A 121,896-nucleotide genomic window follows, 5' to 3' on the forward strand; every position below is an offset into this window, starting at 1 on the left:
CATAATGAAAATAAGGAATTCCTAAATGACATATTTTTAAATATATAAATGAATTATTTTACAGAGCATTTTATAAATATGTTATTCAAAACAAGACTGGCATCGGTAATACTTTAAAAACTCCTTAAAAGGGACATTAAAAGCTAAGTGCTAAATTACAAGTGGATATCGCTTTCAACAAATATTTGTGCGCCACTATGTAATACCAGCACACGCTAATATGCGTTGGTATTATAAGTTAACAGCAATACGAACGCAAGCTCATGTTTGCATTGCTGGAAAGCATTGCACTCATGAGAGCGTGCTTCCAAAGGACTCAATGGGAGCCTCGTTCTGATGCCATCAGAGACGGCATCAGAACTTTGCGCAGCGCAGCAATGACAGCATATTTTCAAATATATATATGTGTATTTTACTATACACATATATGTTTATGTGTTAATATATGTATATACACATATTAACACATACATATATATGTATATAGTAATATACATATATTTCAGTGCCGTTGTTTTTCTAGCACCCCACTATAAACTAAACTATAATGCCCTCTATTTTAAAGGCATTTGGGGAACTTTTAGAAAATTAATCAAAGATCGGATCTCTGGTTAATTTTCTGAGTGCTAATTGCTACCACGAGCTTGTGGTAGCAATAACCAGCCACTTGTAATGGCTGGTTAATTATTGAACACCTGCAAACGGGCAAATTTGCCTATTGGCCGGTGCACAATAATTTAGTGCTCCACTTGTTATGTGGCCCTAAATAAATGCTAAACAGAATGATGCATTCAAAGAAAAAGATTAGTCAGAGAATAACATGTAGATGTATTTTTTAAAGTTTCATTAGTTGTCTAAATATTGACAAAATAAGTGTAAGGTTTTAGTGTCTATAAAACAATGGGAGCTGCCATATTGTAACTTAGGTTACCTTCTCTGCTGTGGCCAATTAGAGACAGTTATAAATAGGTTACTAGAGTGTGCAGCCAATGGCTGTGCGTAATATAACAGTGTTCTGCACTTCCATTTCCAACAGGAAATGAAAAGTTCACAATTTCAGAATGGAATAACAGGAAAAGAGGACAAAATAAATAATGAAAGTATATTGTAGAGTTTTATATATTATATATATATATATATATATATATATATATATATATATATATATATATAATTTTATATTTCCATCTCAAGTGTTTAATGTCCCTTTAACTGCTCTTTTCTTTCCAAATTGTGCACACACACACATCATATTAAATAAACCTGATTACTCGCCATGAGTTTCATATACTAAAACTGTTAATGCAGTCCAGAGACCGTGGATCTCTAGAGGCTGCATCCACTGATGGATAACAGTCAACAGAACCTTCTGAGGATTATCCAAAGTCACTCACCCACTTTATACCTGTTAACACCATAATGTATATTTTACTATTTACTGCCATAGACATCTTCCTTACTTGTTCACTGTACTGCTTAAATGAACAATGTCCCACAAAGAGAAGCTTTTGCCTTATAGCAAAACTCCTACCATAAAAGTTTGTATTATTTTTTTAGCACTTGGCTCTTTCATTAGTAACCTAATGGCTTATACTGCTACTATGCTAACTGTGACTTCTCCCATATTGCAATACTCTTAATGGACCACAACAAAATCTGATCACTGCACAATAACATTTGGAATACACCAAAATGTGTAAACTCTTTTTATACTATAAATGGATAGAAAATTGCTACCTGTATTATAAAAAGGAATTAAATATACTGTTCTGGCTATAAACTTGATGACTAATTATGCAACAAAGTATCTTATTTCAGCTTATCCAAAATAAATTACACCATGTACCTATGTGGACAAAGACCGATCCCCAGAGATGATATTTATACCCTATTGCCACACATTATAATACTTTTTATTTGACATGGGCTATTTATCCTAAGTGTGAGTCCTTTTGCTTTAAAAGTCCCTATAGCCCTTTGTTATTAGTGTACTTTCTCTATACAGGACACTGTGTTATCAGAAGTTAAATAACACCTAGGATTCAGATGTGAAGGAATGTCTTGTAAAATGTCTATATGCTGCCCCCTTTGATACATTTAAAAGACCATTAAATAAAGTAGTATTGTTGTATTAAATGGAGAATGCAATATCCCTTACTCTGAATTTAAAATTATCATTAGTTTTTTTTCTGAGAAATTTCAAAATGTATTTCAATTTGCCAGCCCCCTGTATCATGTGACAGCCATCAGCCAATTACAGACTCATATGTATACAGCGTTAATTCTTGCACATGCTCAGTAGTTGCTGGAATATCAGAAAGTGACCATATAAAAAGATTAAGAAAAAAATAGATAATGGAAGTGAATTGGAAAGTTGTTTAAAACGGCATGCTCTAGCTGAATCATTAAAGTTTAATTCTGATGTTCAACAAAAGTACAATAATCACTTGGTGAATAAATATGTGAAAATAAAAAGTGATAAACTAAATAATACACAAATATAAAAGTAACAATGATATATAGGGTGTAAGGATATGGGTGATCTGTGGGAGTCCTCCTCAATTCCAGTGATTGAAGTGATTCAAAAGTTGAATTTTAAGGTTAATGTGCCTTTAATTTGTCTGTCAATAACAAGGCATATTGAGGGGAACGATTGACTAAAGGTTCTACATAAAAGTGCAAAAAGAAAATGCTCTAATATGTAAGAGAATATAATTATTGCACTTTCATTTGCATATAACTATGTATTTAACCCCTTAGCAGCAATACACTAAGGAGCTGACACCTGGTGACCTAAGGACAAGGGACATCTGTGCATAGTTTCTACTGAGTATATCTACATAAGCTTATCAACAAAGGATACTAAGAGTACAAAACAATTGATGTGAATTTAAAAGATGTCAATTTAAAAGGGTCTAGAACTGCATGCTCCATCTGAATCATGAAACTTTAATTTTAACTTTCACATCCCTTTTATTATCGGTTATTTGTAGAGCGCCAACAGATTCCGCAGCGCTAAATAAAAGGGAAGCACAATTGAGATTTAATTGTTTTTTTTTTCTTGAGTATTTTACAGCTTTTCCAGTAACAATGAACCTGTGAATATTCTGCATTTTGTTTTCCCCAGGAAAAAATCTTTATCATGATCACAGAAAGTTATAGTATAATTATATGCAGTGTTATTAGTACTTAAAAAAGTTGTCTTTTGGTCTTACATTTTTTTGTTTTTCTAATAAAAGTCAAATTCAAATAGAGCATGCAAGTTTAAGACACTTACATTCACTTCTATTTTCAAATGTGCTTTGTTCTCTTGGTATCCCTTGTTGAAAAAGAATATGCACATATCCTACACTAGTCAGAGCTAGCTGCTGATTGGTGCCTGCACACATTTGTCCCTTGTGATTTGCTAACTAAGAGATAGATTACAAGTGGAGCGCTAATTTATCATGCACAATAAATAACCAGCCATTACGAGTGGCTGGTTATTGCTACCGCAAGCTCGTGGTAGCAATTAGCGCTCAAAAGATTAACTAGAGGTCAGGCCTCTGGTTCATTTTTTTAAAATTTGCCCCAATTGCCCTTAAAATACAGTGTGTAGTGCTTTTTATAAAAAGCAAAAAATATTAGCATTTTTTATTTTACAAAAAAGTAAATGCACTAGGCAGTTTTTGGGGGCTAAAGTTGGCGTCTGTGGGGTGTTTGAAAAAAATGGCACTTAAAAGTGCCTTTACATTGTGATCTAGGGGAACTTTGTGTTCCCAGTAAATATATGTATATGACTATATACATATACATTTATGTGGTAATATGTGTATATAAATATATATGTATATAAGGCTATACATATATAGTTACACTTTTCCTGTCCATCGCTGTGTGACTTACCCACTTCTGACGACATGAGAACAAGGCTCCCATTGGAGCCCATGGAAGCACTCTCGTGAGCAAAATGCTTCCGTGCAATGCAAGCACGACATCCTGTCCGCATTGCACCTAACTCGTAATACCAGCACACATTTGTGTGCATTTTTATTACAAAGTGGAGCGCAAATATCGCTTTAGCAAAAGGGATATTTTGCTCTCCACTTGTAACCTGGCCCTAGATGTGTTCATCTAGCTTCCAGTAGCACAATGCTGTTCCTTCAGCAAAGAACAACAAGAGAATTAAGCACATTTGTTAAAAGAATTAAATTGGAAAATTGTATGTTCTATCCAAACCATGAAAGAAAATGTTGCAGTTTTCTGTCCCTTTAATCTACACTCTGAAAAGGGATAGTAAGCACCTTGAGATTTTTATATAAAATAATTTAGTTATGTTTAATGAAAAACTTTGTAATATATGTTCATTGTTTATTTTGCCCCTTTTTATGTAATTTAGCTCTGATGATTGAGCAATTTCTTTTGTGTTCGAACTTGAAATGCATCTCAAGGCTAAATCTGCTTTATATATATATATTTATATTTGATACTAACATTATGACCTTGTTTAGCCTTGCTGTCCGCAGACTAAAGCCCAGAAGGTCTCCTCCAAATAAAACAAATAGTCGGTGGAGTTTGGCTATGGAAAAATAATTGCAGTAAAATGATGTTCATTTCTTTAGTTTTGGCTGATATGTTATTCTATAGCAACAAAATAAAAGTAGTGTCATTATAAAGTGTTTACTGTACCTTTAAAGTGTATAGTTACAATTAGATTTTATATTTTCCTCTTTTGCAAAAATATTACACTTCTTTCCATTATCCATTGTTGGGATATGATATTTTCTTTTATGATTCAGACAGAGCATACATTTTTTAAAAAAAAACTTTCTAATTTACTTTTATTATAAAAATTTGCTTTGTTCCTATGGTGTTCTTTGTTGAAGAGGGAGGTGTCTGGAGCGCTTACACAGGAGGAACTAGTGCTTCAGCATTCTTGAAAAACTGCTGCCATATTGTGCTTCAGACATGTTCACACTCCCGAGCTTATGCCCCTGCTTTACAACAAAATATACTGTGATAAAGAAGAAAATTAGATAATAGAAGTAAATTAGAAAGTTGTTAAAAATTGTTTGCTCTATCTGAATGATGAGGAAAAAAATGTTAGGTTTCATATCCCTTTAAACCTTGCAACAGGATTATTTTTATTAGATTTGGGACATTACTTTTCTAATTTGATTTTGTTTCCCGATTGGGTAGAAATGTACACCTAAGACTTTAAATGAGTGTAATATTTTCATATTAGTTAGTTAAACATTTAGATCATTTTCTTAAAATTAGTTTGCCATGGAAAATTAATATTGAAAGTAACATGGAAATCCTATTGCAATAGACATTTTTTTCTTTCATGATTCGGATAGAGCATGCAAATTTAAACAACTTTCTAATTTACTTCTATTATAATCTTTTTATTTATTCTCTTGATATCTTTTGTTGAAAAGCAGGGATGTGCCTAGGAGCCTTCCTATTTCTGGAGCACTATATGGCAGCAGTATTGCAAGAATGTTATCCATTTGCAAGCGCACTAGATGGCAGCACTATTTCCTGCCATGTAGTACTTCAGATGCCTACCTAGGTGTCTCTTCAACACAGAATAACATGGGAATGAAGCAAATTTAATAATAATAAAAAAAAAGTAAATTGAAGACTTTGTAAAAATGGTATGTTCTGTTTTGGATATTATATCCCTTTAATTTACTTTATATACACCACAAAACCACTAATCCCTGAGAGGGCTGTCAATTTAATCTCCACATGGTGTCCGATTACAGTTCTAGGGGGAGCAATCTTCTATTTTGCACCACCATTGGGCTGAGGAAGAGGGTAAAAGGTAAAGAATTACTACTCCCTGCCCCTGTCCTTTTAGGAAGTGTATATCCCACAAATGCATAACCACACCCCTGGTTCACCTGGTCCCGCCCTCAATACACCTGCCCCTGCCCTGACCCTGCCATGGAACACCTGCAACTATAGCTCCACCCACCCTGATCCTACTCGTGGAAAAATCCATGGGTGTTTGCCCCCCCCCCCCCATAATAAGGTTTCTGGAACCCCACTGCAGCATGGTGCACAATTTATTATTAGTGGCTGTTGTTTCAAATACAGACCACTAGATGCCATGTCACCATTATATTATTTATAATTTTTCTAGAGTATGCAAGTAACAGCATAGCATGACACTCAGGACAAACACAGGCACTACCATTTGGTGCAAGATAAAAACTTCAAAAGACAGACAGACTGTCTTTTGTCCCATGTCTGTGCTCCATATCTATGGTCTTATTTTTTGTGCAATAAACTTTGAAGTTTTTATCTTGCACCAAATGGTAGTGCCTGCGTTTTCCCTTTGCATTGATTACTTGCAGCTTGGTTCCACCGCTGCTATGGCACTCCGTGGGAGTTTGGAGGACTGTGGGTGACCTTACTGACAGCGGGTTCACTTCCGCTTTTGGTTCATGCCTTGACCGTCGTCAGACTTGGTTCACACTCTCCTACATGACACTCAGGACTTTGTTTCTACTGGGTTTCCATGACAACTGGTAGTCGGGGTCCAGCAGTTCCAGTTTTTCTATTTAAGTATGTGTTACACTGAAGGCAATCACATGTGAGGTGTGTTACTATTTTTAGTTTGTAATTTTTGTAGCTAATATGATCCATATTGATCTAAAATAGCCCACTTAAGAGGAGGGAGGAAGACCGGCATCCTTATGGGCTTAGACAAAAAAAAATTAATTTAACATGTATCTTACAGTTACAGTGTGTTCACATAATTATAAAAATGAGAACTTATAATATTGCGACTACACTGTAACAGTGACGTGCAGTGAGGTCAGAGGTTGGTGAGGCACTAGATATGATACATCGGAGAAACACATATACCGCGGCCGCAAGTACACCCCCAACAGGGCAGGTTTGAATTATAGCTGAACCAGTGCAGAGATGAAATTATCAGCTGATGGGTGAGAGCATGTTAGTATGTTGTTACTGATCAGCTAATTATTTCACCTGTGCACTGGTTCCGCTATAATGAAAACCTTGCCTGTTGGGGGTACTTGAGGATTTTGTGTTTTACAAATACACACATAAATAAAAACCACTAAAATACCAACTGAAAAACCATCCTTTAAAGAATAATGATTGATCTATTAACTCATAAGGAACTTTGTCATTCTGCCCACTGCCTAGAGACAGTGTTCACTCCACAAAACAAATAAAATGTTTAAAAAGATTTTTACCTCAAGTAAAAAACAGGCATCAAAAAGAACATCATCTACTACACCAATTCTCCAAAATGACAGCAGCAGCCAAGATAAAGGAAAAAAAAATTGTACACACACACTATAATAATTATATGAAGAAAATACATTACTCATATACACATACAGTACATATATAAATCAATAAAGGGTCACTCAGTTGTATTTCTTAAAATTTTCTCTGCCTTATTAAAGCCACTAAAACAGTTTCAACCTGTTATAAAATTGTATGATTATATATATTGAGCTGTCTGAAAATCACAACCATAAAAAACTGTAATCTGTCATATCAGAAAAAAATAGAGAAGGTATCAGATCAAGTAATAGACTGTTACTTGATCTAATACCTTCTATATTTTTTTCTTATCTGAAAGATTCCATTTTTTTATGGTAGTGATTTTCAGATGACTCAATAGATCAGAAATGGACGGCCAAATGGTGTGTACATTACATTACAATATAGAATTAGATAGCAGTAGCTGCATAGTACTCCCCCCCCCCCCCCCCAGGCTTGCCCCCCTGCATATTATAATCATATCGGAAACCAATTAGTTCAGTCCAGCACACAGGTCATTGTAAGCCACTCCAGGAGTACAACCCGTAAATCTCCTCAAACTCAGAAAACAATATCAGAGGAGAGTGGGCAGCAGTATAATGTTTATTCAAAACATAGCTGCCATTCTTGTCTGATATTATATAATAATATTCCACCAATTCACTGTAGTGGCAGTTAAATTATTTTAAAACTTACACTGACCTTTAAAAAAGGCAAGTAGGCAACTAAATATTACACAATGAAAAGCCAATCTTATATGGAATGTCCTTTTGTGAATGAAAGTTATTTTACTTTCTACTTTTACATCAAAAACTGTAATATATATTTACATGTAGAATAACATAAAGCCAGTTTGTTACCTTTTAAACAATGGTGCTTAAATCTTCTTTAGTGGTGGGAGATTGGAAAGATTAGGGAAGACATATGAATTTCAAGATTAGTAATACTTAATGTAATTTGTGTGTGAAAACAAGAGTGACAGTTTTCATGGAGGATACACATTCCTCCCTAGTACAGAGAATAAAAATAATAAAATGGCTGCCACAGGTCAAGTGTCTGAACACTGCAATACTGCATAATTTGGAAAAGTAATATCTTAAAAAAGCTATATTTAAGTGCTTGTGTTTGTAATATATATATATATATATATATATATATATATATATATATATATACTTTAATGTGTGCACAGTGAATGTAAAGCATATCTGTGCCCAGTAATCCTAACTGATCTGAATATTTCAGGGTTTTATTTTTTAAAAGGTGGGAATATATCCCAAGACAGACTTCAAACCTTCTATTCCTCTCTCCATTGGCTTGTAAAATAAAGTAATAAAATATACAAAAAGATCACATTCCCCCTTGACAAAAAAATTCTTATAATAATGCATTGTAGATCAGATGATGCAGTTGCAGTAAGTTTCAGGTGTGTTTAAGAAGAATAAGTATATACACATTGTGTATATTCTACTTCTTCTCAAACACACCTGAAACAACAACATACTGCTGTATTACTGCATCATCTGATCTGCAATGCATTATTATAAGCATTTTATCAGGCACTAAGCCGTGTTGTGTGCACTGTGTACAATATACATTTAAATAGACAGAGTCCAGGAGTGCATGTGTTCTGCAATATACATTTTAATAAAAAGAGTCCTCAGTCCAGGAGTGCATGTGTTCTGCAATATACATTTTAATAAACAGAGTCCAGGAGTGCATGTGTTCTGCAATATACATTTTAATAAACAGAGTCCAGGAGTGCATGTGTTCTGCAATATACATTTAGATAAAGAGAGTCCAGGAGTGCATGTGTTCTGCAATATACATTTAGATAAAGAGAGATCAGGAGTGTATGTGTCACTCCTCATCTCTCTTTATCTAAAAATGTATATTGCAGAAAAGAACACATGCACTCCTGGACTCTGTTTATTAAAATGTATATTGCAGAACACATGCACTCCTGGACTCTGTTTATTAAAATGTATATTGCAGAACAGTAAACACATGCACTCCTGATCTCTATTTAAATGTGTATATTGCAGAGCACATGCCATGTGCTGTGCAATATACATTTAAAGGGATCAGGAGTGCATTGTTTTCGGCAATATAGTATTTATTACAATACAGATTCAATCAATCACCTACCTAACCAACTCTAGTAGTATCAGTGACTGACTGTAGTCAGCTACTCACTCTGCAGCTAAGCTTCAAGCCAGCCTTCAACACACAGAACACACGACGACAAGTCCAACACACTGTTGCTGTGTAACTTATTTGACTTGGCTAACGGCTGGCCTGGCTGGCTGATTCAACTGAGACACAGAGAACTTCTTCTAGTAGTTAACTCACTCACTTGAGTGTCTACGTTTTTAAATTTTCTAGACGGACACTAACTGCATCAGTACAGAAGTGAAGGAGTTAACAGAAATATGTACGTTTCTGTGATACCTGTGCTGTGGACCATAATCTCTATGGTAGATAGGCATTCCGGAAGGGAAGTGTACTTTAGTACGTGTCATGTCTATAAGTCTACTCAGAAAACATGCTGCATTAGTGAGCTCTGATACATAGAACTTCACTGTTCACTCCACTCCATCCTCTTCCGCAGAGCTCGCAGACTGCTTATGTGACACTGACTGTAGTGTGTGTCCGACTCCTCCCCTCCGCCTCACCCACATGTGACACGGCTCACTGGTGCGTCTCACTGCGCGCCTCTCTGTACTATGTCGGCTCTTTCCCGCACTATGGATAGCGGGCGCTGATTGGCTGGGCTGCTCCTGGAGAGGCTGTTTACAGACATAGCCTCTAGCATTGAGCATATGGGCCGCGCACACTAAATGAGACTCTGCCTTAAGCAGTAAGCACCACTGGGTGGCAGTCTCTCTAGCGGCTCAGTTGCTCAATGTTCACACATATCCATATTACGCAAAGGAGGGGCAGCTGAACGGATCACAGCCTCTCCTTTGCACAATATGGATATATGTATGTACTGGTATGGGAATTGAATCGGTCCTCATCAAAATAGTTTTGCCTTGGTGGCGGGGGGGGGGGGGTGGGGAGGTAGGGGGGGTACCTTAAGATACACACAAAAAAAAAATAATAAAAAATTTATTTATTTTTTAAATATTGTTAAAAAACTTAAAAACTGTAATTGCACTCATAGGACAGGGGAGGCGCTGCCTCCCCTGCCTCCTATGACTGCACGTCACTGCACTGTAACAAACACATTCTTTATTAATAACACGTGAAATGTGTAATGTGTTAATAAATGGGAATTTAACATGTATGTTACAGTGCTTTCACATAATTCTAACAGTGAGAACTTATAATAGCGTGACTTCACTTAACAAACACGTTCTATATTAATAACAAATATGTTACAGTGCGTTTACATAATTATAACAGTGAGAACTTATAATATTGCGACTGTACTGTAGCAAACAACACATTCTATATTAATAAGCTTATACCATTGGAAAGGTTAGGCGATTACCTTTCCAACGGTGGGTCTTGGGGGTCTGTAGCTGCTTAGATGCCTGAGATACAGGCTTCTAAGCAGCATGCCCCCTTTCCCTATACTTGTCATTGTGATTTTTAAATAAAGTTGTGCGGTGATGTCATCACTTCATTGCGCGTGACGTCACTGCACAAAACGTAAAGCCCCAGTGATGCCTGTCACTATACAGGCCCAATCGCCTGGGTAGGAGCCTCCAGATCTCCCTCAAGGTGGGAGAGTGCTAGTGACGGCTCTGACCCATCGTTAGCATAGCACCTGACTGAGACAATTTGCGATAGCTCAGAGCCGTCGTTAGCACTCAAGGGGTTAATAACACGTATGTTACAGAGCGTTCACAATGACAGTGAGAACTTATAATATTGTGACTGTACTGTAACAAACACGTTCTATATTACTAACAATAAATAAAAAATATTATAAGATATATATAGAAACATACTGTATATACAATATATGTATATATATATATATATATATATATATATATATATATATATATATATATATATATACTGTATATATTAACTTTTTTTTATTGAGGTTCATTTTGAGACATACATTATAAAAATAAGTTGCAGAGCACTTGAGGTAATGTCAAGTATACAATGAATATAAACAACCAAATGAGGCACTGAAAAATACACATAAGATAATACAATTATCTGGTGGATAATATAACAAGAGTATGCAGTCTATCAACCTCGCAAATGACACTCATGGACCTCAAAGAATAAGGCATTGTAAAGCTACGGAAGGTTATTTGAAACTAAGGAGATCACTCTTGGGCCTCTAATAACAAACCTATGTTTTTTATTTTTTAACTATAGTGAGAACATTAAATATAAAATATATATCTCAAAATCTTGAAACATAAACCTCCTTAAAAATACAAAGTCCCTTTTGGACTTCAAAGTGCAGTGCCAAATAAAACAGTGTGAGGAGGACTGTAGTATAGGGCCACTTTTGGACCCTTGCTCAAAATATTTAGTGGGATAGGAGGAAGAAATATAAGGTACTGTGTCACAGTAATAAAAATAGGGACTACCAATCAGTACAATTAGCTTCTGTTATAATGAAATGTAAGGCTTTGAGCAATTCTACACCGCTTAGCCAGGGAGTTTAAGTCAAAGCACTAAATATTGTGATGTGTCGATAAGCATAGTATAGAGCAAATAAAAAAACTTTCCACTAGAGATAATAAAATAGTAATCAAAATTGCAATCTAAAATAGGGTCCATGTGTCTGTAAAGCAATGAGGGGTACCAGTGTATTAGGGGTATTGTTGTTAATATTCTACTAACTAAAGCCTGAGATTAGGGGGGCATAAACTAGTACTTGTTACCCTCCCTTTGTTTACTACATAGCTTTGAACCATCTATTTATTGGAGAACAACTAGTCTATATAAATGTCTGAGGTTCTAGTAATATCATTTCTAAGGTCTAATCAATAGTTTACTAGCATGGTTCCCAGTCTTAGGCAATCCATGACTCAACCCACCTCACCATCTCGGCCGCTGACAATGAGGCTGTCGGGGAACAGGACCTTGGGGATGTAGCTAGGGATGAGAATATATATTAGACCAGGATAGATGTTTGTAGTATGAAATATGGACAAAAAAAACAAATAAAAAAATAAATCTCCCCAAATTTCCGGTATTGCAAGATTGCTATGAAAAAAGAAAAAAACTATTAGGCTAGAGTGGCAGAACATTATGTGAGTTAGTTATGAAATGTACTCTACTTATATAGTACTCTATGAATGATCGATGACCATTATGTCACTCTTTATTTTACAGGAGATACCCTAACTGCTGTGTGAACATTAGACAAACTGAAACTAAAATTGGGTCAATGAAATCTAACTTAGCTTAACAGAAAGAGTGACAAGATACACTTATTCACCAGTGGAAACAAGGAATAAAGGGTGCAATATAACAGCTAGATTATGAGTTTTGAGTGCTATAGGGTTTTTTAACGACTGCCACAAAAGCGACGTTATTTCAATCCCCTATATCGCTGGTATTAGGAGTTTAAAAAAAGCAGACTTGTGCGGTGATATGGTGGCATTGAGCTCCATACCGCACCGAAAACAAGCGCTGCTGTTACGTGCTCGTGCACTATTTCCCCATAGACATCAATGGGGAGAGCCGGCCAAAAAAAGTCTAACGCCTGTGATCGCGGAATGAAAAGCTCCGTAACGCAGCGCCATTGATGTCTATGGGGAAAATACATTTAATGTAAAAACCTAACACCCTAACATAAACCCCATGTCTAAACACCCCTAATCTGCTGCCCCTAACATCGCCGCCACCTACATATAGTTATTAACCCCTAATCTGCTGCCCCTAACATCGCCGCCACCTACATACAGTTATTAACCTCTAATCTGCTGTCCCTAACATCGCTGCCACCTACATATAGTTATTAACACCTAATCTGCTGCCGCTAACATCGCCACCACCTACATACAGTAATTAACCCCTAATCTGCTGCCCCTAATATCGCCGCCCCTACATAATACAATTAAACTCTAATCTGCTGCCCCTAACATCGCCGGCCCCTACATAATACTATTAACCCCTAATCTGCTGCCCCTAACATCGCCGCCTCTACATAATACTATTAACCTCTAAACCTCTGGCCTCCCACAGCACTTCCACTAATTATAAAAACCCCTAAACCTAACCATAATGTAACCCTAAGCCTAACACCCCCTAACTTTAACATCATTTAAATACAACTAAATTAAAGTTACAATAATTAACTAAATAATAACTATTTTAAACTAAATACTAACTTACCTGTAAAATAAAACCTAAGCTAGCTACAATATAACTAATAGTTATATTGTAGCTATCTTAGGTTTTATTTTTATTTCACAGGTAAGTTATTTATTTTAACTATGTAGACTAGTTAGTAAATAGTTATAAACTAACTAGTTAAAATAAATACAAACTTACCTGTGAAATAAAACCTAACCTGCCTTACACAAAAACCTAACATTAAAAAAACAAAAAAACACTAAAATTACTAAAATTAAAATGACTAAATTGCAAAAAATAAAAAAATTACAAAAAATAAACGAAATTATCAAAAATAAAAACGAATTACACCTAATCTAATAGCCCTATCAAAATAAAAAAGCCCCCCCAAAATAAAAAAAAAAACCCTAGCCTATAATAAACTACCAATAGCCCTTAAAGGGGCCTTTTGTGGGGCATTGCCCCAAAAATATCAGCTCTTTTACCTGTAAAAAAAATACAAACACCCGCCAACAGTAAACCCCACCACCCACCCAACCAACCCCGCCCCCAAATAAAATAACTATCTAAAATAACCTAAGCTAATCATTGCCCTGAAAAGGGCATTGCGCTTAAAAGGGCATTTAGCTCTTTTTGCCATGCCCTGAAAAGGTCAATCAGCTCTTTTTATGAAAAGCCCAAACCCTAAGCTAAAATAAAAGCCCACCCAAAAAACCCTTAAAAAAAAAAACTAACACTAACCCCGACGATCCACTTACAGTTATTGAAGGATCTATCCAGCCGGCGAAGTCCTCATACAGGCGGCAAGAAATCTTCATCCAGACGGCATCTTCTATCTTCATCCATCCAGCGTGGAGCGGGTCATCCTGAAGACATCCGGTGTGGAGCATCCTCTTCATACAGTCGCCGCCGTACACTGGAACTTCAATGCAAGTGACGCCATCAAGGATGGTGTCCCTTGCATTCCTGTTGGCTGAACGATTTCTATCAGCCAATAGGAATTAAAGCTGCTAAAATCCCATCAGCCAATAGGATTGAACTCTCATTCTATTTTCGTAATTTTATTTTTTTGTAATTTAGCTATATATTTTTTTGTAATTAATACTTTGTAATTTTTAGAGTAGTGTTAGGATTTTTTTAATGTGTAGTTTATGTTTTTTTAATTGGTAGTTAGTTTAATTGTAGTTTCATAATTATATTACTTTAATTGTTAGTTTAAATAATTTTTTGTAATTTGACAGGTAAGTTTTAATTTAATTTAAGATAGGGAATTTGTAATTTTAATATAAAGTTAGGGGGTCATTAGGTTTAGTGGTTAATAGTTTATTTAAGTATATTTCGTTGTGGGGGCTTTCGGTTTAGGGGTTAGTTTATTATAGTATATTTCGTTGTGGGGGGCTTGCGGTTTAGGGGTTAATAGGTTTATTATAGAGGCGATGTGGTTGGAAGGCAGATTAGGGGTTAATAATATTTAAATAGTGTTTGTGATGCAGGAGGGCGGCGGTTTAGGGATTAATAGGTTTATTACAGTGGCGAGGATGTTGGGGAGTGGAGGAATAGGGATTAATACATTTTAATAGTGGCAGCGATTTCCGGAGCGGCAGATTAGGGGTTAATAAGTATATTATAGTATTTGCGATGCGGGAGGGCCTCGGTTTAGGGGTTAATAGATAGGTTATGGGTGTTAGTGTACTTTGTAACACCTTTAGTTATGAGTTTTATGTTACAGCTTTGTAACGTAAAACTCATAACTACTGACTTTCAGATGGCAGTAGGAATCTTGTCGGTATAGGGTGTACCACTCACTTTTTAGCCTCCCAGGCAAACTCGTAATTCCGGCGCTATGGGAGTCCCATTACAAAAGGACATTTTTAAAAGTGCGTTACTGACGTTACGTGACTGGCTAAAAGGTGTGCCCTATACCCACAAGACTTGTAATAGCAGCGTTAGGGAAAATGAAGCGTTATGGGCTATAACGCTGCTTTTACACTCATAACGCCAAACTCATAATCTAGGTGTGTTAGGTGATAAACCACTATGCTGCATGAGTTCTAGCCGATTCCAGAACGAATAGGATGCATGATATCCCGGGTAGTCAAAATGGTTCCTGGGTGCCTGGAAATTAAAAAAGCACATAAAAACTGCTACATATAAGAACAACTTTTTAGAATTAGTATCCTCATAATGTCCAGGTCCATCTGATGTATGTGGGGGTTCATTTTACTTTTAGCAAGCTTCTTCCATGTAATGTGCGGCTAACTCGTCTCCAGGGAAGACTAATCCAGCCTCCGCAATGTTTATGCCGGATCGATAACTGTGGTTTAGATGCTGCCAGCTTGTCTTCATGTTTACTCCGAACTTTTCATTTGGGTGATTTCCTCCAATCAGATTTCATGCTGAAGGTTCCTTTAGCGGCTAGCTTATGTCGTCGTTCACCTCGTGTGAACAGATAATGCACTCTATTTCTGGCTGTCAGGGGTTGATTTGCCTGAGGTGGTGGTGCGGTGTCATCTTGTACAGATACAACATCCACGTGTGTAGTCTTCTTCTCTGCATGCGCCCCACTGTAGGGTCTAGGTCTGCTGGTTGTCCGTTGAACCTGGGTAATCAATGCATTCAGTTGTCTTTCAAGGCACCAGAAGTGCGCATTAGCGACTGAATATTAGCCTCCCAGGCCTCCACAGACTCCGCAATGGAAGGGCTAGCTCCATCAATCGATCAGACAGTCATTGCCGAAGGTGAGCGTAGTTGTAGTATAATAGGGCGGCACAGTATAAGCAGTGTATTTTGAACTGCTCTACCCGGATGACCGGGGGGGGGATGTTAGAAGGCCGCCACTTCGACGTCTAACAATAAAAAGAACATTATCATTTAAAGTATTCAAAATTACCTTCCGCTTTAGCGCATTGTAGGTCTAACGTGGTGTTGGGTTAGCATGTAAGCAATGAGTGTAAGGTTTGTTGTTCTTTTTTAAAAAGGACAGTCTACTCCAAAAATTTTATTGTTTAAAAAGATAGCTAGTTTGAAAATAATCTACTTTCAACTTGCATTACCTGCGCTAACCCGCCCGTGTTAAAAGTTTACTTTCAGCAGTGTTTGCATCTGAGCGAAAGCGCTAAATAGTGCTCCAATTATAATCTACCCCTTTATGGGGAATTTGTTTTGTTAGAAGGTTTCCCCCTCCATGGTGCCAAGGGACAAATCTTATTCACCTAGATTACGAGTTTTGCGCTAAACAGGGTGCGAAAATAACGCCATAAAATTTGCGCTATTGCACTCTCCATAGCGCTGCAATTACGAGTTACTGAAAAACCTCCTTGTGCTGTGCAGTAGAGTGTGTTAAGCTCCATACTGCACAAAAGCCAAGGGCTGAGTTCCCCCATAGACATCAATGGGCAAAGATTGTTAGAAAACAAACTAACACCTGCAATCACAGAATGGAGATTGCCGTAACGCAACCCCATTGATGTCTATGGGAAAAACAAAATTACGTTTAAACCTAACATAAACCCCTAGTCTAAACACCCCTAATCCGCCACTCCCGACATTGCGTCACTAATAAAAGTTATTAACCCCTAATCTGCCACTTCCCATCACTAAATACAATTATTAACCCTTAATCCCCCACAACATTGTCAACACTGATAAAAATTATTAACCCCTTATCCGCCGCTCCACGACATTGCCAACACTAAATAAACCTATTAACCCCTAAACCATCAGCACCCACATCGTAGCTACTAAACCTATTAACCCCTAATCCGCCGCTCCCCGACACTAAATAAACCTATTAACCCCTAAACCGCCAGCCCCCCCACATCGTAACTACTAAACCTATTACCCCTAATCCGCCGGCCCCCACATTGCAAAACACTAAATTAAACTATTAACCTCTAAACCTAAAACCCCCTTAACTTTAAATTAAAAAGTTACAATATAACTATCTTAAAATAAATCAAAAAAACTTACCTTTGAAATATAAAAAAAATAAGTTTAAACTATAAATTAACCTAACATTACTATTCTAATAAAATTAAAAAAACAACCAATAAAAAAAACTAAATTACAAATTTAAAAAAAACTAATACTATGGAAAAAAAATTAAAATCTAAAACAACGTCCATTCCGCACTAAAAAAAATGACTTTCGAGTGCAGGATTTTCCATAGTGCCATATTACAGGTTGTGCGTTCCGGCTAAAATGCTTGCGTTACAGCCTTTACCTACACGATCCATTCCGCTATCTGAGACCCGTAGGTATGGATTTTGCAAAACAAAAATGTGTAAGAAAACTCATAACTAAAATGTTAAAAAGTACACTAACACAATAAACTACCTATAAACCCCTAAATCGCCACCCTCCCGCATTGCAAATACTATATTAAACTTATTAACCCCTAATTGGCCGCCCACCCACATCGCAACTATTAAATAAACCTATTAACACCTAATCCGCCACCCTCCCGCATCGCAAATACTATAATAAACCTATTAACCCCTAAACCACTGGCCCCCCCACATCACCAACACTGCATAAACCTATTAACCCCTAATCCGCCATTCCCCGACATCGCCGACACTAAATAAAGCTATTAACCACTAAAGCGCCGTCCCCCACATCACAACTAATAAATAAAACCTATTAACCCCTAAACCGCCAGCCCCCCACATCATAACTAATAAACTAAACCTATTAACCCCTAAACCGCCGGACCCCCACATCGCAAAGCACTAAATTAAACTATTAACCCCTAAACCTAACACTCCCTAATTTTAAATTAAAAGTTACAATAACTTTCTTAAAATAAATAAAAACTTACCTGTGAAATAAAAAAAACTAACATTAAACTATAAATTTACCTAATATTACTATTCTAATAAAATAAAAAAAAAATAGCAATTAAAAACCTAAATTGAAAAAACCTAATACTAATAAAAAAATAAAAAAAAAAACTCTATGATTACAAAAAATAAACAAAATAATTAAAAATCTAATAGCCCTATAAAAATAAAAAAGTCCCCAAAATAAAAACACCCCCTAACTTACAAAAAACAACCAATAGCCCTTAAAAGGGCCTTTTGTAGGGCATTGCCCTAAGTTAAACAGCTCTTTTACCTGGAAAAAAAATCCAAAGTCCACCCAACAGTAAAACCCCCCACCCAATCAACTACACAAAATAAAAAACCTAAGTCTAAAAAAATCTTAGCTACCCATTATGCCCATAAAACCCTAATCTAAAAAAAAAAAAAAAAAAAAAATACTTCCCCCCCCCAAAAAAACTAACACTAACCCCATAAAATCTACTCATGGTTCCTGAAGTCCGGTCATACATCCTCATCCAGGTGGCGAGAAGTCTTCAACCAGTCGGCAACACCTTCCTCCATCTTGGGGACATCTTCTATCTTCATCCCGGCGGGGCGGAGAAGAGCTATCCTGGACGGTGATGACATCCTGCACGGATCACCATCGTACATTGAAGTTGACTGCAAGGTACCTGTTGCAAAATGGCATACCTTGCATTCCTGATGAGAGCTTCAGAAATTCTATTGGCTGTTCAAAACAGCCAATAGGATGAGAGTTACTGAAATCCTATTGGCTGATTTGAACAGCCAATAGGATTTCAGGAGCTCTCATCCTATTGGCTGATTTGAATTTGAAAACTCAAATCAGCCAATAGGAATGCTAGGTACACCATTTTGAAATGGGTACCTTGCATTCAACTTCAAGTGTACAGCCGTGATCGTATGAAGAGGACACTCCACACAGGATGTGATCGCCGTCCAGGATTGCTCTGCACCGCGCCGCCGGGATGAAGATAGAAGACATCCCCGAGATGGATGAAAGTGTTGCCGCCTGGATGAAGACTTTTTGCCGCCTGGATGGAGATGAATGCCCATACAAATGACCCTTTAGGGGCAATGGGTAGCTTAGGTTTTTTTTAGACTTAGGTTTTTTATTTTGGGGGGGTTGGTTGGGTGAGGGGGTTTACTGTTGGGGGGACTTTGTATTTTTTTTTCAGGTAAAAGAGCTGTTTAATTTAGGGCAATGCCCTACAAAAGGCCCTTTTAAGGGCTATTGGTAGTTTATTGTAGATTAGGTGGTGTTTTTATTTTGGGGGGCTTTTCTATTTTTATAGGGCTACTAAATTAGGTGTAATTGTTTTTATTTTTGATAATTTCGTTTTTTATTTTTTGTAATTAAGTGTTTATTATTTTTTGTAATGTTAGATTTTTTAATTTTTTTTCGTAGTATTAGGTTTTTTTTAAATTTGTAATTTAGTTTTTTTAATTGGTAGTTTTTTTATTTTATTTTATTTATTTTATTAGTAATGTTAGGTTAATTTATAGTTTAATGTAATTTTTTTTTATTTCCCAGGCAAGTTTTTATTTATTTTAAGATAGTTATATTGTAACTTTTAATTTAAAGTTAGGAGGGCGTTAGGTTTAGAGGTTAATAGTTTAATTTAGTGTTTTGCAATGTAGGGGTCCAGCAGTTTAGGGGTTAATAGGTTTAGTTTATTAGTTACAATGTGCGGGCTGGCGGTTTAGGGGTTAATAGGTTTTATTTATAAGTTGCGATGTGAAGGGCCGGCGGTTTAGGGGTTAATAGCTTTATTTAGTGTTGGCGATGTCGGGGAGCGGCAGATTAGGGGTTAATTGGTTTATATAGTGTTGGAGATGTGGGGGGACGACGGTTTAGGGGTTAATAGGTTTATTTTAGTGTCAGCGATGTGGGCGTCAGATTAGGGGTTAATAAATGTATTATAGTATTTGCAATGCTGGAGGGCAGCGGTTTAGGGGTTAATAGGTTAATTTAGTGTCGGTGATGTTGGGGGTGGCGGATTAGGTGTTAGGTTTATTTAATAGTCGCAATGTGGGTGGGCAGTAGATTATGGGTTAATAGGTTTAATATAGTATTTGTGATGCGGGAGGTGGCAGTTTATGGGTTAATAGGTAGTTTATGGGTGTTAGTGTACTTTGTAACATTTTAGTTATGTTTTGTGAAACATTTTTGTTTTGCAGAATCCATAACTACTGGTCTCAGATAGCGCAATGGATCGCGGTGGTATAGGCTGAAACACAAGCATTTTATCCAGACCGCACAACCTGTAATACTGCGCTATGGAAAATCCTGCATTTTATTGAGTGCAGAATGGACGTTGCGTTACAGGCTAAAATGCTTGCGGTATAGCTATAAAGCCGCGACTCGTAATATATGCGTTCCCGGCCATTCCACGCGCAAAGTCCAATTTTTCAGCGCTATAGCCTCGTAATCTAGCCGAATCTGATTTATTAGGCTATTTGTATTCTTGTAGCTAAAACAGGGCAGAAATCACATTTTAAAAAATATATGTAAGATGGCTTTCTTTGTAAACAAATTTAAAGGGACACTAAACCCAATTTTTTTCTTTCATGATTCAGATAGAGCATGAAATGTTAAGTAACTTTCTAATTTACTCCTATTATCAATTCTTCTTCGCTCACTTGCTATCTTTATTTGAAAAAGATGGCATCTAGCTTCTTTTTTAGTTCAGATCTGGACAGCACTTTTTTATTGGTGGATAAATGTATCCACCAATCAGCAAGAATAACCCAGGTTATTCACCAAAAATGGGCCGGCATCTAAACTTACATTCTTGCATTTCAAATAAAGATACCAAGAGAATGAAGAAAATTTGATAATAGGAGTAAATTAGAAAGTTGCTTAAAATTGCATGCTCTGTCTGAATCACGAAAGAAAACATTTGGGTTTAGTGTCCCTTTAATACATGATGTAATTCTCCATCCAAGTGAATTAGAGCAAAATATTTAAACAAATAAAAAAAATTATTAAGATATAAAACAAAACTGAGGTTAAACTGACATTTGCAATTAAATGCAAATTATTACAAATTTGGCTACCAAGCAAGAGGAAACCAGAGCAAACGGAAAACAAGTATAAGATGAACTACTGTGATTTTATTATAATGAAAAATAAATATATAAGACATGACTAAGGACCCACTTCCAAGAAATGTTTTTTTCTCTATTGAATATTGTATCTTAATGACAGCAATGTTCTTTTTAAAATTATACTGTAATATTTAATCCAGACACAGGCTGAAAGCTCTGAATCGCAATGACTGAAATAATACTGCCACCAACAGGCACACCTCCTAATTACATGCTATCAGATATATTTATCTTACAATTTAAGAATATATATATATATATATATATATATATATATATATAAAATTATTTTTTATTGACAGTTTTTAAAAGGTCATAGCAATCAAAACTGAAAACATAATTACACAGAGCACATCAGGTAATAATTCTAATAAATAGACAATTAATCTACTACATGCCTGGGTCAACAGAGTCCATGTATCTTTGTAAAATGTGCCTATAAAGAATGATAGGATGCAGCAGTATCTATGACACTAAGGACAAGATTACAAGTGGAGCAGTATTTAGAGCTAATGCTTGAGCGTTAATACTGCTGGAAGGAAAATTGTTACGTGTGTAGGATAGCGAGCTTATTACCAGTTAAAAGTAAAAAATTAGCATGTGACCAGAACCCTGCGCACGCTAACTATAGGGCATAAGATATCATGACCTATATCATCTCCCCATAATTTGATACTGTGTTCAACCTAAAGCACTAACCCAAAGAACCTAATGTTTTTCACAAAGAACACGTTCTTTTTATTTAAAAATATTTATTTTATTATATATATATATATATATAATTTTTTTTATAAAATATATAACTATACCTATATATATATATATATATATATATACATAAAAAATATGTATATATCTATATCTATCTATCTATCTATCTATATATATATATATATATATATATATATACACACTGTAAGAGAACATTTTCTTCTAAGTAAAGAACATTCAAATGTAAAATATTTACAACACAGTAAAAACCAAAATTCATATTAATATAAAAAAAATAGTTTTCCTTGTTTTCAGGTTTTTGAGTGGAAAGGGCTCATATGTGTATGCGTATACATGTGTATATATGTGTTTATATGTATATATCTGTATGTATATACATATATACGCATATAAACACATGTATACATATTTATAAATACACACATACACATCTTTAGACGTGTGTATATATATATATATATATATACATTTTATAGCCCTTTCCATTCAAACACCTTTCATATACCATATACCTTTGATTCCTTGTAACCTTTTTATAAATATTTTTATGAATATTTTTTATTAGATATATTTTGATGTATTTTTTTTTATGTTTAGTGCAACTTTAATTTTAGCCCTAACTCTTTACTCACTTTATTCACTTTAAGCCTTTATTCATACCAACCCGACAAGCTCAACGTTAGGTTGAGCTTGGCGGTGCTCGTTTACTTTCAACTTGTAATATGCGTGCAAGTTAGGGTGGGAGCAAGATATTTTAATATTGCCCATGCGCTGTTTGTTTGCGCCACTTTTATTCTAGCCCTAAATATCTAATATAACAAATTTCGGGATAGGGGTTAATACTTTTATTTAGGTTGCGGCGATGTCGGAGGAAATAGATTAGGGGTGTTTAGACTCAGGGCTTATGTTAGGGTCTTAGGTGTAAACGTAACTGGTTTTCTACCATAAAAATCAAAGGGATATCTGGCAGCATCAAACATAAGCTTTTAGTGCTTTCAGACTCCCATTGATTCCTAAGGAATCCGCGGCCTCCAGGGTGGTGGATTGAAAACCAGGTACGCTGGGCCAGAATAGCCGCGAGCGTACCCGTTAACCATTTGATAACTTTTAAATAGTGTCAAATAGTGCCGAATGTGTATTTGGAACATCTGTAATGACGTAAGCATCGATCTGTGTCGGATTGAGACTGGCGGATCGTATGTTACGTCACAGATTTCAACTTTTGCCGGTCTGTAGGCTTTGATAACTAGCTTGCCACAATTACGCTGCAGAATTCCAGCGTATTTGACAGCTTGATAAATATCTCCCTAAAGGTAAAGATGAATTTTGTGAATACTTGGGGATCAGTAGTTTTGCACAGTTGTTTATGACAGTCAGCAACGTGAATTTCAATAACCACTTTATTTTAGGAAATGTACAAAAAAAATAAACAATACTTGGTCTAAAGGTAGTGTGGTTGATAAGATCCTTTCCATTTCAGCCCTAACTGTGGACCAATAACCGTTAGCTACAGGACATTGCCATCATATGTGTATGTATGTACCACTGTCAGTGTATATAGCAAAGAAAGTATTTTCCACGATATATTCTAAATATATTCCACGATATATTCTAAAAATGACTACATAGCTGTGCAGAATTTCTCTGTGTTTAGGGTATTTGGAAAAACAGTATGCATTGGTGGTACTTGAACAGTTAATCTTAAGTTAGTGGGTGTTGTTCAATAATGTATGTGGGTTTTAATTATCCAATAAGAACGTTTTTATTAGTATTTGTATGGGTGTGACACTAGACACTGCAGGCTATGACTACGGTGCATTGCCGAAACGCGTAAGCCATCAGTGCCACACCGCTACAGTGTGTATCTGTTGTTGCCATCTCTCTTGATTTTAACCATGAAAGAATAAAGCTTGGATTTTAGAAGATATTGTGGAAAATACTTTCTTTGCTATATACATTGCTTTACCAGCATTTCCATGGACTTCGGCTGTGGGGAGGTGTGATCCAGTATCAGGACTACCATTGGAGGACAATCATTGATGACGAGAGAAGGGGGAGTACCCCGGTGACGGCAGGTGCCTGTGGATGTTCCACGAGGATGCTGAGCCACGCCGGTGAAGAGAGGAGGGCACTTTGAGAGGTAATCTGGTATACCCGTGCACCGCTACCTCATAGAAGTCCGGTAAGAGTGGCCTCTAAGCCAGTAGGTGACTATAACATTGCAGCAGCTCTCAACTTGAAATTGAATATATTGAGTGACGATCATCTTGTTTTAACTGATGTGACATTCTATAGATACCTTGTCCTGCTTACTTGACGAACATTGCTAATAAGATATTGCTAACATGTTATGTTTGTAAGATATGCATACAGAGTTAGGATCCAGAGTTTTGTGTGAAAATGTACCACTGTCAGTACATCCTCTCCAGCAATGCAATGGGGCACTTGGTATTATTGTACCTACCCTGGCTGCTGTTGTAAGGTATCACTATTTGCTTACATTACCGATACTGAGGAGGAGGCTTTACTCGCTTGTATAAAAATAGAGAGCCAGTCTTTTCTGGCAATAGCGTGCTGTATTTTTAGCTCACATTTTTTGCTATACAAGGGTATGGTGCTCGAATTAGCATTTTGTAAGAGCGGGAGAGTATGCCCTTAAAGGGACAGTATACACCAATTTTCCTTTAACTGCATGTATTACACACTACGGAATAATATGAACATATACTGATCTAAAAATCCAGTATAAAACCATTTAAAAACTTACTTAGAAGCTCCCAGTTTAGCACTGTTGAAAAGGTTAGCTGGAACACCCACTGCAAGTGGTTATATAGCAACAAAACCTCCCCCTTCCTTTGCATATGAAAATACTCTTTACACAAACAGGAGCAAGCTGGAGTAGGTATACATCAGTATTCTCCTAAACTTTGGGGCTTGGTTAGGAGTCTGAAAATCAGTGCAATGTTATTTAAAAATAAGCAAAACTAGACATTTAAAAAATCTGTATAGGCTATATAAATAGATCATCTACAAAACATCTATGCAAAGAAAAATCTAGTCTATAATGTCCCTTTAAGGGGCTGATGATTACAACAGATAGTTTAAAATGTCATTAGAGAATGTGAGCTCCTTACTCCGCCGCCACCTACATTACCTACCCTCTAATGTGAGCCCCTACACTGCCGCCATCTACATTACCTACCCCCTAATGTGAGCCCCTACACCGCCGCCATCTACATTACCTAAACCCTAATGTGAGCTCCTACCTCGCCGCCAGCTATATTAAAATTATTAACCCCTAATCTAATCCCACTATACCGCCGCCACCTATATTAAAATTATTAACCCCTAATCTAATCCCCCTACCCCGCCGCCAGCTATATTAAATACACTAACCCCTAATCTAATCCCCCTACCCCACCGCCAGCTATATTAAAATTATTAACCCCTAATTTAATCCCCCTACACCGCTGCCAGCTATATTAAATTAATTAACCCCTAAAATACTAAACTATCCCTACCACTAAACCTAAGTCTAACCCTACAAATAGCCCTGAAAAGGGCATTTTGCGTGGCATTGCCACAAATTAAACAGCTCTATTGCCAGCCCTTAAAAGGGCATTTTGCGGACCATTTCCCTAAAGTAACCAGCTCTTTTACCAGCCCTTAAAAGGGCATTTTGCAGGGCGTCACAAAGTAAACTGCTCTTTTGCCTCTAATCTAAATCCCCCTACACCGCCACCACCTATAACAAATGTATTAACCCCTAATCTAATCCCCCTACACCGCCGCCACCTATATTAAATACATTAACCCCTAATCTAATCCCCCTACACCGCCGCCACCTATATTAACCCTAATTATATTAGGGTTAATATAGTTAATATAGTTATTATATTATATATTTTAACTATATTAACCCTAATTATATTAGGGTTAATATAGTTAATATAGTTATTATATTTTATATATATATATATATATATATATATATTAACCCTATCTAACTCTAGCACCCCTAACTAAATTCTTATTAAAATAAATCTAATTAATATTAATATTATTAATTAAAATATTCCTATTTAAATCTAAATACTTACCTATAAAATAAACCCTAAGATAGCTACAATATAATTAATAATTACATTGTAGCTATTTTAGGGTTTATATTTATTTTACAGGTAACTTGGTATTTATTTTAACTAGGTACAATAGCTATTAAATAGTTAATAACTATTTAATAGATACCTTGTTAAAAGAATTACCAATTTACCTGTAAAATAAATCCTAACCTAAGTTACAAATACACCTACACTATCAATAAATTAAATAAACTACAAATATCTAAACTAAAATACAATAAAATACACTAAACTAAATTACAAAAAATAAAAAAAAGATTACAAGAATTTTAAGCTAATTACACCTATTCTAAGCCCCCTAATAAAATAATAAAGCCCCCCAAAATAAAAAAATGCCCTACCCTATTCTAAATTAAAAATTAACCAGCTCTTTTACCAGCCAATAAAATGAGAGCTCAATCTGATTGGCTGATTGAATCAGCCAATCAGATTTTCTTACCTTAATTCCGATTGGCTGATAGAATCCTATGAGCCAATCGGAATTCGAGGGACGCCATCTTGGATGACGTCATTTAAAGGATAATTCATTCATCGCTCAGTCGTCGGGCCAGCTGGATGTTCCGCGTAGGAGGTCGGAAGAAAGAAGATTGAAAATGCCGCTTGGAGGAAAACTTCGCCCCGATGGAGGACCTCTTCTTTGCAGCTTGGATGAAGACATCGCCGGGATGGAAGACTTCTTCTTTGCCGCTTGGATGAAGACATCACCGGGATGGAAGACTTCTTCTTTGCCGCTTGGATGAAGACATCGCCGGATGGAAGACTTCTTCTTTGCGCTTGGATGAAGACATCGCCCGGATTGGATTAAGAGTTCGGCCCGGCTGGGTGAAGACGACTCAAGGTAGGGAGATCTTCTGGGGCTTAGTGTTAGGTTTTTTAAGGGGGTTTTGGGTGGGTTTAGAGTAGGGGTATGTGGGTGGTGGGTTTTAATGTTGGGGGGTGGTATCGTGTTTTTTTTACAGGCAAAAGAGCTGATTACTTTGGGGCATGCCCCGCAAAAAGCCCTTTTAAGGGCTGGTAAAAGAGCTGGTTAATTTTTAATTTAGAATAGGGTAGGGCATTTTTTTTATTTTGGGAGGCTTTATTATTTTATTAGGGGGTTTAGAATAGGTGTAATTAGCTTAAAATTATTTTTCTATTTTTTTTTCTTTTTTTCTTTTTTGTAATTTAATGTTTGTTTTTTTTGTAATTTAGTTTAGTGTATTTAATTGTATTTTAGTTTAGATATTTGTAGTTTATTTAATTTATTGATAGTGTATGTGTATTTGTAACTTAGGATAGGATTTATTTTACAGGTAAATTGGTAATTCTTTTAACAAGGTAGCTATTAAATAGTTATTAACTATTTAATAGCTATTGTACCTAGTTAAAATAAATACCAAGTTACCTGTAAAATAAATATAAACCCTAAAATAGCTACAATGTAATTATTAATTATATTGTTGCTATCTTAGGGTTTATTTTATAGGTAAGTATTTAGATATAAATAGGAATATTTTAATTAATAATATTAATATTAATTAGATTTATTTTAATAAGAATTTAGTTAGGGGTGTTAGAGTTAGATAGGGCTTATATAGTTAATATATATATATATATATATATATATATATATATATATAATAATAACTATATTAACTATATTAACCCTAATATAATTAGGGTTAATATATATAATATAATAACTATATTAACTATATTAACCCTAATATAATTAGGGTTAATATAGTTAATATAGGTGGCGGCGGTGTAGGGGCATTAGATTAGGGGTTAATGTATTTAATATAGGTGGCGGCAGTGTAGGGGATTAGATTAGGGGTTATTACATTTATTATAGGTGACGGCGGTGTAGGGGGATTTAGATTAGAGGCAAAAGAGCTGTTTACTTTGTGACAATGCCCCGCAAAAAGCCCTTTTATGGGCTGATAAAAGAGCTGGTTACTTTAGGGCAATGGCCTGCAAAAAGCCCTTTTAAGGGCTGGCAATAGAGCTTTTTACTTTGGGGCAATGCCATGCAAAAATCTCTTTTCAGGGCTATTTGTAGGGTTAGACTTAGGTTTATTGGTAGGGATAGTTTAGTATTTTAGGGTTTAATTAATTTAATATAGCTGGCGGCGGTGTAGGGGGATTAAATTAGGAGTTAATAATTTTAATATAGCTGGTGGCGGGGTAGGGGGATTAGATTAGGGGTTAATGTATTTAATATAGCTGGCGGTGGGGTACGGGGATTAGATTAGGGGTTACTGTATTTAATATAGCTGGCGGCGGGCTAGGGGATTAGATTAGGGGTTAATAATTTTAATATAGGTGGCGGCGGTATAGTGGGATTAGATTAGGGGTTAATAATTTTAATATAGCTGGCTGCGGGGTAGGAGCTCACATTAGGGGGTAGGTAATGTATATGGCGGCGGTGTAGGGGCTCACATTAGGGGGTAGGTAATGTAGATGGCGATGGTGTAGGGGCTCACATTAGGGGGTAGGTAATGTACATGGCGGCGGTGTAGGGGCTCACATTAGGGGGTAGGTAATGTACATGGCGGTGGTGTAGGGGCTCACATTAGGGGGTTATACATTTTATGTAGGTGGCGGCGGGGTCCTGGAGCGGCGGTTTAGGGGTTAAATACTTTATTAGGGATTGCGGCGGGGGATCATGGGTGACAGGTAGATAGACATTGCGCATGCGTTAGGTGTTAGGTTTTATTTTGCAGCCAGTTTAGGGAGTTACGGGGCTCCAATACACAGCATAAGGCTTACTACGCCTGCAATTTGTGGCGAGGTGAAAATGGAGTAGGATTTCTCCATTTTCGCCACGTACGTCCTTACGCTGTATATTGGATACCAAACTGCGCTGGTTTGGTATACCTGTCTATGGGCCAAAAAACTACGGCCGAAGGCAGAAATATACGAGCGTAACTTCTATGTTACGCCGTATATGTGCTACCAAACCAGCGCAAATTTTGGTGTCGCCGGCTTTTGCGGGCGACAATTTATATCGGATCGGGCCCCTTAATCGTATTAACTCAGCCTATCCACAAAATAGGTTTATTTTCCTATTATCCTACCTGATATCACATAGTAAAACAATCATAATTAAGAGCAACTAATTTGGCAAAATCTTGAGTTACCTGGACACAGAGAGTCTTTTAAGTCTGAAATTAAACTCATGTTCAATATAGTCTAAATCAGTACCTGCTAATTTGATACCCCTGAATTCTGATTTAGTGGAATTTATTTTAAAACTAGAATGAAGCCCATAGGCTGTCAATTCTGATAACAGGAAATGTAGGGAGTTGATTATGTCAGTTAGAATTTTGAAAACATTGTCAGTGTAAAGAACTACCTTGCATTCCCTATTAACAGCCCGTGGAGCCAAGGTTTGTGCTTCAGTTTTTCTGCCAATATTGCAAGGATAAATAGAATCAGAGATAAAGGGCAGTCATGACAGGTGCCATTGGAAATTGGTTGCAAAAGGGTACAATTTCATTTTTGCATATGGTTTGTGATATAAAGCAAACATTTTTTGATGAATGCCTCATTAAAATCAAATTTGGAACGGGAAGCCTTTTAAAAGCTTTTCCCATGTCCATGAATAGGAATACAGGAGGTATCTGGAATCTGGTAGCATATTCCATTAATTGTGAAACTTTAACTATATTATCCCAGGTTTCCCTGCTTGGGGTGGGTGTATCTGACTTGATTCACATAGATTATTAATCCTTGTTGCAATTATTTTGGCATATATTTTAATATCTATGTTTAGTTGACTGAAAGTTTGCAGGGGTGGTTGAGGGTTTCCCCAGTTTAAGGAGCATATTGACATGAGCCTCAATCATGGAATGATGAAATTGAATATCATTAGTGACTTCATGGAATACCACTTGAAGGTGTGGGATCAAAATATCAGAGAAACTATGATAATATATACTAGGGTACCCATCTGGGCTAGGACGCTTCCCTTCTTCTGTTTGAGTGTCCTAATGGCCCCCAAGATGTCTTGTCAAGTTATTGAGGTGTTTATTTTGTGCAATTGTTATGTATTTCATTTAGGTAGAGCACATTTCTCTAAATAATAAAGTAAGGTAGCATTGCAGGCCTGGGGTGAAAAGGGATCAGTTATATAGTTTTGTGTAGTAGTCATGGAACTGAGCCAGAATTTCAGGAGTGGTTTTAACACAAGTTTGTTGTGAAGATCTGAGCTCATATATAAATTATTAAAAATAAATCTCTCTCATGGCTCTAGCTAAAAGTTTCCCTGCCTGTTCCCTACATAGCAACATTTTTGTTTTATCTTAATATTATTGGTCTGATATTCAATTTTTTAAAATCGTTAAGAGCCCTTCCAGCTAGAATAAGCTGTTCTAAAAGATTGCTATCAGATGGTGTTAATTTATGCAAGTATTCTAGTCTAAAAATGTTGAAGTTAAGTCTTCGTAGATTCTATTGTGTTTAGTCACGCTTTCATATTTATCAAATCATCCCTTACAAAGCATCTATGTGCCTTCTAGATTGTAAATGTATCTTCAGTAGACTGTGCATTAAATTGAAAATACTCCTAAATAGATTGAATCAGTTACTTAACCATAGCTGCATTACACACAATAGATTCATCAAGCTTCCATATATAAGGACTCGAGGAGGTATTTGACCAAGAAATTATCACTTTAACTGATGAGTAGTCTGACCAGGAGGTAGAGTAAATAAAACTACTTTTTAAACTAGTCATTTGGTAAAAATATAATCAAGTCTACTGCAGGAGATTGCGACATGAGATAAAGGTATAATCTTTCCTATCAGGGTGAAGAAACCGCTATGTGTCATATAAATTAAGATCCCTCATTCCTTTCCATAGTCAAGTGACAGTTCTACCGGACACTTTGATATTTAGAGCTATCCAAGGTGGGCTGAAAGGGAAAGTTAAAATCTACACCTAGGAAAATAGGACCTTTAGAGATACTGAGAATTTGGTGGAACATTTGTTTTAAAAAAAGGCCGGTGTTTCATATTTGGAACATAAATTACATATAAAAGACCTTTAAGTCTGAGAAATCTCCTCTCAGCAGCCTTGGTAAGCTGTATAAGCTTGAAAGGAAACTATTTCTAGATAAGAATGTTAACACCACATTTTTTAGATGGGCCTGAAAGATGGAAGTGCTGTATATAAAAAGGGCCTAAATATTTGGGGTTTGTTCGGGATCTAAAATGGGTTAACAAACACATGAACTGGTGGAAGAAATGGAAGAAATACATGTACTGTTATACCGTTCAAATACATACTTTGGCCAAGCTGTCCTTCCATCTTTAAAGGGACACTGAACCCAAATTTTTTCTTCTGTGATTTAGATAGAGCATGAAATTTTAAGCAACTTTCTGATTTACTCCTATTATCAATTTTTCTTCGTTCTCTTGCTATATTTATTTGAAAAAGAAAGTCCAGTTCCTTGGACAGCACTTGTTTATTGGTGGATGAATTTATCCACCGATTAGCAAGAACAACCCAGGTTGTTTACCAAAATGGGCCGGCATCTAAACTTACATTCTTGCTTTTCAAATAAAGATACCAAGAGAATGAAGAATATTTTCTAGTAGGAATAAATTATAAAAAATATATTGCTTAAAATTGCATGCTCTATCTGAATCACAAAATAAAAATTTTGGGTTCAGTGTCCCTTTAAATTATTGTACACACCCATTTAGCCCTGCTACATGAAATAGGTTCCATGACCTGAATGACAACATGGTTGCAGAGATCTATAAGCTACTCAACACTCCATTCTAGCAGAACCAAGCTACTGTTTATGAAGGAAAGTATAATACTACACATAAAGATGTAAAAGACTTACAAAGACCCGATTGAGGCCTAGGGGGGTAGTTATCAAGCCGTCAACCTCAAATACGCTGGAATTCCACAGCGTATTTGTGGCGAGGCTGATTCGCCTTAGTTATCAAAGGCTAGAGACTGGCAAAAGTAGAATTTTGTGACGTAAACTTCGATCCGCCGGACTCAGTCCGACACAGATCGATTCTTACGTCACTACAGATGTTCCGCACACAAGTGCGGCACAATCTGACTACTTTTGCTAGTTATCAAAAAACTAGCAGGTACGCTCGGCACTTTTACGCCCAGCGTACCTGGTTTTCAATCCGCCACCCTGGAGGCGGCGGATCCCATAGGAATCAATGGGAGTCTGACCATAGCGAAAGTACAAGTTCGCTGCTGCCAGACATCCCATTGATTTCTATGGGAGATGTCTGCACCTAACACCCTAACATGTACCCCGAGTCTAAACACCACTAATCTGTCCCCCCTACACCGCCGCAACTAAATAAAGTTATTACCCTAAACCGCCGCTCCCGGAGCCCACCGCAAGCTACTCTATACATATTAACCCCTAAACCGCCGCTCCCGGAGCCCACCGCAACTATAATAAATGTATTAACCCCTAACCCGCCGCTCCCAGAGCCCACCGCAACTATAATATATGTATTAACCCCTAAACCTCCGCTCCCTGACCCTGCAGCAACCTATATTAAATTTATTAACCCCTAATCTGCCCCCCCTACACCGTCGCCACCTATAATAAATTTATTAACCCCTATCCTGCCCCCCACTACACCGCCGCCACTGTAATAAAATTATTAACCCCTAAACCTAAGTCTAACACTAACCCTAACACCCCCCTAACTTAAATATTAATTAAATACATCTAAATAATATTTCTATTATGAACTAAATGAATCCTATTTAAAACTAAATACTTACCTATAAAATAAACCCTAATATAGCTACAATATAAATAATAATTACATTGTAGCTATCTTAGGATTTATTTTTATTTTACAGGTAACTTTCAATTTATTTTAACTAGGTACAATAGCTATTAAATAGTTATTAACTACCCTATTCTAAATTAAAAAAGTTCAAAGCTCTTTTACCTTACCAGCCCTTAAAAGGGCCTTTTGTGGGGGCATGCCCCAAAGAGTTCAGCTCTTTTGCCTGTAAAAGAAAAAAACAACCCCCCCAACATTAAAACCCACCGGCAGAAGTGATCCTCCAAGCGGCGCTGAAGAATTCTTCCATCCGGGCGATGTCATCTTCCAAGCGGCGCTGAAGAAGCCGGGTCTTGAATCTTCATCCCGCCGACGCGGAACATCCTTCTCTACCGACGGACTACCGACGAATGAAGGCTCCTTTAAGGGATGTCATCCAAGATGGCATCCCTTCAATTCCGATTGGCTGATAGGATTCTATCAGCCAATCAGAATTAAGGTAGGAAAAATCTGATTGGCTGATTGAATCAGCCAATCAGATTCAAGTTCAATCCGATTGGCTGATCCAATCAGCCAATCAGATTGAGCTCGCATTCTATTGGCTGATTCAATCAGCCAATCAGATTTTTCCTACCTTAATTCCGATTGGCTGATAGAATCCTATCAGCCAATCGGAATTGAAGGGATGCCATCTTGGATGACGTCCCTTAAAGGAGCCTTCATTCGTCGGTAGTCCATAGGTAAAGAAGGATGTTCTGCGTCGGCTGGATGAAGATTCAAGACCCGGCTTTGAAGATGACATCGCCCGGATAGAAGACTTCTTCAGCGCCTCTTGGAAGATGACATCGCCCGGATGGAAGACTTTTTCAGCGCCGCTTGGAGGATCACTTCATCGGATGGAAGATTTCTTCAGCGCCGCTTGGAGGATCACTTCTGCCGGTCCGGGTCTCCTCTTCAGTTCCATCGGTGGCTCGGCTGAGTGAAGACGACTAAAGGTAGGATGATCTTCAGGGGATTAGTGTTAGGTTATTTTAAGGGGGGTTTGGGTTAGATTAGGGGTATGTGGGTGGTGGGTTTTAATGTTGGGGGGCTTGTATTTTTCTTTTACAGGCAAAAGAGCTGAATTCTTTAGGGCATGCCCCCACAAATGGCCCTTTTAAGGGCTGGTAAGGTAAAAGAGCTTTGAACTTTTTTAATTTAGAATAGGGTAGGGCATTTTTTTATTTTGGGGGGGTTTGTTATTTTATTAGGGGGCTTAGATTAGGTGTAAGTAGCTTTAAATTGTTGTAATATTTTTGAAATGTTTGTAACCTATTTTTTTTATTTTTTGGAACTTAGCTTTTTTATTTTTTGTACTTTAGTTAGTTTATGTAATTGTATTTAATTGTAGTTATTTGTAGGTAATTTATTTAATTAATTTAATGATAGTGTAGTGTTAGGTTTAATTGTAACTTAGGTTAGGATTTATTTTACAGGTAATTTTGTATTTCTTTTAGCTAGGTAGTTATTAAATAGTTAATAACTATTTAATAACTATTCTAACTAGCTAAAATAAATACAAAGTTACCTGTAAAATAAAAATAAATCCTAAGATAGCTACAATATAATTATTATTTATATTGTATCTATATTAGGGTTTATTTTAAAGGTAAGTATTTAGTTTTAAATAGGAATAATGTATTAAAGTATAGTGTAGTGTTAGGTGTAATTATAACTTAGGTTAGTTTTTATTTTACAGGTAAATTTCTCTTTATTTTAGCTAGGTAGCTATTAAATAGTTAATAACTATTTAATAGCTATTGTACCTAGTTAAAATAAATTGAAATTTGCCTGTAAAATAAAAATAAATCCTAAGATAGCTACAATATAATTATTATTTATATTGTAGCTATATTAGGGTTTATTTTAAAGGTAAGTATTTAGTTTTAAATAGGATAAATTTAGTTCATAATAGAAATATTATTTAGATTTATTTAATTAATATTTAAGTTAGGGGGGTGTTAGGGTTAGTGTTAGACTTAGGTTTAGGGGTTAATAAATTTATTACAGTGGCGGCGGTGTAGTGGGGGGCAGGATAGGGGTTAATAAATTTATTATAGGTAGCAAAGGTGTAGGGGGGGCAGGATAGGGGTTAATAGGAATAATGTAGGTGGCAGCGGTGTCCGGGAGCGGCGGTTTAGGGGTTAATACATTTATCAGAGTTGTGGCAGGGTCTAGGAGCGGCGGTTTAGGGGTTAATACATTTATCAGAGTTGCGGCAGGGTCTAGGAGCGGCGGTTTAGGGGTTAATACATTTATCAGAGTTGCGGCAGGGTCTAGGAGCGGCGGTTTAGGGGTTAGTAACTTTATTTAGTTGCGGGGGGCGCCGGTATAGGGGGTAGAACAGTGCAGTTTAGTGTGAGTTGTTAGTGACAGGCTAGCAATAAAGCTGGGAAAAAGCCGAAGAGCAGCGAGATCGGATGAGTGATAACTCTCACAGTCCACTGCTCATCGCCCCGCGGCTTTTTGACAGCTTTATTTGATAACTTAGATAAATTTTTTCAGGTCCGCGGCGGCGATGTGAGGCGAGCTTAGGCGGGCGTATTGGGCCGGCGAAGGCAGGAAAGTTGACACGTTGATAACTACCCCCCCATGTTTCTATTGAGGTGGTAAAGTTTGGAAACTGGTGGTAAAAACATTTATCTCATTAAAGTCTATGGAGAATTTTTATGATACCACCAGTTTTCAAACTTTACCACCTCAATGGAAACTAGGCCTGAGTAATCAGCCACTGGCCATAGCAGCATAATGAAGTGAAGAAATCATGCCACCAAGTAAAAAAGAAAAAAAAGACAGCCTTAAAGGGACAGTTTACTCAAAAATTTTCTCCCCTTTAATTTGTTCCCAATGATCCACTTTACCTGCTGGAGTGTATTAAATTGTTTACAAGTAGCTCCTTTACCCTTATATTGGCATTTGAAATTGTTAATTTAGCATGTGGTATCCCCACCTATTCTGAAAGTTTGTGGCCGCGCGTACCAGCTATAGATAAGCTTTGTAAACACAGCCAGCAGAAGAAATTACACTCCCAGTGTGATAAAGCAGAGATAAGGTAATAAAATGTTGATTTTCCATTGTTCTCTCAAAGTATTGGTGATTGTTTTAAGGACAGATATAAGATAAAGAAGCAGGTATATGTACACAATGTGATACAGTAATGAGATCTGATTATACCTACAAGCTCAACCTATTTTATTAGGTTGTGGCTTCAAAACACAAAATCAGAGCTTTAATATACACAAATAAGCCTTAAAAAGCTAATTTTCATACATTTTTTACTCTGCAGTTGGTAAAAAAAGCAATTGTAAACACATTAAGGGAAAAACTATTTTACAGTATACTGTCCCTTTAAATTCAGGAACTCTAAACTCAGTGTCCTGCAAATAAAGAATAAACACAGAACACACGCATCAAAATGAAGAAACTCAGCACGTACAATATAACAAAGAAAAAAAGAGAGGGAGAAAGGACAGACAAAAGGGTAACTGAAACCGGACACCCAAAATACTTTAAACACAAACCATGACTACTTGATGGCTTGGGCCAATCACATTAATCTGCCCAAGACTGCAGGAGGGATAGAACAGTACTGTTAACCCTGAAAGGGACAGAACACCACAAATATTTATTTCATGGTTTGGATAGAACATACAATTTTAAACAGCTTTCCAATTTACTTCTACAATCAAATTTGCTACATTCTCTTCTTATCCTTTGCTGAAGGAACAGCATTGCACTACTGGCAGCTAGCTGAAAACATTAACGTTAACCAATCAAAAGAGTCAAATGAGTACAGGCACCAATCAGCAGCTAGCTCCCAATAGTGTAGGATATGTGCATATTATTTTTCAACAAGGGATTTCAAGAGAATAAGGCACATATGAAAATTTAAGTTAATTTAAAAGTGCCTTAAAATTAAGTGCAAGTTTAATTTTGACTTTCCTATCTTTTTAAATTTCTTCACTCCCATGCACTACTAATTACACCTTCATATAAACATGCCATGCAGCAACCTATTAAATGATTAAATTAACACACAAACAATGGTGATGGAAGGAATACATTAACTTTATTAATTGGCTACATGTCTGGCCAGAAAGTATGACAGAAAAGGTTGTCCCTAACAAAGCAACTCTGCTAGAATGGCTATAGCTCCGTGAAATAAGTCAGAGGCTGTCCTATCCTAAAAATAGCGCATTGATTGAGGATCTCCCAGAAAACAGAACATTTTCAAATGTTTACTAAAAGCCATACAGACTAATCTGCCCCAGACTGCAGGAGGGTAGCAACGACAGGGAGCGCGCCATAAGGTTAAAGTGCAGTTGTTACACTTAAAATCTGAAAGAAGTGTTTGTTTATCTTGGTTGATTTGCACAAAAAGCAATCAGTGAGTAAGGGATCATTCTTTACCTCAAAATTGCCAAGCAGGAACGAGCAGCACCAAAGAGAAAACATCCCCTTCATTAAAACAACAAAACAAACCAATCACAATGGAAGCGCTGTAAAGTGGGTATATAGTATACTAAGTATACATCCTGAACTGCCGAGGGGCAGAAGGCATCTGCCTTCATTTGGTAAGGGAGCACTAGTCATGGTCCATTACAATATGAAGGCTGATCTGATACAGGCAATGTCACTGCCTGTATCGGATACTGCTGAGGGTGAAGGGCTGGGATCGAAGAGGGTGGGAGCTGATTGAGGAGGGTGGGCAGTGATTGTGGGAGGGATGAGGCCCTACACTACTGCATATAATGCTGGAGGGGGTGGGGGGCCCTATGCTATGAAAGAAAAAGTGATATTGGGGGTAGGGGTGCTACAATAGCTGCCAGTAACAAATATGGCAGAAGGCAGTAAGAGGGGGAGGGCAAGAGAGCTGTTGGGGGGGGGGTCAGGGAAGTGGAAGGGTGAGGAGAGACCCATGCATGGCATAAATAGATTTTTTTTAAAAAAGAATCCCTAAACAACATACTGTCTGCCAATACCTAAGATGGTGGTGGCCAGTATGGTGGAGGAGGAAACAGAGTTGTTTGGGAGGGATCAGGGTGTGGGAGGTGTTACGTTGGAGTGTTATCTCTACACTACAACAAAAATAAACCCTACAAGCTTGCTGATTTCCCCTTTGCTGCCAATAATTTCAAGTGTGGTGCACAGCTGCAATTAGCATCCTTATTGCCAAAAAATAATTGCAAAGCCATGCATGTCTTCTGTTTCTGAACAAAAGGGGGCCTCCAGATAAGCTTATACCACTATTTGTCTTATGACTGCAATAGCTAGTTGTAAATAATTTAAGTAATATACCCAAATTTTGCAGAAAAGTTTTTTTATATTATCATTTTTGGCATCTAAATAGTGGCATCATATATCCTAAAATGAGCCTAGATCAATACCTTGGGTTGTCTCAGACTCGGCTCCAGAACGAATGAAATGGGGGAGGGGCATATATTTTTTTACGAGGGGGCACACATTTTTTACAAAGCATGTATAATAAGAGCAGAGTGAGGGGACACCTACTGCGTGTGACTGCTATATACACACAATATAATGGGAACACCCACACCATGATTGATATGTACACAATTTGCTGAGGGGTTGCTGGTATCATTTGTGAACTGTTCCCATTGAGTGACTGGTTTACAAAGTTTTATGAGAACGTTTACAGTTCGGGGCTGGTGTCATAGCTAACCTAGGTGAAGCTGCATTGCGTGTAAGAGATTTATTCTATACAGTCTCTCTGTAAGAGTCTGGTTTGCACACATTATGCAGGGAATAGTTTCTGTGTGTTGCTTGTAAAAGGTCAACATCATTCCACTGAGAAAGTGATACACACACAATATGCTGTGTGAATACCCACTTGGTGTCACTGGTATCATAACTAGGGTTACCACCTTCCCAGAATTATGACACACCTTATACAGGAAAAGTAAACCACCAAATCTCCTGGACAAAATATTTGAACCAAGATTTTCTTAATGCGACGGTTATTTAAGCCTATACCTGACCAAGATCCAACACAAAACACAAAGTCAGCAATAAGCAGGGAGCAACCAAACGGACCAAGCCGTTTTATTCACGTGACCTTCTGGCTTCCGAGAATGAAGGAAATCTTTATACAATCTTTGGCCCGGATTACCGCTAAATCCTTCCCGCTTTCAGCACTGGAGCGAAAAGGACTCCAGTCCCACAAAGGGATTACAATCGGCTACACAGGAAGTAGGTATAGCGTCTCTGTGAAACGCCACCACTCAAGTGTATTCGGCTCCAATCTTCAGCTGTTGTTATTACCGGATCTTAATTCAAGGGGGAATATGAATCCAAAGAGCTGCTACAACTCGAAGAAGAGAATCGAGTTCCTCCACTTGCAAAAAAGTATAGAAAAACAACAAGGAGTCTTTTTAATAATGTATTCTTTCTACTTTGTTTTTTATGATTTAGCTAATAAACTGGAATATACTCATTTAAGAAGAAGACTCCTCGTTGTTTTTCTACACTTATTTATACAATAACAAAATTATTTTTTTGAGGGGACACAGCATTCCATTTGGGCGGGCATTGGCCGTCAATGCCCCCCCCCCCTCTTGGAGCAGACTCTGGGTTGTCTGCTTTAAAAAGATATATAGGTTTCATAGGTAAACCAAAAAACCAAAAGGCTCCATTTCTGTTTAAACAGAGTGATAGCAAAAATTGTAAATCATTTATGTTTTTTTCTCTGAAACTCCTGGTCTAGTAAGTTAAGGAATTCCAATTTAAAACTAGATATAGTGAACAGTATACAAAAATCTGCAATATTATCCGCAGCTATTCTCCTCTCCCAGCAGTAGATGATAAATTGGCAAGTATACTGAGTAAGGGTTGCAGGTTCACCTATAAAAGGGGCACATTTATTGGCAATTTAGTTTTGCCAATATATAATTTGAGGCAGCACATCAGACATCATGGTTGCACCATAAATGCATGTTTAGGTGTGGGAATTCTAATGGCAAGGCTTGCAAATTTGTACAACTGAGGTGCACTTTTTTATCTTGTGTCACCAGGCACTCTTTTGTGAAAATTGCTTGTAAAAATTGCACTTCAACGTACATTGTTTATTTACCAACATGCATTGAATTCAATATGCAATACGTAGGTCTACCGACCCGCAAAACACATACAAGAAAACGGGAGCATTTATCTAATATTGAATTGGGAATGGCCACTATGCCTTTTGTTTAACACTGTAAGAGTGCGCAAAAAATGTGTTTCTACCTTTAAGTGCTATAGAGAGGGTTTTTACCCCCAAAAAAGGAGGAAATAAGGATTACTATCTAGCCAAACAAGAGGTATATCCAACTAAACTTGAGTCCCACTAGGATTAAATTCAAAGTATGATTTTATTAATCATTGGTATTAAAGATTGTATATAGCAACATTTTAAATGTTTTTAAAAATAGCTCTGTATGCTTGAAGCTTGCTCCTGAGGATTTCATTAGTTACATATTTCTGTAAAACGTTAAAAAGAACAGTAATTGTATAACAAATTTCTATGATTTATATAAAGAGACAGTTTAGTCAAAATTAAACTTTCATGATTCAGAAAGGGCATTCAATTTCTAACAACTTTCCAATTCTCTTGCTTCTTCTTGGTATTGTTTATTGAAAGCTAAACCATATGCTAATTTTGAGCCCTTGAAAGCCGTCTCTTATCTTAGTGCATTTGACAGTTTTTCACAACTAGAGGGCGTTAGTTCATGTGTATCATATAGACAACATTGTTCTCACGCCCGTGGAGTTACTTATCAGAGGGCACTGATTTGCTAAAATGCAAGTCTGTCAAAAGAACTGAAATAAGGCAGTAGTCTGCAGAGGCTTAGATACAAGGTAATCACATAGGTAAAAAGTATAATAATATAAACGTGTTGGTTATGCAAAACTGGGGAATTTTACGCTAGGGTGCAACAGCGTTTCCAACCCACGCACAGTCAATCGCTCAGAAGCAGGAGCTGTTAATCTCCCTGGGGGTGTCAATCAGCCCGATTGTATAGAATCAGGCGGATTGAATACCGCAGCCTCAGAGGCAGTGGATCAGTGATGGAGCAGAGGTCTTAAGACCGCTGCTTCATAACTGCTGTTTCCGGCGAGCCTGAAGGCTCGCGCAGAAACAGGGGCATCAAGCTCCATTTGGAGCTTGATAATTCGTCCCCCCCAAGTCCGTGACTTTTACCAATGAAGGACAGGAAAATAGTTTATTGTATTTATTGTACGGATAATTCTTCACACATCAGGTTAAACAAATATAATAGATTAATGGTTACTAGACCAGCGACAAAGTGTTTGTCCTTTATTTGATTATATCAGTTTGTGGCAGAGTATATTTTGGCATAATGACCAGAAAAGTCAAGGAAAGGATAAATGAGCATAAATCAAACATCCAATGAAAAAATAAAGTAGCACCAGTATCTAAGTAACATTAACTGTAATTAACAGACTGTTTTAATTATACTCGTGCTGCTGGTATTTACCTTGCCGCTTATTTAGAAGAGTAAGGCAGTAAATAATTTCAGCTTGCACAGTTCCGTTGACTGCTGTACTCTCTCACTGTTGATCACTGTAGTTGGTGAACCAGTTGGCAGTCTCTTTATTACCCATTCCCCAGTTTTGCATAACCAACACCACACGGTTATATTAATATACTTTTACCTCTGTAATTACCTTGTATCTTAGCCTCTGCAAACTGCCCCTTATTTGAGTTCTTTTGACAGACTTGCCTTTTATACAATCAGTGCCCTCTCATAAGTAACTCCGGGGGTGTGAGCACAATTTTATCTATATGGCACACATGAACTAACGCCCTCTACCTGTGAAAAACTGTCAAATGCATTTAGATAAGATAGTACACAATACACCAGCACTGTAGTAAATAATTAATATCTTTATTGAAGACCCATTAAAATCAGCAACGTTTCTGGGTTTAACCCCTTAGCATGACTAAGGGGTTAAACCCCGAAACGTCACTGATTTTAATGGGTCTTCAATAAAGATATTAATTATTTACTACAGTGCTGGTGTATTGTGTACTATTGGATCAAGAAAGGGTTAATGCAGTTAAACCCTCACACCGTGCACTATTAGAGTGGTGCTGTTTTCCCATCTATTTGAATCTGGCATTTAGATAAGAAGCGGTCTTCAAGGGCTTAGACATTAGCATATAAGCCTACCTAGGTTTAACTTTCAACTAAGAATACCAAAAGAACAAATAAAAATTTGATGATAAAATTAAATTGGAATGTTGTTTAAAATTACATTCCCTGAGGCCTACTTATCAAGCCGTCAACTGTGCTGCATTCGCCGGCACCAATACCCTCGCCCCTGAATACGTTCTCCATATTTAACAAAAAAGCTGTCAAAAAGCCGTGCACCAAGTATGGGGCGACGAGCAGCGGACTGTTGATAACTAACAGTCATCGATCTCGCTGCTCTTCAGCTTTTTCCCAGCTTTATTTGTATACTGTCACTAAACACCCACACTATACTAAACTGTTTAACCCCTATACCGCTGCTCCCGGACCCCGCCGTAACTAAATAAAGTTATTAACCCATAAACCGCTGCTCCCGGAGCCCACCGCCACCTACATTATACTTATTAACCCCTAATCTGCCACCCCCTATATTATACTTATTAACCCCTAATATGCCACCACCTATACCGCCGCAACCTACATAAAGTTATTAACCCCTATCCTGGTGCTCCCGGAGCCTACCGCAATTAAATAAATGTATTAACCCCTAAACCGCCCCCCACATCGCCATAAACTAAATTAACCTATTAATCCCTAAACCTAACAACCCGTTAACTTTATAATAAATATTAACTCATCCCTATCTTATAAGAAATTTAAACTTATCTTTAGATTTAAATTAAACTATATTAAATTAATAATTAGCCTAACCTAACTATTATAATAAAATTACATTAAAACTATATTAAACTATTAATTAAGCTACCCTAACTGTTATAATAAAATTACATTAAACTATATTAGATAAATAATTAATCTAACCTAATTTTTATACTAAAATTACATTAAACTACAAATTAAAATAACTATATTATATATTTAAACACCTAACCCTACTCAAATAATTTAATTCTACACTAAAAAATTACAAAATTACAAAAAACATACGGCTAGATTTAGAGTTCTGCGGCCAAAGGGGTGCGTTAGCTACGCATGCTTTTTTCCCCCCGCACCTTTTAAATACCACTGGTATTTAAAGTTCACAGAAGGGCTGCATTAGGCTCCAAAAAGGGAGCATATAGGCATATTTACAGCCACTGCAACTCTAAATACCAGCGGTGCTTACGGATGCGGCCAGCTTCAAAAACGTGCTCGTGCACAATTCCCCCATAGGAAACAATGGGGCTGTTTGAGCTGGAGAAAAATCTAACACCTGCAAAAAAACAGCGTTCAGCTCCTAACGCAGCCCCATTGTTTCCTATGGGGAAACACTTCCTAAGTCTGCACCTAACACCCTAACATGTACCCCAAGTCTAAACACCCCTAACCTTACACTTATTAACCCTTAGTCTGCCACCCCCGCTATCGCTGACCCCTGCATTATACTATTAACCTCTAATCTGCCGCAACCTACATTATCCCTATGTACCCCTAATCTGCTGTCCCTAACACTGCCGACCCCTATATTATATTTATTAACCCCTAATCTGCTGCACCCAACGTCGCCGCCACCTACCTACAATTATTAACCCCTAATCTGCCGACCGGACCTCACTGCTACTATAATAAAGTTATTAACCCATAATCCGCCTCACTCCCGCCTCAATAACCCTATAATAAATAGTATTAACCCCTAATCTGCCCTCCCTAACATCACCGACACCTAACATCAACTATTAACCCCTAATCTGCCGACCGGACCTCACCGCTACTCTAATAAATTTATTAACCCCTAAAGCTAAGTCTAACCCTAACACTAACACCCCCCTAAGTTAAATATAATTTTTATCTAACAAAATAAATTAACTCTTATTAAATAAATTATTCCTATTTAAAGCTAAATACTTACCTGTAAAATAAACCCTAATATAGCTACAATATAAATAATAATTATATTGTAGCTATTTTAGGATTAATATTTATTTTACAGGCAACTTTGTATTTATATTAACCAGGTTCAATAGCTATTAAATAGTTAATAACTATTTAATAGCTACCTAGTTAAAATAATTACAAAATTACCTGTAAAATAAATCCTAACCTAAGTTACAATTAAACCTAACACTACACTATCAATAAATTAATTAAATAAAATACCTACAATTATCTACAATTACACCTAACACTACACTATCAATAAATTAATTACATACAAATACCTACAAATAAATACAAATAAATACACTAACTAAAGTACAAAAATTTAAAAAAGAACTAAGTTACAAAAAATAAAAAAATAATTTACAAACATTATAAAAATATTACAACAATTTTAAGCTAATTACACCTACTCTAAGCCCCCTAATAAAATAACAAAGCCCCCCAAAATAAAAAAAATGCCCTACCCTATTCTAAAATAAAAATTGAAAAGCTCTTTTACCTTACCAGCCCTTAAAAGGGCCTTTTGCAGGGCATGCCCCAAAGAATTCTGCTCTTTTGCCTGTAAAAAAAAACATATAATACCCCCCCAACATTACAACCCACCACCCACATACCCCTAATCTAACCCAAACCCCCCTTAAATAAACCTAACACTAAGCCCCTGAAGATCTCCCTACCTTATCTTCACCACGCCGGGTATCACCGATCCGTCCAGAAGAGGCTCTGAAGTCTTCATCCAAGCCCAAGCGGGGGCTGAAGAGGTCCATCATCGGGCTGAAGAGGTCCATCATCTGGCTGAAGTCTTGATCCAAGCGGGGGCTGAAGAGATCCATCATCTGGCTGAAGTCTTGATCCAAGCGGGGGCTGAAGAGGTCCATCATCCGGCTGAAGTCTTCTATCAAGCGGCATCTTCAATCTTCTTTCTTCCAGATCCATTTTCATCCCGCCGACGCGGAACATCCATCCTGGCCGACGACTTCCCGATGAATGACGGTTCCTTTAAGGGACGTCATCCAAGATGGCATCCCTTGAATTCCGATTGGCTGATAGGATTCTATCAGCCAATCAGAATTAAGGTAGGAAAATTCTTGCTGTTCCGATCAGCCAATAGAATGCGAGCTCAATCTGATTGGCTGATTGGATCAGCCAATCGGATTGAACTTGAATCTGATTGGCTGATGGAATCAGGGGGTTAATAACTTTATTATAGTAGCGGTGAGGTGCGGTCGGCAGATTAGGGGTTAATAATTGTAGGTAGGTGGCGGCGACGTTGGGAGCGGCAGATTAGGGGTTAATAAATATAATATAGGGGTCGGCAGTGTTAGGGGCAGCAGATTAGGGGTACATAGGGATAACGTAGGTTGCGGCGGTGTGCGGTCAGCAGATTAGGGGTTAAAAAAAATATTAGAGTGGCGGCGATGTGGGGGGGGCCTCGGTTTAGGGGTACATAGGTAGTTTATGGGTGTTAGTGTAATTTAGAGCACAGAAGTTAAGAGCTTTATGAACCGGCGTTAGCCCAGAAAGCTCTTAACTCCTGGCTTTTCTCTGCGGCTGGAGTCTTGTCGATAGATTTCTAATGCTCACTTCAGCCAAGACTCTAAATACCAGCGTTAGAAAGATCCCATTGAAAAGATAGGATACGCAAATGGTGTAGGGGAATCTGCGGTATGGAAAAGTCGCGGCTGCAAAGTGAGCGTTAGACCCTTTCATGACTGACTCTAAATACCAGCGGCGGCCAAAACCAGTGTTAGGAGCCCCTAACAATGGTTTTGACGGCTAACGCAGAACTCTAAATCTAGGCGTAACTAAGTTACAAAAAATAACAAACACTAAGTTACACAAAAAAATAAACACTAAATTACAAAAAATAAAAAAGAAATTATCATTACACCTAATCTAAGTGCCCTATGAAAATAAAAAAGCCCCCCCAAAATAAAAAACCCCTAGCCTACAATAAACTACAAATAGCCCTTAAAAGGGCCTTTTGCGGGGCATTGCCCCAAAGTAATCAGTTCTTTTACCTATAAAAAAAATACAAATACCCCCCAACAGTAAAACCCACCACCCACACAACCAACCCTCCAAATAAAATACTATCTAAAAAAAACTAAGCTCCCCATTGCCCTGAAAAGGGCATTTGTATGGGCATTGCCCTTAAAAGGACAGTTAGCTCTTTTGCAGGCCGAAATCCTAATCTAAAACTAAAACCCACCCAATAAACCCTTAAAAAAATCCTAACACTAACCCCAGAAGATTTACTTACAGTTTTGAAGATCCGACATCCATCCTCCAAGAAGCCGGGAGAAGTCCTCAACAAAGCAGCCGAAGTCTTCATCCAGGCGGCATCTTCTATCTTCATCTATCTGGCGCGGAGCGGCTCCATCTTTAAGACACCCGACGCAAGCATCCTCTTCCTTCCGACGACTACCAACGAATGAAGGTTCCTTTAAATGACGTAATCCAAGATGGCGGCCCTTAGATTCCGATTGGCTGATAGAATTCTATCAGCCAATCGGAATTAAGGTTGAACAAATCCTATTGGCTGTTGCAATAAGTCAATAGGATTGAGCTTTCATCATATTGGCTGATCCAATCAGCCAATAGGATTGAGCTTTCATCCTATTGGCTGATCCAATCAGCCAATAGAATATAAGCTCAACCCTATTGGCTGATTGCAAGAGCCAATAGGATTTTTTAAAACTTAATTCCGATTGGCTGATTGCCAAGGAACCTTCATTCGTCGGTAGTCATCGGAAGGAAGAGGATGCTCCTCGTCGGATGTCTTTAAGATAGAAGATGCCGTCTGGGTGAAGACTTCTGCGGGCTTGGATGAAGACTTCATCCGATTCGTTGAGGACTTCTCCCGGCTTCTTGGAGGATGGATGTCGGATCTTCAAAACTGTAAGTGAATCTTCTGGGGTTAGTGTTAGGATTTTTTTTTAAGGGTTTATTGGGTGGGTTTTAGTTTTAGTTTAGGACTTGGACCTACAAAAGAGCTAAATGCCCTTTTAAGGGCAATGCCCATACAAATGCCCTTTTCAGGGCAATGGGGAGCTTAGGTTTTTTAGATAGTATTTTATTTGGGGGGTTGGATGTGTGGGTGGTGGGTTTTACTGTTGGGGGGGGGTATTTGTATTGTTTTTTACAGGTAAAAGAGCTGATTACTTTGGGGCAATGCCCCGCAAAAGGCCCTTTTAAGGGCTATTTGTAGTTTATTGTAGACTAGGTTTTTTGTTTTTTTTTGGGGGGGGGGCTTTTTTTATTTTCATAGGGCCTTTAGATTAGGTGCAATTAGTTGAAATCTTTGATAATTTCTTTTTTATTTTTTGTAACTTAGTGTTTATTTTTTTGTGTAACTTAGTGTTTGTTATTTTTTGTAACTTAGTTAGTTTTTTGTAACTTTGTAATTTTTTAGTGTAGAATTAAATTATTTGAATAGGGTTAGGTGTTTAAATATATAATATAGTTATTTTAATTTGTAATTTTATGTAATTTTAGTATAAAAGTTAGGTTAGATTAATTATTAATTTAATATAGTTTAATGTAATGTTATTATAATAGTTAGGTTAGATTAATTTTTAATTTAATATAGTTTAATGTAATTTTATTATAATAGGTTAGAATAATTATTAATTTAATATAGTTTAAAATAATTTTATTATAATAGTTAGGGTAGGTCAATTAACAGTTTAATATAGTTTAATGTAATTTTATTATAATAGTTAGAATAGGTTAATTAGTAGTTTAATATAGTTTCATTTAAAGATACGTTTAAATTTATTATAAGATAGGGATGAGTTAATATTTAATATAAAGTTAGTGGGTTGTTAGGTTTAGGGATTAATAGGTTAATTTAGTTTATGGTGATGTGGGGGGCTGGCGGTTTTTTTGGGTTAATACATTTATTTAGTTGAGGTGGGCTCCGGGAGCGGCAGGATAGGGATTAATAACTTTATAACGTGAAGTAAGCCGCAACCATGACAAGCCGAGCTCGAACCGGAAGCCCAAGAAAGCTGAATGGGCAGATACACCTGACCTCCCGGAGTGCCGTAGCCTGTAGCGGCGGATCAAACCGCAAAGGTATGCACAAATAGAAAAGATAGGCAGGCACTACTCCAAACCGGTGTAAGTATAAAAGCAAATACAATACTTTATTGAAGTTCCATGTAAAAACAGCAAATGCAGACAGGCAGTGAAGGAGACTAGAAGTCTAACATGTTTCGCGCCTCCAGGTGCGCTTACTCATAGACTGACGTCTATGTCTATACTCTAACCCTTTATAGGCCTGAGAGGCAATTATAAAAATGAACCCCTTCATGTCTAAACAGGGTAAAAAACGAGTAAAAACAATATCCTAGTGAGACACTGTATGATCATAGCTATTAGATAGATTAAGTATAAGTATACATAGACCTTGACTTCCTAAGATGTAACATTTTACATATATAAATTTACAGAGCAAAACAAAAAAATAAATAATAAAAATAATAATTATAAAAATTGTGTAAGATTTTAAATAAATCATAATATCAAAATAAACCATTTGAAAAAATACATGGTATTACAACTTATTATCTTATCTCAAAGAGGAAATTAGACAATATTATATCAGGTACATATTAACACTACAAGATGATTTTAGAAAGCCACAAAATACATAAATATATTTTCTATGACTAAAGAGGATTAAAACCAAATGGTATGACCACTTTATGTAATATTAGATACATCTGAGTACACATAATATCTTTCTCATAAATTACTGAAATACAATAGTAACATGTATACTAAGTATCAATAAAAAAGTTTATGTCACATTCTCGGTTCATTCCATGTGGTAGACGTGTGCACAATTTCAAAATCCAATAGAGTTCTTTTTTCTCTAGGATTTTTTCCCTATTTCCACCTCTAGGTGGCACTTTTTGGCAATATCTATAATTTGGAATGATAAACTAGCTTTGTTTGTTAAATGAACATTATTAAAGTGGTCTGCTACTGTAGAGTCTTTACTGTAATTTTTTACATCTCTTACATGTTCATTGTAACGTGTCCTCACAGTACGGGTAGTTTTACCTACATACTGTAAAGAACAAAGATTACAAGTAAGTAAGTATATAACAAATTTTGCACCACAATTGGCATAAAAATCAATTGAATAGATCTTCTTATTGACTTGACACAAAAAATAATCCTGCTGGAGGATATTAGGACATGCTAAACAGCTTCTTGTTCCACATTTGAAACTGCCTTTTTTATTTATCCATGTAGTTGGTTGAAGTGTTGTGTCAAATTTTACTAAACTTGGTGACAAAGTTTGTGCCAAAGTTTTAGATTTTTTCGCCACAAATTTGCAATTTTTAATATATGGCTGTAATGTTTCATCTGATTTTAATAGATTAAGATGCTTCTTTATTATTTTTACCACTTGATTATATTGTTGACTGAAAGGTGTGGAAAACACAATAGCATCATCAAAATTACGGCTAGATTTAGAGTTTGGCGGTAGCCGTCAAAACCAGCGTTAGAGGCTCCTAACGCTGGTTTTGGGCTACCGCTGGTATTTGGAGTCAGTCAGGAAAGGGTCTAACGCTCACTTTGCAGCCGCAACTTTTCCATACCGCAGATCCCCCTACACCATTTGCGTATCCTATCTTTTCAATGGGATCTTTCTAACGCTGGTATTTAGAGTCTTGGCTGAAGTGAGCGTTAGAAATCTAACGACAAAACTCCAGCCGCAGAAAAAAGTCAGTAGTTAAGAGCTTTCTGGGCTAACGCCGGTTTATAAAGCTCTTAACTACTGTGCTATAAAGTACACTGACACCCATAAACTACCTATGTACCCCTAAACCGAGGTCCCCCCATATCGCTACCACTCTATTAAAAAATTTTAACCCCTAATCTGCCGACCGCACACCGCAGCCACCTACGTTATCCCTATGTACCCCTAATCTGCTGCCCCTAACACCGCCGACCCCTATATTATATTTATTAACTCCTAATCTGCCCCCCCAATGTCGCCGCCACCTACCTACAATTATTAACCCCTAATCTGCCGACCGCACACCGCCTCCACCTACGTTATCCCTATGTACCCCTAATCTGCTGCCCCTAATACCGCCGACCCCTATATTATATTTATTAACCCCTAATCTGCCGCCCCCGCTATCGCTGACCCCTGCATATTATTATTAACCCCTAATCTGCCGCTCCGTACACCGCCGCAACCTACGTTATCCCTATGTACCCCTAATCTGATGCCCCTAACACCGCGACCCCTATATTATATTTATTAACCCCTAATCTGCCGTCCCCAACGCCGCCTCCACCTACCTACAATAATTAACCCCTAATCTGCCGACCGGATCTCACCGCTACTCTAATAAATGTATTAACCCCTAAAGCTAAGTCTAACCCTAACACTAACACCCCCCTAAATTAAATATAATTTAAATCTAACAAAATAAATTAATTCTTATTAAATAAATGATTCCTTTTTAAAGCTAAATACTTACCTGTAAAATAAACCCTAATATAGCTACAATATAAATTATAATTATATTGTAGCTATTTTAGGATTAATATTTATTTTACAGGCAACTTTGTAATTATATTAATTAGGTACAATAGCTATTAAATAGTTAATAACTATTTAATAGCTACCTAGTTAAAATAATTACAAAATTACCTGTAAAATAAATCCTAACCTAAGTTGCAATTAAACCTAACACTACACTATCAATAAATTAATTAAATACAATACCTACAATTATCTACAATTAAACCTAACACTACACTATCAATAAATTAAATTAAATACAACACCTACAATTAAATACAATTAAATAAACTAACTAAAGTACAAAAAATAAAAAAGAACTAAGTTATAAAAAATAAAAAAATATTTACAAACATTAGAAAAATATTCCAACAATTTTAAACTAATTACACCTACTCTAAGCCCCCTAATAAAATAACAAAGACCCCCAAAATAAAAAATGCCCTACCCTATTCTAAAATTAAAATAGAAAAGCTCTTTTACCTTACCAGCCCTGAAAAGGGCCATTTGCGGGGCATGCCCCAAAGAATTCAGCTCTTTTGCCTGGAAAAAAAACATACAATACCCCCCCCAACATTACAACCCACCACCCACATACCCCTAATCTAACCCAAACCCCCCTTAAATAAACCTAACACTAAGCCCCTGAAGATCTCCCTACCTTGTCTTCACCACACCGGGTCCCGATCTGTCCAGAAGAGCCTCCGATGTCTTGATCCAAGCCCAAGCAGGGGGCTGAATACATCCATCCTCCGGCTGAAGTCTTGATCCAAGCGGGCAGAAGAGGTCATCCGGACCGGCAAACATCTTCATCTTCTATGTTCTTCCATCCGATGACGACCGGCTGATCTTCAAGACCTCCATTGCGGATCCATCCTCTTCTTCCGACGACTAGACAATGAATGAAGGTTCCTTTAAGGGACGTCATCCAAGATGCGTCCCTCGAATTCCGATTGGCTGATAGGATTCTATCAGCCAATCGGAATTAAGGTAGGAAAATTCTGATTGGCTGATGGAATCAGACAATCAGATTCAAGTTCAAGCCGATTGGCTGATCCAATCAGCCAATCAGATTGAGATCGCATTCTATTGGCTGTTCCGATCAGCCAATAGAATGCGAGCTCAATCTGATTGGCTGATCGGATCAGCCAATCGGATTGAACTTGAATCTGATTGGCTGATTCCATCAGCCAATCAGAATTTTCCTACCTTAATTCCGATTGGCTGATAGAATCTTATGATTTAATCTTATGATTTATTTAAGGGGGGTTTGGGTTAGATTAGGGGTATGTGGGTGGTGGGTTGTAATGTTGGGGGGGGGTATTGTATGTTTTTTTTCCAGGCAAAAGAGCTGAATTCTTTGGGGCATGCCCCGCAAATGGCCCTTTTAAGGGCTGGTAAGGTAAAAGAGCTTTTCTATTTTAATTTTAGAATAGGGTAGGGCATTTTTTATTTTGGGGGTCTTTGTTATTTTATTAGGGGGCTTAGAGTAGGTGTAATTAGTTTAAAATTGTTGTAATATTTTTCTTATGTTTGTAAATATTTTTTTATTTTTTGTAACTTAGTTCTTTTTTATTTTTTGTACTTTAGTTAGTTTATTTAATTGTAGATAATTGTAGGTAGTTTATTTAATTAATTTATTGATAGTGTAGTGTTAGGTTTAATTGCAACTTAGGTTAGGATTTATTTTACAGGTAATTTTGTAATTATTTTAACTAGGTAGCTATTAAATAGTTATTAACTATTTAATAGCTATTGTACCTGGTTAAAATAATTACAAAGTTGCCTGTAAAATAAATATTAATCCTAAAATAGCTACAATATAATTATAATTTATATTGTAGCTATATTAGGGTTTATTTTACAGGTAAGTATTTAGCTTTAAATAGGAATAATTTATTTAATAAGAGTTAATTTATTTTGTTAGATTTAAATTATATTTAACTTAGGGGGGTGTTAGGGTTAGGGTTAGCTTTAGGGGTTAATACATTTATTAGAGTAGCGGTGAGATCCGGTGAGATTGTAGGTAGGTGGAGGCTGCAGATTAGGGGTTAATAAATATAATATAGGGGTTGGCGGTGTTAGGGGCAGCAGATTAGGGGTACATAGGGATAACGTAGGTTGCGGCGGTGTACGGAGCGGCAGATTAGGGGTTAATAATAATATGCAGGGGTCAGCGATAGCGGGGCGGCAGATTAGGGGTTAATAAATATAATATTGGGGTCGGCGGTGTTAGGGGCAGCAGATTAGGGGTACATAGGTATAATGTAGGTTGCGGCAGTGTACGGAGCGGCAGATTAGGGGTTAATAATAATATAAAAAGAAAGAGTGATACAAAGATTCTACACTCAGACTCTTTGCTAATCCCAAAGGTGATGTAACCTCGAAACACTATCACACCTAGATCAAAAATAGAAAAAGAGGGGGGTGTGGGATAGCGCTTAGACAGCTGTGAGTCTTGGTAAATGAATTTGGTGTATATAATTCCAAATAAATTTTATATCTATACTTTCAGATACTCGGGAGGGTCCCTGATTGGGGTTCTCAAATTTTGATATATCTGACTTGGTATATTAGAAAATAACAGCGTGTATGTCTTGGTCTTAAACCGTGATAGTTAAGATTCTTAAATAATTACTATGTCTGAGAAGAGTTTTTTAGCCTTATACCTTATGACTTATAAATCACAGATATATTTATAAAATATGAAATCAAAGAATGGAGTTTGGTGTTAAAAATATATATATATTTTATTCCTATACAGAAGAAAATCCTAGCAGAAATTAATAAACAATAAAATCTAACAGAAGATAGGTTTAGAGTGGAGCGCCAACAAAGGCAAGGTCTAGTGTGTGTGTGAGGGATGTGTTCACACTATCTTATAAGAGGGCTATATCCCTGTGATTAACTACAAAGGTTATAATGGTTATAAAACGATAAGGATAAAAGTTATAACACAATTTTAATACAAACACAAATTACATCACTAAACATGGATCCATGGTACATAAAAACATATATATATATATGTATACACATATATTTATAAAAACAATTCTAAAAAACACAACACTTAAAATATAAGTTTGAATGCCAGGGGGAATGTGTCCCTCCAAGAGAAAGTAGCCCAAAAACTTGGTTACTGATTCAAATGATGTGGTTATGATAATGTTAGAACTAATATGTGTATGTAAATAGTGGAGGTGGTTAGACTCAACTACCCTCTATAACATTGGGTTCAGGGCTATCCAAAAATGGTTCGAATCACTGGTAGGTCGGTTCCTACTAGTTTGATAGATGCAATATACAAATTGTACAGAAGCAGAAAAAAATATATAAGAACTATAAAAAATTCAAAAAAAAATTCACAACGTGGTGTGTATCACATGTGAAAAAAAGGGGGGGGGGGGAATGGTTATAAAAGAAGGTGATCACAGATTATACTAGTGTGTACACAAACTAGTGTTGATCAAAAATGATTCCAAAAAGTGATAACAAAAAAATAAAACTATAAGCATGTGTGAAAAAAATGAGTGACCAATCACACAGTGAGTGATGTGTGAGGTGATGAGTGGGAAAAGAGTTTGTGTAAAAAAGTACAAAATACAAATAGATACAATAAGGAAACAAATATATATTCCTAGAAAACGTCCCAAAAGTTATAAAATGAAACTCAAATTAGTTCCAAATTAGTGTCCATAAAAATCAGATGGTGGTGACATTATGGTGATCCTGATATAAATTGTATCCAAAAATAAATAAAAGTTAATGGTTCCGATAAATAGTTCAAATCCTCAAGATTGTGCAATAGATAAACAGTTCCAGTCCTTGATGTCAAGGGAAAGAAAAATAGATATAACAATGTGAGGTAAAAAATGAGATAAAAGTGGAAGGCTGGGAAATCCTCAAAACCTAAAAACAGAAGAAAAATAACATAGTATAGTAATGTTTAAATAATAATAGATCATGAAAAATAGCTCACCATATAGTTGCCAACGCGTTTCGGCCCACAGCTTGGGCCTTTCTATCAGTACTTTTCCCGTGGGCATTGGGGGCCCATTTTTAGATAGGAGCTATAGGTCCTTCTAGCGCTGTGAGAATAATTCTCTGATAATAAAATCTAACACATTGATGCCGGCATCTAAATCTATGTTTTAAAACATCGTTAAAATTTGTATTCTTATACAAGTGTAGCACATTACCAACTTTCTGATGATTCTATGTACCGGTTTCAGTTTAAGAAAAGACTTTTGTTTGTAACGTTACATTCAGATCAGTTGGTTACTTTTTCTCATAAGGATGTATCACGTGATCTTAGTTATGTCTCTCTCGTGATATATTTTGATATAATGTTGCAAATCAGATTTTAGGGTATACTACGATCTATATATGTGTGTTTATACCGTGTGTTTGCAAACATACAATAGTATTCCAGGTTAGTTACTACTTAGTTTACACCCTTGTTTATATAAACATAGTTCTCACAGTGGTAAATAGTTTTTTTCAGATTTTTCTGTGATCTCCTTATGGTAATGTTCTTTGAAAAAGTGTCTATTATTTTAAAAAAACCTTGATACAATGTCCGTGTTCTGGATTCCTCAGTCCAAGTATGTGACCGGCCAGTCTCTTAGTTGTGAAGTGGCAGTATCTGAAAGTATAGATATAAAATTTATTTGGGATTATATACACCAAATTCATTTACCAAGACTCACAGCTGTCTAAGCGCTATCCCACACCCCCCTCTTTTTCTATTGTTAATAATAATATGCAGGGGTCAGCGATAGCGGGGGCAGTAGATTAGGGGTTAATAAATATAATATTGGGGTCGGCGGTGTTAGGGGCAGCAGATTAGGGGTACATAGGTATAATGTAGGTTGCGGCGGTGTACGGTTAGGGGTGTTTAGACTCGGGGTACATGTTAGGGTGTTAGGTGCAGACTTAGAAACTGTTTCCCCATAGGAAACAATGGGGCTGCGTTAGGAGCTGAACGCTGCTTTTTTGCAGGTGTTAGGTTTTTTTTCAGCTCAAACTGCCCCATTGTTTCCTATGGGGAATCGTGCACGAGCACGTTTTTGAAGCTGGCCGCGTCCGTAAGCAACGCTGGTATTGAGAGTTGCAGTGGCGGTAAATATGCTCTACGCTCCCTTTTTTGGAGCCTAACGCAGCCATTCTGTGAACTCTAAATACCAGCGGTATTTAAAAGGTGCGGGGGAAAAAAGCATGCGTAGCTAACTCACCCCTTTGGCCGCAGAACTCTAAATCTAGCCGTTAGTGTTTAAATCCTGTTGTTTAACATTCATGTTTATATCAAGATGCTTAAAGGGACAGTTCACCCAAAAACTTTCTCCCCTTTAAATTATTCCCAATGATCCTTTTTACCTACCAGAGTGTATTAAATTGGTTGCAAGTAGCTCCTTTACTCATATTTCTGCATTTGAAATAGCTGATTTAGCCTGTGGTTTCCCAACCTATACTGAAAGTTTTGATACTGGCGTATACGCTATTGACAAGCCTAAGTAAACACAATCAGCAGAAGGAATTAAACTCACAGTGGGGGGCAGGATAGTTAAGTAATAAAATGATAATTTTCCATTGTTCTCTCTATGTATTGAGTTTTGGTGTTCCAGACAAATATAAGATAAGGAAGCAAGTCTGTGTACATAAAAGTGATAACATAATGAGATCTGATATTACCTGAAGCTCAACCCATTGTAATAGGCTGTGGTTTCAAAGGACAAAACCAGCTACTTCATATACACAAATAAACCTGAAAATGCAATTTCTCAAATAAGTTATACTCTGCAGTTGGTATAACAAGTCATTTAAAATACATTTATGGAAAAACAATTTTACAGTGTACTGTCCCTTTAACTGTGCTTCTCACATCCTCCAGTTTTTTAGGTTTATAACCCCTTTTAACCAGCCTATTTCTTAGCTCAATTGATTATTCCTCATAAACTTCATCAGACCGTGCATTTCGTCTAATCCTTAAAAATTGGGATTTAGGGATTGAATCAATTAAATGTAGTGGATGTTGTGACTTTGCATGCAGGATGGTGTTGCCTGCAGTGGGCTTTCTATATGTTCTAGTAATGATAGAATTATGAATTATTAGAAGTGTCAAATCTAAATAGTTTACTTGTTCCAAACTATATTCTCCTGTAAATTTGAGATTCATTTAATTATTGTCACAGTAAGATAGAAATTCACTAAAGATGTTATCATTAAAATGAATATTAAATATAAAGAGCAAATCATCTATGTAGCGTACATAAAGTGCTATTTTATCACTCCAAACATTGTTCGGTGTGTAGAGATATAATTGTTCCCACCATGCTACGTAGATATTGGCAAACGAGGGGGCAAATTTTGCCCCCATCGCTGTACCACAAGTCTGAATAAAATATTCATTACTAAACAAAAAATAATTGTGTGATAATAAAAATCTTAACACCTCACAAATATAATCTATCTCTGCAGGAGTATAAAGTGAATCTCTCTGCATAAAATACCTTACAGCTTTAATACCCGGACCCTGAGGAATGGAGGTGTAAAGTGAAGCTATAGCTATAACTCCCTATGAAAAATTTGAATGCCATTGTATGTCCTCCAATGTTAGAAGAAGGTGTGAGGTGTCCTGCAGGTAGCTCAACTGTGACATTGCAATAGGTTGTAAGATGGAATCCAGCCATTCTGCTAAAGGCTCAAATAATGAGCCGATTCCTGCCACAATTGGTCTACCCGGAGGACACCTCGCATCCTTATGGATCTTAGGAACATGATGGAATATAGGACAGATAGGGTTATCTGGTACTAGTACAGTGACATCTCCTTTGTCAAAATACACCGGTTTGGAGTAGTGCCTGCCTATCTTTTCTATTTGTTAATAACTTTATGTAGGTGGCAGCAGTGGCAGATTAGGGGTTAATAAGTATAATGTAGGTGGCGGCGGTGTCAGGGCAGCAGATTAGGGGTTAATAAGTATAATGTAGGTGGCGGCGGTGTAGGGGGCAGCAGATTAGGGGTGTTTAGATTCGGGGGTACATATTAGGGTGTTAGGTGTAAACATAACTTTTATCTCCCATAGGAAGCAATGGGATATCGGGCAGCAGCGAACATGAGCTTTCGCTGCTTTCATACTCCTGTTGATTCCTATGGCATCCGCCGCCTCCAGGAATAGTGGCGAGCGTACCTGGTAGTTATTTGATAACTAGCAAAAGTAGTCAGATAGTGACGAATTTGCATTCGGAACATCTGTAGTGACGTAAGCATCTATCTATGTCGGACTGAGACTGGCAGATCATATGTTACGTCACAGATTTCTACTTTTGCCGGTCTGTAAGCTTTGATAAATAAGGCGAATCAAGCTCTCCACAATTACGCTGCAGAATTCAAGCGTATTTGCGGTTGATGGCTTGATAAATAGGCCCCCCTATCTTAATCATGAAAGTTTAATGTTTAAAGAGATTTAAAACAGTCTATTTTATTGTTGTAATTGAAAAAAAAAACACCTAGTATTGGCTTATAATTAATACAAAAATTAAAACAATATATTATTCATCATTTTAAAAGGATTTTACATTTTATTTTTTTAACTTCACTTGTGCAGCGTCCATTACTTACTGTCAAAGCCTAATGCGGAGGGTGCTGTAGGCTCCAGTCAGGCCAGATGGTATGCTGTAAACAAACCTTGTAAAAAAAAATCCCCATATAGATATAGAATTGGAAGGAGACATCAGACCACAGATTCAAATTAGTCTATATGAAAAAACAATGACAGTAATTAGTAATTTCTAGGTGCTGCAATCCCTGACACATGAACTATAGCATAGCAAATAGGGCATTTTGTACAACTATGAAGGAATTGCTTAAAGAATGACAGCTTCATTTACAAAAGAGGATCTAAGGGATAGTGGTTTATCCTGAAGGAGTAATTATAAAGGACTTTGAAGATATTACAAATATGGGACATAAAACACTGCTGAGCAAAACAAAAGAGAATAAATCACTAATTTAGCGACAATTTTTTTATTAACTATTATAGTAATTGGAAATTATTAGTAAAAAATACTGCTATTGAGAGCTGATAAAAGCTTAAAGAAATATAAAACCCAAAAATGTTCTCTCGTGATTAAGATAGAGCTTTCAATTTTAAACAACTTTCTAATTTACTTCTATTATCAAATTTTCATCATTCTTTTGGTATCTTTTGTTGGCGTATGCTTAGAAGCCATCCCATCTTTAAAGCACTTTTGGCAATATTTTTGCAAAAACGTTATCCATTTGCAAGAGGACTAGATGGCAGCGCTATTTCCTCCAATGTAATTCTCCAGATGCCTATCTAGGTATTTCTTCAACACAGAATACCATGGTAATGAAGCAAATTTGAAAACAGAAGTTAGAAACTTCTTTTTTAAATGGTATGCTATCTGATTACAAAAGAAAATGTTTGGGTGTCATATCCCTTTAAGGATATATTTAAAATGGCTGTAAGTATGTCTCTTGAGCTAATGAAACTGTAAACAAAATTGTATGAACTGGAACATTTAGGTGTCCAAAGAAAATAAGTAACCAGACAGAATGTCGCCGACGACACCCAGTTAATCATCTCACTCACCCAAGATCCCACCACCGCCAAAAAGAACGTCCACAAAGACCTGACATCAGTCGCCGCCTGGATGAATGACAACTGGCTCAAACTGAACACAGACAAAACCGAAGTCCTCCTCCTCGGACCCAATAAATCCGCATGGGATGACTCCTGGTGGCCCACAGCCCTCGGTCACCCTCCAACCCCAACTGACCATGCACGAAATCTAGGCTTCATCCTGGACTCATCACTCTCCATGAACCGACAAATCAATGCCATCACCTCAACATGCTTCCACATCCTCCACCTGCTACGAAAAAGCTTTAAGTGAATCCCTACCGAAACCAGGAAAACAGTCACCCAGGCCCTTGTCAGCAGCCGGTTGGACTACGGCAACGCACTCTACGCCGGCTCCATCATCAAACTCCAAAAGAGACTCCAACATATCCAGAACGCCTCAGCCAGACTCATCTTCGACATCCCTCTCCAATGCCACATCACCGAACACCTAAGGAACCTTCACTGGCTCCCCATCAACAAGAGAATCCCCTTCAAGCTCCTTACTCACGCGTTCAAGGCCCTACACAACATCGGACCCGAATACATAAACCACCGCGTAAATTTCTACAGCCCCGCCAGACAACTACGATCGGCCGACCAAGCACTCGCAGTCATCCCCCGCATCAGCAAATCCATAGCGGGCGGAAGATCCTTCTCCCACATAGCAGCAAAGACATGGAACACCCTCCCGTTGCACCTCAGACAATCCACCTTCCTTACAAAGTTCAGAAAAGACCTCAAAACCTGGCTCTTTTACTGAACGCCCATCCCCCTTCCCCCCTCCTCCTATCTGCTTTCCCTTAGCGCCTTGAGACCCTCACAGGTGATTAGTTTGCGTTCTATAAGTACCCAATAGATAAATATATAGAATGTAAGGGTCACTGTTAAAATTATAGACAAAGAAAGGAAAAGCTTGTAGCTTTACTACAGTGGCTGTTCAATATCAGTCAGTAGGCCAGTGTTCCCTCTAACGCCAGTTTTGTGAGCAGCCCAGCAGTGAAACAGTTAATTAGAGCAATTAGCAAATACTATACAATGCAGACTGCAAGGTGTTGTTCCCTTATTAACTGTTTAACTGCTGGAACGCTCACAAAACTGGACTTAGAGGGAACATTAGTCAGCACCATTACAGTATATGATTCCTATTGTATCAATTTTATATCAGATTTTACTTTCTACTTGATTATATGTACTCAATGTTCACTTCAGAATGTAGCTGAGAAACGAGAATGAAAAGGGGAACATTTAAATGATAAAGAGATGGACAGCCCTTTATCATTTTATTTCTGTTTATCAAGAGGATAAAACATTCAGTTGGATGATAACGGGTTAGATCAGGAGACCTCTGAGATGAGGAGATAGAATAATGCTCATTAGACAGGTGGATTCTGGATCTTTACCCTACAGACAAGGCCTAAGGAGTTATATATGGACAGGTACCCAGAAAGAAGAAGGTGGTGATTGCAAATTAAGACCTCCCTTTAATGGAAATTAGGAAATTTGTTAAAATGATTTTTTTTTTAAAAAAAAATAACAATTACAAATTGTTTTTTCTTTCCACACGAAAATAGGCCATAATATAAATAATATTAGCCACTTTAGCATAATGTAGACTGGCATTTTGTAATAAATATAAAGAGCAAATGATTTTTAGTTATGCTGCTTTCAGAGACATGAATATGATAAGTAAGTGCCTATGAGGATGGTGTACAGACTTCAAAACCCCATACTAACAGTGCATAATTAGTGCAAAATTATAATTAGCCTTAACTGTCTGATGAGAAACTGACACCATTTACAGGCTGTGTATTACCACAACACCATTTCTCAGAATGTTCCTCCACTTTCATTTACCCGACTGTCTCTCCATTAGTCACAAATTTAGGCATTTGGAAGAGGAAATAATTCTTAAGTACAGTTGCTGCTTCATCTGTATGTAGCGGGAAAGCACTGGCAAACAGTGCAAGTGAGTGTAAAAGACCTGCTGCAGTGCACCCCAGAGCACATAGGGGGAGGAGCAAAACAGACTAGCTTTTGTCACCACTAAAGTACTGCAGCCAAAGGCAAATAAATATCAATGCAGCACATTATATTTTTGGAAAGAAATTTAATAGGACAGTCTAGTCAAAATTAAACTTTCATGATTCAGATAGGGTATGTCATTTTAAACAATTTTCCAATTTACTTTTATCATCAAATTTGCTTTGTTCTCTTAGTATTCTTAGTTGAAAGCTAAACCTAGGTAGGCTCATATGCTAATTTCTAAGCCATTAAAGACCACCTCTTATCTGAATGCATTTGACAGTTTTTCACAGCTAAAGAGTATTAGTTCATGTGTGCCCTATAGATAACATTGGGCTCACGCCCGTGGAGTTAATTATGAGAGGGCATTGATTGGGTAAAATGCATGTTTCTCAAAAGAACTGAAATAAGGGGGCAGTCTGCAGAGGTTTAGATACAAGGTAATCCCAGAGGTGAAAGTATATTAACCCTTTGATGAGAGGGTTAATTTGTCTACATCGGAACAACGTTCCGATGTAAGCAAATTGAAATCCTGCGATTGTGCACACGATCGCGAGATTTAAATGATGGGATCGGGTCAGGGGAGCGTCCCTAGATGCTAGGCACGCCCTCCAGACCACGATCGCATCCTATTAGCGCCATTGGCTTCAGTACAGGCAAACGGCTAGGACGTTCTATTCCATCCTAACAGCGCTAAATCGAACGTCATAACGGCATTAAAAGGTTAATATAAAACTTTGTTGGTTATGCAAAATTGGGAAATCAGTAATAAAGGGATTATCTATATTTTTAAACAATTACAATTCTGGAGTATACTGTCCCTTTTATTTTCTTGGTAAATTTTGGTGAAAAGCATACCTAGGTAGGCTCAGGAGTATCATTGGCCTGCTGGGAACTAGCTGGGGATTAGTTGCTGAACATATATGCCTCTTGTCATTGGCTCACTAGATGTGCTCAGCTAGTTCCCAGCAGAGTGTTGCTGCTCATGAGCCTACACGTCAACAAATGTGAAAACAATGAATCTTTACCTGGACTGGCAGATTTTTGTTTGTTTTTCAAATGTGGAAAAGGTCAGCCGCAAGTGACTAAAAATACAGAGGTAAAAAAATAAATAAAAAGTTTATATTATCATTTTGGTGTTTATAATAAAGTTAAAGGGACAGGAAACCCCAAAATTTTCTTTCATGATTTGGATAGATGGGTAACTAGAAACCACAGGGCCCAGGTGCAAGAATCTAATCTACACCCCCTGTAGTTCCGCCCCTGGGATAGAACAAACAATTTCAAACAACTTTCTAATTTACTTCTATTAGCAAATTTGCTTTATTATCTTGTTATCCTTTGCTGAAGGAACAGAATTGTACTACTGGAAGCTATCTGATCACATCTAGCTAGCCAATCATAAGAGACAAATGTGTGTAGGCACCAATCAGCAGCTAGCTCCCACTAGTGTAGGATATGTGCATATTCTTTTTCAACAAGGGATACCAAGAGAATGAAGCACATTTGAAAATAGAAGTGAATTTCAAAGTGTCTTAAAATTACCTGCTCTATCCAAATCACTCAAGTTTAATTTTGACTTTTCTATCCCTTTAAAGTAAAGTTAAACTAATAAAGTAAATACAGTTTTTTTCCATAAGTTCTTAAACAATCCTATCACTTTAAGTACTAAATTGTAAAAGATCTGCAAACAAAATAAATATTTCACTTTAGTAATGATTTGCATACGCTGCACATTATGCTAAAAACTACTTGAAAATTCTGGTAACTATATTTATCTTCAGGCAAATTGGCAGCATTTTGCCTGATACTTATGTTACAGGATTTGACTTCCAGCTTCTCAACAGCTGTAGGACCAGCACAATTGTTACAGCTAATGAAGGCACTTTACTTCAAAAACACGCAAAATAAAACAATGAATGGATATTGCCACTTTGTTCTATTTTCATTAATTAAATATATGGGCTATTACATTTTGAGTTTTGTAACGGGGTCTTGGAGGACAGAATCCCAAACATACCCTAGTAAAACACTTGGAATGTCTTTAGTGGCTTTCCTTAAAGGGACAGTAGAGTCAAAACTTAATTTCATGATTCAGGTAGAGCACTGGTTTTAAAGGTTTTGTCCTCATACCTCCCCAACAAGCCAGGTTTTCAGGATTACCTTGGATAAGAACAGGTAAAATGACCATGTTTACTAATCAGCAGATTATTTCACCTGTGCTCTAGTTCAGATATCCTCAAAATCTGGTCTGTTAAAGTGGGCTGAGGACAGGTTTGGAAACCAGTGAGATTTAGAGTGCAATTTTAAACAACTTTCCAGTTTACTTCCATTGTTTTCTTGATATCCTTTGTAGCATCATTGCGCTATTTGGAGCTAGCTGCTAATTTATGTAGGGTTGCCACCTCAGCCATGTTTTCCTGTACAGCTATGAGTTACACATGCTGCAGGGTGTGCAGGGAGGAACATGAATAGTGCTGTACAGGGTCACTATTTGTCCAGAAGCACAATACATGTTCCCCTCTGCACACCCTGCAGCATGTGTAACTCATAGCTGTACAGGAAAACATGGCTGAGGTGGCAATCCTAGATTGATGCATGCACACATATGCCTCTGAGGCTGCAGTGGATCATAATGATTGCTTGATTACTTAGGAGCTCATTTTTTCCCGACCACATAAGGTAAGATAGACATATTTAAGAGATTTTTTATGTATGTTCCTGGAATTCAAAATAACTCAAAATCTGCTAACAAGTGACAGTTTTAAATGCTTTTAAACAAATAATTATATGCAGGGTGTTTGCAGTGCTTAATTGCTGATAATACTATGCATATGTAAAGAAAACTTCAGTGTCTCTTTAATAAGCTTTTATTAGGAAGCACAATATTTATGTTTCTGTTTTTGTCTCTCAACATATAGATTAGATTTCTATAATTTGCAATAACTAAAATGTTCTATGCTTTTCATTATAAAAAATACAGTCATGCAAATATTTTGTCAGCACTTTTATACTTTGTTATTGTAATTTAAATGTGTAAAATGTAATTAATACATTTGTTAGAATATTTTATTTCATCATCAAAAGCCCACTGGTAATGTTCACTCAAACACTTGGCTTTAGTCCCCCAAACAATCTATAAATGGGTCAAGATATAAGTAGCGGACAATAAACCAAACCAGTTTATTGGGATTAAATCTGTTTATGTAGCTGCCAGCCAGAGAATGAGGGATTTAAACAAATTAAGTTCAGACGTAGCAGAAAAAAATCATAGGGTGGAGAACCTAAAATTTTATATAGTCATTCATTATTTCTGTCTTTGTGCCAGAACCCTGTGCACTTCATTACACAGAACATTAGCATATCCAAATACAAGAGGAATATTTCTATTAATAACACAACTAAATAATTTGTGAAAATCAAAAATACAGAAACACAAACAATTGTAATGAATATAATATTATTAAAAAGTGACACCGCCGTTTTTTAATTCAGTGGAAGTCAAAGGAAACAAAGCGTATTGTTATTTTTGTTCATTAGAGAGCCATTATAGTAAAAAAAAAAAAAAAAGGACTGTGCTAATTTGTTAGAGCAGGTAGTAACCCTTTGATGCTATGTGTATAACTCTTGCAAAGTCTACCTAGGTAGGCTCTCATGCGAAGGAATTAAGTTTTACCAGAGAACAGGAAGAAAAAAAAAAAGTTGTTATAATAGAAGTAAATTGGAACCTTTTTTAAAAAATTTGTTTCTAGCTCATCAAAGTTTAATCTTCTCTTCCAAATCACTTAAGACTTTCACAATTGGCCTGGTTAATTCTTATACACAGGTTAAGATAGCAGCTGCATTATTATTGACAGAGTTGTCCAGAGATCTGGTATTAATAAATAATCCATTTCACACCAATAACACGTTTTGCTGTTGGAGGAAGAGTTTGGGTTTGGCAATAAGGTCTGATATCTAATAGCTGTTTTGCCGATTCATTATTAAGGTGAGTGAACAAGTAATAAATTGAGCTTACATTTATGACAAGCATATTTGCTATGAGGTGTGTATCATCTGTTTCTTATTTGATCATGATTGGAAGCACCCTTTAGCTACCAAAGTAGGTTGTAGCACAGTGTGTATTTATGCAGTAGTATAGTGCTCTTCACCGTGATGTCCCGCAGTCTGTATAAAAAAAAAATAGAATACTGGTTACTTTAAAGGGCAATATATAGATATATTTTTGTTGCATCTAAAAGAATGCACTTTAATATGTAATACAGTTTTTGTTGTTTAAAAACAAATCATGCATTTGTGTTTCAATCTTCGCATGGATTTCACTTTCCACCAATAGAACTTTGGAGAACTTCCTTAACCCCTTAGTGACCAGACCACTTTTCCATTTGTTGAACGTTTGGGACCAGGGCTATTTTTACATTTCTGCAGTGTTTGTGTTTAGCTGTAATTTCCTTCTTACTCATTTACTGTACCCACACATATAACGTTTTTCTCGCCAGTAAATTGACTTTCTAAACAGGGCCGGACTGGGGAATCAGACCGGCCCTGGAAATTTGTATAGACCGACCCAGCCCCGCCCCCTCCAGCCAAACCACGCCCCTTCAACCCAGCCCATACAAATTCTGAAACTTGCCACTCAGAAATAATGCTGCAGTGCTCCCCTCCCTGTTTTATTAAAACATAAGTACTGTACCAATGACAAAGCGCAGGGGGCATCAGGTAATGCAGCAGGTAGGGAGTGAGGAGGAGCGCAGGGAGCATCAGGTAATTATGCAGCAGGCAGGGGGTGAGTGGAGAAAAGTATGATATGTGGGATAGGAGCAGAGATGTGAATTGGCTTTAAAAAAAAAATAATGAGATGATGTAATTACATTCTTAATATTAATTTGTAAAAACAACATATCTACATATAAAAAATAAATCCTGTAAATTTTGTGTCATAAATACATTTGTTAGTACTGTCTTAGAAATTCAACACTCACTAAGGGTGGAAGCCTGTCTGTCCTCAAAATCTGACACACTGCAGAGCATACAAACTAACATACACACATAGTAACACCATTACACAGCGTACACACACACACATGTACAGAGTCTCAAATTCCCAGCAACACACCCTGCAGAGCATACAAATAAACATGCACACACACCACATTCATGCAGACACACAACAACATGCACACACACCACATTCATGCAGACACACAACAACATATGCACACACCACATTCATGCAGACACACAACATTCATGCAGACACACAACAACATACATACACACACACCACATTCATGCAGACACACAACATACACACACACCACATTCATGCAGACACACAACAACATACACACACACCACATTCATGCAGACACACAACAACATACACACACACCACATTCATGCAGACACACAACAACATACACACACACCACATTCATGCAGACACACAACAACATACACACACACCACATTCATGCAGACACACAACAACATACACACACACACCACATTCATGCACACACAACAACATACACACACACCACATTCATGCAGACACACAACAACATACACACACACCACATTCATGCAGACACACAACAACATACACACACACCACATTCATGCAGACACACAACATACACACACCACACACACCACATACATGCAGACACACAACATACACCCCCTAGATTCAGACACACAGCAGACACACAACATACACATAGATTCAGTCACAGCATGCACATACACAGCATATGCACACTACACATCATTCACTTTCTTATAGGCAGACACACAAACATGAACATTCTACTACAACTAGGCATAGCATATACACATTTATTTAATACAGAAGGGACAAATAAGTACCACCCCACAGCTTTAATTTAGATGTGGCTGTTTTTTGTTTCAGGTAGTATAAACTGTGCTTAGCATTGCATTGTGTGCCTGCAAATAGGAATAATAAAACGTTAGGTATGTCAGCCCAGTGTCACTGACCTGTACTGTAAGTGCTGAGTTCCAGGGATAATAAAAACTTGTTTCCTTCCCTATGTGGTCATTCAAGCAGCCAATACATGAAGCATGGGGGAGGGTGATGGAGAGAGAGAGAGGGCAGCGTGGTGCTGGCTGCTGCTGTAAATCTGTCAAAGCAAACTAGTGCGGCAGCTCCTGCTAATTACGAAACGGCTAAGACAGTAAATAATGTAAGCAAAACTGGCTGCTAGTTGTTCACTGGCTCAGCTGCCCCCAATAAATTAGTATAGTACCTTAAGTTCAGTTGCCGGCTGCTGTCCTGAAGTTCCCGCCTGCGGCCCCCTCTGAGGTGATGTCTCTTCAGACTTTCAGCTTGCTTCAGCCCTGGACGGTCTGGACCCTGGCTGCTCCCACTGTCTGTGTGTATCTGTCTACACATGTGACGTGACCCCACTTGCCGTGGCCTGACTCACTCCTGACTGAGTCCTGACTCCTGAGCTGATAGCGAAGCACGCAGCCGCTCCCAGGCTGTCAGGCTGAGGCTCCCGCTCCCTCCACATAATGTCACGTGGTGACGCATGCTGGTGAGACACTCTCCTGACATCATCACAGCCGCCGTCCCCGCTCGCCCACCTGCTGACCCGGCCCATAGGAACTGACAGTCACACAGTGAGTGACAGTAACTTAGTTCAGTCAGTTTTGGTAGTTGCGGTCAGAGTGAGGCAGCAGCGGTCGGATGGAGAGAGGGACAGTGGTTAAGGGGTTACAAGCAACAATATATAAGTTAGAAGTTTAATAATAATAAATAAAAATAACAACTTTTACTACAGTAACTACACGGATGCTGCTGCTGCAGCAGTGGGGAGGGGAGAGTACTACTAACTTGTATAAGGGACTGGTGTGGATACCTTTATCTTACCGGCCGGCGCGGCCGCAATTAGCAATATCAAAGCTGCAATAATTTAGACAGCAGCCCAGCTGAGCTGCCGGCCGGCGGCCCACCGGGATTTTTCCCGGTATCCCGGCTGCCCAATCCGGCCCTGTTTCTAAAGATACCATTATTTTCATCATATCTTATAATATACTATAAAAAAAATATATAAAGTATGATGGGAAAAAACACACACACTTTTTCTAACTTTGACTCCCAAAATCTGTCACACATCTACAACCACCAAAAAACACCCATTCTAAATAGTTTCTAAATTTTGTTCTGAGTTTAGAAATACTCAATGTTTACATGTTCTTTGCTTTTTTTTGCAAGTTATAGGGCAATAAATACAAGATAGTTACATTGGAACACTGATATCTGTCAGGAATCCCTGAATAACCCTTTATGTATGTATGTATGTATGTGTATATGTATATATATATATATATATATATATATATATATATATATATATATATATATATATATATATATATATATATATATATATATATAATTTTAGTAGACAACCCAAAGTATTGATCTAGGCACATTTTGGTATATTTCATGCCACCATTTCATTGCCAAATGCGATCAAATAAAAAAATAGTTAATTTTTTCACAAACTTTAGGTTTCTCACTAAAATTATTTACAAACCGCTTGTGCAATTATGGCACAAATGGTTGTAAATGCTTCTCTGGGATCCCCTTTGTTCAGAAATAGCAGACTTATATGGCATTGGCGTTGCTTTTTGATAATTAGAAGGCTGCTAAATGCCGCTGTGCACCACATGTGTATTATGCCCGGCAGTGAAGGGGTTAATTGGGAGCTTGTAGGGTTAATTTTAGCTTTAGTGTAGTAGACAACCCAAAGTATTGATCTAGGCCCATTTTGGTATATTTCATGCCACCATTTCACTGCTAAATGCGATCAAATAGAAATAAATACCTAACTTTTTCACAATTTTAGGTTTCTCACTGAAATTATTTACAAACAGTTGGTGCAATCATGGCACAAATGGTTGCCTGATGAAACGGCTGTTAGAGCCGAGAAACGCGTAGTATATTGCTATATGCTCACCTGTATGAACATTTGTATCACAGCCATTTGTCACAAGAATAAAGACTTTGATTTTGTCTTATGGCTCTGACACTTACTTGGTGAGATCAGCATTACCATACACCTGCTTTGGAGGAGTTTTGAGACCGGAGGGAGCCAGCTGGTTAGCTCTGATAGCCAGCTAGTGTCTACAAGCACATAAGTGTGCTCTAACAAATTGTGAGTACCCTGTGTGAAAATTTGTTGCTGTTATAATTTGCTATCACAGATACACACATTTGGGCGCTTTGTATTTGCAGACTGGGAGTGAGCTGTGACCGGAGGGACCCAGCTGGGTATCTCTGATAGCCAGCCCGCAACTACAAGCACATAAGTGTGCTCATTGAAATTGTGAGTAGTCTGTGTTTAGATCTGCTGCTACTTTAAATCATCATCTGTTACAGATACACACATTTGGGCGCCTCTCTTGTGTTTTCATCGGTTGTAAATACTTCTCTGGGATCCCCTTTCAGAAACAGCAGACATATATGGCTTTGGCATTGCTTTTTGGTAATTAGAAGGCCGCTAAATGCCACTGCGTACCACACTTGTATTATGCCCAGCAGTGAAGGGGTTAATTAGGTAGCTTGTAGGGTTAATTTTAGCTTTAGTGTAGAGCTCAACCTCCCACCTGACACATCCCACCCCTCTACCTACTTGCCGCCATCTTGGGTACTGGCAGCTGTCTGCCAGTACCCAGTTTGCCCAAAAAAGTGTTTATTTTTTTTAATTTTTTTATATTCAAAATAAAGTTTTTTTCTGTAGTGTAGCTGTCCCCCTCACCCCCACCCCTCAGATTCCATGGCCAATATTTAATTTCTCCCCCCCCCTGTCCACCACGCCACAGGCCACGAGTGAACATGCACAGGAACCGGAAACACCAATTGATGGTCCACCCACCAGCCTCCCTGCTGCTGCTCCCACCCACCAACGATCGGCACCATCAATGGCCGATGCAGGGGTTATGCTTGCTTATTGGTGGGTAAATGTAAGCAAGTGCTATCCATGGTGCTGAACCTAAAATGGGCTGGATGCTAAGATTACATTCCTGCTTTTAAAATAAAGATAGCAAGAGAATGAGGAAAAATTGCTAATAGGAGTAAATTAGAAAGTTGCTTAAAATTTTATGCTCTATCTGAATCATGAAAGAAAAAATTTGGGTTCCGTGTCCCTTTTAACTATATCACTGACCAGGCATACACTTTCTAGTTGTTTCAAAGTCAAAATAAACCACTTCTCCTTGATTAGGTGTCCCTTTATATTGAATTGGACTGTTACCAACAGACAAAGTCTCAGTGCACATGGAAGAATATATTAGTACTCAAATTAATTTATTGATTTAAACAGAATGATGCACAAACACCAACATTTGTTCAATATTAATACTAAAGTTTAAACAATATATATATATATATATATTTATTATCATCAGGTTTTTGTAGAGCGCCAACAGATTTTGTAGAACTAGAAGCATAGGCAGTATACAAGGTAACATTTATAGTAATCAAATGGGTAGAGGGCCCTGCCAAGAGTTGCACTATTGCAGTCAATTCTTTTGAAGGTGATCTACAAACAGCTGGGCTTATAGGCTTACATGCTAAGGGTTCAAAACAATAGCAATGGAGGAGAGGAACTGGGGCTAGGAAATGTTAGTGTAGGTTGTATGCATCCATTAAAGCTTTCAAAACTAGGGGAGAGTCTTGTGGAGTGAGGCAGTGAGGTCCACAAGATGGGAGCCAGTCTGGATATATACATCTATATCTGATATATACTTTCTTTTTTTTTTTTTCTTTTTATTATGAAGATGCACTGTGCTAAATAGGCTAATTGAAAATCTGCACCAAAACACATTGTAACAGAGTATTCCCCTTTATTACCATTTATAAAATCACCAGTTCAAAAATCAAAATAATAGTTTTAACTATTGCATGTGAAATAGCACCTGAGTAGCGCTTGATGATTGGTGGCTAAATGTAACCAGGGTTCTGAACCAAAAATTGTCTGGCTCCTAAGCTTACATTCCTGCTTTTTCAAATAAAGATATCCAGTGGCGTCACTAGGGGGGTGCGGGCCGCACCTGGGTGACACCAAAAAAAAAATTTTTTTTTTTTTTTTTTTTAAATTTTATTGAAATTCAAAGAAATACAATGTTGAGATGCATAGATTATTTTATTAGAGGCTGGCATTTGTGAACATTAGTGGGACTGGGGAAGTTGTAGACACACAATTTTTTTGCCCCTTGAGCCAGTGCTGCAATTTCAACAAATAGTTTTCCTGGCTGCTTTTGCTTGTTTGTACTTTGCTCCTCCCCTGCCCAATTTCACTGCCCAATGTTGTGGGTGTGCCGTGGGGCTTGCAAAGTTGTGCTGCTAGCCTAAACCTGCCTGCCTATCTGTGCTCACTGCTCAGTGACATGCAGCCCAGGGTTGTGCACTGACAGACTTGGAACAGAGTCAGAGAGCCGAGTTTTCATAGTTTGCGCGCTTAAACCTTTTCTTCAGTGATTTATTTTAGAGTGCTCTGTTTATCTTTCATTTGATGTTCTGCTGAGCCAGGGAGCAGCTCTAGGCATGAGCTTCATAATTAATGCAGTGCAGTTTACATATTTTGTATGTGTGTGTCTGAGTTTTTGTGTGCCTCAGTGTTTTTGTGTGTGTGTGTCTGAGTGTGTTTCTGAATGTTTGTGTGTGCATCTGAGTATGTTTTTAAGTGTGTCTGAGTGTTTGCCTGTGTTTTTGTGTGTGTCTGCTTTCTGGGGGGGTTGACACCATGACTTACCGCACCGGGTGACACCAACCCTAGTGACGCCACTGAAGATATCAAGAGAACTTAGAAAAAAATGATAAAAGGATCAAACTAGAAAGTTGCTTAAAATTGAATGCTCTATCTTAATCATGAAAGAAGAAATGTGGGTTTAATATCCCTTTAAGCAATCATACAAGTAAACCAATGCTGCTTGCAGATCAGTGGCAATTATCTAATCATTAATGTCTTAAAGGGATAGTCTCTCTGAATCATGAAAGTTGAATTTTGACTAGAGCATGCAATTTTAAGCAATTTTCTGATTTACTCCTGTTATCATTTTTTCTTCATTCTCTTGGTATCTTTATTTAAAAAAGCAGTGAGGTGAGCATATGAGCTGGCCCATTTTTGGTTCAGAACCTGGGTAGCACTTTCTGATTGGTGTCTAAATGTAGCCACCAATCAGCAAGCGCTACCCAGGTTCTGAACAAAAAATGGGCTGGCTCCTAAGCCTACGTTCAAATAAAGATACCAAGAGAACAAAGAAAAAAATGATAATAGGAGTAAATTAGAAAGTTGCTTAAAATTGCATGCTCTAGGGGAGGTTCCGGTGGAGGTGGAGCTACACAGGTGTGGCTGCTCAGGTGTGCTATGCAGGTGCAGCTCTCAGGTGTGGCTCAAGCTGCAGCTCCAGTCTGATAGATGTTGGCGGCAGATCTCTCGCGGCGTGCCCCGAGTGAGGGGGCTATTTTCTCCAGGACAGTCAAAAGAAGATCTGATCCGGAACCCTAACCAGTGGCCTGTTACCCCACTGGCTCTTGCAAAACCCCAGCTACCTGGACCCTTGTTATTGGCAGTAATTACCTCTTGCCTGCATTCTAAAAATTAGATCTGTACCTCACTATCTTGGCCTCTCTTTCCGGTTTGGGACCCAATCTGCCCGCTCCGTAAGAACTGTGCCGTTTTACTTAGGAAATCCTCCCCCCCCCCTCAATACATTAAACCAATTCTGCCAGACAGAATTTGAACTCTCTGTGTCACCCCAAATTTACTTGCTGCTATTCTGTGGTTCTTTCAGCAGTACTGATACCTGGCTTCTTCTCTCCCCCTCTCCCTCCCCCACCGGTGCTGCGTGGGAGGGAGCCGGCCCTGGAGCAGGGGCTCAGTGAGGGGGCTGTTTTCGCTGGCTGGTCACGGTGTCGGAGCGGCGCCACTCTCTCCCCTTCCACCGATGATGCGTGAGGGGAGGTGACTACGGAAGCCTGGTAGTGTGGCGACACAGGAAGCGACAGGAACAACATTCCCCGGGCAGAGCTGTTCACCGGGTTACTGAGGCTGAAAGATAACTGACTGCCGGTGAGACAACATCAGAAGGGGTGAGTTCCTATTTCAATCCACCATCCTTGGCATGCTTAGGGGTCTCACCACCTGGCATTTTTTTGAGGGGGGAAGTGGATAACTGCGGAGGGGGCAGACGGACTTTAGAATTGAGAGTGGGGTACATTATGTCTAAGGACAGTTACTAAACAAAAGAGACTTCAAAAGACTCTGGGAGAAGTGGGAAAAAAATAAAAAAATAAAAATCTCCCTTTTGCCATTGGAAAAGTTTGTTGGAAAATTAAAGAGGGAAAAGAAAAAATATAACAAACATATATATATATATATATATATATATATGCTCTCTCACTTGCCAGCATATACTGTGAAGACATAGCTGGTTGGCAATACTTGTTAAATGCTTAGAATATCTTGCATATAGTTACAGAAATGCAACTACCTATTGCTACAATGTATTATCCTGTGTATTAATTGGCTGGGTTTAATAAGCTTATATTCAGAAACATTCAAATTGTACTATATTTGCACCTAGCAACCAGTGCTTGCTGATCTCATTTTTGTTTCAGCATATTGTTTGTGGGTATGTGATATATAAGGTTCTGGTGTTTGTAAACTTTAAATTACTATAAAGCTAAAATTAAATCTTTTGTATTACAGAATAAATAGTTAATTGCAGGATAGGTCTAGAGACACAATCAGTATTCTTATACTATATTTATTCCCTGTAGAAATCTCTATTTTTGTTTTTCTCAAAGCTCAGTAAGTTCACACCTAGACAAATACTCAGGTTGTAATATAAAGAAATCAGCATCATCTCAAGCTATTTAAAAAACTTCACTATATTAAAGTAAACTACATTGTTCTGGGCCAGTTGAAGGAGGAAGGAAAAAAAAAAAAAAGATACTGCACTACATTTTCACCTAACAACCAGAGCTGTTGATTTGATTTTTTTAACACATTTTGTGTGGTCATGTGAGATATAAGGTTTTGGTGCTATCTTAATAACAGAATATCACTAAGTTAAAACTTAATTTTGTGCATTATTCATTTGCTGTAGTAGTCAGTGAATTATATTATAGCTGTTTTTGTTGATACCTTAAGGCACTTGAAAGTTAATAGTCAATTGCTGAGTAGGTTCAGAGGTATACTTAGCACTGTTAACAGCAAATTTAACCCTATGAGGATACTTAAACTATACTATATCTGTTCTCAGCAATTAGTATTTGCTCCTTTGATTTTTCTCTTAGCTCACTACTTGTTTGTTATGTACAAAGCTCTGATGTTTTTCAAATATTAAAACATTATAAAGTTGAACTGACCTTGTTATATTTTCCTACTGCAGCTGTCAGCCAAGCATACTGTAGCTGTTACGGTTGATGTTTCAAAGTTAAATAATTGTTTGCTGGACAGCTGCAGAGGTACAATTAAGAATTCTTATAGTGCATCACCTGCTATATAAATTCCTTTTTTTTTTTTTTTTTTTTCTTCCAATGAAAGATACCTTTCTAATTACACTTAGTTATTTATAAATTGAACTCAGGTTAATAATTCTGCACAAAATTATTTTACACGCTACAAGGCATGCCTAGACTAAGCAGAGCTCTGGACATAGCCTTGTAGAGACAATCTAGTTGAAAGGTGCCAAGACAAGTGAGGGAGGTTCTTATATAAACAAACTTGATTCAGTTCAATATATCTAATTCCTCTGACCTCTCCCCTTAAAAATAAGTGTCAGGGACATACCACATAAAATTGATTGACTTTACAATTTTCACCCTGCTATAGTTAAATCACCCAGGGTCTGAGTTTATTCCTTTAAGTAACAGGTACTAGCCTCTAGGTAATATTACAGAGCAATTATTGTGTACAGTTGAGCAACCTCTTTTTAAAATACTACCATTGCTGTCAGGCTGCGCCTGACTCGGCGAGCGAGCCCTAATTCACTTCCTGGTTATCAGCTGTCTTTCTTCTTTTCTCTTCCTTCCTTTTGCCAACCAGGTTAATAACTAGCACAACCCTTGCCCCTGCACTACTCCCCACACTTAGATTCCTCCACCCCCTACCTCACTTTTTCCTGTCCCCTTTTTTTTTTTTTTTTTTTCCTTTGCACTGGGAGGTTCCTCTCCCCCAATATAGTCTACCCCCTTCTTTTTTCTTCTTGATTTTGGCACATGGATACATTTTTTCACTCTCACTCTAAGACTCCCTCGCCAGTCATGACCGCAAGGCAAAGAGATAGGAGAGCGAAGAACACCTCAGATGCTCCAACTGATTTACAAGTAACATCTGCCGCTGTACTCCCTATGACTGATACACTTGATATGCAAGTCTTAGTCACTAAAATTACGGAAGCTCTAACTCCCAATTTTGATGCGCTCAAATTAGAGATCAGACAAGATATTACACTGCTATCACAAGAAGTTACAGTTTGCCAACAGAATTAACGAAGTTGAACAAAGGGTGTCAGATGTGGAGGATCTTACCACTATTTATAGCGCTAACATAGAATCTACTAATCTCTCTATTACCACAATACAGGCTAAACTCGAAGATCTCGAGAACCGGGCCAGTAGGAATAACATTCGGCTAATAGGGGTCCCAGAGGATAAGAAATATGAGGACTTAAACTCTTTTATCTCTGAAGTACTACCCCAACTTCTTAAAATTCCATCTAACTACCCACATATCACAGTGGAAAGGGCACATAGGGTAGGCAGACCCTGGGTGGACAACAAAGGTAACCACAGACCCAGACCAGTGATAGCAAAACTTTTAAACTTTCAAGATAAAATTACATTGATGCAATTTTATCGAAAGAACCAACCTATTACACTTGGGGAAACTAAAATCCTCATGTTCCAGGATTTTTCAGCTGAGACAACATCTAAAAGGAAGGCACTAGCCCCCACTTGCACCAAACTAATCCAACAAGGATACAAAGCCACTATTATTTACCCCGCAAAACTTAAAATTACAGAGGGTGAGAATGTTTATATACTAAACAACATGCAAGAGGTAGAGCAACACTTGAAAGATTTTAACTTGGTAGGAACACAATTGCTAGGCCGAAAATAGGCCACTACTGTATGGTCCTTTTTTTTACTTTTTTCCTCTTTTTTTCTTAAGCTGTCATGAACATTAACCATGCTGGTCCAGAGGGGCATTCCCCAGGTGGGGTTATCTACTCCCCCCCCCTCTTTTTTTTTTTTTTTTTTTTTCTTCTTTCTTCTTCCTTTCCTCCCCCCCCCCCCTCCGCACTACCTGCATCATGTTACTAGTTTGATTTTAAATGGCAAATTTTAAATTAATTTCCTGGAATGTGGGTGGGATTTCTACCCCCATTAAGAGAAAAGCCATTCTTACGCACTTGAGGAAACTCGGGACGGACATGGCATTCTTACAAGAAACACATTTGACATCAGGGGAGTCCCTGAAACTCAGATCTTCCTGGGTGAAAGAAATTTTCTTCTCCCCGGGGGTTGGAAGGAAGAGAGGGGTGGCCATTCTAATAGGGAAAAAAATTAACCTAGAGGTTATTCACAGCGAAGTAGATCATGAAGGAAGATTTGTGATAATAAAAGTAAAAATCGGAAAAATAATCTTTACCATGTGTAACATTTATGCTCCTAACAAATTGGATCCAGATTTCTGGTTTAGGATCCAGGCCAAAATTCTCTCCATTCAGGAAGGCCATCTGGTCCTTGGTGGCGATTTCAACATGTCTCCTCATTGCCCATTGGACAGACTTAGAAACTCCAATAAAACACTCAAACAAAAAAAGGACAACTTAGAATCTAAATTAATAAAATTAATTACGCAGAATCTTGCGATAAAAGACGTCTGGAGGCTTCAGAACCCTGATGTCAGGGATTATACTTGTCTATCCAGGGCTCATAAAACCCTTTCTAGAATTGACCTATTTCTTATTAATGATAGGCTAAAGTTGTCAGAAGTAAAAGCAGATATACTGCCTATCTTTCTTTCAGACCACGGCCCTGTCTCACTGGAGTTCCAGCTCAACCACCTTAAAAACAGATCAACACGCTTCAACTTTCCTTCATACCTCGCGACCGATCTGAAATTTAAAAACTGGATCAAACTCAAATTTTCCGATTATCTACAACATAATCAAGCCCACATAGGTTCCCCTCTGGTTTTCTGGGAGGCAGCGAAGGCAGTGCTCAGGGGTGAAATTATAGCTTATAGTGCTGCAAGGCTTAGAAAAATTAGAACAAGAGAGAAAGAAATTACTAACGCAATAATTAATTCTTATAACTCTTATCTGCTGGAAAAATCTGCTACAAACTGGGCAAAATATGTCCGGGCCAAAAACGCTGGAGACGCATTCGCTGTCTTTCAGGAAACCCAGAGGGATCTAAGATTTCAAGCCAGGATCTATAGATTTGGAAATAAATCTGGCAAATTGTTGGCGAACCTGGTCAAAAGGGAGAAAAAGTCACCTCATATTGAGAATATTCAACAGAATGGTATCTATCTTAATAAATCTGATGAAATTGTTGAGGCATTTGTTAGGTATTATCAGGAATTGTACTCCTACAGGAGTTCAAACCTTACTGAAGCAGTAAAATTTTGGAGTCAAATTTCCTGTCCTAAAATTTCGGCTGAGATGGCTGATTCTCTCAATGCCCCAATTACCGAAATAGAGATTAAAAAAATCATTTCAGAGCTCGCCACTAATAAAGCACCAGGGCCAGATGGCCTTCCGAATGAGTTTTATAAAATTATGAGCTCAGAGGTCACCTCCTACCTTAAAAATCTATATAATAGTATGTATGCCGAGGGTAATCCAGTGGCTGCCTCCTTTTCTGCCTCCAACACTACTCTAATTCTGAAGGCTGGGAAAGATCCCACCCTCAGGGAGTCTTATAGACCCATAGCTCTCTTAAATGGAGACTACAAAATTCTATGTTCAGTTATTGCCGGGCGCCTTCAGACACCACTCGCCACTGTTATTCACCCGGATCAGGCTGGGTTTCTCTATGGTCGAAACTCCTCAGCAAAAATTAGGGAGGCTATAGTTATTGCAGAGTATTTTAGGACCATGCAGGTGTCGGAGAGTGGGGGAGACGGGATGGAACTGGACTCAGCTATCGTCTCGATAGATGCAGAGAAAGTGTTTGATTCAATACATTTTGATCATCTATTTACCTCTCTGGTTAATTTTGGTTTTAAGGACCAGTTCTTAAATTTTATCACAAATTTGTATAAAGCACCATGCACAAGGTTGATGGTTAATCAAACCCTCTCACCACAGATAATTCTTGGGAGGGGAACACGCCAGGGGTGCCCCCTGTCCCCCCTACTCTTCAACATCTCAATCGAACCGTTGGCAATCATGATTAGACAACAGTTGTCAGGAATTAGAATAGGTAACCAGGTCATAAAAATTGCTCTTTATGCCGATGATCTTCTCTTATATCTCTCGGATACCAAAACCAGTATCCCTAAACTTTTAGATATCACTGCCAGATTCGGGTCCTTTTCAGGTTACAAGATAAATGAAGCAAAGTCAGAATTGCTATGGCTCAGACAGAATAGTAACTCTCCTTCTGTTATCCCTTTTTCTGTGGCCAGAAACTCTCTCAAATATTTAGGTATTTTTATCCCTACTTTATCAGGGGAGATCTACGATCTCAATTTTTCTCCCATTCTAGCAAACATTAAGGAGAAACTTAAAAATTGGCAATCTCTACCACTATCTATCTCCGGTCGGATCGCCCTATTCAAAATGATTCTGCTTCCGAAACTTCTTTTTGTATTACAGAACGTTCCTCTAATTATGTTGGAAAGGGATATCCGCTGTCTCAATAGCATACTTAGTAGATTTCTCTGGCAGGAGAAAAGACCCAGAATATCCCTAAGTAAACTCTCTCTTCCAAAAAGCAGCGGTGGCCTTGCATTACCAGATATTCGTTTATACAACTATGCTTTCTTGGTCCGGGTGGTGGCTGATTGGATTTCACACAGTAATTATGTCACGAATAACCCCTTAGAGGAAGATATATGTAGTCCTTACCTACCGCTAGCCTTAATTCACTGCCCACCCAAAGAATTACCAGGGGAAATCAAACGGCTTAAATCCTTTTCTAACCCATTGAAGGCTTGGTGGAAAGTGAGTAGTTCACTATCCTTAAATTGTAAAGTTTCTCAGTATCTCCCACTAAGGGGGAACCCGAAATTTCCTGTAGGGTTGAACTCTGTAACATTTAAAAAATGGCATAACCTAGGCTTGGACAGGTTGATACAACTCTGGGACACAGAGAGAAAATGTGTCAAATCTTTCGATGAATTAAAAACAAAGTTTCAAATTAAGAACAAGGAATTCTTTGCATATTTGCAAAGCAGGCATCTCCTCTGTGAGTTGATGAGTGAGACAGGATGGAATTGGACTCTGGGTAAATTAGAAAGCTGGCTCACTTTGTTCAAAAACGGTGTCAGATCCATCTCTATGTGTTATCAGCTAATTAAACTCAGCAAGGGTGAATTAGAACTGGAGAAAATTACTTCCCTATGGAATCGACTGTTACCTCAATCAAACATTGATATAAAAACCGTCCAATCCTCAATTTGCAAAGTAGCCCAGGTGACTCTATCAGCCACCTGGCGGGAGATGCATGTCAAACTCCTACACAATGCATATTTCACTCCCGAAAAGGGCCATAAAATTCATAATTTTGCTTTTAATAAATGCCCAAAATGTGCGCTCCCTGCAGCTGACTTAATGCACGTGATTTGGACCTGTCCTAAAATAAGGCATCTTTGGTGGAAGCTAGAGTTTTGGTTCAATAAAACCTTAAAAGTCTCTCAACTGGCTCTTTCACAGCAACAGATCATCTTTGGTACAAAGCACCATAATCCAAATGATAAATTGATATTTCTTTCTATACTGGCAACTAGATATCTTATTTTTAAAAATTGGAAATTAAGAATAGCCCCATCTATTCCAGAGATCAAGAATTGTTTGAAAAAACAATGCTTGCTAGAACAAAGGGACACTAATCTAGATAATGACTCTGACATCAGACAATTTTTTGCCAAATGGTCAGCCTTTATTAGGTCATTGCCAGATACAGAGATGAATGACTTAATATTCCCATTCAGAAACTCGGAATTGGTACTTCTGGGTGTCTGGTAACAATTTATTAGTTGAGAAGAGCTTAGATGATTTTCTGGGATTCCCCTGGTCTCATACAATTGCACTCTCTTCCCTAGTTTCTGGCTTCGGCGGGGGGGGGGGGGGAGTGGATTCTTTCTGGGTTGTCCTTGTCCTTCCCCTTCCTTTTTCTCTTGTTTTGTTCTCCTTCCTCCCCCTTTTTTTTTTTTTTTTTTTTTTTTTTTTTTCCCCTCTTCCTTCTTCTCTTTCTCTTTTTTTTCTTTTTTGGCCTTGGCAACCCATGGTTGGTTGGGTTGACTAATTCAGAGATAAAATTTAGCAGAATATTTACTTGCTCACTGTTCTTGATTTAAATGTAAAACAATTTTGAACTGTTTGATTTTTGTGATTTCTTCTGACATTTGTTTTTGTAAATTACTGTTGACATTTAAATAAAACAATTAACAATAATAAAATGGAAAATATGGGAGATAATTACATGTGAGGAACCTAGGTGTCTTAGACTCTTGAGAAATTTCTGAGATATTTGAGAATTTATATGTTATGTGCAAATGAGAAATATTGAAGATAATTCTCTGTTGAAATTGTATTGCCTGTTTCTGTTCCTGATTCCTTGGGATCATATATTGTGATGTTATTGTATGATGTAATACTTGATGTTCACATGTGTTTCTCTCAATAAAAAATAAAATAAATAAAATTGCATGCTCTATCTGAATCATGAAAGTTGAATGTTGACTAGACTATCCCTTTAATGTCGCTGTTTGCTTCTAATATTCTACGTGTACAACAGAGAAGGCAGGGATGGGAAAACAAGTACTAGTTGCCAGAGGGAGATGCAGGACACTGCCAGGGGAGTGCCAATAAAAGCTAAAAACAACTTGACACAGCCATATATAAACTGAAGAAAATCTCAGTGTTCGGAAACATGTCCCTTTAATATGTACTTGATGTTTATTTTTATATTGATATAATTTATTTAGTAAAATGAAGCGCTGATCTTATAAACTCTCATGTATCCAATTTTATATAAAGTAACACATGGTTTTGCACATCTAATATAATGTTTAAGGGGACATTGAATCACAGTGCTTTGTGTTTAATGTTCCTGTCTCAAAGAAACCAGATTTTTTTTTTCTGTGGGAGTTGTCTCTATTAGCCAGTAAGAAATAGATACCTTGGATGTGTATAAACACATGCTTTCATTTAGTTTTGCTTTAACCTCTTAAGGACATATGACGGAATTTTTCCGTCATAAAACAATTGAGCAAACTGAAAGCTGTGTCCTTAAAGGGTTAAAATTAAAACTGTGTGCTCCTTTATTTAATGTCATGATCACTAGTGTTCTGTTTTATGTTGAATAATATACCCCCTAAGCACTAATATAACCTACACTAGTTTTTTTTTAAGTTTTTTCAACTTCCTCCTACACAAAATCAGTTTCCAATATATGTAGAGTAGGCTTTTGAATTAGGATACTGCATGTGTTTGGTTTAAAAGACTCACTCCTTAGAGTTAAAGGGACAGTCAACACCAGAATAATTGTTGTTTAAAAAGATAATCCCTTTATTACCCATTCCCCAGTTTTGCATAACCAACACAGTTATAATAAAACACCTTTTAACTCTGTGATTACCTTGTATCTAAGCCTCTGCAAACTGCCCCCTTATTTCAGTTTTTTGACAGACTTGCATTTTAGCCAATCAGTGCTTATTCCTAGGTAACTTCACGTCTATGAGCTCAATGTTATCTATATGACACACATGAACTAAGGCCCTCTAGTGGTGAAAAACTGTCAAAATGCATGCACATAAGAGGCAGCCTTCAAGGTCTAAGAAATTAGCTTTCAACTAAGAATACCAAGAAAACAAAGCAAAATTGTTGATAAAAGTAAATTGGAAAGTTGTTTAACATTACATACCCTATCTGAATTATGAAAGTTTATTTTGGACTTGACTGTCCCTTTTTAAGGAGACATGAAACAATGAGAAATAGAAGTGCACTCCACAAGCCTAACCCTGATACATATCTGCCGCTAATTGGCCTTAACAAAGGTACTACTTTAAGATACTGCAAAAAAAATGTTTTGCTATGGTTGTGCTAAACTTCTGTAACAAGTTCAGACTGGCTCCTCAAAATAAGTTTTGCTTCAGAAAATTATATGTATATATATATATATATATAATATATATAGATATAGATATATAGATATATATAGATATATAGATATATATATATATATATATATATATATATATATATATATATATATATATATATATATATAGATTCAGCTACCTCAGAAATGTTAATTTATTCCAAAACTGTATAACAATCTTGTCAATTACAGTGTGTTTATGTCCTTTTAGCTAATGTAAAAGAATGAAAGGTTTAGCCATTTTATGGTGGGAACCTGTTACCACCCTAGCTGTATTATCTAATCTATACCAAGTGTGTTAAACAGTTGATATGTCAGTGAGTCATCAACTTTTTTTTCCTAAAACAGTCAAATTTACTGAGCGTGACTCATGTAAATGCATTCACTCCTAATATTTCTACTCTGTACTTTTCCTAGTTTTTCAAATTCTTGATGTATTACACACAAAGGAAACGTGTGTGTGTGTGTATATGTATATCAAATTTTATTTATAAATTTATTTTTGTAATTTTTTCAAATTTTTTTTTTTAGAGAGTTACATAAACATGAGATCTTCTAAAGCAGTGAAAAGCAAAATTAATACTTAAAAATAAAAATAAAGAAACAGATCACATATACAGTTTCTATAGCTAAACCAAAAATACTAAATGGATAAGCCCAATTTAGACTTTCACACCTGATGAGAATTGGCAGACATGATGTCTAAATATGGGCATGTGGAGAGATGTAATGAAATCTTTAATTGGACCAAAATAAGATGATGAACTATGCATATACAAGTACTTTGTTTCTGCACTGCTGTTTGGCTTTTTTCAGCCTTTGATTACAATGGTGCTCCTAGGCAAGTAGGTGGTGTTGATTTGCAGCAAGAATTCAAGCATGTCTGTAATCTTGCTTGCTTTTTAAATAGCATTCCATGCAAATATGACTGTCTGAAGCGTAATATATTGTGGCCTGCATAATTTCACACATCAGCCTAATAGCTGTGTACTGATTTTGCATGCTACCTCTTGATTTTTGAGGTGACTTTTGACGTCAATCATCTGGATCACTTGATAACCCTTTTGAGTGCTAAGCTGAATTTTAATATTTTTCTGTTTACTATTTTCAAAAAACATATTTTTTTACTATTTTATTTTTTCCCCCAGATCCCCAAGACTTATACCATTGGAAAGGTTAGGCGATTGGGGATCTGTAGCTGCTTAGATCCCTGAGATACAGGTGTCTAAGCAGCATGCCCCCTTTCCCTATACTTTGTATTGACAATTTTAAATAAAGTTGCACGGTGACGTCATTGCGCGTGACGTCACCACGCGTGAAGGGAAGCCCCGGCGATGCCTGTCACTATGCAGGCCCGATCGCCGGGGTAGGAGCGGGTGGGGGCCCCCAGATTGCAAAAAAGGTAGTTGAGTGCTAATGACGGCTCTGAGCCGTCATTGGCGCTCAAGGGGTTAAATAGGCACCTAAGTAGCAGATGGGATAACACTTCACAATCTCTCTGTTTAGGCAGAAGTAAATTAACCAAGCAGGGATATTATAAATCCTGACATAACTTATAGTCTCTTTAGCAAAAGTAGCTAGGAAATGCAGTTATTGCTGAAATGACCAACAGCATAGCATAGTTATGAGAACCTCACTTGTCAAGGAATGGCAGACAATGATGATAAAAAACAAATCTTTAATCATTAGTAAAACCAAAATCCTTACAATACAAGTGGGTGGACAATGTGTAACAATAAAATTTGCTACGCGTTTCTCGGCTCACTTAGCCGTTTCCTCAGGCATATTAAAAACACATTTTTAGCCCGGCTATATAGTGCCGCTCATTACCAAACCAAAACTATACCCTCCCCCTTCCTTTGCTAGGGGGTGTGTGTAGGCTATCCAATCAGTGAATATCATTTTCATACCCAAAAGTTGTTATCATACAACCACCAACTCTCACTTGGTATACAAATAAATAATGTATCCATAATGTCCCTACATTTAACAAATCACATACTAAAACATATTTAAAAACAAATTCAAAGAAACACTTGTTGCAATTGCTCTTTCACCTATTGTCGTATAGCCAGTCTATATTTTGTTCAGCATGTGAATATTCTCCTCTATAAGATTGTAAAAGTAAACATGATGGTTCACATTAAAAACACTGAAATCGGATTGTCGACCCTAATATATCTCAGCAATATAAACATATTTCACCTCCAAAGTACAACCAAATCGACGATTGAACCATTACTTTTGGTATAGTTTGTATATAAGCTTAACTGAACATATAATAAAATATATAAACCTAACAATTTTAATGTTCCGGCTCCTAAAATAATTTTTATGACAATAAATCAGCTAGTACAATTTGCACTGGCCACTGTATTTATATAATTTTGATACATTAAATGCACTGTATTTTTAGTGAAGAAAGTTCGCCAGTAAAATTTTTTCACTGACCGGCAAATTTATGTGATAGTGATATATATAGTGCACCGGATACTAAGTAACAAAAATTTTATATAATAATACGTGTAATAAGAATTTTGTATAAAATCTATATATATAAGCGTACAATTATTATTATTTATAAATCTATATGGAATATAAAATTTCCCTCAATCCATCTATCATCTGTGGTACAATTGTAATAATATATATTAATATTGTGTGATAAAATATAATGTGAAAATGTAGTGATTATACTAGTATAAATGTAATGTGAAAAACTAGTAATAACTAGTGCATAAGTGTGATAGTAATAGAAGTATCCCTTTGTTTGTGTACTAATTGTATTATGCAACCATCTAATGCAGATATAAATTGTGACTCTAAAGTGAATACATTACCAATATACATATATATATACATATACACACATATATATATACATACATATACATATATATACATTTCATTTAGGATTTTTTTAAAAATGCATAACATTATAATCTTAGTGATATGTGTTTATTAATGTGAACAACACCTCTATATTTCTCTATATGTGCTTATAATTTGGTGTGTTTATGTGTGGAATAGATCAATAATGTAATCTTGAACTTCAGTGTAACAGGCCGATATAAACATTGAATATGGTCTAATATATCGTATATTATAAAATAATTAAATTACAGGAACTAACATACTGAATGTCTGTAAGGACATCAAAATAATAATATTATGGTGTATATAACTGTACTGACAATCCTCCCCTAACTTGACTATTAATAATGATCTGTCTATAATCAAAACCCGTGTGATGTGTTTTGCTCTCAAAAGGCTGCAGAGTCTATCACTTCATTTAATCCCTCAGGGAACAGGGAACCAAATTTATGGATCCAATAAGTCTCTCTTTGACGTAGCTTATTGAATCTGTTATATCTATTGGAACAGGGTATTGTTTCCAAAGGTGTGATTCTAAAACTACAGGGTTCCCCATTGTGTTCTTGAATATAGTGTCTAGATACACTGTGTTTATCTGACTTCTTTATGACATTTCTATGATGTTCACTCCATCTAGTCCGTATATTGCGTGTAGTACGCCCCAGGTATTGTACCCCACAAATACAAGATAACACGTAAATTACAAATCTGGAGCTGCAGTTGAGATGTTCTTTAATTTGAAATGTTTCCCCAGTTGTATGGGCTTTTATACTTTTAGCACCATGAGTTATAGAGTGACACATGTGGCATCTGGATTTTCCACACTTATATGTACCCCTGTTATTAGTACCAATACTACCCATGTTCCTAATGGCTTTTTTTGAAATTACCACCTTACTGGGGGCCAGAGATTGTTTTAAATTTGGAGCTCTCCTAAAAACTATACTGGGTTGACTATTAAGATTTCTCTTTAATATGGGGTCCCTCAATAAAATTGGCCAATGTTTCTGTAGTGTCTTCTTAATCATCTTATGATTAGAATTGAATTGGGTTACAAACAAAGGTTGTTCTATACCGTTGGAGGATTTTTTTCGATTATTTTTCTGTATCTTCTTCTTATGAGGGTCTAGTATAGTGGATCTATCCATCCTACATGCTTTGGTGTATCCCTTATTTATTATTTCTGAGGGGTACCCTTTTTCTTTAAATCGTTCTATTAAAATTTGGGATTGTTCATGAAATTTGTCATCTGAGCTGCAATTTCTTTTAATACGACAAAATTGACTGAATGGAATATTGTTTTTCCATTGTACAAAGTGATTGCTATTATAATGTAAAAAATTATTGCAATCAACTGTTTTGAAATAAGTGCTAGTGCAAACATTATAGTCCTTATCCCAAGTCAAAGTCAAATCCAAATATTCAATAGTATCTGGCTGTACATTGGAGGTGAACTGAATGCCCATCTCATTATCATTCAGATATGTTGTAAACAGTTGTGCCTCTTCTATAGTCCCCTTAAAAACAAATAAAAGATCATCTATGTATCGGCCATAGAACACCAGGTTGCCCCACCAATTGGATTTATAAATATATTTCTCCTCATAGTAACCCATGAATAAATTTGCAAAACTTGGGGCAAACCTGGTGCCCATGGCCGTACCTTTGATTTGAAGATAAAACTCATCTAAAAATTTAAAATAATTGTGTTTCAAAATGAAATTAATTAATTCCAACAAGTATTCCTTCTGTATATCTGGCATAAACACATCATCCTCCAAATAATGTTTGACCGTAGACAACCCCAATTCATGGGATATATTTGAATAGAGGGCACTGACATCTGCAGTAACCCAAATTACATCTTTATTACATTTGATTTGCTCAAGTTTGTGTATCAGATCAGTTGTATCCCGAATAAAGGATGGAAGATTCTGAACATATCTTTGCAGATAACTATCTATATACTCCGACAGTTTATCAGTCAAACTATTGATACCTGCAATAATAGGCCTCCCTGGGGGCCGTACAGGATCTTTGTGCACCTTTGGGAGATGGTAGTAGTAGGGTACTGAAGGGTGGATAGATTTATAAATCTATATTTATAAATATAGATTTATAAATAATAATAATTGTACGCTTATATATATAGATTTTATACAAAATTCTTATTACACGTATTATTATATAAAATTTTTGTTACTTAGTATCCGGTGCACTATATATATCACTATCACATAAATTTGCCGGTCAGTGAAAAAATTTTACTGGCGAACTTTCTTCACTAAAAATACAGTGCATTTAATGTATCAAAATTATATAAATACAGTGGCCAGTGCAAATTGTACTAGCTGATTTATTGTCATAAAAATTATTTTAGGAGCCGGAACATTAAAATTGTTAGGTTTATATATTTTATTATATGTTCAGTTAAGCTTATATACAAACTATACCAAAAGTAATGGTTCAATCGTCGATTTGGTTGTACTTTGGAGGTGAAATATGTTTATATTGCTGAGATATATTAGGGTCGACAATCCGATTTCAGTGTTTTTAATGTGAACCATCATGTTTACTTTTACAATCTTATAGAGGAGAATATTTACATGCTGAACAAAATATAGACTGGCTATACGACAATAGGTGAAAGAGCAATTGCAACAAGTGTTTCTTTGAATTTGTTTTTAAATATGTTTTAGTATGTGATTTGTTAAATGTAGGGACATTATGGATACATTATTTATTTGTATACCAAGTGAGAGTTGGTGGTTGTATGATAACAACTTTTGGGTATGAAAATGATATTCACTGATTGGATAGCCTACACACACCCCCTAGCAAAGGAAGGGGGAGGGTATAGTTTTGGTTTGGTAATGAGCGGCACTATATAGCCGGGCTAAAAATGTGTTTTTAATATGCCTGAGGAAACGGCTAAGTGAGCCGAGAAACGCGTAGCAAATTTTATTGTTACACATTGTCCACCCACTTGTATTGTAAGGATTTTGGTTTTACTAATGATTAAAGATTTGTTTTTTATCATCATTGTCTGCCATTCCTTGACAAGTGAGGTTCTCATTACCAAGCCGCTGCTAAGTGAAGTCTCAGTACACTGATTTACTGTGAGGCGCCAGTGGATCTGTCATTATCCACACCTGCGAGGAGAGAGCATACCGGAGAGAGCAAGCTGGTTTGCTCTGATAACCAGTCCGTTCCCACAAGCACACTGGTGTGCTCTGCAAAAGTGTGAGTACCCTGGAAATTGAATACTGCTGTGTGAAATATATTGGGTCTGTGGATACACACAATGGTCGATCTTGTTTGTGTTTAAATCCTACACAGATTGGCTTCGTTTTGGAAAAAGAAGGATCCTGATTCTGAATCAGGGAGAGTCCACTGCCGACAGTCAAAAAAGAAAAAAATTTTGAACTTATGTGTCCAATTATAAGACTATACATTTTCTAGTGGACTTTTAAACTGGGACATTTCATTTAATGAGGTACCATTATCCATTATTATATACCATTGTTCATTTGTTTTTAAAAAATCTTTTTAAATTGGGTATACACAATTTTTAATCATATTAGCGCCCTCTGGTGTTACATGCACTTGTTATAGGAGTCTGATTCACTTTACTTTCATAGTATATGTGTTGAGAGGTGCAGCTGTAGTTTTATTATATATATCAGACTGTTAATTATCATTTGTCTGTAAAGGGTTTTTTTATATATTTTTTTCGTGTGAAGCCCATATTCATATGGGTTTCTTTGACTAGAGATATTCCTTCTAATTGCACTTTAGCGCCCTCTAGTGATTGTACATCACACATATTTGATCTGAGCATAGCATAGTTGCCAACATTTAAAAAAAAAATTCCAGGGGATACTTTGAAGTAGAGCAAGCAGTTTACCGGAGTCAGAGGTGGGACCAAGTCATTGGTTTGCAAGTCACAAGTACGTATCAAGTCTTTTTATTTAAGTCCCAAGTCAAGACAGGCAAGTCCCAGGTCAAGTCCAGAGTCAAGACAAGCAAGTCCAAGTCAAGTCTCGAGTCAACAAAGGCAAGTCTAGGTCAAGTCCTCAGCTTTAAGCTTCAAGTGTTCAACAAGTCATTAGTACTCTTTGCATAATATAGGCTTAGAGTATTAATTACTGTATATAATGTATACTAATTCATATCAGGAAGGTGTTTAAAATATGTTTATCTTTTCCAAGTTCAATTTAATGTGAAATTTAAATTTTGAAATTGTCACATAAGGATAAACAGTGAAAAACAGTACTTATTGGTAAATGAGAGTAACAAAATTATTATATAAATAACAAAATTGCCAAGTAGTGATGTCGCAAATAGTTCCCGGCGAACATAGCTTGTTCGCCGCGGCGGGCGAACATATGCGATGTTCTATCCGCCCCTATTCGTCATCATTGAGTAAACTTTGACCCTGTATCTCACAGTCAGCAGACACATTTCAGCCAATCAGCAGCAGACACTCCCTCCCAGACCTTCCCAGCTCCTGGACAGCAGCCATTTTAGATTCATTCTGATCCTGCATTCTTAGTGAGAGGAGGGATAGTGTAGCTGCTGCTGATTTTATAGGGGAATTGATAGCTAGGCTAGTGTATTCAGTGTCCGCTACAGTCCTGAAGGACTCATCTGATCTCTGCTGTAAGGACAGCACCCCAAAAAGCCCTTTTTAGGGCTAGAACATGGTTTTTTTTTTTTTGTTTTTTTTTTTTTTTTTGCCTGTGTAATTTTGACTGTGAAACATCAGTCTGCTAGTGTAATCTAATAGCAGTTGCCTGCCTGCCAGCGTGTGTGCCAGGCCCACTTGCCAACTAGTGCCACCACTCATATCTGTTGTAACAGTAGTGTAAATTTAAAAAAAAAAACTTTTTTGACTGTGAAACATCAGTCTGCTAGTGTAATCTAATTGCAGTTGCTTGCCTGCTAGCGTGTGTGCCAGGCCCACTTGCCCAGTGCCACCACTCATATCTGGTGTAACAGTAGTGTAAATAATAAAAAAAAAAAAAAACTTTTTTGACTGTGAAACATCAGTCTGCTTGTGTAATCTAATTGCAGTTGCCTGCCAGCGTGTGTGCCAGGCTCACAACGTATACTGTGCCCACTTGCCCAGTGGCACCACTCATATCTTGTTTAATAGTAGTGTAAGTGTACATTTTAAAAAAATGACAGGCAGAGGCAGGCCACCTCGCAGGTGCCGTCATGGTGCTGTGATTCCCTTTGGCCATAGAATAATGCCCAGTGTTCAGAGGCCACGTCCCATGAACTCGAAAAGTTCTGAGGAAGACATAGTTGACTTTTTAACACAGGACACCCAATCTTCTATAGCTTCCGCTCCGAACCTTGATGCACCATCCTCCTCCAGCTTATCTTCGGGCACCTCTCAAGTTACCACCACTCGCCCGCCTGTCGCCACCACCAACACTCGCACCACAGCCGCTTCACTTGATGTGTCAGAGGAGTTTTTTACACATCAGTTGGAAGAAATGAGTGATGCGCAACCATCATTGACAGAGGATGTAGATAACAGTGATATGTCTCAGTCAGGCAGCATTACAGACATGGACATATGGTGTGATGATGATGATGATGTTGTACCCGCTGCTGCTTCCTTTGTTGATTTGTCAGATACAAGTGAAGCGGTTGATGATGACGATGCGTCCGTGGATGTCACGTGGGTGCCCACTAGAAGAGAAGAAGAACAGGGGGAAAGTTCAGATGGGGACACAGAGAGGAGGAGACGAGTTGGAAGCAGGGGGAGGTCGTCGCAAGGAGCTAGTGGCACAGTCAGACAGCATGCATCGGCACCCGGGGTCAGCCAGACAGCACGCCAATCAACGCATGCTGTTGCCACCACCAGAATGCCGTCATCGCAGAGCTCAGCAGTGTGGCATTTTTTTGTGTGTCTGCCTCTGACAACAGCGATGCCATTTGCAACCTGTGCCAAAAGAAACTGAGTCGTGGGAAGTCCAACACCCACCTAGGTACAACTGCTTTGCGAAGGCACATGATCGCACATCACAAACGCCTATGGGATCAACACATGAGTAGAAGCAGCACACAAACTCAAAGCCGCCATCCTCCTCCTGGTCCAGCATCTTCAGCCACGTCAACCACTGCTGTCCTCCTTGCCCCCTCTCAACCATCCGCCACTCCGTCTCTCTTCCGGAGCAGTTCCTGCTCATCTGCCCACAGTCAGGTGTCTGTCAAGGACATGTTTGAGCGTAAGAAGCCAATGTCACAAAGTCACCCCCTTGCCCGGCGTCTGACAGCTGGCTTGTCTGAACTCTTAGCCTGCCAGGTTTTACCATACAAGCTGGTGGAGTCTGAGGCGTTCAAAAAATTTGTAGCTATTGGGACACCGCAGTGGAAGGTACCCGGCCGAAATTTCTTTTCACAAAAGGCAATCCCCAACCTGTACTCGATTGTGCGAAAGGAAGTAATGGCATGTCTGGCACACAGTGTTGGGGCAAGGGTCCATATCACCACTGATAGCTGGTCTGCAAAGCATGGTCAGGGCAGGTATATCACCTACACTGTGCATTGGGTAAACCTGCTGACGGCTGCCAAGCATGGAATGCATGGCTCTGCAGAGGAGGAGTTGGTGACACCGCCATGACTTGCAGGCAGGCCTGATGCCACCTCCTCTACTCTTCCTACTCCATCCTCTTCCATAACCTCCTCGGCTGAGTCCTCTTCTGCTGCTGCGTCTTGCTCCACATCAACGGCATCCCCCCCCCCCCAGCTCCGCAGGTACTATTCCACATCCCGGATACGGCAGTGTCACGCCATCTTGGGGTTGACTTGCCTGAAAGCAGAGAGTCACAACGGACCAGCACTCCTGTCCGCCCTGAACGCACAGGTGGATCAGTGGCTGACTCCGCACCAACTGGAGATCGGCAAAGTGGTTTCTGACAACGGAAGTAATTTGGTGGCGGCATTGAAATTGGGCAAGTTGACACATGTGCCGTGCATGGCACATGTGTGTAATCTGATTGTACAACGCTTTGTGCATAAGTACCCAGGCTTACAGGACGTCCTGAAGCAGGCCAGGAAGGTGTTTGGCCATTTGAGGTGTTCCTACACGGCCATGGCACACTTTTCCGATATCCAGTGGCGAAACATGCCAGTGAGGCACTTGATTTGCGACAGCTCGACACGTTGGAATTCAACACTCCTAATGTTCGACCGCCTGCTCCAACAAGAAAAAGCTGTTAACGAGTATTTGTATGACCGGGGTGCTAGGACAGCCTCTGCGGAGCTGGGAATTTTTTTGCCACGTTACTGGGCGCTCATGCGCAATGCCTGTAGGCTCATGCGTCCTTTTGAGGAGGTGACAAACCTAGTCAGTCACACCGAAGGCACCATCAGCAACATCATACCATTTGTTTTCTTCCTGGAGCTTGCCCTGCGAAGTGTGCTGGATCAAGCTGTAGATGAGCGTGAAGAGGAAGAGTTGTGGTCACCATCACCACCAGAAACAGCCTTATCAGCATCGCTTGCTGGACCTGCGGCAACGCTGGAAGAGGATTGTGAGGAAGAGGAGTCAGAGGAGGAATGTGGCTTTGAGGAGGAGGAAGACCAAGCACAACAGGCATCCCAGGGTGCTCTTTGTCACCTATCTGGTACCCGTGGTGTTGTACGTGGCTGGGAGGAAGAAGATACCTTCAGTGACATCACTGAGGATGAGGAACGGGACATGAGTAGCTCGGCATCTTTCATGCTGTCGTGCCTGTTGAGGGACCCTCGTATAAAAAAGCTGAAGGAGAACGACCTGTACTGGGTGTCCACGCTACTAGACCCCAGGTATAAGCATAAAGTGCCAGAAATGTTACCGAATTACAACAAGTCGGAAAGGATGCAGCATTTCCAAAATAAATTAAAAAGTATGCTTTACACAGCGTATAAGGGTGATGTCACAGCACAACGTGAATCTAACAGGGGAAGAGCTGAAAGTAATCCTCCTCCTCCCACGCCGGCAAGGACAGGACGCTTTACAGACGTGTTGTTGATGGAGGACATGCAGAGCTTTTTAACTCCTATGCATCGCCACAGCCCTTCGGGGTCCACCCTCAGAGAACGACTCGACCGACAGGTAGCAGACTACCTCGCCTTAACTGCAGATCTCGACACTCTGAGGAGTGATGAACCCCTTGACTACTGGGTGTGCAGGCTTGACCTGTGGCCTGAGCTATCCCAATTCGTAATAGAACTTCTGGCCTGCCCCGCTTCAAGTGTCCTGTCAGAAAGGACCTTCAGTGCAGCAGGAGGTATTGTCACTGAGAAGAGAAGTCGCCTAGGTCAAAGTCTAGATTACCTCACTTTTATTAAGATGAATGAGGGATGGATCCCGAAGGGACTGACATTGGGCGATACATTTGAGTAAAAAAGGCCTGATGAGATGAGCTGCCTTGGGCTAAAAATGGTCCACACGCTGCTGTATATTATCTTCAAATGCCGGATGACTTGCGTGACTTATCCGACACCAACTAGGGTTCAAGCCGCAATGTTTTAGGGCACTTTCAGCCTGGGAAACAAACAGCAATTTTTCTGGCCGCTGCTACAGCACCTAATTTTTCAGGCATGTGTACATGCCAAATTTTTCTGGCCTCTGGTGCTGCACTGTGGCTTCAAAACCAAAATAAAGACACTTAACAGGATTAAACTGATAGGAGTGGTGTGTTAAGTAGTACTATTCCTATCTGGTGGCACATTAGATTGCACGCGCAGTGCCCCAAATTTGAAGTAGGAGGACCGACCAAGCATCTTTTTCCATCTCCCGGTTCCTAAAATCCATGCCATATACACATCCCCTGATAGGGGACACCGCAGTGGAAGGTACCCTGCCGAAATTTCTTTGCACAAAAGGCAATCCCCAACCTGTACTCGATTGTGCAAAAGGAAGTAACCTTACCATGGGTCCCAGACCGCACGTCTTGTAATTCTCTGTCTGGGAAATTATCTATCTATCAAATCTATCTATCTGTCTATCGTATCTATCAAATGTATATTGCATCTATTGATCTATCTATCAGATCTATCTATCTCAGGGCCGGACTGTTTTGTGACAGCCACTTGTGTTTTGGCCAAATGGCCGTCGGCTAAAAGTCCGGCCACAATTGCACGCACAGTGCCCCAAATTTGAAGTAGGAGGACCGACCAAGCATCTTTTTCCATCTCCTGGTTCCTAAAATCCATGCCATATACACTTCCCCCGATAGGGGGAGAAACAGGTATTAAACTGATCAGAATAGTACTACTTAACACACCACTCATATCTGGTGGCACAGTAGATTGCACGTGCAGTGCCCCAAATTTGAAGTAGGAGGACCGACCAAGCATCTTTTTCCATCTCCCGGTTCCTAAAATCCATGCCATATACACGTCCCCTGGCGCCGCAACTGCCTCTGGGAACCTTACCATGGGTCCCAAACCGCACGTCTTGTAATTCTCTGTCTGGGAAATTATATGTCTATCAAATCTATCTATTTATCTATCGTATCTATCAAATGTATATTGCATCTATTAATCTATCTAATCTATGTATCTATCAAATCTATCTATCTCGTGGCCGGAGTGTTTTGTGACAGCCACTTGTGTTTCGGCCAAATGTCCGTCAGACAAATGGCCGTCGGCTAAAAGTCTGGCCACGATTGCACGCGAAGTGCCCCAAATTTGAAGTAGGAGGACCGACCAAGCATCTTTTTCCATCTCCCGGTTCCTATGCGGTGCTGTCATACTTTGAGAGAGAGTCAATGGCCTCTATTTATGAAATGTCTTGCGGACCTGATCTGACAGTGCGGATCAGGTCTGCAAGACATCGCTGAATGCGGACAGCGATACGCTCTCCGCATTTAACATTGCACCAGCAGCTCACATGAGCTGCTGGTGCAACGCCGCCCCCTGCAGACTCGCGGCCAATGGTCCGCCAGCAGGGAGCTGTCAATCAACCCGATCGTACTCGATCGGGTTGAATTGTGGCGATTCCTGTCCGCCTGCTCTTTGTGACCACTGCTTCATAACTGCTGTTTCTGGTGAGTCTTCAGACTCGCCAGAAACACGGGGCATCAAGCTCCATTCGGAGCTTGATAGGCCCCAATGTGAGAAGGGAGGGGAGAGAAAAGATGGAGAGAGAGAGAGGATATAAGAGGGGGGGGGAGAGAGAGAGAGGAGAGGAGGGAGGGAGGAAGAGGGGCATTTGTGAGACAGGTTTTTAATAATAAAAGACTGCATAATGTTTTAACATTATGTATATAGTCTCCCACTACAGCTGGTTCCCTTAATTTATCCAGGGCATCCCTGTAGGGACACATTATGCAGTTAAATACCCAGATGAATAAGGTTCTCCTAATATATTAGCATTATTTATACATAAACTGAACAAACAGAGCAACCCTCGGATAAATAGGTCTCCTTAAAGGGACACTGTACCCAAAAATTTTCTTTCGTGATTCAGATTGAGCATGAAATTTTTAAGCAACTTTCTAATTTACTCCTATTATCAAATTTTCTTCATTCTCTTGGTATCTTTATTTGAAATGCAAGAATGTAAGTTTAGATGCCGGCCCATTTTTGGTGAACAGCCTTGGTTGTCCTTGCTGGTTGGTGGATAAATTCATCCACCAATAAAAAAAGCTTAGATGCCTTCTTTTTCAAATAATGATAGCAAGAGAACGAAGAAAAATTCATAATAGGAGTAAATTAGAAAGTTGCTTAAAATTGCATGCTCTTTCTGAATTACAAAAGAAAAAAATTGGGTTCAGTGTCCCTTTAATACACATATGTAAGATGCAGTTGTTAATTCCATAAAGCTAAAACTACAGTATATTGTTCCTCCAGCCTAGAGAAAATGCAACCTGGGCAAAAATTAATTGAAACATAGAATTTGACAGTAGATAAAAATCAAAGGGCTCATCAAGTCTACCCATATTAAATTTTACTATAAATTTAAAACTAGCTTTATGCATGTCCCAGGCATTTTTAAATTATGTTACTGTCCCTGTGTTTACCACCTCTATTGGAAGTTTATTCCATGAAGCCGCCACCCTTTCTGTTTTAAAAAAAAATATGCTTCATCATCACTTTCTTCCTGAATCTGTAACCCTCTAACTTAAGATTGTGGCCACTTGTTTTGGCGTTTCTAATTTTTGTGGAAAATGCTTCCACTTTATGAAGTCCCTTCATATATTTGGAGGTTTCTATCATGTCACCTTTATCCATTCTCTCCTCTATACTATACATAATATGATCAAAGACTCTTCATTTTACCATTTTAGTAGCCCTACTTTGAACAGTTTCTTGTTTATTTATATTCCTCTCAAGTTATGGTCTCCGGAACTGTACACAATATTCCATATGAGACCTAACTAGCAATCTGTAAAGTGGCATAAAAGCCTTACTATTTCTGATACTAATACCTTTCCAAAAGCAACCAAGTGTTCGACTCGCCTTACTGCTACACTGCCTACCGAATTATTATTTTTTTCTTATTTTTTTTTATTTATTTAAACAATTTCTATTGAGGTTATACTATATATATATATATATATATATATATATATATATATATATAATATATATATATATACACATTAGTAAAGTTGCAATGCAATCATTGACATAAGCATATGTTTATACAGTAGCATCTAAGTGATACAACTCTTTGCCAATGCACAATTTATACATCATGAAGAAAACATGATGACATGAAATGCAAACATAAACATTGGAAAATAGTAAACCTAAGTACTCTCCATCGAACCTCTTTTTATATATATATTTGGTCGCCATTTATAAGGCAGTGTAAACTTATCAGTTACCCTTAATGTAAGGAGTGAAAATAAACTAGATAGAATTACCTCTCATGGACCTCTAATGTTATTATGTAGTGGTTTGAGAATATAATAGGGGTTATGTAACGAATAAGGCCATATAGGGTCATTCTTGGACCCTTAGTAATATGATACATGATCGTGACATAACTAAAATTTGGGGCAGCAAAGTAACAAGACAACAGCATGCCACATATAATTATGATTATAGATATCAGTACATGTGTATCAATATTTTCAATAATAATATAAGGTGAAATTACTATAGGATTTATTTTCAGAGGCTAGTGAGGCAGTGGCTATGATAGGCCTGAGAAGCACATATATGAACCTAATAGAGGTAACTTAAATTTACGATTAAATTAGCCGGTTACACAATGACGATTAGAATAGTATCTAATATCTTGTATTTAAGCCTCTGCAGACAGTCCCCTTATCTCAGGGCTATTTATTTATTATCTATTGACTTGCATTTTAGCCAGTTAGTGCTGTGTCCTGCACAACCCCACAGGAGAGAGCACAATGTTATCTATAATACACACATAAATTAGCAGTCTAAGAGGCTGTCTGTAGTGGCTTAAACAGTCAGAAATTTAGAGATTAAACGGTTATAAAGTATATTAATATAACAATGTTAATTGTGCAAAGCTGGGGAATGGGTAATAAAGGCGTTATCTATCTTTTTAAATAATAGCGATTTTGGTGTAGACTGAATTCTGACCCAGGCAGGATGAAATACTTGCAAGCACACAAACAAGGCTTCCAAACAATCTGACCACATGTTAAAACCAGAAACTCCCTAATGCATAAAAATGCAGGGGATGACTGGCAATTTTGGAACCAGGGGGCGAGTACAATTCAGTGGCCCAAGTACTGAAACCCTGCCCACTATGAAATTCTATATCTAATAGTTAAATTGCAAGGAAAGTAAAGCACCTAAGAAATGATAGAAATAAGGCTATAAAAACAGAATTTCAATGGAAAAAAACATATATATTTATTTTTTCTAACATCAATGTATAGCCCTAGCATACTGCTGACATCATGTACATTTCCAGAAAACTGCTGACATCCATGTACAGTCCTAACATACTACTGACATCCTTGTACAGCCCCTTACTAAACCATTAATCAGGGCCCCCACACATACATAGAAACACACTCACAAACATAGATTCACATACACACAGAAACACACTAGGACATACAGAGGCACTAACACATACAGACACACACAGTGACACACACAGAAACAGACACATACAGAATCACACACAGAAATATACACTCAGATATACAAGAAGACTCACACAGACAGACACAGACAGACACGCAAAGCACGCAAGCACCATCAGATACCATATACACATGGGAATCAACATACACAAAACCAGACACCACATGCACACAAACAGGCACCAAAAAAGCACAGACAAGAAGCCACATACATCATCACTCACACATACACAAGCACCCACAGGAATACACACTAAGAGGCTGGCTAATCCACAAATATATACAGACAAGCACACACACACTCAGATACACACACATACACACTTCCACGTGACTTTTACATGAGTTAAATATATAATAGTTGAATAAAATGTTTTATTAATATTATATGCCAGTTGTACTTGACAAGATGGAGTGCCCCCCTGCTCCTACTTACTGTGTGCCAGTAATACACTACATTTGATTAAGATTAAGGGCCTTTTACAACCACTTATTACAGTTTTCTGCCACATGACTCCCTTCCCTCATTTATGCCACTCATCATATACCATATTAAATCTGTCCAATCAGTTCCCCTACTCACATGAATGCCAGCTAAATGACACAATATACCAGGCAAGATGCAAGACTCCCTGCCCCCATACATTCACTGAGAGATATCACAGCTCACTTGTGGATTTAATATTAAACCCACTAATAATAATATATCACATAAAATAATTTTTAATACTAAAAATATAAAAACTATACTTTTTAATAAATGACAGACAGATCATCATATTACAGAAAGACAATAAAAAGTGAGGTGTTATAAACAGGAAAACCCAAAAGCATGGGAAACTGCAGTAAAAAAAAGTGTATTTATTGAAGGAAAACAACATTAGGATGACAGAGTGAAGTACTGACCTTAAATCAATCAGTCTATCTAATCAACATACATAGAAACAAAATCAGCACAGTTTTGTTCTCTTTAGTTTTCAGTGCACATAACTAAGATACTCAGAAGTGTCTGGACCCAGTAGATCTCACCATATATCTTGGGTGACATAGGAGTGTACTCAGCACTAACTGTTTTACAGGAGGGAATGTACATTGTTTATTATACAGACCAGAAGAGGTTCCTGCATAAAAAAGGCACTAGCATTTACTTTTTTTGCACAAGGGCACCAGCAAGTGACAACACAATACTTACTGAGAGCTGTAGTAATAAAGCATAATTTATTATACAGACCAGAAGAGGTTCCTGCATAAAAAAGGCACTAGCATTTCCTTTTTTGCACAAGGGCACTAGCTAGTGACACCACAATACTTAATGAGAGCTGTAGTAATAAAGCATAATTTATTATACAGACCAGGAGAGGTTCCTGCATAAAAAAGCACTAGCTTTTCCTTTTTTGCACAAGGGCACCAGCTAGTGACAAAACAATACTTATTGAGAGCTGTAGTAATAAAGCAGGCTCTGCAGTCAATGTTGTTAATTGGTTAAAAAGCAGCAAATTGCCAGATCACATTAAAAACAAATATTCACAATAAAAAGTTAAAATAAACTGCCAGCAAAATGTGGGAAGCTATTATCATTACCAGCACTCCTCAGTCACAACAGTCAACATTGTTAATAAGTAGAAAGCTTACAGATCACAATAAAAGCATTAATATTAACACTATCATTTAACAGAATGAGTTAAGCTATAAACCTTATCCCTTACTGTGCACTTCTTCCTGCAGTCCTTATTCTCCCCTCTTGTTTCTAGTGAAGCCTGTGCTAGTGGGAGGGTCCCAGACTGGATCACAGTAACAGGAAGTGAACATCAGACAGGGCCAGCCCTGCATCCTGCATAACTAATAATGCCAAGAAGAGTTTTACTTCTCTGATTGGCTCTCTCCCTAAGAGGCATCATGAGGGATGCCTCCTATTGGTCATTATTTTTGCTTCAGGTAGTTTTAAGTTACCACCAGTGGGTGGCGCTGCTGCTATTGAAGAAATGTAACCATGTTTTGCTATGAAGAGATGCAATCCTGTATGATGCCTCTCCATAGCATTACATGGGTGGAAAAAAATGATTTTTATTTTTTTTTTACAATTTTTTCTTAATTAAAATTTAACTAAAATTTGGCCCCATATGACAGGGGAAGCAGTGCCTCCCCTGCCTCCTATGACTGCACGTCCCTGACATTGCAAGGAGGAATAAAAGCTAGGCATGAAGTCTGAACCACATAAAATACTCAGATATATCACCCCTCCCTAACTTTATTGGCACTAAACTGATATGGGATGGGATATAAGTTGTATCTCCCCTCTGGGATTGTTGTCACCACTGGACAGGACGGAAGAGGGGTGTTGGATATGACCCACTCTGACAAGCAGAGTGGGAAAGGGTAAGGGGAAGATACCTTTCCCATCTCTTTTAATATAATTTTTCTTAAGGTACTGAAGAAATAGAAACGTTCAGTATATTGCCTGTTCCAACCATATCCTGTAACCAAATGTATATATGATATAAATTAATACAATTATGTAAATACATGGTATGCTGGGGGAGACATCGCTGCTAAGTCGATTATTGATTGGAAGTTCTACAACTATAAATGATGCAGTTTTATCCTCGCAGCTAGGCAAAACAGTATACAAATAAATACAGATATGCCATCCCGGCCGCAGACAGCACAATTTCATCCTTGAAAAATACTATTATGACCACTCAGTATAGTGTAAACCTATTTATGGCTATTGTGTAAAAAAAATAAGGACCTGGTAAGTACATTGACGTTGTAGATTGCTGTACTATACAAAAGGTTGCAATAAATACAGATAGTGCACAAATTAGGAACATTAGTAATATTAGTAACCAAATTTGTTTATATATTGCCTAGTAGGTAGTGAAGGCAGGTTTCACTATGCATAGGTCTGCAGTATATACAGACAAAGTTATAGGGTACAGTATAATAAACAATAGCAAGTGAGCTTGATATGAACCATAAATTCTATCTGTAAAAAATATCAGTAGGACTGTAATTGCTGTGCCATCTAGCAGACATTGGGTGCAATTTATTAGTGCCCCATAGAAACAATGCTGTGCATTTTGGAGCTAATACAGTACATAAAGATACTCAGGTAAGAGAATACTCAGTCACATAGCCATACTGTCTACCAAAATCAAATTTGAACCTATATATAATATAGAGCTGCATTATGAAACCAGCAGAGATTTATATTTCTAGAGAAAATACAGCCAGTAGCTTTAGGGATCAGAACATTAATCAGGTGAACCAGTTTTGTAAGGTAGAAGTTAACTTATTTAGATTATTGTAGCGGGGTTAATGCACCAAACTAAATATGATAAACAATATAATATATGTGATTTGCTGGTTCAGGGTGCTTAAGAAATGCTGATCATATACTTCCCTGAGACCTAAATGTATAGACATATAATGTGTTTGTGCATAGCAGAGCTAAAATCAGAGGGCTGGGAATCTTGAGACAGACCGGGGCAATTGAGTAAATCAAGCCCTACCGAATTTTAAATCATTTGAAATAATAATTACAAAGTTCCTTTTTAGTTACAATCAGTAAATGTACCATTGAGCCTGTGAGCAAATGTAAGCAAGGTAAATAGTACTGAATAGAAGATACCAAACTACACTCTAAAAACTATCTCCTGAAGTGGATACTTAAAAACTTAAATGAAAAAACCTTACAGAGTGAGTGCTAATAAATATCAGCTAAAGGTAAATATGGAATAATTGACACAATCAATACTTGCTAAATTCAACGTTTACAACAGTATTTAATTGGTTCTTTAAAAAAAAAAAATTGCTAAAAAATGCCGTATTTAAAACACAAGTTATTTTATCTTCTAAAAATACAATCATAAAATAACAATTCATATAGCATAACAATATAGAGTGTGCACTCTTAAAACATGTAACCCTCTCTGGTTTAAATTATGTGGGGCTATGGCCACAACTAAGTAACATTACTTAGTTGTGGCCATAGCCCCACTTAAAGGGACATAATACTCATATGCTAAATCACTTGAAACTGATGCAGTATAACTATAAAAAGCTGACAGGAAAATATCACCTGAGCATCTCTATGTAAAGAAGGAAGATATTTTACCTCACAATCTCCTCAGAGAAGAAGAAATGAACAGGTGCCAAGGCCATGAACTCTTTTTTTTTACTGTGATCTCATGAGATCTTCACTCTCATGAGATTTCATTGTATACTTCCCTAAACTGAATAGGGAAATAACATGAGTGCACGAGGCTCATCCCTTCAGCTGTCCCGGGACAGACATACTAATATGCTGCTTAGAAATCCTTTACAATGGGATGTGGCTACTGAGAAACTTTTGAGGTAAAATATTTTTCTTTTTTACATAGAGATGTTCAGGTGATATTTTCTAGTCAGCTTTTTACAGCTATGCTGCATCACTTTCAAGTGTTTAAACATTTGGGGATTATGGCCCTTTAATTTAAACCAGAGAGGGAAGACCCCCCCTTTTTTAGTTGTTTTAGTTTTACATGTTTTTAAGAGTGCGCACTCTGTTGTTATCCTATATGAATTGTGATTTTATGATTGTATTTTTAGAAGATAAAATAACTTGTGTTTTAAATACGGCCTTTTTTAGCAAATAGGTTTTAAACAGGTTTTCAAAGAATCAATTAAATACTGTTGTAAACATTGAATTTAGCAAGTATTGATTGTGTCAATTATTCCATATTTACCTTTAGCTGATATTTATTAGCGCTCACTCTGTAAGGGTTTTTTTAGTTTTTATCATTGAGACTATAATTGGCTTCTGGGTTTTTGAATCCTATATGCATAATTTTGCTCTTGATAATATTATATTTTATATATCCCATTTGCCCAGTCCTTAAAGGGACACTGTACCCAATTTTTTTCTTTCTTGATTCAGATAGAGCATGACATTTTAAGAAACTTTCTAATTTACTCCTATTATCAAATTTTCTTAATTCTCTTGGTATCTTTATTTGAAATGCACAAATGTAAGTTTAGATGCCGGCCCATTTTTGGTGAACAACCTGGGTTGTCCTTGCTGATTGGTGGATAAATTCATCCACCAATAAAAAAGTGCTGTCCAGAGTACTGAAACCAAAAAAAGCTTAGATGCCTTCTTTTTCAAATAAAGATAGCAAGAGAATGAAGAAAAATTAATAATAGGAGCAAATTAGAAAGTTGCTTAAAATTGCATGCTCTTTCTGAATTACAAAAGAAAAAATTTGGGTTCAGTGTCCCTTTAAGTTTTTTTTAATATCACTCATTTGATCCACTCCTCCTAGAACAACTGTATTACAAATGTTTGTATCATTAGAAAACAAACACGCCTTCCCCTGGAGCCCACTTCCAATATCACTAATGAACATATTAAACAAAACAGGCCCAACAACTGACCCTTTGGGAACACCACTAGTCACTCACCCCTCATTTGAATATACTCTATTAACTGAAACTTGAGTCTAACTTCTATCCTTTAAAGGGACAGTCTAGTCAAAATTAAACTTTCATGATTCAGATAGGACATGTGATTTTAAGCAAATTTGCTATTATCAAATTTGCTTTGTTCTCTTGGTATTCTTTGTTGAATGCTAAACCTAGGTAGGCTCATATGCTAATTTCTAAGCCCTTAAAGGCTGCCTTTTATCTTAGTTTTTCACAATAGACAGTGCTAGTTCATGTGTGCCATATAGATAACATTGTGCTCACTCTGGTGGAGTTACCTAGGAGTCAGCACCGATTAGCTAAAATGCAAGCCTGTCAAAAGAACTGCGATAAGGGAGCAGTCTGCAGAGGCCTAGATACAAAGTAATCACAAAGGTAAAAAGTATATTAATATAACTGTGTTGGAAATGCAAAACTAGGGAATGGATAATAAATAGATTATCTATCTTTTTAAACAATACAAATTCTGGAGCAGACTGTCCCTTTAAGCCAGCATTCTACCCACTTAATAATCTTAGCAAATAATCCAAGGCAACACATTTTGTGAATAAGTTTGTTGTGTAGGACAGTGTCAAATGCTTTGCTAAAATCAAGATATATTACATCTATGCTTCCTCCCTGGTCTATTAATTTAATTACATGGTCTAAATAATCAATTAGATTAGTCTGACATGAACTTCCAGCAGACTGACCTACACTGGGTATTGAAAAGAATCACCGCCCCTTGGAGCCTGAAATAAAGACAGACACAGTTTTTGTTTATCCAGTTGTATTTACTCAGTGCAACTTATAACAGCCAAGTGAAAGATATAACACCAACATGTCAGATAAAAATAAAGACAATTCAAAAACAGAATCACTGAGTTGGGAAAAAGGATTACCCCCTCCTAAAATTACTTGTAAACTCAATCAGGTGTAGCTAATCACCTTCTCAATGGCACACACAAAGCCATTTGACCTTCAACTGTGATCAGCTGTGGGAATATTGATAAGCTCAGCATGAAAAAAGAGCTTTCATGAAGCATCTTAGTCCCTGGTAGTGGAACTGAAGCAAACAATCAACTATGGGTGGCAAGGCACTGTCAAAAGATCTCCGGGATAAAGTTGTGGACAGGCACAAGACAGGAGATGGATACAAGAAAATATCAAAGGCTTTATCAATGCCTAGAAGCACAGTGAAGTCTATTATTAAGAAGTGGACGGTGTTTCGTACAAAACAGACCCTCTCTGGATTAGGACATCGCTCCAAACTGGATGAAAGAGCCAGGAGGAAACTGGTAACTCTGAAGTAGTTAGAGGAATTTATGACAAAGAATGGTCATTGTGTGCATGTGACAACAATATCACAAATTCTCCACAAATGTGGCTTGTATGGGAGGGTTGCAAGAAAAAAGCCACTCCTCAAGAAAGGCCACATGCAGTCATGACTGAGCTTTGCCATAACACACCTAGGAGATTTTGAGGCCACATGGAAAAAGGTGCTATGGTCAGATGAGATGAGCCAAGTAACACCATACCTACAGTAAAGCATGGAGGTGGATATATCCTGTTATGGGGTTGTTTCTCTGCAGCAGGCACTGGAGCACTTGTCAGGATAGAAGAAATAATGGATGGGGCAAAATACCGTCAAATTCTTGAGGAAAATCTGTTGCCCTCTGCCAGGAATATTTCAATGGGAAGAAGGTTTACCTTCCAACATGACAATGACCCAAAGCACACAGCAAAAATGACCACACAGTGATTGAAGGAGACAAAGGTAAATATCCTTGCATGGCCTAGTCAGAGCCCAGACTTAAACCCCATTGAAAATCTGTGGCATGACTTGAAGACTGCAGTCTACAAATGGTCACCATCAAATGTAACGGAACTGGAGCAGTTCTGCAAAGAAGAGTGGGCAAATATTGCACAGTCTCAATGTGCAAAGTTAGTAGAGACATATCCCAACAGACTAAAGGCTGTAATTAAAGCAAAAGGTGGTTCAACAAAATACTGACACAAGGGGGTGATCCTTTTTCCAACTCAGTGATTCTGTTTTTGAATTGTCTTTGTTTTTGTCTGACATGTTGGTGTTATATCTTCCAATTGGATGTTATGGGGCTGATTTAAGATTGCCCGAATCGCCCCCTGTCAGATATCTTTTATGTCAGGTATCTCTTATTTGTGTTATGCCTCTTATACTTGAAACAGCAGTAAGATATTAATATGTAAATTTGTAGGGTGTGACACAGAGTTAAACACTGGATCGCCCAAGTGAATAACCTTGTGTTTTAATATTGCCCACAATACACAGCACACATAAATATGTATAGAATTATATGTGAAAGCAGTTAGAGGGCACAAGTAATATGACAATTTAGTAATCAGAGATAGTATTGAAGCGTGGAGACAGGTTAGTTTATGCAAGATTTTGTAGACATACCCCAAAGTTATATATATATGTAGCGTGGAGAGCGGTTAGCTTATTAGTAGCAACAGTCAATATAGATAATCCAAGTACAACTGACTATAATGCGGTTTAGGTTTAAGCAGGTTAGTTCAGTTAATAACAGTTGTATACAACCTAATCCCTTAGAGTGTCCTGGGGAGTGCAGAGGAGCGGTAGCTGTGTCCGGCTACAGCTGATGAAGTCACCGGCAGCAAACAGTGTTCTCCGTGAGAGAATTAGGAGCTGCAGTTTAGAGGTGCTGTTTGTAACAGCTTGCGTGTCCGGCAGCAGTAGATCCTAAGAGGGAGCTGAGAAGTGGTTTCAATACCACATGTGAGGCGAGGTGAGTTCCGTGCTAAACAAATCAGACTTGCTTTACACAGAACAGAAAGATTAACCTAGCAATGAGGAAAGGAAAGGGTGGAGTTTAAATAGGCTGTATAGGATGAACAAGTGATCCTTAAAGGAACAGAGAGGAAAGTAACCCTGACACCCCCAATACAGCTGTTTCTGCTCCTTAACTCATACGCCTCCTCTGAGGCTTCGGTCTGCAATCCACCTGATCATGTACGATCAGGTTGATTGACACCCCCTGCTAGCGGGCGATTGGCTGCAAATCTGCAGGGGGCGGCATTGCACAAGCAGTTTACCAGAACTGCTTGTGCAATGTTAAATGCCGACAGCGTATGCTGTCTGCATTCAGCAATGTCTGGCAGAAATGATCCGCTACAGCGGATCATGTCCGCCAGGCATTGATAAATCGGCCCCTATAAGTTGCACTGATAAAGACAACTGGATAAACAAAAACTGTGCCTGTCTTTATTTTAGGCTGCAAAGCAACAAAATGTGATTTTTCAAGGGGGGTGATTATTTTCATTGGAGGGCCTTATTTTCTTTCTTGATTCTTTTCAATACCCACTGTATAATTAGCAAAATCTTCCCTACTACCATTTTTATGAAGAGAGGGACTACATTAGCAATTTTCCAGTCTTCTGGAACAACTCCTGATAATAGTAATAAAATAATGTTAAACAGTTTGTTTCATTGTATTAATGAAATAACAATAAAATACTAATAATAATAATAATAACACCACCCAAGAAGCAGCCTCTTTTTGCTCAACATGTGCCTTTCACAGAGAAGAACTTTCCTGAAGCATATCAGTCTGATCCTGACTTCACAGTACAGTCCAGCCCCGAAATACCAGGAGGCAATCCCTCTCTGAACGAGAGAAACCGCAAAACCCCAGACGTACATTTTGGCTTATTGTGGGCCTCGTCAGTGAGGTGCAGCCATATCCCTCTAGGCACACTGAGCAACGGGTCCACGTCTGGATTCCTGTATCACACTTGATATATGCTAATGATATTCAAATTAAATTTCTATCTCCCTTCTCAAATCAAATTTTAACTTTGTTTGGAGACTTATAACTAGAGAACAGCAATATTAGTTAGGCTATTTAATCTGTTCTTTAAATATTAACTGTGAATAACCCTATCCTCTGTCTCCTTAAAGTGTTACAATAGACATAAAAATGTTTTTGTTTTGTTTTTTCCTGTGTGTGAGGAACATAGGAAGATAGGTTTGGATTATCCTGCTTCTGGATAATAGTTTAGATAAATTGACTGAATTGATTAAAGAAAGGTAGAGAAATATACTTTCAATAGAAACTATATGACAAGTTAAACTGTACATGCCTTTTTGTCCTTTTATGTTTCTGATGTTTTAAGCTTTGGCTAGATACAAGAAGTAACTATTACTGTTGATACTGCAAGCAGTTTTTTTTGACTGTTAACAATTCAGTTATACATTTTCTGTCTAGATGTCTAGATATAGGTTGTTATGCTACTTTATCTGAGAAAAATCACAATGTGGTATATATTTGGTTCCAAATGTGATGAACATTGTATTGTGAATTTTCTTTTTCTATTCTGTTACTCTACCTTGCCTTATAAGTGAAAACAATAAAAAATATAACAAAAGCTTTAGCCTTTCCGATTAACTGCTTTGTCATTTTTTGTTGGGTTCTTTATTGTTCCATATCCTCTTCTGAGCCAGTGTGTTTTAATTTTTTATTGACTGTCTATTTTGTCTCAACTGCATGTGCTACTTTTATTGAAAACCATATAGGTTTTCTTTTGCAAACAAGCTGAATACACTGTTTAGTTGCATCTAAATTAGCATTCTTAAAATATTCCAACTGTTCTTGCACTCCTGTGTTCTGTCCCATCCCTTTTATAGAATCATTAAGGTATTTGCACATGTAAAATCTAAAACTTTTTTTTGTTTTACTATGGTTGCACAATACCTTTGCCTGAATAGCAAACCATACAGACTGGTGATCACTAGAGCCTATGATCTCATTCACAGACACTTCAGATACATTGAGGCCTATTTATTAAAGGTCTGGCGGACCTGATCCAACAATGCGGATCAGGTCCTCCAGACCTCGCTGAATGCGGAGAGCAATACGCTTTCCATATTAAGCATTGCACCAGCATCTCTTGTGAGCTGCTGGTGCAACGCAGCCCCCTGCAGATTTGCGGCCAATTGACCGCCAGCAGGGGGTTGTCAATCAACCTGATCATACTCAATCTTGTTGAATTGTGGCGATTTCTGTCCGCCTCATCAGAGAAGGTGGACAGGTTATGGGGTAGCTGTCTTCAGACCGCTGCTCCATAACTTGCGTTTCTGGTGAGTCTGAAGACTCGCCAGAAACACGAGCCATCAAGCTCCATTCGGAGCTTGATAGATATGCCCCTTTATCACTATTTGTTTGTTAGTACTAAATCTAACATAGCTCCTTTACATGTTGGTTCTTTTACCAGTTGTTCAATAGATTTCTCTTGCAATGATCCCAGTATATACTTTTCCTTATTATAGTTGATTTAGCAACTGATACCTCCAAGTCTACATTAGGCATATTAAAGTCCCCTCCACTATAACCTTGCCAAAGAGGGCTTTGATGGCTTACAAAACCATATCCTCTCTCCACTTCTGTGATGAAGAGTTATATTCTGTTATATGCTGCATTCTTCCTACTTCCTGTCCATATACAGAAAAAACAGCAGAAAAAGACACAAATGAAGCAACATGATCTTAACAATTTCCTTGTTTAAAAAACTATTTTTACAGCAACAACAGCATTACTAGCCAGTACCTATAGGTGAACAATTACATCTAATTCCCTGTCTTTTCTAGCTGCTTTAACAAGTCTTGAAATAAGATTTAAATCTCCATGAGAAGTAGCACTTGGAAGACATCTAACCTCTCTCAAATCTACTTCATCATCAACATCTCTCTGTAAATTTTTGAAAATGGAGTTAACTATTAACAATGTCTTACAGAAATGTACATTGGAAGCTCTTACCTTGGTTTTCTTGTTTACAGATTCAGACACCAGATGTGTTTTCTTCATCACAGGTGTTTGACCAATCTGAAATAAATCAAGAAGGCGCCTTGTGTGTATCAATACATCACTCTTAGATAACGTTAGGCAGGAGAAGCAGTGTACTCACATCTTTCTGCAGCACTCAGTTGTGCTTGTGAGCTTCTATCAGCAGAACTGAGCACTGCAGCAAAATGTGAGTACCCTGTTTCTCCTGCCTAACGTTATCTAAGAGTGACGTATTGATACATGCATGAGGGGCCTTCTTGATTTATTTTAGATTGTCGAAGTTCTGGTGTTTTGGAATAAGACGAGAAGCCTGCAGCATTTCTGAATTTTTAAGCGTGATTAAAATCATCTTTGTAGATTCTGACTAGTATTTGGGAAGAGTTTCCATAGAGGATATCTTCAAGGACTTTAATTTTGTTTTGTTATAATTGATTTTTACATTATTGTGATTATATTATTTATTTTTAGTATAAATCTACCATTTTTTACATCTATGTGAATAAGAGGTAGTGCCCCCTTGTGATTAGAACATCACATTGGTTAGATTGTCTTCATCACAGGTCCCAGTAGTAAGAGCAGCATAGGAGTTTTTCAAAGATAAATTAGGAGAGTGTTTTTGTTCTACTGTTCTTACCCTTCCCGAGCCATCAGTTGTCCATCTTTCTTTTCTTAGTCTCTGGGGTAGAGGTGTCACTTCCTTGGGAAGCTACTTGGAGCAAACAGACATGTTGTTATTTATATAATCTTTAAGATAAGCTATTTCTTTCCATAAGAGAGAGAACTGCTTACACACTGGGCAGCCTCTGAATCTCCAGAATACTGCACGATCAAACAGGGCAAGGCATCCATTGCACTGAATCTGAGACATTTTTTAACTATATATTGTGTGTATGTATGTGTGTATGTGTGTATGTGTGTATATGTATGTATGTATGTATGTATGTATATATATATATATATATATATATATATATATTTCTCTGATGAAGCGCATGTGAGCATGAGCGAAACGCGTCAGTTCTAGCACACCAGTGTTAGTGCTATACACCCTGTGTTTGAATAAACCACTTGGCATCTGAGTTTTCGGCTCATATATATATATATATATATATCTCATTAATATCAAAGCTGAATATTTTTGGAAGTAGTTTTTAGTTTGTTTTTAGTTTTAGCTATTTTAGGGGGATATCTGTGTGTGCAGGTGACTATTACTGTGCATAATTATTAGGCAACTTAACAAAAAACAAATATATACCCATTTCAATTATTTATTTTTACCAGTGAAACCAATATAACATCTCAACATTCACAAATATACATTTCTGACATTCAAAAACAAAACAAAAACAAATCAGTGACCAATATAGCCACCTTTCTTTGCAAGGACACTCAAAAGCCTGCCATCCATGGATTCTGTCAGTTTTTTGATCTGTTCACCATCAACATTGCGTGCAGCAGCAACCACAGCCTCCCAGACACTGTTCAGAGAGGTGTACTGTTTTCCCTCCTTGTAAATCTCACATTTGATGATGGACCACAGGTTCTCAATGGGGTTCAGATCAGGTGAACAAGGAGGCCATGTCATTAGATTTTCTTCTTTTATACCCTTTCTTGCCAGCCACGCTGTGGAGTACTTGGACGCGTGTGATGGAGCATTGTCCTGCATGAAAATCATGTTTTTCTTGAAGGATGCAGACTTCTTCCTGTACCACTGCTTGAAGAAGGTGTCTTCCAGAAACTGGCAGTAGGACTGGGAGTTGAGCTTGACTCCATCCTCAACCCGAAAAGGCCCCACAAGCTCATCTTTGATGACACCAGCCCAAACCAGTACTCCACCTCCACCTTGCTGGCTTCTGAGTCGGACTGGAGCTCTCTGCCCTTTACCAATCCAGCCACGGGCCCATCCATCTGGCCCATCAAGACTCACTCTCATTTCATCAGTCCATAAAACCTTAGAAAAATCAGTCTTGAGATATTTCTTGGCCCAGTCTTGACGTTTCAGCTTGTGTGTCTTGTTCAGTGGTGGTCGTCTTTCAGCCTTGTGCTTTTGGGCACTCCAGTGATGTTGCAGCTCGGAAATATGGCCAAACTGGTGGCAAGTGGCATCTTGGCAGCTGCACGCTTGACTTTTCTCAGTTCATGGGCAGTTATTTTGCGCCTTGGTTTTTCCACACGCTTCTTGTGACCCTGTTGACTATTTTGAATGAAACGCTTGATTGTTCGATGATCACGCTTCAGAAGCTTTGCAATTTTAAGAGTGCTGCATCCCTCTGCAAGATATCTCACTATTTTTGACTTTTCTGAGCCTGTCAAGTCCTTCTTTTGACCCATTTTGCCAAAGGAAAGGAAGTTGCCTAATAATTATGCACACCTGATATAGGGTGTTGATGTCATTAGACCACACCCCTTCTCATTACAGAGATGCACATCACCTAATATGCTTAATTGGTAGTAGGCTTTCGAGCCTATACAGCTTGGAGTAAGACAACATGCATAAAGAGGATGATGTGGTCAAAATACTAATTTGCCTAATAATTCTGCACTCCCTGTATATGTGTATATGTGTGAAGATGCACTCACACAAATGAAGATGCACTCACAGGACTTTTAACAGCAAAGTAAAGATTACTTTATTTGTGTTATTTGTGGAACGTTTTCGGGGATCAGGTCCCCCCGAAAATGTTTCACAATAAAGTAATCTTTACTTTGCTGTTAAAAGTCCTGTGAGTGCATCTTCATTTGTTTCCTGTATTGCTTTCAAGTCTGCACCCAGGCGGATGCCCATCTGTGGGAACAAGTTGGTATTTGGAGATATATATATATATATATATATATATATATATATATATATATATATATATATATATATATATTCCAAGCATTATGAAGTCACTCACAGGGTCTTATCATAATCTCTTAATTTATTGATGTTTCAGGGTTCCCCCCGTTTTCAAAACAAGTGCAATATGATATACAAAACTTACCACCTTATATCCCCACATTTCACCAATAACAGCATTCTCGGCCGCATCCTGGAAGTTGCCGATGTCACGTGACCTGTGCGTCTCCCGGCGTCGTCATGGCAACTGGACGCTCAGTCGAGAACATAGTGCTGTAAGACAATGGAGAGAAGTAGTGAAGTGTAGATGGTTAATATATCCATATAGGGGGTGGTTCAGCCATTCCATGCATAGTAAGGAGCAGTCATAAACATTCACAATTTACAAATAAAATGAAATTTGTTAGATCCATGTATGCAAGTGGACACATCCTAACAGAAGATGAAAGGAGTGTCCTGAATAAAGGCCTGTCGTTTATTCCTACTGCCATTCCTGACACATTTGATCTCTATGTGGATGTCCAAAAATTTACCAGAGGCCTAAGACTGAGAAAACACTTTGGAATACAATCGGGAGACTCCACAGAAAAGGGTTTCAGAAATAAAAGCACATTTGACCCCACTAGCCATAATGCGTCTATCAAGACCTTTTCAAGATTATTATGGCAAGATATTGAACAAAATTGTATGACTCCAATGAAATATAGACATAATCTGACTATCAAAGAGAGAGAAGCTTTGAAGACACTACAAGGTGACACTAGTATCGTATTGAGGAAAGCTGACAAGGGAGGAGCGGCCAAGAACGCATTTCTTGGTGAAATGTGGGGATATAAGGTGGTAAGTTTTGTATATCATATTGCACTTGTTTTGAAAATGGGGGGAACCTCGAAACGTCAATAAATTAAGAGATTATGATAAGACCTTGTGAGTGACTTCTTGATGCTTGGACTATATACTTAATTTGAAGTGCACCCAGGCAATACAGGTCAATTATGCCTTATAGGAACTAGGAGTGCTCTTACCTTTTGCAAAAATATTATTACTTTGTAGCAGTACCCAGATAAAAAAGACGGACAGTTCCTAACATTTCTCTACAAGTAATTACTTCTGCATACCAAGAATACAGATACTTTACATGTTACCCAAAGTACATAAGAGTCTGATTGATCCTCCAGGGAGACCTATAGTGTCTGCTATCGGTTCGCTGTTGCAACCAATAGATTCTTACATTGACCATATTCTGCAGCCCCTTGTACACAATGTTCCATTCCTCTTGTTGGATTCAGCAGCGATGATTAAATTACTACTACAACTTCCTAAAGTACAACAAGATATGATACTGGTAACACTAGATGTGACCAGTTTATACACTGTGATACCGCACCAAGAGGGTATTGCCGCAATAAGGAGACAACTGGCCAAATATCCGTACATTGGTCCACCGGTAGAGGCAATTCTGGAGATGATGAGGGTGTGCCTGGAATTGAACTACTTCAGATTCGAATGTGAGTTTTACCTACAAATAGCAGAAACGGCGATGGGGTCGAATATGGGCCCCATCGTACGATTAATGGCTGAGTTCGAATCTTAAGGTAATGGTCTGTTCTGTGACAACAGAATTCATCTGTTTAAGAGGTACATCGACAACCTGTTCCTATTATGGACAGGAACAGAAAGTGATCTACACAGTTGGTTTGAAGAACTGAACAGGGTTCACCCGATAATCAAGTTCAAATTGAATTATGACTTCAACTCAGTAGACTTCCTGGACATTTGGATCATTAAACAGGGGGATACTCTGATAACTACATTGTATAATAAACCAACTGACAAAAATTATATTCTATATGCCTCCAGTTGCCATCCACCCAGCCTCAAGAAGGCACTCCCAACCTCACAATTCAAGAGGGTTATTTGTAACAATACGGAGGAGTACAGAAAACACCAACAACTTAGTATAATGGAAGAAAAATTTAAACAAAGGGAATATCAAGAAAAAACCCTAAGAAATATTAAGGCAGAGGTAGAAGGAGAAACACAGTTGGAACTGTTGACACAGACAAGAACTACAAATAAGGAAGAAAGACTAACCTTTACTACCACCTTCACAATGGTGAAAAAGGAATCTCTGAAACATTAAGGAATAACTGGCCTCTCCTTACTACGGATAGAGACTTACCTTTTAAAACTGTACAGCCACCTAGGATTGGATATCGCAGAGCACGGTCTCTTCTAGACCAATTAATAAAAACGGACCCCAGAGATTGCTATACCAACGCAACCTGGTTGAAAACTAAACCTGGTTGTTAACGTTGTTTGGGCTGCACGATGTGCAGAGGTTTAACTACTGGCAACAAGTTTAGTTATCCATACTCCACTAGGACTTCCAAAATTAAAGATAGGGTCACCTGCACCACAAAGTTTATAGTGTATCTTCTCCACTGTGTGTGGAATATTTTATTTGGGCAAAACTGTGGATGCTCTACGGACCAGGATGGCAAACCATCGTTCAGCCATACGAATGGCCATTACCAGGGGCACATCGGATCAGCCGGTAGCAAGGCATTTTGCTGAGGCAGGCAATACAGTATCTGACCTCAAGTACATTATTATTGATCATATACCACCTCCAGTGAGTGGTGGCAACAGAGCAAAGATGCTCTTACAAAGGGAATCGAGATGGATCTTTAATTTAGGCACCATGGCCCCAAGAGGACTTGATGTACACCTCGATTGGCACTGCTGCATGTAATATGAGGAACAAGATAATCTGGACTACATTACTGTTGGGGAGTAGTGATGTCGCGAACCTAAAATTTTGTGTTCGCTAATGGCGAACGCGAACTTCCACAACTGTTCGCGAACGGGTGAACTGCCATAGACTTCAATAGACAGGCGAATTTTAAAACCCACAGGGACTCTTTCTGGCCACAATAGTGATGGAAAAGTTGTTTCAAGGGTACTAACACCTGGACTGTGGCATGCCGGAGGGGGATCCATGGCAAAACTCCCATGGAAAATTACATAGTTGATGCAGAGTCTGGTTTAATCCATAAAGGGCATAAATCACCTAACATTCCTAAATTGTTTGGAATAACGTGCTTTAAAACATCAGGTATGTACACTACTGTTACTCCAGATATGAGTTGCACTAGGGTGACACTGTGCCCTGGCAGGCAGGCACTGAAACGCACACGTGTGAAGGAAACTGACTGCTATTATTTAACACAGTCAAAAAAGTGTTGTTTTTTTTTAACTCTACACTACTGTTACACCAGATATGAGTGGTGGCACTGGGCAAGTGGGCACAGTATACGCTGTGAGCCTGACACACACGCTGGCAGGCAGGCAACTGCAATTAGATTACACAGGGAAAAAAAAAAAAAAGCTGATGTTCTAGCCCTAAAAAGGGCTTTTTGGGGTGCTGTCCTTACAGCAGAGATCAGATGAGTCCTTCAGGACTGTAGTGGACACTGAATACACTAGCCTAGCTATAGATTTCCCTATTCAATCAGCAGCTACACTGTCCCTCCTCTCACTAACAATGCAGCTTCCGAATTAATCTAAAATGGATGCTGTCCAGGAGATAGGAGGGTCTGGGAGGGAGGGTCTGCTGCTGATTGGCTGGAATGTGCCTGCTGACTGTGAGGTACAGGGTCAAAGTATTACTCAATGATGATGAATAGGGGGCGGATCGAACATCGCATATGTTCGCCCGCCGTGAACGCGAACATGCTATGTTCGCCGGGAACTATTCTCCGGCGAACAATTCGCGACATCACTATTGGGGAGTCCAATTAGTCCACCTCCATATTTCATAGAGTTCAAGTGATACAGTACAGACTAAGTATAACATGTACATGTTCTGTGCTATTAATCTACGGAATAGGTATAGTCTGTCGGGAAGTGTAGTTAGATTGAAAGGAACCTACATTCCAGATAGTATCTGACAGGGCCGCCATCAGGGGGTGACAGGGGTGACTCCTGTCAGGGGCCCAATGGGCCAGGGGGGCCCCATGAGGCAAGAACTAAAAAAAAGAACTAAAAAAAAATAAAAAAAAAAATTTTTCTTTATTTTGGCAGCCACCAGTGGGTACTACAGCAGAGTGCTAATTGAGCATGGGAAATGTTATTACAAGGAGTAAAGTATTAGTATTTGAGATGATTTTTGAGTGTGCACTATACCACTATGCACAGTGTGAGACAGATTAGGCACTTTGTTTGTACAGTGTGTGCCTGAGTCAGACAGCAGATCACTTTCATTTGCAGAGGAGGTAGGACTTACTTAGCAAATGTTTTTTATTTCTTTGTGCAATTTTGTATTGTAACTTCAGTGTGGTAGTAGTTGTATGGTGGGGCCAGGGGTCCTTAAACACATTTTTTAGCAATATGTAGCAGTATATTTATGATTATTTGACAATGCTGTAGAAATATATTCTATATTTAAAGCCATGTAGAAATGTTTCCTCCTCAATACACAAATGGTAGGTGCCCTTTTGGCAGATATTAGTTTTTTTATTACTATATATATTTTCATTACATTCCAGTTTACTGTCCCTTTATGCAAGGACTTTCCAGATGCAAGGAGGCATTTTATCTAAGAGTTTTACATCTGCATAAAATGTTACTCTCAGACTAAGATTGCTCAGTGTTTGAAATGAGACAGGTTAACTTAACACTGTTCAGTTTACACTACAGCTGACTTTTGAAATTTTGAAATACATACCAACAAGCCTAAATCCTGCATTAAACCAGATCTAATGGTAAGAGTACCACAGCTTATGGTTCCACCAAGACCATATAGAGTACAGCATTTTCAAAATACATAAGTACAGCTGACAGATGGGAACATTTGTACACTATATTTGAAGTGGTGCTCTTGGTTGGGAAAAAACCAAACATATGTCAACCTTTTAAAAGTAATTTTCTTCATCTAGCCATCTACCCAGATCATTAATGTACAATTTTGAATTCACAAAATTATTTTTGTTTACACATTTACAAATATGATTCTTTAAAAAGTGTTCTCTTAATTTCTGCAATTTTTTGTATCATGCATGTCACACACTGTTGATTTAGGGGATGCAAGGTGCATAAATGTTTCCTCCTGTAAGTGTTTCTGTGGGTGTCTGTGTTTATGTCTTTGTGCTTTGGTTTGTGTCTATGAGTGTGTATGTATTTTTTTCTGTGGGTCTCTCTGTGAGGGTGGGTGTGTATGTCTTTGTGCATTTTCTGTGGATGTCTGTAAGGGTGTGTGCATATGTCTTTGAGCTTTTTCTATGGGTGTCTCTGTGAGGGTGTGTGTATGTTTGCCTTCGTGTATTTTCTCTGGATGCCTCTGTGAGGGTGGGTGTGTATATCTGTTTTCTGTGGATGTCTCTGTAAAGGTGTGTGTGTGTGTATTTATGTATGCCTGTGTTTTCTGTGGATGTCTCTGTGAGGGTGTGTGTTTTCTGTGGGTGTCTCTGTGAGGGTGTGTGTGTATGTCTTTGTGTGTTTTCTGTGGATGTCTCAGTGAGAGTGTGTGTATGTATGTCTTTCTGTGTTTTATCTGGTTGTCTCTCTGTGTGTGTGTGTCTTTGTGTGTTTTCTGTGGGTGTCTCTGTGTGTGTGTGTGTATGTCTTTATGTGTTTTCTGAGGCTGTCTCTGTCGGTGTTTCCTTGGGTGTATGTGCAAGTTTGAGTTTGTGTGTGTGTGTCTATTGTCTGTTCCTTTTTAGGACATTTTGACCTTACTACTGATTATTCACATCTTTCTACAGACTTTGAGACTAATGAGACCTTTACGGAAGTCACCAATCCACCATTTAACCTTTAAATTATTGTTTAGGCAGTTCAGGGCCCTTCCTTTCAGCCACTGCATGCTGTTGTCATCATTTAGTTGGCATCTTCCTTTACAAAAAGATAATCAGAACTCCATATTTTGTTTTCTAAATCTCCTTTTTTTTTTTTTTTTTTTACAAAACTGTAGTCTACCTCATTACTTGTCAGGTCAATGTAATCAAGTGTTGAGTGTCTGTTTGGATGTCTGTGTCTGAGTGTGTTTGTGTGTTTCTTTGCGTCTGCTAGAGTGTCTATATGTGATTCCTTATGTGTGAGTGTGTGCGTGTGTTTCAGTGCACGAGTGTGTCTGTGTGTTTGTATGTTACTAAGTTTAAATAGACACTTAAGAATAAAGTGCATATACGTTTTAGTCACCTGGTCAAAAATTGCACATGTCAAAGGGGGGGGGCCCTGGTCAATGGTTAAGTCAGGGGCCCCAAAATATCTGGTGGCGGCCCTGGTATCTGAGTTATATAGGTATAGCACTCTTACTTTTATATACTTAAGTTAGACAAGATAGAGATAAATAATAGGATCAGGTAACTATGCAGGCTCTATAAATAAGCACTCTAAGGTCGTTCCGTCTAGCTACTGAAGTAGAATTATGTGCTATAGTTAGTATAGTCCTTCTCTGTAACATAGATCTAACAGTTTAGCAGGCATACATGGTTCTAACAAATTTAATTTTATTTGTAAATTGTGAATGTTTATAACTGTTCCTTACTATGCATAGAATGGCTGATCCGCCCCCTATATGGATGTATTAATCATCTATACTTCACTACTTCTCTCTATTGTCTTACAGCACTATGAATTGTTTTTAGACACACAGTGTTCTCGACTGAGCGTCCAGTTGCCATGACGAAGCCGGGTGACGCGCAGGTCACGTGACGTCGGCAACTTCCGGGATGCAGCCGAGAACGAAGTTATTGGTGAAATGTGGGGATATAAGGTGGTAAGTTTTGTATATCATATTGCCCTTGTTTTGAAAACGGGGGGAACCCTGAAACGTCAATAAATTAAGAGTGACTTCTTGATACTTGGACTATATACTTAATTTGAAGTGCACCCAGGGCAATACAGGCCAATTATGCCTTACAGGAACTAGGCATGCTCTTACCTTTTGCAAAAAAATAATAATAATAATAATAATAATAAAATATATATATATATATATATATATATATATATATATATATATATATATATATATAATACTCTAGCAGTTGGATTTGTGAGTTGGCACAGGAGTGTGCTTATAGCATAATCCTCTGCCATCTTCATACGTGCCACAGCTCTGCTCTGCGCCCCTAGTTAATCTGTTAAAGATGAATTAATTTGTTGGTTTGGAAAGGCGCAATATAAGAACAGGAAAACATTCAGTGTACACGTATCTTAATTGTGTACCTGAAACTCCTATTCTCATCATGCAGCCCCTCCTGGGGTTGCAGTGCAGCCTCAGAAAGTGCTGCAGATCCTATTGATGCCCAGTCCCCATGCCGTGATTACTACTAGCAAGTTTTCATGAAACAGCTCCTGGAAAAGATGGCTGATGCAGGAGCAGCACCATCACTGCAACATCTCCCTTGAAATTGAACCGTGCTACCAACAAGTCCTGAGAAAAGAGGCTTGATTTACTAAATTATGCAGTAATCGTAGAGCATGAGCAGCAGTATAGGACAAACCCAGCTGGTGATCTCCAGGGTCAAAACAAGGACTGTATATTATTGCTGTCACTAATGTCAGAACCATATATGCAGTCTGAGTCTCTGGAACAATTCCAGGGACAATTAACTGCCAAGACAAAAAGCTAAATCCCAGGATTGTCCTGGGAGTTTGGGACTGTTGGCAACTATGATTTTACTTGGGGTGTTTTAAAACCTTTTTTAGACTGTGGCACACTAGGCAATGTAAATTTCCGTCGAACACCTGTGTTCCTAATGCTGGTCTCTTGAGTAAATGAGTTTATAGTATTCTACAGTTTACACTATATTAACTATATTCACATTTTATTAGAATATATATTTTTATAAGACATGGCAAAAATGGAAAATTTTACAGCAATGAATGATTTGTGCCAAGATGTCTTAACTTACTTGTCACCACTGACTCATTCGAAAGTGTCTCACCAAATAGAAGACATTGTGCCTCATGCAGACACACAGTTTATATTAATCGTATATAATTCTAGGTCTAGCTCTCACACCATACAACCATAACCAATCACGTTAACCCAATTAGTCTGTGGTACATAATCATCATCAAATCACTGGTGGACTATTGGTGGCACGTTAGTTTTGCATTTGCAGCAACATAAGCCACTGTTACAGTAATATTAGGCTGGAGAATGTTTCTATACAAATATAATTGTTTAAAAACATAAATGTGAATGGTAATTTTAGATAAAAACATTTTTTTACTATAAAACTTTGGTGGTCAAGGCATCCTGGGAAACACTGGATCGGGCAATGCTCGACAGACATTGTGGCTCTATGCTTAAAGGGACAGTAAAGTCAAAATGAAACCAAAATTGAATGGATTGAGCATATCATTTTAAACAGCTTTACAATTTACTTATATTATACATTTTGCTTAGTTCTCTTGTATCCTTTGTTAAAAAGTTATTTCAGGTGAGCTCAGGAGTTTGCATGTGTCTTTAGCCATCTGACAGCAGTGTTTGCAACAATGTTAAAATCAATAAACAAAATGTGTATAACACGTGCACTATAAAATAGGATATGTTTTCCAATAGTCTTCTGTGGAAGTGTCCTTAAAGGGATAGTCTAGTCAAAATTAACCTTTCATGATTCAGATAGAGCATGCAATTTTAATCAACTTTCTAATTTACTATTAATTTTTCTTCATTCTCTTGGTATCTTTATTTGAATGCAAGTTTAGGAGCCGGACCATTTTTGGTTCAGAACCTGGGTAGCACTTGCTGATTAGTGGCTACATTTAGACACCAATAAGAAAGCGCTACCCAGGTGCTGAACCAAAAATGGGCCGGCTCCTATGCTTATCGTACTGCTTTTTCAAATAAAGATACCAAGATAACGGAAAAATTGATAAAAAGGAGTTGGTTAAA

At 37.9% G+C, this 121,896-nt stretch overlaps 1 long non-coding RNA gene across 1 annotated transcript; it reads right to left on the reverse strand.

The window, feature by feature from the left end:
- Positions 1 to 54,465: 54,465 nt before the first annotated feature.
- On the reverse strand, positions 54,466 to 100,612 carry LOC128665009 (uncharacterized). The gene is made up of 6 exons (XR_008402961.1): positions 100,568 to 100,612; positions 65,542 to 65,690; positions 62,552 to 62,608; positions 58,475 to 58,609; positions 55,421 to 55,499; positions 54,466 to 54,763 (listed from the first exon to the last, which is right to left on the reverse strand). It is a non-coding gene; the product is annotated as an uncharacterized LOC128665009 (long non-coding RNA).
- Positions 100,613 to 121,896: the final 21,284 nt, after the last annotated feature.

The sequence above is a fragment of the Bombina bombina genome, chromosome 6, assembly GCF_027579735.1.
Source record: "Bombina bombina isolate aBomBom1 chromosome 6, aBomBom1.pri, whole genome shotgun sequence".
Taxonomy (NCBI): Eukaryota; Metazoa; Chordata; class Amphibia; order Anura; family Bombinatoridae; genus Bombina; species Bombina bombina.